The sequence below is a fragment of the Biomphalaria glabrata genome, chromosome 5 (genome assembly GCF_947242115.1).
Source record: "Biomphalaria glabrata chromosome 5, xgBioGlab47.1, whole genome shotgun sequence".
NCBI classification, from domain to species: domain Eukaryota; kingdom Metazoa; phylum Mollusca; class Gastropoda; family Planorbidae; genus Biomphalaria; species Biomphalaria glabrata.
Window position 1 is genome coordinate 3,952,841 of NC_074715.1, and position 111,203 is coordinate 4,064,043.

General features: G+C 35.0%; 2 protein-coding genes and 2 long non-coding RNA genes across 5 annotated transcripts; all 4 read right to left on the minus strand.

Moving 5' to 3' along the window:
- Positions 1-3,609: 3,609 nt before the first annotated feature.
- On the minus strand, positions 3,610-5,578 carry LOC129926258 (uncharacterized). The gene is made up of 2 exons (XR_008777893.1): positions 4,844-5,578; positions 3,610-4,416 (listed from the first exon to the last, which is right to left on the minus strand). It is a non-coding gene; the product is annotated as an uncharacterized LOC129926258 (long non-coding RNA).
- Positions 5,579-6,058: 480 nt separating this feature from the next.
- On the minus strand, positions 6,059-62,256 carry LOC106064849 (neurotrypsin-like). The gene is made up of 12 exons (XM_056028640.1): positions 62,120-62,256; positions 56,325-56,478; positions 48,740-48,915; positions 44,254-44,349; positions 42,481-42,634; positions 39,153-39,328; positions 22,043-22,177; positions 18,889-19,042; positions 14,382-14,557; positions 11,031-11,165; positions 10,544-10,678; positions 6,059-6,252 (listed from the first exon to the last, which is right to left on the minus strand). Exons 1-12 carry the CDS (start codon positions 62,223-62,225, stop codon positions 6,101-6,103), a joined length of 1,749 nt encoding a protein of 582 aa, XP_055884615.1. The 5' UTR covers positions 62,226-62,256; the 3' UTR covers positions 6,059-6,100.
- An 8,093-nt stretch (positions 62,257-70,349) lies between these two features.
- Positions 70,350-72,814, minus strand: LOC129926259 (uncharacterized). Its single transcript, XR_008777894.1, has 3 exons — positions 72,277-72,814; positions 71,567-71,941; positions 70,350-70,991 (listed from the first exon to the last, which is right to left on the minus strand). It is a non-coding gene; the product is annotated as an uncharacterized LOC129926259 (long non-coding RNA).
- A 3,471-nt stretch (positions 72,815-76,285) lies between these two features.
- Positions 76,286-108,965, minus strand: LOC106066879 (uncharacterized). 2 transcript variants are annotated; one of them, XM_056029054.1, is made up of 8 exons: positions 108,799-108,965; positions 95,733-95,864; positions 93,480-93,644; positions 90,661-90,834; positions 85,740-85,949; positions 82,108-82,329; positions 80,963-81,097; positions 76,286-77,986 (listed from the first exon to the last, which is right to left on the minus strand). In XM_056029054.1, exons 1-8 carry the CDS (start codon positions 108,887-108,889, stop codon positions 77,613-77,615), a joined length of 1,503 nt encoding a protein of 500 aa, XP_055885029.1. In that variant the 5' UTR covers positions 108,890-108,965; the 3' UTR covers positions 76,286-77,612. The 2 variants fall into 2 exon arrangements, with proteins under 2 accessions (XP_055885029.1, XP_055885030.1); XM_056029055.1 differs by lacking the exon at positions 85,740-85,949.
- Positions 108,966-111,203: the final 2,238 nt, after the last annotated feature.

The following is a 111,203-nucleotide window of genomic DNA, read 5'->3' on the forward strand; positions in this document are numbered from 1 at the left end:
AACATTTTTTTTGGTCACCGATTATAAAAATTATTACTGTATATGATTATCCTATGTCTGTGATCAATTTTTAAAGATACTATTTTTATTTATGTACTTACCAGGTTAATTAAACAATTGTGGTGAAAATGTGGTGATTAAAGCCGGCCCTCCTCCTTTCTCATTCTGGACTTGGGACCAGACCAATGGCGGAGTTACCGGCTTTTCCCCACGCAGCACAATTTATTAAAACGGTAGAGGAGACAGGAGCTAGTTAATATATCCAGAAGCGGCTTTCTAGGTGGCGAGAGGGGTATCAACCTTACTAGCGGAGACAGAACATAAAGAACAATACGGTACCTAATATAGTCAAACAGCCGATAGTACAATACAAACATACGGTTTTGTAACAATAATAAGGTGTATGGTATTAGCAGCAAACGAGCCCGTGCGTTTAATGTGATACGGTATAAATAGTCTACAATTATGCTCACGAACAAGTCTCTATTAAAAAAATCCTATGTCTCCTCCCCACGTTTATCTCTAGCCGAAGCCGGTAGAGGAAACAATATTTAATAAATAAAAAAAAAATATCTTCTGAATTAAATAATGTCTCCCCTTTTTTCTACAAACGTATAAACGAAACTGCCATAAATTTTTTTTCGGCTTTACGGGTAAATAATAGTGCCTAATAAAACTAAATGAGAAAAGGTAGCGGTTTGAAATGAATTTTTTACGATTAGATTTCAATTCAATTCTTAGTAAGTTCTTTAACGTCAAACATGATTTTCTTTTTAGAGTTCGTGACTAGATTAAGCGTCTAAATTACTTCGAAAAAAAAAATTAGTGCGTTTACTTCTGAATTTTTGGTATCGGTATCCAAATCGAAGCTACCTCCGGAAACAGACACAGGGAAAAAATAATTGACAGTGATCACTTGCAGACAATGTGTTACACTTGACTTCATGGGTGATTATCAGCAATCGTTACACGCAAACTTGAAAACATATCCTCATCGCGCATACTATTGCGATATTGAAACTCTTGCAAGTAACTTTGAAACAATGCACAACTTGTTCCAAATTGCCTTTTTAACTTGCGTTTCGCGCGCATCCACAAATTCTCGAGGTTTTGAGTGTGTACCTCAGGGTCCGAAGGGTCTACAAAATTGTGTTGGTGAACAAAAACTGAATGAGAATAAATCCCTTGGCCAATTTGTTGAATGTTTGCGTGCGCTGCCCAGCCATCTGATATTATATGGCTGCCAGGCAATATATGCTGCACGATTCATTGTTCCAAAGTGGCTGCACGGCGGTAAGGAACCTCAACAAAAAAACAGCGCCCACTTTCTCCTTCCACTCCGCCGAAAATCCAATGCCCCTCTCGCCATTAGCCACGGTAATATTTTCTATGAATATATTTGGATTTGTCGATCTCAACCACAATGGGTTCAAAATTCTCATCGACGCCACCGATTTGCAAGCCATGATTTTCATTCCATCGCTTACATTCCTTGCACAAGAAATTGCACCAGTTCATAACGATTGTTTTATTTACTTGACCGGCTTTTCGTGACATTTGATGTTGTGGCATGTCACAAGCCCAACAATAGGTCATGATAAATACTTGTTCAATGCTCAAATGGCTGCATGAAAAAGAGCCGTGTCGGACAGATTTACGCAAGCGACATTTATTACAAGACCATCGATGACCGTCCGTACTACTTCTCTCGCGTACCAAAGAGCAGGGGTCATTGCAATTCTCACAGCGTAGTTCGTTTTTTAGAAGTCGTCTTCTATCACACCACTCCAATACTACGTCAGCTTCTAGGTGAGGCAACAACAAAAGTGGGAGAGGGGGGGGGAAAGGGGGGGAGAATTTCAAATCTACCCGGCCCCGACTTGAGAGAGGACAAAATGAGTGTTTTTTTTTTACTTAAAAAAATAAATATCACGCAAAATGCAGGGCCCCCCAAACAAGTCAAGCCCCCCAGGCCCCAAACAATGCAAAATTCATAACTACGCCCCTGTTTTTTTCATTCTCTTCCATTTTTTTTATATTCTATATTTCTCATTTTCCTTTTTACTTTCTCTCTTTCTAGGTCTTTCTCTTCCTCTCATTAACTCTCTCGCTCTCTACGTATTCACAAGTTTTAATATTACAAACAATAATATATATGTATATATATATATATATATATATATATATATTTAAAAATAATTTAAGGTACCTTCCTGAGACAATCAATAGTAGCTAAAAACATGTAAATAAATCTTCGCATTACTTAGAACAAATCTATAAATGAACACAAATATCAAAATAAACAATTTTAAAAAATGAATAATCTTTTATAAAAGTAAACATTTACTTATATTATTAAGTTGAATAAACAAAACAAAAGCCCACCAATGAAGGGTTAGGGTCGTTGTGTGGGGAGGAGATGCCATCGCTTCTCCTTCCACGCAGAATCAGCCAACATATCGACGAGGTAGATCAACAAAATAGAAACAATATGTTAAAATATCACGAAGCAGCAGATATTTGACTAATTTTGTTGAGAAATGTGATTTCTACAAAAATAAAAATGATATAGCCCTCCACCCGAGAGTAGATTCTTTCTCTCCACTCCAAACACACTATCAAAGGGGGTTGGCGACATAATTTTAAAAAGTGTTTAAAATTTCAATAATTAGTACATATTCTTAAGATTTGTTTTACACAATTTGTCTTTTTATAGAAATGATGGGTCAGCCAAGTACGATCTCTTTCAGGAGATGACAATGGGGGGGGGGGGGGTTGAAGAAATTTTCCAATGAAAAAGAATCCGTTGTAATGGTAATATTCCTAATGTTCTCATTAATTTCTTATAAATTTAGACTTTTTAATATGTATCCATAAAATCAATTTTACCATTTGAGTACGCGTTAAAACGGTCGAATTTTTATATATCGTTTCATCATTGCTCTGCTAACGTTTTTTGACAAAAACAGGCCCACTACAACATTTAACAAAATCTAAAGATAAATGTATCAAATAAAAGTATACTTACTCTAAATGTGATTCGATTGCCACTTGCACATTGGTATTGGCCGAGCCATCCGTTTTACTTTATTTTACTTAAACTGCTTTTCTTATTAGGATGGATAACATCAGTAGAACAAAAAATAGTATTTACATAAAATATCCTTGATTAAACGTGTGTTTTCACGGTACTAAAGGCGGTAAAATGAAAATAAATATTTAAGAGCGATTTCTTGAAGTCAACTATTTTTGCTCAGCATTAAGATCGTCACATCTGCGTTGCTTTGCCTTGCATATCGACATTGTAAAAATAACTACGAACAATTTAATAACGAGACTAATCTTCGTCTCAAATTCAGTCTTCGATTGACGCCTTCCGATACCAAGATTTATTTGTTTTTCCCTCAGAGACCCACATTATCTTACAGCGGTTCTAAAATTATTTCCTTTGGTATACATATGTATAACATGCTCCTAATTCAATATCAATAATAATTTTTTAGGTCATGTGACCGTGACCTACTTTTTCGATTTGTTCCACAGGTGACCCACTGGGCTTTGTTGGTAATAATTAATATACTTTCATAAAAGTAAAAAAAAATATTTAAAAAATGTTAGAAAATAATATTTTTTTATTTTATTGATGTCGATATTTCCTCCACTTTTTTAAACACTATACTCATAGGTATCTGTGGCATTTTATGTCTCGAGAGACAATCTTTTCCCTTGGCAACTTCTTGTATGACTAAAGAGGCCAATAACTGATACGCTGCTGCTAGTGTCCATTTTGATGAGCTTTATGTTGTGTTTGCACACATCGGTATACTGCAAGAGTGGACGACCAGTGGCTCTCTTGCCTTCTGTTAGATCGCCATACAGAATGTCTTGTAGAAGTCAACCTACTGGCATTCTATGAACGTGGCCAAGCCTGCCAAGGCGTTAGCTCCTGATAACAAAGTAGATGTCCTGGCGCCCTGCTCTTCTTAGCACTCCCACATTGGTTATTGTAAAAATGTTTTAAAATGTTTTACATAATTCAGATGTTCCTTCAGAGTTGAAGATAGTTTACTTCCTAGTCCAAACCTCCCGCAGGACGACGGGGGATGGGAGCGGGCAGGGTTTGAACCCTCGACAGTCAATAAATCCGAACGACAGTCCAGCACGCAAACCGCAAGACCAGGCAGCCATCCTGCCATCTTATTTTAATTTTAAAGAGGCACTATAAGTAAATGGCAAGGGTTCTGTCTCTTCTAAATCAGAAGATGATTCGGAAGAATTGAGGTCTTGCGTTCTGTTTCCTTATCAGGTTCTTGCTCATAGTCCTCATCATCAGTTGAATCATTGTAGTCAATTAATTCTAAAATATCTAGCACTTCTTGAGCAGTGAATTTCTTAGGGAATGAAGCTGACATTATTCTGTTGAGAAAAAAAAAATGATCCAGATTAGATGTAGATCTAATAGTAATATCATAGTAAAAAAAAATATTATAGTTTATATATAGAATATAGACTGTCACTTACTTTATCATGAAATGTATTAATTTATAAAATAACTTCAGAGATCTTGTTAAAATAATTAATACTGTAAATTATAATACTAAAATAAAATATTGTATTAATTATTGACAATGATACTGCTGATCTACGTCTAGACTAGAGGACGTCTTAGTATTCATTAGGTCTAGATTTTTTTTCCCTCTAAGCCCCAGTGGGTCACCCATGACCCAATGAATTTAAAAGTGTAATCAATACTAAACTGGTTACTAATTCATATCAAATAATATATATAATCATTAAATACATTATCTAGATATATAATAATAACAACAAGATTGTGTCTTACCTTGTATAAAGCAGTAAAAAAATAATTTAATTCGGTCGTATACTGAGATTCCAACTTCGCATGGAGGTAGCCATATGCAAAAGGGGATATCATTCAGTAATAAGAAAACTGTAACATAATAATTGTTTCCCTTGTGTTCCATAGATGGGCCACTGGGTATTCATGGTAAAAATTACATAACAAATGAAGTAGACATTTACTTAAACGTATTTTTCGGTTATGGGTCACCCGTGACCCACTGGGTCTTCCAGGGTTATTGAGATTTACCCGCCCCCACCAAAAAAAAAGTAGAAAAATAGACAGGGAGAATAAAATAGATTTAAAGATTAGGGACTCTCTTATCTTCTTTCTTGCAACTTTCATTGTTTTTCTGTCACTACATGTCACTCATAGTTGTCACTCATAGTTGTCACTGTATGGCACTCTTTCTTTCTTTATATTTTTTTCCAGTGGCGTAGCTAGGGTGGGGGGGAGAAGGGGGGGGGGAGAATTTCAAATCTACCCGGCCCCCACTTGAGAGACGCCCAAAAGAAGTGTTTTTTTTTTTTACTTAAAAAAATAAATATCACGCAAAATGCAGGGGCCCCCAAACAAGTCAAGCCCCCCAGGCCCCGAAACAATGGAAACTTCCTAACTACGCCACTGTTTTTTTCATTCTCTTCCATTTTTTTCTTATTCTATATTTCTCATTTTCCTTTTTACTTTCTCTCTTTCTAGGTCTTTCTCTTCCTCTCATTAACTCTCTCGCTCTCTTCGTATTCACAAGTTTTAATATTACAAACAATAATATATATATATATATATATATATATATATATATATATATATATATATATATATATATATATATATATATATATATATATATATATATATATAATTTAAGGTACCCTCCTGAGACAATCAATAGTAGCTTAAAACATGAAAAACATGTAAATAAATCTTAGCATTACTTATAACAAATCTAGAAATGAACACAAATATCAAAATAAACAATTTAAAAAAATGAATAATCTTTTATAAAGTAAACATTTACTTATATTGTTAAGTTGAATAATAAAATCAATCAAATAAAAATTACTAGACTTTTTACATTCGTTTAAAATACTTTAAAACCTTTGTTTTTAGAAAAAAAAGTTTCTTTCAGCTATTAAAATTTCAAGTAAAATAGCATTTTAGTTTTTTCTTTTTATTTGTACAAATTTTGTTTAATAAACTTAAATGTTTTTATAATTTCATGAGTTTCGTTTACATAAATTACTTTCTGTACTTACAGATGTTACAAAAATCACCTTCAAAGTCTCGTATACATGTCATGCAACGTCCAGTTTTAGAGTCACAAACAGTTTGAGAACATTGGGAAGAACAATTTTCTTTACAATTTGGTCCAAAATGTGTTTCGTCACATGCTTTTACATAAAAAATAATTTAAATTAATAAATGAATACAAAAAAAATCACAAAACAAACATGTATTCAATTAGATAAAGCCTATAAAAAGGCTACATCAATGTTTTTATTTATATATATATTTCTATCTATATCTATGTCTATCTATCTATCTATATCTATATCTATATCTATATCTATATCTATATCTATCTATCTATATATATATATATATATATATATGTATATATATATATATATATATATATATATATTGTTATAAACTTGGTGGTGGCACAGATAGGGGTAGTGGTGTGAGTGTAGTCAGCCGACGCAAATCGCCCCAGGCCAGCACTAGACGAGCGGTCAACCGTGACGAGTTACGACGGTCAGCCGAGACGAGTGTCAACACGGCGATTCGGGAAGGATCGACGGCGGTCCGGGAAGGATCGACGTCGTGAACAGAACTCAGGAGTGTCACGAGAGTTGTAGTCATCTGACCACCTAGAAACGTCGAGCGGCGTTCTGTCCGGTTCGAGAAGGCCAGTAGGGACCCTATATAAGAGCAGAGGTGTCGCAGTCAAGACGGTTCACGGCAGGGGTTCAGAGCCCGGTTCACTACAGTCCGGTCGACTACAGTACAGTTCAGCAGGTGTGGTTCTGTACGGAGCATTACGACGGTTCAGTGCGGAGAACTGTCAAGTACAGTTGAGACGGCTGGCGTCTTGATCTTGGTCTGCGATCGAGTCCGACACAACGAGCCTAGTGTGTGAAGTCAGTCCTGAACTGTTGAACCCAGTGCAAGCCCGGAACGAGACGGAGAGGCCAGTGCAAGAGTTGATACTGCGGAACGGTGTTATCGGAGAGATATTTGTACAGTGTACGTGTTGCCAATTGTACAGTATTGGCTGTTATTTATTCAACTATTAAAGTGTTACGTTACTTTGGAGCCCTGAGTTGTCAAGTTCTTTAAGTTGGTGGTGTATGGTGCAGTTTGCAGAGAGCCTGGATAGTGAGATTCGTAACAACTGGTGTCAGAAGTGGGATCGGATCGGAATCGGATTGGATCGGATCTACTATGGCTTGTCTGAAACTGCTGTACGAACTTGAATTTAGAGAACTGAAGGAAGAACTCCGTGGACGACGGCTGAAGGCATATGGAAACAAGGAAACTTTACAAGCACGCCTCCGAGAAGACATGTTGGAAGAAAATGAAGATCCGGACACATATCTTTTTGAAGTCGAACCGGACTTGCTGGAACAGCTCACCAGTAGTATGCAGCAACAGATCACCAGTACCATGCAGGAACAGATGGCAGCTATGCAGGGACAGATGGCAGCTATGAACTCGGGGCTGTAAAACACCAATTCCAAGATAGATGCCATGAACACCAAGATAGCCGCCATGAACCAACGCATACCTGCTGTGGATGAGAGAATCAACAACTCAGACATTCGTTCAGATGCTAAAGCCAGAGAGAGGAGCCTTGGTGGTGATCATGATGACCCATTGAAACCTAACGAAGCCGTTGAGAGACATATGCAAGTTGAGAGATACCAGCTAGGTCCGAACCTAACAGACGTTGGTCCAGCTGCCAAGACTGGAGAGGAAAGTCCTGATGGTGGTAAAGAGAATTCAAGGCAGTCTGACGTTGACATTGATGGACATTTGAAAGACGAAAGTCATCGACAAGGTCTGAAACCAACAAGTGATTGGCCCGATACTGAGACGAAAGAGAGAGGTCCTGAAGGTGGTAAAGAAAGCCGAATGGAGCCTGAAGCCGAAGACGAGGGACCTTTGCACGAGGAGTGTTGCCAACCTGCCCCACGAGCATGCCCTCCAGACAAGGCTGAAGATGATGACCTGTCCCACAATTCCCTGTCCTTTGGTTTTGAAGTCCCAGTCCTTCTTCGCAAAGCCCTATGAAGCCACCTCTTTTGCCAACAATCTTGGTATCCCCAGCCCTTACATCCGATACCTTTCCATGTTCCAAACGGCTGCCTTCAATACCGAACGACAAGAGAGCGACGCGACCACGACATCACTGCAGTCACATGAAGACCAACTGGCGAAGAAGAAGAAGGCTACTTTTGTTGAATGCAAGATGGATGACGATGCAACCTCGATATCACTGCAGCCACATGAAGACCAACTGGCGGAGAAGAAGAAGAAGGCGACTTTTGCTGAGTGCAGTATGGATGACGATGCGATCACGACGTCGATACACCCAGATGAAGGCTAACTGGAGGAGAAGAAAACGTCTTCTGAATTCCACGTGGATGACAATGAAAGCACGACGGCGGGGCAACCAGGTCAAGGCAAACTGGAGGAGAAGAAGGAAGCTGACTGCAACATGGATGGCTCCATCAAGCTCAAGAGGCAAGCCAACTGCCACCGATCGACCCCCACCTACAGCGAAGAAACTTCACAGCCAATGCCATGATGTTGATTCTGTCCGGGACGGACAGATCTAAGGAGGGGGCAGTGTTATAAACTTGGTGGTGGCACAGATGGGGGTAGTGGTGTGAGTGTAGTCAGCCGACGCAAATCGCCCCAGGCCAGCGCTAGACGAGCGGTCAACCGTGACGAGTTACGACGGTCAGCCGAGACGAGTGTCAACACGGCGGTTCGGGAAGAATCGACGGCGGTCCGGGAAGGATCGACGTCATGAACAGAACTCAGGAGTGTCACGAGAGTTGTAGTCATCTGACCACCTAGAAACGTCGAGCGGCGTTCTGTCCGGTTCGAGAAGGCCAGTAGGGACCCTATATAAGAGCAGAGGTGTCGCAGTCAAGACGGTTCACGGCAGGGGTTCAGAGCCCGGTTCACTACAGTCCGCTCGACTACAGCACAGTTCAGCAGGTGTGGTTTTTTACGGAGCATTACGACGGTTCAGTGCGGAGTACTGTCAAGTACAGTTGAGACGGCTGGCGTCTTGATCTTGGTCTGCGATCGAGTCCGACACAACGAGCCTAGTGTGTGAAGTCAGTCCTGAACTGTTGAACCCAGTGCAAGCCCGGAACGAGACGGAGAGGCCAGTGCAAGAGTTGATACTGCGGAACGGTGTTATCGGAGAGATATTTGTACAGTGTACGTGTTGCCAATTGTACAGTATTGGCTGTTATTTATTCAACTATTAAAGTGTTACGTTACTTTGGAGCCCTGAGTTGTCAAGTTCTTTAAGTTGGTGGTGTATGGTGCAGTTTGCAGAGAGCCTGGATAGTGAGATTCGTAACAATATATATATATATATATATACCTTAGGATAGGTTAAGTCAGCCTTTTTAGAAAAGATTGAACATTATTTCAAGGCTTAAAATAACGCGCCAATTTTCAAGACAGAGCGCTTAAAAAATAAAATAAAGTGAAAGATGGCATGATCATAAGTATTCTAATTGTTCTTATCTTTCAAAAGATTTCCACTACTTCCGCCAAACCTTGGCCTTTGATCATTAGGTCATGCGCAGGGTAATATTATAAGATGAAACCGCCACATCCAATAGAAGCGTTATAGCTTTATATGGTGACAGGTCAATTCATCCCCAGTAATTGTAATTTCATTCACAGTAATGTTATCGTTTGTCACTTCATCCTCGCTTATTTCATCCCTGGTCACTTCATCCCTGCTCATTTCATCCTTGGTCACTTCATCCCTGCTCATTTCATCCTTGGTCACTTTATCCTCATTATTTTCTCCAATTATTTTTTTTTCTTATTTATTGTTTAAATATGCTGTTAAGGCTTTGACTATATATAAATATGATTATGTAGAATGCTTTTTGATATTTTTTGTTATTAATGCGTTTATAGTGTTTCCTCTTCCATTTACATTTGTTTTGAGAAATATTACAATATACTGTGAATCTTGATGTTTATTTTATGTACGGCCATTTTTTTTTGTATCATTATATATTGCATAATTCATATTATTACTCTGCAGCCGTTTGATTACTTTATGAGTTAGGTGTTTAATTTTAATAATTATTTATATAAACAATTTTTGCCTTTATTTCTTTTAAATTAAAAATTAATATGGGTTTTCCCTCTTTTGCAAAGTTTTTTTTTATTTATTATAAAACCATCATTTATTTGATGTCTCATTAATATACATTATATATGATTTTATAATGATTTTAATATACCTTTTATTGAAATTCCGGAGGTCATGCACTGGTTGGTTACATAAGATTAAAAAACATTTTAGTTTATGTTCTTTTTAATTGTATAAAAATCTTTAGTAAACACAACTTTTTTTGCTTAATTTTTTTTATTTCATGAATATATTAAAAAAAACTAATTTTCAGTACTTACAGATGTTGCAAAAGTCACCATCAAAGCCTGGTATACATGCCATGCAACTTCCAGTTTTAGAGTCACAAACAGTTTCAGAACATTGGGTAGAACATTTTTCTTTGCAATTTGGTCCAAAGTATGTTCCGTTACAGGCTTTTAAATTAAAAAATATATACATTGTATAAATGAATATTTAAAAAAAATTAAAACAAACATATATTTTATTAAATAATGCCTATAAAATAAGGTTTCATTAAGAAATTTAGATTTTTTTGTTTCTTTTTATGTACTTTCTCTGAAGCTGTCTGCTTACTATAAGTGTTTGATTTTTCATTTTAATAAACTTTTTTATAAAAAATTTCAACGTTAATTTCTTTAATTTTTATATACATAGGTTTTTCTTTTTTTTTTTTTCATAAATTTCTTTATATTTAACAATGTTTTTCTTTATCAATTACAATTTTTGTGTAACATTTCTTTTAAATGACTGTCTTTTTGTACTTACGTATGTCGCAAAAGTCACCTTCAAAGCCTGGTATACATTCAATGCAACGTCCAGTTTTAGAGTCACAAACAGTTTGAGAACATTGCGAAGAACAATTTTCTTTGCAATTTAGTTCAAAATGTGTTTCGTCACAATCTTTTACATTTATGAAAAAAATGAATATATAAAGAATGTGAAAATGAAACCTATAATCAAGAAGATAATGCCTATAAAGAAAGAATTTATTTCATCAACATATTGTTACAAATGACAGTGATAGGTAGAGGTCAACGTATGACCCCGGCGAGATAACACAGCAGCGGTTGTTCTCTGGAATGTACATGTATCAACAAAGACAGGATGTGACGTGTCCTTACGTGTTATTCCAGAAGGTACTAGCAATGTCCAGTGACAAATAGAGGTCACAACTTCTGACCCCGACAAGATGACAATGCAGCCGATGTTTTCTGGAATCTACATGTATAAACAAAGACAGGATGTGACGTTTCCTCACATGTTATTCCAGAGGATACTAGGAGTGTTTGTGCAACTTTGGAGAAGCGATTAGGGACTCTATATAAGCCAGAGAGTTAATGTGAAAGTCAGTCGTGAGTGAGTCGTCGGTACTGTTGTCTACTGTGCGAGACAGTAGAAGAGAGATGTGTACGACTCGATGCAAGTTAACTAGGGTAGAGTTAACTGGGGTGGACTACTGTCGTTAAAGTCTATACAGCGAACTACAGTGGACTTGAGCCGTCACAGTTGATACAGTCGATGTAAGACGTGTGTGGCTCTGATTCGGTAGACTTGAGTACGACTTGGTTCAGCTTTGGGAGACCTGGAGCGACACTGGGAAGTGTGTCGTTGGTCTGTTCTGTGGAATACGGCTCGATGCAAGTTGAGAAGAGATGAATAGCAACGAAGTAAAGAGATGAATTGCAACGAAGTATAGCTAACTGTAAACTGACAGATATTGTACAATCTTCTACGCTACATGTTACAGTAACAAATTGTTAGAGTTAATAGTCAAAAAAGTTATATGAAGCTGAAAGTTTAGTCGTCAAGTTCTTTACAGTGTTTTTTTTTATGTATGTGCCTACTAATACATTTAGCCAGAAGATTCAGAAATACGTAACAATATTTAAAGAATTTGTTTTCGTTTTAAAAGTACATGTAGCTAATACAATGCTACACAATTAAATTTGGTGTAATTGTGAGTGTTTGTGTGATAGAGAGAGAGAGAGAGATATGATACATGTTCGTACAATAAAAACCATAACGTTTTGCTTTTTTTAACGGCCCTAGAAAGCAAAAAGTTGATATTAGTTGTGTTTGGAATGTCTGTCTGTCCGTCCGTCCGTCCCGTTTGGATCTCGTAAACTAGAAAAGATAGTGGATATCCGACATCATAATATTTTAAATCATTCAAAGTTCTGATGCAACGATTGCTTTTTTCTTCTGAAAGCGAAAAATCTAATTGTTTTTTAAAATCAATTATGCAAACAGGTTTTTTTCATAAAAATAAGTCACTTGTACAACTATCACTATTAATTGTAACAAACACGTGAGGCTGTTTAGGAGGGGAGATGTCTATGTACAATAATTTAACACATTTATACAAATGTTTTTAGATTTTTTATAAAAAAAAAGTTTAATTTGTAAAGCTAAGTTAAGTAAGTTCTGTCATTCTAACTACTACATTTACACAAAAAAAATAACTTTTTTTTTAAACAGAAAAAATTATTTATTATGCATATAAGTTAGTTTAGTTTATTAATAAGTTAATTTTTTTATTATTATTGCGTGAGCTGCAGCGCTTTTTTTTTTATGGAAATGTTTTTTTCTTGGGGATTTGAATAAGAGATTGACCCTTTACAAAACAATTAGAACAATTAGATATTCATTATAAGACATCAGTTAGGTCAGGTTCACCCTTTACTTAACATTTACTTTCACCTATCTTTTGGTCTGGGTTACCACACAAGATCTGTCAATCTCTATTCCTCTTTGATATAATTTTATTCTGATTATTCTTTCTGAAAATAATGTAACCTGCCTTTTCACGGTCCTGGGTAGACAACATCGGGGGCCAATTTTGAGTTTGTGTTTCAATACAAACTATATAATGTAACCTATATTGTAACCTGTTTTTTTTTACACGTTATAAAAAAGAGCAAAAAAAAAAAAATTTCATTTTTAGAGCATCCAAAAATTAAAAATGCATCTATCAGTCGAAGCAGGACGTTTTGGCACCGCCGTTTTGGCGACGTTTATTCTATTATTTCTATTAAAAGAATTATTCATATCTATGTTTTGCATGAGTGTTTGTGTTAAGACATATTTTTCACGTACTAAATGTAAATGTGTGTTTGTTTTTCAGATCATTTTCTTTAATAAACATTTTGGCTTGTGTATGTGTGTTTATTAAGAGGCACACTTTTATTTTCAAAAAAGTTTTTTAAGATATAACTTTAAAATTAAAAACCAAAATCAAAAACACTGAACTAAACTTATCGAAAACCTAGAGATATTTTTCATACGAAATTTTGTTTTTTCCTCGATTCGACTGGACTTTTTCCATTTTTTATATAGACTGCCACCAGGTTTTCAGTTAGAAATATAATAGAATGAAATGGTAAAAGTTTTTCTAGTCTGTTATTGTGCTGGAAAAACGATTAGTGAATGGTCCAAACTACGCGAGCTTATAAAGACTTAGGGGCGAAGAGATTTAAAGTGAGGGGTAGACCTTAGGCCGCTCTCGGAATTAAAGATTAAGAGTTATAAATTCGCACCTAGGGATGTCAAGTGGAGTGCTAAAAACAGATTATCGTCTTACGCGTGAGAGAGGGGAGGGGTGGAGGAAAGAGTAATAGCGCTTAAGATGTTAACATGGTTTTTGTTATATTAAAGTGGGACACTTAGCTAGTTCGTATATTACACTAATGTCAAATTTAAAAAAATCTTTTGGAAAGAAATCCAAAAATGTCATCCAGTGCGATTAGCAGAACTCACATATAGCATGTCATTACCATTCAGGAATCTGACTTATTATAGGCCTATATTCATGAAATAAGCAAAACCTTTATAATTAAAAAAAAATTCGATGAACGGTGTTAGAATTCATACTATACATACAATATTATAGTAGAGTGAAATAAACATTGTTATAAAAGCTACGTGCTTATTAAATTATCGTCAAATGATATCTCGCGCCAAAACGTCCCGTCGCCAAAACGGTGGCGCCCAAAACGTCACGTACCGTCTATCAGTATACCCCATCTGTTATATATATATATATATATATATATATATAATCAACTGTAATAAATTACCAAATAGTAAAAGTGTAGTTCCTATTTAAAAAAAAATTACCGTTAGCACAAATGACTCCTGCCTTCTCCTTGGGCGAACAGTTATGTTGACCCCATTCTGAATGATAACAAGCGTTTAATGTCGACACATTTGCCTGACAGGAGACGTCGTCGAGTAAATAGTTGTAAGACTGGTTTGACTTAAATTCATTGTTACACACCGCTTCAGCGCCAGATCTATCAAAGTCAAAATTATATTGTAATTATTTCGTTAGTAGTTTACTTCTAGATCCAGGGCCTTCACCTGTTATATATCCGGCGATATCTAGAACAAAGTTTTAATGTAAGGAAGGCGTCATGTTTTCTTTTACGAAAGAAATATTTCTATGTTTCAAAGCATGGGCGTAACCATGATTTTTTTTTCGTGAACGGGTAGGGTTGGGTGGATTTCCCCCCTCTCCGCCAAATATATATATAAACTAAACTACAAAATATCTGCATTTTTTTTTTACAAATTCAAAACCCCTTTAGCTACGCTCATATAATTTCGTGTCTGTAGTATGCTTTAGAATAATTTTGAGAGAGATGTGTATTTAACCTCAAAACTTAAAAACATCTGGAGGGGGGTTAAAATTTTAAAAAGCCCTATGGAGGATGGGGAGGGTTAAAACTTCCCTTGGCTTGCCTAGGCTCATATAGTTTTGAGTGTGTAAATACGCATAATAAAGATATACTTACACCACTTGTACCTTGATTGTTACTCACACAACAGTATCTTCGTCCATTATCCCCACGTATTTATTTTACTAAATTTGACCTGTCTTTTTAGTTAGAATAAATAATGAGCTGTGGTCGTCAGGAGAATGCGTTTCTGGAAGAAAAAAAAGCAAGCAAACGCTTACAATGCTCCCCCAGGCCCCCTAGCTGACAGAATGGCCCCCATATGACTTTTTGTTTTTGCGGAAGTTTGAGAAACACTGCTATATTTGTAATATGACCTTTTTTTGTTGTTCACATTTATATATAGTACCATGTGACCAAGCTTTACTTGTTTGAATAATTTATTGAGAAAATATATTTAATTATTTTGCTATTGTGTTATTTTAGTTATAAACGTCAATGTACATGGCAATTAGAAAAGAAAGTTTCTTTAAGTCCTCATACAGAACACGTTGGTATAGAGTATAGACAATATAGAGGGACTTCATATGGTCCGACAGTTACGCTGGAGAAAGCACTATCACGTATTGGGGGACGAGTACAGACGTAGACCGTAAGAAAAGAATTTAAATCGACCCCCTGCCTATAATGTTTATGTTTGCGTTGGTTGTGGAAAACTATGTGGGTCGCAGCTGGTGCAGTGTAGCCACGTAAAATATTGCACTCCTTAATCATCAGACTCGAAGACAAGGCTTGTATAAAGGCATCAAAGAAACTTGCTTCCAGATAACCCTTCCTCCCACCAAAGAGTTGGACCGTAGCGCTCTGTTAATGCTATTGGCATAAAATCTGTATTATAATAAAGTTATTTAATTATTACAGTGCAATTCATAAATATTCAGAATTTTTTTTATTTTGTATTTTCAATAATGCACAAACTTTTACAAATACTTAGTAGATTACTTTTATTATGAAACTATGGATTTGCATATGTGTTTGGTTATTGAGTTTTAAGAGTTTCATTAATTAACTTTAATAGCGAAGAGCCATGTAGGTGATTTTTACTTAGTTGACTAAGCTAATAGAGCTTACATATAAAATGGTGCGCAAATGTTTAACTCTTTCTTTCTGTATTATTTCCACGTTCAGAGTGAATTATTTATTTTGCTAATTTGTATTTCACTACCCTCTTATCATTGAACTTTAATAGCTTTTTTTGCTTCTAATAAAAAAATCTGATATTTGGTATAGAATTAAAGGAAAATGCACGCCTTCTTTTTAGATAACACAAATGGATTAAAATCAACAATGGTATCGTCTATTAGGAGAAATTAGGTCTATTGGCTCATTTAATTTTAATTTTCTTTGTGTATTGCTGTAAGCCTAGACATTGTTAAGATTTTTACCTTTTTATCACATCAATGTAACGGAGGTGTGGGCACCATTTTTTTTTTAGCCAGACGCAAGTTGCCCATACAGAATGATTTTAGAGATGCGATTGTCCTCCATGCGGCGAACATGTCGAAGGCGGTGTTGCATAAGGACCGTAAAGATGATGGGAAGGCCGTTCTTGCAAGGATCTTAGTATTACACACTCTCTTATTCCATCTTATTTCTAAGACCCTTCGAAGGCAGCGCAAGTGAATGAGTATTCTTATATATATAACAACGCTAGCCACAAACTCGTCACTGGCTTGACTGAATGGTAGACGCAGCTTAGCTCTGCAACCATACGACGTTGGACTGCACCCGGAGCCTGGATCAACTACGCCAGACAGCATCAGTACCAGCCACACCCGTCTCATCAGTGAGGTAGCGGACCAAAAGCTAAACAACCAGCCTAATGACACTCAGACTAGTGTGGGTTCTCAAACTATAAAGTCCCCTAGACACCCAAAACGGCGAATATTTAATCCAACTTGTCACACACACTCAAAATTCTATGAGCGTAGCCAAAGGTTGTTTTTTTTTAGTTTAAACCCCCGCCAGCGACGTTTGAAGCTAAAAAATAAATCTTCAAAATTAAAATAACAGCAAATTTCGCAATCAAAATACTATGAGCGTAGTTAAGCCTATTGAGTGTTTTTGATTTTAAATTTCATTTCAGAGGAGTTTGATGCTAAAAAATACATTGTCAATATAAAAAAAGCAAACTACACAGTAAAATTCTTTGAGCGTATCCAAGCCAATGGGGGGGGGGGGGTTTGAGTTTCAACCCCTTTCCTCCAGATGGATTTTTTTAAATTTTAAAACCCCTCAAGATAGTTTTGAGTTTAAAATCCCTCTACATAGAGTTTTAAGGTTGAAAGCCTCTCTTCAATATTATTTCTAAAGCAAACTACTGTCACCAAATTCTATGACCGTAGCTAAATGTGGTTTTGAATTAAAAACAAAACAACTCCAGATATATTTTAGTTTAAAACAACACCAACAGATGATTTTGACGATAAAACTTCCCTTTTTGATATAGTATCTAAAGCAAAATAGTCAACTTATTCTAAGATCGTAGTCAAGAGAAGTTACACATGTCTACCAATGGCTGGGCACCTTTAATAAAGTGTAATCAAATTGAAAAGAACTAAACGTTGCTCTACAAATATGGCTATGACAGATTTTAGGAGTCAGTTATAGAGATCGGGTCTAAATCAAGGAAATTCTTTGCCGAAATGGGAGTCGACCGCTTAGTAAGGTTGTGACAGAGCGTCACATGAGGTTTGCGGGACATGTTTTGCGACAAAATGAATTACGCATAATAAGAGTTGCGATAACATCCTAGTACAGCTTGGCGCCACACTTTCATTGAGGTCCTCAGAGCAGATGAAAAGAGGCTTCAGACATTGCCAGTGATAGATTTTTGTGGAAACAGCTTGCAAGCAAATGCGCCGAACGGCGCAGAAAGGTCTAAGTCAGTAAGAATAGCACTTTAGTTTTTGAAATAAAACTTGTTAATAGCAAAATAATGAACTGTAGGTACCTCAAAATATGCATTTAGTTGGCTTTCAATACCTGAAATAAAGCTTGGCGGCGGGGCTTTGCCCCTCGCTGGGGGAGCGATAAGACAGCTGGGCGTTAGAATTATGGTTTTGAAAAAAATTGCTCTCCCCTCAAAAGTTCTGGATTCGTTAGTGTACTATATACATACATTAAATATAATGCTATAGTAAAATGCAAGCAGTTTGATTTTGTTCAAAAGTAGTTGTCCGTCAAAAGAACACGTCAAAGCATACTAGATGACATTTTCAATATTTGACTGGAAATCAGTAGGGAACCTTTTAACAATGATGTTAACTGTGTATAAATTGTGTTGAGGATCGTTTACAAACACTTGTTATAGCTCATTTAATTTTTAATAAACAAATATGTTAAAGCAACGGATGCTCTTGTTTGTACATTAGTTATACGTAAATATTGCTCAATGTATAAATCTACTAGTCTTTATAATATTCCATTGATAGGCCTTTAGATCTAGATTTGGAAAACGGTGCGCAAAATGTTCCTGACATTAAATGAATCGGGGCATAAATGTGGAAATACCTTAGAAAGTAAAATAAGCTCAAGATAATTATATTGTAGTCTTCTAGCCATATTCATGTTTTAAATTGAAAAATTAAATTGGTTAAACTACAGATTTTCCAATGGGGGGAACGAAATAGTAATTATTTTGCAAACGATATACATTAACTGTCATATTTCTCATGCCGATTTCAAAAACTGTACCCAGCCAGGTTTTTCACATACCAAAAGTCGACTTGAAATAAGAAATTAAAAAGTGTAATAAACATTTAATGTGTTACAGCATGTCGCGTCTTGTAATCAGGCCAATCAGGTGTTAGGACCCAAACGATTTGGTCTCTATAATCATTAGCCAGATTCGGCTATATTCATTGACATTAGAACAATTATATTACCTTTGATAACCCAACATGTGACAGACCACTTCGGCAGCACTCTGGGACCAATCATCATCGCAGACATATCCCCATGTGTTGTTATAAAACACTTCCACTGTTCCCTCGAATCTGTTTTGTCCATCTCTTAGTCGTATTGGTAGAGGATCAATCGCTGTGAATGTTTAATTTAAAATTCTAATATTGGAGATTATCATCTGTAAAAAGGTAACTACAATGTTACAGACCAAAAGCTTGCTGACAGTAACACTCAATTTTATCCAATCATTCATATTTAGTTATTTATTTCATTCCAATTATTTTCCCTTTCTATGCCTCATTTTACTTCCAAACCTCACCCTTTCTCGCCAGACTGAGTTTACCACATTGGCGACAATGATGCCAAAAATTTTCACTTATCTCGCCTTCACGCGGAAAAGATAAACAGTATTAGTCTGACGTTCATGGTCGATACCATCTGGGCAAGTACGGACAAACCTACCCAGCCCGCACTTCCGGATATGCTTAATTCTCTGGGGTACCCTTTTTCTCCACCCTAACACATCTCTCTTTGATCAAGGAGATAATCCTTGTGAACACGCCTCTTGACATTCCTAAGTACGACTCTACTTAATAATTTTTAGTCTTTTGCCCCTCCCCTTTTCCGTTCATATCTTGCGGACCACTATAATCTCGACTAATTCGGAAATTGACACACTTTATCATATTCTGCATTTCGCTGACTTGCTGGTACAGATAATATCATTCGACATTTCTATTTCTAGTTGATTACCTGGTGGTAAGTCAAACGTTATCATAGTTTTAACTTAAATAGTTTGTTTTGATTTTGAATTTATTTATTTGAATATAAATTATTTTATTGGTATTTGCGTTGTGATACCCCGTATACGTTTGTACATCTTATTTTATTTCTTCTATTTCATCTGATCACCATGATGATCTTTTTAATGCACTGACAGTTCGTTTAGAAAAAAGTTGTAAATTATCTCCCCTTATCCAGTTATTAGTATCTTCCTCTAGTGAAATTTACCTATAATCTCTTGCAAAGTCAAGAGTATTAAAGTATTTTGCACCTCTAAGTTTAGGTATAATGTTCTCTATGTTAGGCATTGGGTATGTATCTTTTACTAAGTTAAATAATGGTGTTTAGTTTCAGGTAGTCTACACATAAACGCATCTTTCCAGTTGGTTCCTTTTGTTTCACTAGGACTGCTGGAGCTGAGTATGGAGATGTAAATATTATTCCCATTTTTAAAAGCGTTTCAATTTCCTTTTTCAGTATATGTTCATGGTGTAAGGAAACTGGATATGGTTTGGCTATTGTGAGGTACGTATCAGTCAGTTGGATAGTGTGTTTTATGGCAATTGTTCTACCCGGTTGGTCTTCGAATATTGGCGCCCATTGGGATAGCAGTTTATTAATATCTTGCTTAACTGGCATTATGGCATTGATTTTTAATTTAAAAAAATATATAACAGGTTTCAAGCTTGTACTTCGACAACGTCTGTTCGATGTCCCAGTACAGTTACCAAAAGAATTATTTTCAGTTAAATGGAACTAGAATGAGGATGTTGATCTACTTAAACTAAACTTCGGATTTAGCACTCTTAAAACCTAGTAGATCTAGATCTGAAATCTAAATTCTAGAACAATTTAGATGTAATTTTGATAAGATTAACGTTAAAAAGACTAGATTGTCGTGACTAACAACATTCAATTTCAAAAATAATAAATTTTGTTTATTTTTTTATAACATTGCAATATAGATATACACTGTAGGCTTTTGGAAATCAAATATATCTCCTATTTCGTGATTTCTGGACACCGACTATTTTGGCATCTCAAAACGGACATATCAAAGCAATAAAATATCTAGTACAGTATGGAGGAAGTATAAACGTTACATAAACATTCTTTGTTTTACTTTTTGCGTTAGTAGAGTTTCCAGAAAAAAAATTCAAAACATTTTAGCCGACGAGTTGTAAGAAAATTAAAGTAATGCAGGTATAATTTTTTTTTCAAAATACAATTCGACACTTTCTTTAAAGATTAAAAGTCTTTTCATCAAGAAAATTAATTGTGATGTAAGTCTAAAAAGGCATTTTCAAAAACCGTTTGTAATACATTTTTTTCTTATTTTAAAATCCTGAACAACCAATAGTCGATATTTTTGAAAAAAAAAATTCGTTTGACATAAATTTGTTTATAAGTTAAAAAATACGAAGTTATTGATTGAGACATTAAATTTTTGGGAAGTAATAATCTTCTTTTTTGAAGTTACTTCTCTATGTATAAGATAAGATAAGGTCATATTTTTGTAAGGCACAAGGTTATTGAGGGTGTTATGGAACCAGTGCAACAACGAAATATCTTCTATTTTTTCCAAATGATGTCAGGTACACATTAGAGTTGCGTGGATTTCTTGGAATCTTAGAAATTCATTAAGCAATTACATTACTACATTTTTTTTTTAAATGAGCGAGTAAGCATATACCGTTTTTAGTTAATAATAGTTTTAAAATAAATAAAGAATGCTTTTTGGTGAAGAAATAAACGTCTGTATAATCAAAACAAGAATTATTGAGTATGTTTTTTTTTTTCAATTTTATATCTTCGAAGTCTAGCGCATTAAACCTTTTAATCACTCATAGATAGATTAATTAGATTAATAGGAAATCTATTTTTAGAGAAGGTTATTACTTAACTAAATTTATATAACAGTCATTAATTTTCTCATTACGTATATTAAGAGGTTAATAGTTTTAATGACAGCGTATAATAATAAAATAATAAAAAAAAAAACACCTCGGCAGCATTTTTAAACGTACTTAACTCTTTTGTATAAAGAAATTGATGATTGTGGTATTGAAAAATTTGTACTTCTAAAAATCTTATATTTATGCGAAAATTATTTTTACTTTAGATGACAGATTATTATTGTCCCTTTTTTATATTTTTCTTTTAAAACTAAATTTAATAGGCAGTGTTATGCGTATTAAAAGTTAATAATATTGACAAAGGCTTGTTTACTTTTAAATAACTAAACCTTTTACGATCGTACATAACACGCTTGTATCTGTATTTTTAAAAACAGTTTTTTGTTAAAGAATTACAACTTTTGAGTACATTAAAAAAATGACTTATGATACTTACGTATGTTGCAAAATCGACCTTTATAGCCTGGTATACATTCCTTGCAACGTCCAGTTTTAGAGTCACAAACACTTTTAGAACATTGAGATGAACAATTTTCTTTGCAATTTAGTCCAAAATGTGTTCCATCACAGGCTTTTACATTTATATACAAAAAAAAAAATATATATATATATATATATATATATATATATATATATATATATATATATATATATAAAATATAATCAAAAAGAAAGGTCTTTATCAAAATATTCACAATTATTTACGGCGCGAGACAGAGAGAGAGAGAGGGAGAGAGAGAGAGAAAGAATATATTAATGTAGATGTAATACTTTAACGAATGTACAAAATACGTAGACAATAATAAATTTAAAGTATTAAACTGAAAATATAAATAAGTTATTTATAAACGTGAAATAGATAATAATGTTAAATAATTATATTATAGAAAAGTTGTTTTTGTCTACAAATTTCAATTTCAATTCCAGATGAGATGTGTTGATTGGCTAATTGTGTCATCCACCTTATGTCAAGCTTTTCATAATAACCTTTTTTAATAACAAATAGCTAGATACCCTCTGCATTTAAGGAATTGTCTTTCTTTCAAAGAAACAAAAAAAAATTAAATAGGCCAACTATTTTTATTCTAGCATTTCAACTTGTTGAAATTTATAACCCACAGTCTTCCCACCTCCTTTTATAAATTCTTACTGTCTAGACTTCCATTATAAATTATTTAACATTCATACCACATTATCATGCATTCTTTAGCTTTATATCTGTATTAACTATCGGAATAGTCTCCTTGGTATTCATGCTTCCAGCCAAACATTTCCCACTGATGAAGTCACACGAAAAAATTTAACGGTTTCTAGTACACGTATTGGTACAAAAATACCACACAATGTTTTATACAAACTTTCAAAGACAAAAACAACTTTATTTCCTTTTTAGCGCCTTGAAAAAAGAAAAATACATCTATCAGTGTTCTGTGTAAACTTTATGCCAATTTCTACTTTTGTAAGTCTGACAAGTTTATATTCCAAATAACCCAAACGATATTGAAAATCCCATTTAATTTTACTTTGAAACTTGTTAAATTATAACTCACATCTAATAAATATGTTCTCAAGCTGAGGTCTTCAACAAGGGCGCTAGCGCCCTTTGGGGGCGAAAATTGGAAATTGGGGCTTTGAGATCCAAAAAAGCTGTAGGAGGCGCTGAACGTAATTGGGGCGTTAAGGAGATCTGGGTATCTAAAGAAGAACGTAATAATAAAAAAATCTAGGAACGCTCTAGAAAAAAACAAAAACAACATATTATAACAAGAGTTTGAGTTATCACACAAACTCATAGTTAACCCCCGTCGGATCCTATTGGATCAGCTTACTTACAAGGAATATTCAATATGTGATTTTATTTTCATTGTTAAAAGTAAAAGGTTTCAAAAACTCATTTTGCGTTGGAAAAAAATTTTTTTTCTGTGAAATCTTTACATGTTTTGCATGTTCATTCAAAGTTGAAGATAATTTTTTTCTAGTTCAAACCTACTGCTGGAAGACGGGGAATGGCAGCGAGCAGCTATGAACCCGGTACCGTCGAAATAATCAGTCAAGTCCGCCAACCGCATAACCAGTCTATAATTGATCAAGGAAAATATTATACATTTCGGCATGCGAAATACCAGATATGTCTGTGTGTATGTATACTTAATTAATATTTTTTTTTACTTTATGAGCATTTATTCTTTTGGAAGACGTTCAATGTACCCGAGGTTCTTTCTGGAGTTAGTGAAAATATAGTCTGGAGGTCTGGGGGAGCGCTGTGAGCCCCGCCACGCTACCAACCACTATAACCGTAATTTAAAACAACATCATCTTGCTATTTAAAAAGGTTTAGTTTAAAATCCAAATCTGCTTTTAAATGCACTTTTTTAATGGAGCCTAGCGACTGATAGAAATCTGTAACTACTTTTGGCTACGACCATGGAATTTGGTGACTGTAGTTTGCTTTAGATTTCTTTTTCGAAAAGGTACATTTTTTCGTCAAAACCATCTTTTTTTTTTTAAACAAACTCAATACCCCATTATCTAAGCTCATATAATTTGTTGACTAGTTTGCTTTAAAATATATTCAATTGGGGCTGTTTTACATAAAAGCTATCTGTAGGGGGTTTAAACTCCTAAATATCTAGAGGAGGTTTAAAGTAAAAGCCCTCTTGATTAAGGGGTTTAAACTCTTCGCTACGATCATAGATTTTGTGTGCGCAATTTGCTTCAATTTTTTTTAGCTTAAAATCCTCTGAAAGGGGGTTTTAAACACAAAACCCTCTGAATATGTTTTTACACTAAAGCTCCTGCTGGAGTTTTTAAATACAAAACCCCTCTTGATTACACCATTAGTATTTGTGACGTCCAAGTTAATATAACGTCAATAAAATTGGAAGGAGACGTCCAAGCAATATGTTAAATGTTTATTAACGGTGTTTACACTCAATGAAAAACAATCTGTTCTATAAATTTTAGAATACTAGCCTGACATTACCCGCGGCCTGCGGGTTCTAATTTTTGTTTACTAATCTAGTGGATTGGATTTAGATGTATGTTAAAGTTAGCTAATGATCCTTTCAAGTTTTTCTCTTTCGCTACGAAAATAAAATTAGTTTTGCAAAAATTGGATTACCCGTAGCCAAAAATATCATATGTATTAAAAACGAAAGAAGCGATAGATGATTAGGATATAAAGTACTATTGAAACGGGTTTACCCGATTTGTTAAACGAATGGTATTATAAGTAAGTCAGGACGTTCTGAATTCGCAGATATGTGGAACGAATTTATGTAAAAATTCTTTTGAAACACAAAATTGAAGGTTAATTTTATTACGTAATGAAATCGAAAGACAATCTTTTGTATTTTCAAGTGTCAAATTAAAAAAACTATCTGCTCAAAGTGTACTTCTTAAAAAATAGATTTAGATCTAAATCCTTTCGATCTTATGTCATGTTAACATTGTAAACAAAGCCTAGATCCATAAAATACTATAGCTTTAATAGAGTTAGTCAACTTTTTTTGAGGGTCTTAAGTCTTTTATATGGCTACAATACATACACTACGGTCCACGTTGGTACCCAAGGGACATTTCTACCAAGTTTGATAAAGATTGGTCAAGCAGTTTTGATTTTTATTCGTAACAAACATACATACATACGCCTCACATTTTACTTTATTATAGAATATTAAATGTACTGTAAGATAAAATTTTGTTTGAAAAAAAAGAGTTAAAATATTTTTCATAAAAATCCGGAACACTCGATCTATGTAAATTAATTTTTTCGACGTGTTACCAAGAAAATGTTTTGTTTAATAGAAATGGGATGTCAAACAGTTAATTTGGCGTTAGTAAAGTTGTCATCAAAAATAAGGAACAATATTCGCAACGAACTGTAAGAAAATTAAAGTAATATAGGTCGATTCCTTTTTTGAAAACAAAATCCGGAACAGTCTTTTCTGATATTTCAGCAAGAAAATTAATTGTAAAATAAATCTAAAAAATTATTTTCAATAATTATTTCTTGTTAATTACTTTTAATTCCTTAAAAAATATTGAACAACCTATTGTCGATATTTTTGAAAAAAAAAATGACAAATTTGTTTTAAGTTAAAAATACGAAACAATTAGATATCGATAATTAAACTATAGTTACGTATTGTCCCAAAATATAAGTCAATACTGCGAATTGAATCATTCATTTGACGTATTTTTTTTTGGTTATAAAACAATATCCGGAACAACTTTTTAGTTAATCAAACATAAGTCAGCATATTTGTTTTTTTTTTTATTTATATGCTTCGGAACAACATATTATTTTTCAAGAGTTTCTGCAATGTTAAAGCACGGAAATTTAATGTAATATACGTTAGAAGAAGAAAAAAACAATCGTTGGAATTTTTTTTTAAACATCCGGAACAATCTATTATATATACTTAAAATTTATCCGATGTTTTGGAAGGAACATTAAAGTTTAAATTATATTTAAATAACTTTAGTGGTTTTTTTCTATATCTGATGGACAGTCCGACAAACAGACAAACGCAAATAAACTAATAGGCTTTTATCCTGATGGATGCACTAAACACAAAATTAATAAAAAAAAAAGAATGAACCACAAGTAGAGAAGCAAAAAGATGAAGTAAGTAAAGAATCACATATAAAAACAGAAGAATTGAGTGAAATAGCAAAGTTATGACACAAATTTAAAAAAGGACATTGTCACAACTTTACTATTATAATTTTACTAATAACTCGATACAAACTACCATAGGTCTCGATACGTCTTAGTGTCCCTGGTTCAGCTGTATTTACAAATAAACATGTAACACTCAATCAGAAACGTTTAATAATCATTGTGACAGGTTTATGCGTGTGACTTGTGTTTGGCTTCTTTAATGTCTAGGAGATGATTATTTTTGAAGTTATCACACACTGACCCATCAGCATATAAATCGGAAGCAGGCACGCAACGAGACAAGCAATGAAAGAGAGATACAAAGTTTAAAACTGAAGAATATTTATTTACATAAATATTTACATATAAGAATAAAAATTGGGAGGGTTTACATCTATCTCTAATCAATACTATATTTAATCATCACTCTTGCACTTAATAAGAGAGTATGTCACTTTATCTTCTGAACTTAGCTGATTGTCCTGCTTGGGCCGCAGCTGGCTGTGTCCTAGCTTGAGGTTCTGCAGCTGGCGGTGGCGCTCTAGCGGGTAGAAAGACGCCGGTGATACGGTTCTTGTGGAGTCTCAATCCGAAGTTCTGATATCTGTAGTGGGCACAGTAGGGAGGGTGGCCGGCTACCGTGGGCACACGTGTACTGCGGGCAGAGCAGATCTGCCGTGGGCAGCGTAGTTAGCAGGATATATTCAGTGAGTTGCGGAAATCTGGTGGAGCTATGACGTCCCGCACAGACTCGTGGTCTATAGGGACGTCGTACCTAATATGTTGACAAGTGGGCTGTCGAATAGGCAAGCGAGTAGAGCCGATAGCGCCAAGTAGTAGATTGCAGTGCTGACTAGCACCGAATAAAGTAGTTGGTTGATGTTGTATAAGTAGGCAGAAGTGCGGTGCTGAATAGCACTAAGTACATAGGCGATTGAGAAGGTTGACGAGTGGCTGTCAGAAAATTCCGAATAAATAGGCAGACACCTGAGGGAGGCTGCGAATAAACAAAGACAAGTTAGGATATGTCTTCCATGCATTTTGACCGTGTGTCACTTTGACCACACAGCAACCGTGTCACAACGATAGCTTTGGTTGAAATCATAATTCTAGGACATACGTTTAAAGACATTACTATTTGTCCTATTGAAGAAAATGTCAGAATTATATTTGTCACACCATGATTTGATAAAATGTGACATTGGTTGGTTGAGAACCATGAGATATGTGAGTTAATGAAGAAGAAGTTATTTCATGAAAAATAGGGGATATTTTTGATCACATGATTAGGGTAGACCACATTTGCAAAGAGAGTCCACGCCACGATTAGTTAGAAGACAGAAGTGTATTGTATTTAAGATAAAAGTATTGAGAACTATGTATGTGATAATTTTCCAATGATTATATGTCTATTTCAGGTGAAATAATTTGTGCTATTTTGTGATGGCTGAAGTTTCCAATTATTGTGTATCTTATTTTAAAGAATAAATACTTCGTCTGCTGCTAGAGAGTTTGTTCTCTAAATATACATATTGTGGTGCTATCACTCAGTAACCATAGGAAAAAACTACGCAACAACAAAGTTGACGAGAATAAGGATATTTATTGATTGCACGAAGAACATTCTAGCAAGGCCAGAAGAGGCCCTTATACAACACATAAAACATTCGCGTTATCAGCACATAAAACATATTACAATATTGATAATAGCGGTACCTAAAACTCAGAAAAAAATTAAATCAATATTAGTAATGATAAATTGTTATAAAAATTATATGAAAAATTTTGCAGATATAATTGATCCATTGAAGAGTTATTAAAGAAAGGACAGCTCAGAAAAGTATTTAGAAGCTATTTTGCTACTGACTTGAAATATTATGTCACTTATGCTTTAGGTAGTTCTATAGGTGGTCGTTTAACAGCATGAGAAATTAAACCCTATTATTTATGTTAGCAGAACATTATATGACGACGACAAAAGATATAGTGTTATTGAAAGAGAAGCTTTATCGATTGTTAGGGTTTTCACTAAACTAGAAAGCTATATATTATAAAATAGGATCATGTAATTATGTGACCATAAACCATAGCAATTCATTCAAGAGAAAGGTCTGGCATGGAAATCTACACAGGTTATGCCTGATCTGACGATAATAAAAATGTTGTTTAAATAAAAGCAATTAATGGAGAAATTCATATTGTCGCTGATATGTTGTTAAAAGTTTTTGTGAGCTAAGCATATATATATGTCACCTGATGCATATACCTTGCCGTGGTGTGACAGCTTGAGTGCTTGAGTGCCTCAATGACCCTCAGAGCTATACCGGCGGGAGCTCATCACTCCTGGCAGGTACTACCAAGCCGGACAGGTCTGTTAGGAAAGAGGCCAGACAAAAAAGTTGCATCCCCCTCCCCGGGACGCAGGGGTTGTGCAATAGGCTAACAACCTGTCCATGGAAAAAAAATAGTGTTATAGAAACCAAAACAAAAGCACAAACACTAAACATTGTCAGAGGCGAAAGTAGAGCTCCACAAAGGAGACTTGAAGAAGCAGAGAAGACTGGGAAGAGCTGGCAAACCATCAAAATGCTAGCAAGAGACTGTGGAGAGTGACGTGTTTTGTCGAGGCACTATGTTCCATGAAGAACTTAAAGGAGTGATGATAATGATGTAGCATATATATATATATATATATATATATATATATATATATATATATATATATATATATATACGTGGCCGTTTGACAAACAACGAGATAGTGTTGTGCACAGTTTTCTTCAGCACAGCCGTTGATCGGACACGCTGTTTCAGCAGACCCTCTCGCCAGACGCCTCTCAAGGGAGAATCAGTTTACATGCAGCCACGTTGCAAACAAAGTCAAATGCGCACCAGTCACCCTCAGCTAACAGTCTCACGTCCAGGAGATAATAAGTCTTTTCGAGTTCAATTGAAAGATGTTTTCCTCTTGACAGCTCAGATTTAGAGTGGGTTAACTGACATTCGTCTATGCCAATTTCAATGATGATGGCAGAAGTACACATTATTTGTTTTTAGTTTTCTTAGCATCCAAAATCTTTGTGTGAAGTGCCACATGTACAGTTCATGCTTAACTTCTGGATGCAGTTGTCGAGTTTCGAATTTCTCTCGTGAACACCGGCAGATATACAGAGATCTTTAAGGTCTACAGCAACAAGCTTGGTCGCAGACCCATTGTAGTTGTGCTCATTGAGGTACTGGTAACAGGTACAAAAGGAATAAACGCTGCAGGCACATAACAGACTTCAGTTTCTTCATTTGTCTCTTTCATTTCGATTCGGTACATCCCGTTGAGAACTTCAGAGCAATCGTTAGGTTTCTCGTCTTGAAAGTCACAACCACAAGACTTATGTTATGAAAATTATATTCTGTATCGGTTTTCTTTCTTATGTTTTTACATGTGCTTGTAACTCGTCCGTGAGAATGTGTTTACGAAATGTGTGTTGTGTAGTCATTCAGCGTATTAAAGCCATACTATACAGACATGGTTTTAGACTCTCTCATCTTTATGTTCATAACAACTTATTCACAACACAGCCACAGCTCCAATCCCCAGCGTCTCCGTCACCACTGTTTGTGCAGCCACAGTCCTGACCATGCAACTTCTTCACCAACGAATCTACAGACAGATGCTCCTTTACCTTCGAGTCTATTCCTCCTTTCGCTTACAACAGCATTTCATCAAATTGATCTGTTTGTCCTTCCACTTGAAGTACACTTTCTACTACCTTGTTTCCCATCCTGTTCATTTGTTCACGCATTGCATCAATACCTTCCTGTATCTTGCCAATGAGTTCAAAAATCTCAGGCTCAAGTTAAAAAAAGTATGTCTCCGGTTCTTTTTCTTCATCGATCAGGGCTTGCAGGAGACTAGCTGTAAGCACCTCTTTGCTACCACCAAGCTTCAGGCGTCTGTAACGAAGTTCCTGCCGTAGCAGGGGTGTACCGGATAGTCGCTCAGGCTTTTGCCAAATATTCGGCACTTTTCACTATCCGGCAATATCCGGCTCCGATCGAATATCACTACCAGATAGTAAACCTCCATGCTAAGTCTTTTCCATATACGCCAAACGGAGGTTACACTTAAATATCGAAACAACACAGGCGAAAGACAGTATAAAGGTAATCGACGACGATAAAAGATGTCCAACAAGAAGTTTAAACTAAATCTCCACGTCAATAAAAATATACCAATATTCATTAAGTGGACATGATTCAATAATGTCAGTTCTGAATTACATTAACGTTTTTGTTTCAAATAAAAGAATTTGTTTTTAAATCTATGGCTATGCACCAAATATCTTTTTGTACAAAGACAAGGCGTGTTAATCTAAATAGAAATATAATTCACATTATAAATTCGCATTACATACGTAGCAGCAATGTCTGGCACATTTAAAAAGCTTGTCTTGACCTTTGAGTGGTCTAGTAAACATGTAATATTCCTTAACTACGTCACGTTGATAAACTGTCTAGATGTGCAGGTATATCTACAGAGGTAGAGATGAGCAACCCCCACCTCCATTTGTTTGTTTAGTCCATAACATTGAGTTCACAGATAGGCAGCTGACCACATTAAGCCAGATGTAAACGTGTTGACACTGTCTAGAGGTCACATCTTATGAGAGAACTGAGTTTGTTTACTTAAAGAAGATTTTTTTTAGGGGGCTGGACTACAAGCAATATCTCTATAAGGTTAATCTGGTATGAGTTCGTTTATTATGAGATAGGTTGTCAATTAAGGGTCTGGACCAAAAGCCACACCTTTTATACTATTTGCCTGGTAATAAGTTTGTTTACTTTGAGTTAAGTCTAAACCACAAGCAAAACAGACACTTACTAGGGGTATCTTTAAAGGCAGAGCTCAAGAGACTCAACACCCCAACTTTATATTTGTTTAATCCATGACAATGTATTTATATACATTGATCATACTTAAGCCAGAATGGATTAACGCAGATTGTTGAAAAATATTGACACTGTCTAAAAGTCACAAGGTGATGACACTAAGTTTGTTTATTTGAAGACACATGTCATTTAGGGCGCTGAATACACGTTCGTTGCACAATAAAATAAAACAAAGATGTATGTGTGCGTGTATTTATTTTTTCCCTTGTATTAAAAGCTTTAGAAAGAAAGCTAATTTCATTGTTTAATTCTATTGACTTAATATATAAAAGAAAAACCTTACAGTAAAATTTAACATCGCAGAAAATAAATTGATCTAAAGCACCACAATTAGATCTTTGAAAGAAATACAAAATATGATGGACCTCTGTAAATAGTGTACATATATAATTTATCTATATGCTTGACTGACAATGCCAATGTGTTATCATTTTTAGCCCGTACACTAAACACTATTGCGTATGCCTAAGGAAAAAAACACATGAATGTATACAGTAGTATACACAATCATCTATAAACACTACACTAGGACTACATAGACGACATCTATCTGACCAGTAGTAACAATCAGTCGAACACAAAGTCTATTTATTTCTTTTTTGGTAGGGAGGGTGAGGGTGAGTTTTTTTCTTTTATAGTTGGTTTTTCTAATCTACGCTTCGTAACATTTTAAGGCTCAGGCTATAAGTAGGTATAATAGATGTTCCTGCTGTTAATACAATATCGTTTGCAGCAAAATGGATTAATAAATATATGACCTACTACGCTTCATATTCCAGCTATTAACTAACAGCTATCAGTACTAAACCCTTGAAGCCAGAACCAGAAGCAGTCTTTGGACTTAAAATTATTGAACACATACATCCAACCACCATACAAGCCAGATTGCGCTTTACTTATGAGAGATTTACATTAGTAACTAGTTAAGTATAACCTAACATATTTTACATTGACCCGCCAACACAAAGCCTTTATGGTTGGTGGCTTCGTACATACACACAGACACGCTCATGTTAATCAGTAACAGAGTATAAAACTATAAGGTATATAAAATGAAAAAAATACCAACAAATATAGGTATTTTATTTAACAGTTTCGTTAAATGTTCAGCAATACAAGCTATTTACAAGACACTTAGGTATATATATATATATATATTGTCACGTACGCTTTGTCTATATTTAGCCCAAGTTTGTCGGCAGAATTTCAGCTAGATCGGGGATATCCAAGTAGACAGAAACCTTTTATAAGAATAATTGTAATTGGTCAGAAATGTTAACTATTGTATGTTAAGTTTTATTTTATTGGTTGGCCATGCGACGGAGAGATGTTGGTCACGTGGTAACGCTCTAGAGCCGGAAAAGATTCTAGATTGCCGGCAGTGTCGAGCGGAACGTGTTAGAGAGAAGATGTACTAAAGTCTCGTGTTGGAACTCAAAGGAAGATGACATGATCATATTATTGTGTAGATCATTTAAACTAGTAGAAATATATTTTGTGTTTTATTCTACCGCAGTATATCATTGTAATTATTTGAGAATAGTTTTTCCAAGTTCTGAATTAAAGTATTTGTATTTGACGAGAAGAAGTTTCTTCATTGAATTTAATAATAACATACTTAGATTGTCTTATCGAATAGCAACTTCTAGATGATCCTCTTATCAACTGGCAACTTCTAGATGATTATCTTATCGATATATATATGTGTGTGAGTGAAAGTTGCCATGGTTATATTAGTTCATGTAGACACAATTAGGATATTTAAATAAGAAAATTTAAAAAATCCAATTGACAATGTAAAAATTTAAAGGATTACTAAGATACTTATATGTGTATGAATTATTTTCATTGATGGGAAATTTTTAAGTCTCGACAGACTAATATGAGACCCACTATCGAAGACCCCTTTTTATATCTCATATACCCCAATTCATTTTTTTCACTTTCGTAGACCCCTTGGTATTTTCGTAGACCCCTGTTTGTCAATATTGTTTATTCTGGCTAAATGTACTAGTAGGCACACAAATAAAAAAAAACACTGTAAAGAACTTGACGACTAAACTCTCAGCTTCATATAACTTTATTGACTATTAACTCTAACAATTTCTTACTTTAACATGTAGAGTAGAAGATTGTACAATATCTGTCAGTTTACAGTTAGCTATACTTCGTTGCAATTCATCTCTTCACTTCGTTGCAATTCATCTCTTCTCAACTTGCATCGAGTCGTATTCCACAGAACAGACCAACGACACACTTGCCAGTGTCGCTCCAGGTCTCACAAAGCTGAACCAAGTTGTACTCAAAGTCTACCAAATCAGAGCCGCACACGTCTTACATCGACTGTATCGACTGTAACGGCTCAAGTCCACTGTAGTTCGCTGTATAGACTTTAACGACAGTAGTCCACTCCAGTTAACTCTACCCTAGTTAACTTGCATCGAGTCGTACACATCTCTCTTCTACTGTCTCGCACAGTAGTCAACAGTACCGACGACTCACTAACAACTGACTTTCACATTAACTCTCTGGCTTATATAGAGTTTAAAGTTGCACAAACACGGCTAGTATCCTCTGGAATAACACGTGAGGAAACGTCACATCCTGTCTTTGTTTATACATGTAGATTCCAGAAAACATCGGCTGCAGTGTCAACTTGCCGGGGTCACAAGTTGTGACTCTATCTGTCACTGGACATTGCTAGTACCTTCTGGAATAACACGTAAGGACACGTCACATCCTGTCTTTGTTGATACATTTACATTCCAGAGAACACCCGCTGCTGTGTTATCTCGCCGGGGTCATACGTTGACCTCTACCTATCACTGTCATTTGTAACAATATAGACCACTTTGGAAATCACTAAGTTAGATAGATAATGCTGTGATTAAAGATTTAATTTAAAATATTTATACGATTTCTTTTTTTCAAGTATATGTTGCATTGCAAATAACAAAGCTACACACTCAGATATATATATAATATATATATATATAATTTTTACTATCCATTAAGAAATGTGTTTTACAATTTGAGCATTACACCGAAAAAACATTATAAGTATACATTAAAATACATATATCTTAGCCATATATTACTCTCGCCCTCGAAAATATATTTGCATATCACTGTCGATATATTCACTGAGTTTGTTTTGGAAACAATTAAACGAAATAATAATGCTTTAAGAAAGCGAATGCGTGAATATAAAAATAGTATGAATGGAGTAATCAAAATAGCTAATCGACTTAAATCCATTAAAAAACATTTGCTTATAGGCCTACATATATTTAGATCTAGAGTCTAGAAACTATTTAATAGACGTATACCTGCTATTATATTAGTAATTTATTAATTCATTATTATTGATATCTTGGGTGTAGCCATGCTTTTTTTTCCGCAAAACAAATTCATATGTATGTCTGCGTGTGTGTGTGTACATAATTAACCCCTTCATTCTTACGGAACACGTTTATTGTACACTAGAAAAGGTTCGTCCTAGTGGGAAAATTGTAGACTTCCCGCTATTGCCAGCAAGGAGCTCCCCCAGCGCTTGGTGAAGCCCTGTCGCTAGCACTTGGTGAAGCCCTGTCGCCAGCACTATTTTTAGAATTCAAAGCCAACAAAATTCACATTCTGCGGTATCTACAGTGCATTATCCTGCTATTAAAAAGTTTTATTTCAAAAACCTTATGAGCTATTCTTACTGATTTAGATCCTCCCACGTCGTTCTGCGCATTGGGCGGCAAGCTGCTTCCACAAAATACAGTCACTGGCAATGTCTAAAGCCTCTTCACATCTGCTCTGAAGGACTCCATGAATGTGTAGCGCCAATTTGTACTAGGATGTTCCTGTTTGCGCTATCCTCTTAATAGCCTTCATGTCATCGCAACTCGTATGCGTAATTAATTTTGTTGGAAAACATGTCCCGCAAACCTTATGCGACGCTCTGTCATAACCTTACTAAGGCAATTCGGCATAGGATTTCCTTGAATAAAACCCAATTTATATAATTGACTCCTAATATCCGTCTTTGCCATCTTTGTTGAGCCATATTTAGACTTTTTAATTTTTTTTCAGATGGCTTTTAACTGCACTATATTAATGGAGTCCAGCTAATGGTAGAAATGTGTAACCTCTCTTGGCTACATGCATATATTAAACATAAATTAACATTAGCACCATTTATGTGTAATATATGTAAGTATCACATTTGTTACAGCACCTAGCTTCAACTCTATATTTACGTTCAAAACTTAATTGCTCACACCGACTGAAGCTTCTATACGTAATACATTTATGTTGTCCACTTGTCAATATGAGGTCATTATGAGAGTTACACAATTAGATAGAGCCATTTTTTGTCTAATACATGCCTAACGTCTGTCTGTGTCGGCTCTATTGAAGTTGTTGGTAAACGGATGTGGCGAGGTGGGGGAGGGGTGGTAATTTGCATACGGGCAAATCGACTCTGGACAAGAAGAATGCTTTTTGGACATTCCGATGGTCTATAGGTTAAGTTCGCTTAGTGCGTAATCGCTAGGCGTTGTTGTCGTTTCCAGGGTCACTGGTTCTAGGCTTAGTCGGCGCAGTCCCTTACTTTCGTCGCATTTAATTCACTAATTTCTCTCATTTGGTCACAAGTGCTGCTGTTTATTTTGGTTTAATATATGTATGTATCACATTTGCTTCAGCACTTAGCTTCAACTCTATATTTACTCTATTGGCTACGCTCTTGGAAATAGATGACTGTAGTTTGCTTTAGATTTATATAAAAAATGGGAAATTTAATCATCGAAATCTTTGGGTGGGGGTTAAACAAAAAAATCTGTAAGTTTTTTTTATTAATTCAAAAACCCATTAGCTACGGTCATAGAATTAGGTGACTGTAGTTTGCTTTAAAATTGGAGAGAAAGGTTTTTTAACCTCAAAACTCTCTGTATGGGGGTATTTAAAATCAAAACTTTCAGGAGGGGTTTTAAACTTTAAAAAGCTCTCTGGAGAAGAAGGTTTAAACTCAAAACCCCTTTTGACATGGCGACACTCATAGCATTTTGAGTGTGTAATTTGTTTTTATTTTTATATAGAAGAGATATTTTAGCTTCAAATTCCGCTGACAATGGGTTTAAACTCAAGACCCCTGTGATAATAGCTTCAAAAGGAAGGATGTGCTAATATTAGAAGATATTACGTCATTGTTTGTTGTTTATGTTTTATGCGAAAGCAAAGAATCGGACGAAAATAAAAAGTTAGTTATATATGTCTACCTTGATAAAGACAATCTCGTTATTATCATTATTAATTAGTAACGTCTACAGTAATTTATTATTAATCTGTGACAACAGAACAACCCCTTTGGCTACGCTCATAATTTTTTTAGTGTGCAATTCGCTTTTTTTATATTAGAGGGTATATTTTAGCTTAAAACTCCGCTGAACGCAGGTTTTAAGTAAAAAAAAACTTTGGCTACGGTCATAGAATTTTTAGTATGTAATTTGCCTTTTTTTATATTGAAGAGGTGGTTTAAAGCTATAAACCCCGCTGGAGGGGGGTGTGACAGGTGGGGAAATGTGATGCGTGTTTGGCGCGTTTTGTGTCTAGGGGATGATTATTTTTAAAGCTATCACACACCAACCTATCAGCATATGAATCGGGAGCAGACACGCAACGAGACAAAGCAATGAAAGATAGATACAAAAGTTAAAATAAAGAATATTTATTTACATAAGTATACATATAAGGATAAAAAGGGGAAGGGTTTGCATCTATCTCTAGTATATTCTATGTTTAATCATCACTCTTGCACCTAATAAGAGAGTATGTCACTTTGTCCTCTGACTTAGCTGGTATTCCTGTTGACGTCGCAGCTGGCTGTGTCCTGGCTAGAGGTTCTGCAGCTGGAGGAGGCGCTCTAGCGGATAGAGGGAAGCCGGTGATATAGTTCTTGTGGAGTCTCAATCCCCAAAATCTAATATCTGTAGTGGGCACAGTAGGGCGGGTGGCCGGCTACCGTGGGCACAAGGTTACTGCGGGCAGAGCGAATCTGCCGTGGGCAGCGTAGTTGACAGGTTATGTCCAGTGAGTTGCAGAGAGTTGGCGTAGCTATGACGTCTCACACAGATCTGAATCTATAGGGACGTCGCACCTAATAGCTTGACAGGTGGGCTGTCGAATAGGCGGGCAATGCCGATAGCGCCAAGTGGTAGAGTTGAGTAGATCTCAGTAGGCAAGTGCAGTGTTGAATAGCACTGAGCACATACATAGGCAGGTAAATAGATCGTTGATCCAATAAATAAATAGGCAATTAATCCAATAGATAAATAGGCAGACACCTGAGGGAGGCACCAGGTTTTCCTCTAGGAGAAAGAAGGTATGAAGTAGTTCCAGACTCAATAGCTCAGCTCGAATGAGAATGAAAGAGAGTCTGATTTGAGTTGGTTTACTTTATATAAGCCTGGAAAGTGCGGGCGGACACAGGAAATGCCCTAGGCTAAGATTTATCTTACACGTTGGTGGATTTGACTCGAGGTGGGAGCCGCACCTTGGAATATCACGCGGTGTGTTGACCTTTGTGGTCTCCTAGATCAAAGAGAGAAGTGGGAAAGGGGGGGGGGCGACTTGCATCCCACACAAGGTGGTGTCCACTGCGACCGTCCTTCAGACATCCGGCGGGAAGACAAAAGAGATTGTGTGTCTACCTTTCCCCGATCAAGGGCAGATAAATGAAAGGACGCGCCTTAGCTATCTCCATGGTGGTCAACTAAGTCTAGCCTGGAGCGGAAAAGGTGTGGCGGGTGAATGATTTAGGGGTAGGATGGACAAATAATCAAAATAAAATAAATAAATAATGAAAAATAATAATTAATGCTGTGATAAATTTGAGTGACTCTGACAGCGAGTTTTTGACTTGTCACAGGGGGTTTCAAACACACACTTCTTTTGGCTACGCTCATAGAATCTGGTGACTGATGTCCGGAGGATATTCCAGCTACCCGTCGCCTCAGCGTGGCTCTCCAGTGGAAACATCCAGAGGTAGATCTGGACAGGCTAAGAACGAGTAGCGAACTAGGCCTTCTAGCAGGTCTCCCTGGGTGAGCTTTTGTTTTTTTTTATCTCACTCGGGGTGGGGATGGAACAAGTAACCTGCAACTCAGTCCAAAAAGTCCGCTACGCCGTTCCACAAAGGGGGTCGTCATCAGTTCCGGATTACTGGATTGGCGGCCCTTGCACGGAACAGTGGCGGTTACATTATAGGAATATGAGACAAGCTCCCCGCTGTTAGCGCTGTCCCTGACACTTATAGCGGGTGACTTAAGATTCGGGGACGGTGCGCTGTGTACACCCGGTCTGGCCCAGTCAATCGATATGGCCACCTACCGTTGGGTGCCCTCAGACAGGACAGGGGTGAAGAGCCCCATGTTCAGGCCTGGTGGTTGGATAAAAGCCTTTCTAACCATCAACGGGATAATGGCGCCTCCGGCGCCGATTCCCTATTGGACTTCATCGAAGGTGACTGATGTATCTGGTGTCTGCTCTATGGATAGTCTTTTATTGAAGAGGGGCAAAATTGGGAATACTCCTTCGCATTTTGTTTTATAGAAGAGGGGGAATTAACTGCAAAACCCCATGTTAGGGGGTTTTAAACTCAAAACCCCCTTGGCTGCGCTGGGGCAAGTGATGGTTCAGTATTAAAATCTCACCTAAAATTAAAAGTAGCAAAGCAAAAAATCAGTCACTAAATTGCGATTACGTTTCGGATTTCATTTCGGGTGGGGGTGGGGGGTTGAACTCCAAGACCCCAACTTTGCTACGCCCATGATTACTATATAAATTAATTTATTATTATATTTATTTATTTATATTTATTAACATATACATATAATGAACCGTAGTACATTAAAAAATTGCAAGTGAGTAAAAAAATAAAAATTACCGTTAGCACAAATGACACCCGCTTTCTCAGAGGGTTTACAGTCATGTTTACCCCATGCAGAATGAGAACAGCTGTCTAAGGTCGACTCATTAGCTTGACAGGAGACTTCGTCGAGTAGAAAGTCGTATAAGTGGTTAGAATTAAATCTATTCGTTCCCACATCTTTGGCGCCAGATCTATAAAAGTTAAATTTATATTCTAATTATTTCGTTGGTAGTGTATTTCTAGATCCAGGCAATGGCGTAGCATTTATGGCGCGAAGGGTTTTAATGAACCCGGACAAACGACCATTAGGGGCCTACATAAATGCTACGCCACTGCGTGGATCTAGAACTACACTACCAACGAAATAATTACGCCAATGTATTTAGAATTTCCACTTTTTTCTATCCGGCGCTATGAAGAAACAAACCTATAATGTGTTATAGTTCTTTTACGAAATAAATACATATATATTTAAATGTCCCCCCATCGAGGTTTTGCACAGCGTTATTCTTCGTTATAAGTTTTAAAAACTCATTTTGTGATGGGCAAAAGTTAACAAAGAAGTTAAAACATTTAATTTATAGAAAAAAAAATAGTTAAGGCCAAAGCTTAATTAGAAAAAATATTTTTTTTAAGTTATAAATTTTAACACTTGGCTGCGATTGAAAGGCACATCTCTCTTGTCTGGTCCTGCGATATCAGCAGCTTTGTTTATAAAAAAATGTAATTAACATTTATTTTGTCAGTCTGCAAATGAAGAGAGACTGGTAGATGTTATGTATATTGCAAGCACGCCTGTAATGGGGTTGATCGTCTTAAGTAACACATCTTGTCAAATAAAGTTTAGTAAAGACTACATAGAAAATGTCAAAGAGTATAAGTAGTGGAAAGTAGATACGTAGATTTTAAACAATTTATTTATTTTTGTGTGAATTTGCTTGGTTAAAATTATTATATTAAAATTACATTTGTAAGAAAAAAAACGAAATGGAATGAGGGTGTTTTGTACAACCATGAAATTATAAGTGGGGAGTTGTATTAATGAAATGTGATACATATTTATTTAGCAAATCATTGATAGATATATGTTAACAGAAGTAAGGTTAATTGCTCATAATAACAGTTATTAATGTGATGAATATAATTGTTATTTCCATATAGAAGTGTATTGATATTAACAAGACATTGTGTATGATTTTGTTTGGTTATTACATTATGGTTATGTATGTTACAGAGAATTTAGAACATTTTTAACATGGGTCTGATAATATATTCCATGATTTATATTTTGGACGTTCGATGTACATCGAACTTGTTGAACTAGGGGGTGTTACTTGCGCATGTTACTGTAAATGTGAAATGGTGCGGATGCGTGTTGAAGGGAGAGGAGAACCAAAATGGAGAAATAGAAACGAGATAGTGTTTTAGTGTTCATGTTCTAAACGAGGACGTTTTTGTTTAAGTGTTAATGTACTTTTTAAAGAGTCTCATCTTAGAAATGAACGTAACAGTAGCAATGTTCTTTAAAGCTTTGAAGAATATTCTTTGTCCTTTTCTGATGCAAATAATGGGTCGGTGAGTAGACTCAAATAATATAAAATTTGTCTTGCGGGGATGCAGTTTTCAAGTTTGCTACTCTTTCAACGCCTATAGGGAACATCGCAATGCAGCGGAAGAGACTGTTTCTGATTGTAAAGAGTACACAATGTATTCTGGGGTTTTGTTCTGGTTATAATTTTATGCCACGGGATACACATTTGAGACCAAAAGAAATTACGCTGTCGAGGATTGCTTTAAAAAACCTAAATCGACCACCTGCGGACAATGGTTATGCTGGCTCTGATTGTGGCAAAGTATGTAGGTCACAGCTGGGACTGCGATGCCACGGGAAATACTGCATTTCTCACTAATCTTCGGATCGACGACAAGCATTATTATTATTATTATTTGTATTAAAATGTACAATTGCTTTCTGTAAGAAATCCACTGTCTGCCAGTCTGGTTTCTTGTAAAAATGCTAAATCATCTACTCTGCTGAGTTCTTAGTCGATGATAGCAGTCTAACGCTTGACGCATGCCATTGATGAGTTAAGGAAAAGTATTAAGGTCGTATGCTCCAGCCTGCAATGTTGAGAGTTTTCTTTTGATTGTATGGGCATGCAGGCTGAAAAGCCTCTCCTACCTTTGAGAAAGGTCTCTGTCATTCCAGTTTACTCCAATCAGCTAGGAATTAATCACTGGTAACTACCACTCAGAGGTGCAATTACCTATTTTATGCCAGAGGAATGTCTTGGTGGTAAATTTGCAAGTGCTGGGCTGCCCACACGTTATACGTTATTTTCCATACTGACCGAGTCCAAAGAGACTGAAAGTCATTTCAATTTAAAATTAGGTGGCAAGATGAGTTTGCCAGAGAGCAGTAGTTTTACCACTGCCTCCCGCTCACGAGGCTCCAAAACCGGATTATCAGTGAGCCTTCGCCTTAGACCTTACCTGGTACACACAAAGCAGTGCAACTATTAACTTATATATATGGGTTTGGATTTGGACAGCAGGTCTTTTCCGATCGCCGACGGGCCATGCCTGTTTCATATATTGGGGCCAAACCTCCTCCAAGACCTATACAGATTGGCATGATGCTTTAAAACCTAAGTTTCCAACTTCATTTAATTTGGTCGTTTGTGAAATGTTTGACATTAGTTTGATGTTCTTTAATAGTTAAAGGTAATATATATATCCTAATCTGAACCTCACACAGGATGACGGAGGATGACAATTTGCAGGGTTATGAACCTGGGGTCATTGAGGTGACCGAACGACAGTCCAGCGCGCATTTATCACGACCAAGACGGCAATTTTAAAGTTGTCAAAGACATTTTGGAAATTAATTGTTTTAATTGTTATGCAATTTCAAACTCTTTACCACGCACAATAAATGAAATATAATTTATACTTAAAGTATTAAAACGCTAACAGTAATAAAAAGAACAAGTAATAATAATTTAAAAAAATACACGATTAATAGCATGCTCTATATGCATTGTGTTGCAAATTTTTTCCAAACACTTGTTAGGTAATTACATTTTTAATGATTAAAACTGTTAAAGATACCAAAGTTCTTGTTTGTACATTTGCTATAAGCGAATATCGTTCAATGTATGAATCTACTAGCCTTTATAATATTCCAATGATAGGCCTTTAGATCTAGACTTGAAAGACGGTGCGCATGATGGTGTTGACATTAATAAATATGTACCTTTTTCGGAATTACCCGAAGACTCATAGTCTAAGAAAAGTATTTTGTAGTTGACTATATTTTGTGACATTAGAACAATTATATTACCTTTGATAACCCAACATGTGACAGACCACTTCGGCATCAAGTTGGGACCATTTATCATCACAGACATATCCCCATGTGTTGTTATAAAACACTTCCACTGTTCCCTCGAATCTGTTTTGTCCATCTCTTAGTCGAATTTGTAGGTCATTAATGGCTGTGAATGTACAATTTTAAATTCTAATATTGAAGACTTTTATCTATAACAGGTAACTATAAATAAATAATTTTTGTGTGTATCCCGTGTTATATCATACCATATAATGTATACCACTTTCGGCGTTAACAACTTTGCGGAACCAGGGTTGTTAACACCGGAAGTGGTATACATTATATGGTATAATATAACACTAGAACCAGATTTAAAAAAAAAAAACATCATTACCTATAAAATGCTTCAAATGGCCTCTGACAACCAGTCCATTGCGATTAAAATAAAAGTATCTTAGGTACCCCTACAGTGTAGAAAAACCCAAAGAAACTTAAAAACATTCAGTTATTGTTTTTAAGAAGCGTTTCGGTAGGGCATCTCTATTATGCCGACCACATTTCGGCTCACAAAAAAAAAAAAAGATTGCCTATGGCAAATGTTCGTATTCCATTCGGTATACATCCCCTTAACATCGTGACTGTAGTACTATAGAAGCTTAAACCGTAATTAACAAGATTATCTTTTTTGTAGTGCACTCTTGCCACCGTATGTCCATGATGGTGCACAAACATATTAAATAAAGGGTTTAAAGAAGAATTAGTTGCTTTATGTAGAGTACCCATGTCTAATATTCACATTAGGGGTTGAAGGAACAACTGTTTGGTAGACACTGATTTTTGTAGGCAGGTGGAGTGATTTATTTTGCCATACTCTCGCTTGCAGGCGTAAAAAAATTTACCACTTGCCATGATCAGTGCTAACTAAAAGCAAAGCGTCATTTGATATTATGCTACCCAGAATTGTAAAGGTGTCTAAAATGTTAAGGAGGTGTCTTTTTACGGTGATCTTTGAGGATCAGTAGACTTTTTTGGTCGACTTATGGAACACGACTTTCCTTTTTGCGAGGCTAATACTTAAACTAAAAGAGGCGGGAGCGTACGCAAATCCGTTGCCTGCGAGCTAATGATCTTTTTAAAAAAAAACTCAGGTGCAGAGAAGCTGTGTTATGACTATTTCCTTTGGCATGGGACATTAGCTTATGAAGATTGAACACATTGTAATAATTCACCAGCAAAATAAATTATTACCCTGCATAGTAGGACTATGCTACTAATTCTAAGCTATCTAAACTGGGTACAGTTAATTTGCTTTAAAAAGAAAAACTAAACTATCAGATTTATATATGAAATCTATTAGTTTTACCAAGTAACAAAAATTTTAGCATCTTTTGGAATGAAAAAAAAAAAGTCGATGTATGATTTAGAGTATAGATACGATAAATTATTTTTATTGTACCTTAGCCTCGAAATTCTGAATGTATTTTTTCTCTTACTCAACTACTGATCACGAGGAGAGACCAAAAGATAAGACCTATAGACAGGTTTAAAGTTTGAACCAATTGAATGACAGCTATTCCCTTGTCAAAACATTCTATGAGGTTGTTTTTTTAATAAAAGATCTATTTGTTTCTTATCATTGGAAAAGTCTGTAAAGGAGACTCGAAATGCATACAGAGTTTAAAAAGGTTTACAACAAAAAATTGTATTTTACAAGGTACAAGGTTGGCTGTGAATGTAAACTAGAGTCTGGTCAATAAACTTTAAAAAATGACTTTTTGTACTTACTTATGTTGCAAAAGTCACCTTCGTAGCCTGGTATACATGACACGCAAAGTCCAGTTTTAGAGTCACAACCAGTTTCAGAACATGGCCAGGAACATGCTTTTACATTTTTTAAAATGTAAATTTATAAATGAATATATACAAATTTAAAAAAAAAAAAAATATATTAAAAATATTATGTCTATAAAATTAGGGTTTCATCAGATCATTTATATAGTTTCTTCTTTTTTGAAATTGTATGTAGAGATAAAAAACACAATTATATATATGCCTAATTATAAATAGAGTGATAAAAAGAGATAAATATAGGTGTAAGGTTAGGTGAGGTAAAAAGGCCTTTCTAAGTCTTTATGAACTATTAAATAAAAGATTATTTATATATTTTAGCTAAAATTTATCTTTTGAAGTAGTGTAATATATCTACTTTAATAGTTTAAAAAAATGATTTTCTGTTAATTAAGGCATTTAAAAATTATTGCTTAAAATTAATACAAAGTTAAAAATAGGGTAATTTTACCCCACAACTGGGTCAAACAGCCCCTCTTTTATGAAGCTTCTTACCCCAAAATGCAAAATTATGGAAAATAAGGTTACCTCATTCATGTTTATTTTACACTGTATACATTTATACATGTAAATTTCTTTTAAAATAGCTCAAATCCAAAAATGTTAGCTTACATATTTATTCACCTTATAGATGCTTATGTTTTTGTGTACAAATTTATAGATGCAATTTTGTTTTAAATAATTTTAGTTTGTAAACAAGATTATTAAAGATAATTAATTTAAATGGCGTGCCAAAGCAAAATTAATGAAAATTAAGAACCTTCAAGATTATTTAAAGCGTTTTTCACCTGAATGCATTAATGTATTTGCGTATGTAATTATATACTAATTATAACTAATTATAATAATATAATATAATGATTATATATATATATATATATATATATATATATATATATATATATATATATATATATATATATATATATATACATACATGGGGTGCACCGATTAGTTGTTCCGGCTCCTGTCGAATATTCGGCTTTTTTCACAATTCGACTCCGGCCAAGTATCACAGCAGGATAGATGGCTGAATAGTAAAAAAAATAAATCTAGTACCATTTAATATTCATTATGTAAACCTCGTGCCATTTAGTGTCTGTTATAGAATGTATTAACATTTTATTGAAACATAATTATGTGCTTAAAAATATACCCTATATGAATATGTAACAAACATATTTTATTATGAAAACAAGGCGAGTCACGATGACCAGACGTCTGTCAGGCTATGAGAGTATATCTCCAGAGGTAGAGATGAACAGCTACCAACCCCTTTTTATTTGTTTAGCCCATTTTATTGAGTTAATTGATAGACAGGTGACCACAAGTAAGATACGATAGACGTAGGCACAATCTAGAGGTCACACGAGAAAACTGAGTTTGGTTACTTAGTAGTCAATCTTATTTAGGGGCTGGACATAAAGCCACACCTCTACACTGGTAACCGGACAATAAGTTTGCTTATTGAGATAAAAACTCAATTACGTGGCTGGACTACAGAGTTATGTATATTAGCGTAAAAGACAAGGAGAAGATAAACACCCTTCTACTTATTTTATTTATTTAGTACTTGACATTCAGATTGACCCTGTTTACACACCTGGCACTAATAAATTTAATACCGTGCCTTTTATTACAGTTTCAGAAACCACGACAAACCAGTAGGCCTAATAATTAAGGAAGATGTTTCTTACATACTTTGCACAATAAAATATAACAAAGATGTGCATGAGTGTGTGTGTGTGTATTTTGTCTTGTATTAAAACCATCTGAGGTTCAAGCTATAAATAAGTATTATTGATGATACAGCTGTTAATAAAATCATAAAATATCGTTTGCCGAAAATGAATTCATCATAAACAGTAATTATTGACCCGGCAACGCTATAGTTTCCAACTATTAACTAAATACTCTTATCAGTGTTAACCAGTTGAAGCCAGAACCAGAAGCGGTCCAATGGAATTTACATTACAAGCCTGATGACCAGTTGTTTGTGTGAGATTCATGAACACAAACATCCACCCCTGTACATGCCAGATTGCACTTTTTTTTCCAGAGATTTTCATAAGTAAGTAGTTAAATATAAATTTACATATTTTACAATGACAATTCCGCACACACCCTTTAGAGCCTTGTACATACACACACACATGTTTTACATATTAGTTTTACAGGGCCGGTCCTAGCTATTGCGGGGCCCTATGCGAAACGGATTGCGCGGGGACTATTCTGGGTAGGAATAAGGATAATAAGTGAAAATTAAGATTTTGTATTAAAAAATAAATTCGTCTTTGCATTTTATACATTCTTCACTAAGTACAACATCACGATCAAATTAACCTTAAGAGCCTTGTGTGTAGCGAAGTCATACAGTAGATCATCAAATTTCTGTTTCCTACTGTCACGAGTCGAGTCTGTGACCTATTTCGACCAGTTTCAAGAAGCAAGTTCAAACCAGTGCAAGTGTCCAGCATAAACAAGTTAATTTTAGATATCTAATCAAAGAAAGAGGTTAAGGGAAAAAATAGCACACGTCAGCTTCTAGAAGGTCAAAGTTACTAAAATAATTATCTGAGAAGGTTCCATGATTCTGGAACGTACGATCAAAGAAAGTATAAATCTCTTCTACAAGGAGTAAATTGCAGTGTTTACAATCTGTTGAAGCATTTTATCCTGTAGCCATCTTCAGCTTTTCGATGTGTGAAGTTTTCCATAAATTTACCATACTGCCTTTTCTTTTGACTTTTGGCTGGAAAGATTGCAACAACATCCATGTTTCCAGTTAACTTCTTTTTGCTGTCACCTAAAGAAACAACAGGAAGAAACTTAAAACGTTTATACACAAACCACAAGTTTCAAATTAACCCTTATCTGAGAGATACCGATAACATCTGCTCGTTATGATATATGTCTGGAGCACAATTCAATATCACTGCATTCTTGATGTCTCGAAGGATAGAATTCACCACAGCATCAGCTACTACAGTAATAAGTTCGTTTTGAATCTTCTTTCCCAGGTAACGATCATGAAGTTGTTCCTCCATTACTGGATCAAACTTTGCAAGTAATTATACTTGACCAGGAAATTCCCATTACTTGGCTCTTTAAGTCTTTCAATGGTCCCTCTGAAAGCTAAATTGCGCTTCGCTAGAAATCGTACAATTGCAACTAGTCCAACGTTTAGTCTCAGAATAAAGCATCTCCTGGTGAACTTTGTCAAAGCCTGTTGTTTTTTTTAACTTAGTCTTGCTCCAGCTTCACAGCAACTGGTCATGTCGTCTTTTTTCATGCTACAGCTTTGCCACTGGTCAAATCCTTCAGTTAAAAAGGAACGTTTTTGTTTTTTTCCAGTAGACGACAGTAGAAACAATAGATCTTGTCTGCTGACACAGAATAGATCAGCCAAGGACGCAAAACACTTTCACCATTACTCATGTTTGGTTTGCAATGCACTTAAGAGAAATGTCTACCATCCTTATTTTTTGGAAAACTCTCCAAAGTAATCTCAGGTGGACCTTTTGTAATAAATAGTCAATACAAGATCTTTCCATTTTTTCTAGAAACATGGCAGGATAATCCAGATTTCTCAAGGAATTAACCACATTTAGTTCATTATCTATAACTACATGTTGATCAGTTGTGACATTATAGCCTTCATTTCTTATGACATGTTGATCAGTTGTAAGTGTTACATCATTTTCTTCTTCTCTTACGACATTCACCACTGCAGTTTTTGCATTCTTCATAGAATCTGTATCAGCTGTCTCACTAGAAGTGATTAAGTTCTCATTTTCGGGTTTTGATCGTTTTAAAAACGTATTCTAGTTCTAGTCGAACTTTCGTTTCGGTTAAAATTCGCACTTTTATTATATTTGTATTTAAATATGAAAGCTGACATTGCTTTTTTTTATTCGCGTAAGATTTGTGTTTTCCATATAACAATTTTGTGTAATCTTCAGGAGATTTTAAAAATAGTTTCCACGACTTTTCCTTTTTTTTACTTTAACATGCAATTACAGATATACTTAGCGCGGGGCCTATGAAAGCGTGAGGCCCACTGCGGCCGCATAGGTTGCAGTGGCTTAAGACCAGCCCTGATCGTATCTGTTTATACATACTGCAAAACGTTAACTCATTAACCAGTAACATAGTTTAAAACAAAAAGGTTAATAAAAAGGAATAAAAATACAAATTAGGATATGTCATTTAACAGTCTTACAAAATGTACAGCAACACAAGCTATTTACAAGACATGTATGCATCCGGCTCCGGCGAATATCATATTTTACTATCGGGTCATATCCGATTCAGGCCGAATATAAAAAAAAGTACTATCCGGTGCACCCCTAATATAAATATAAATAATCAACTGTAGTAAATTATCGAATTGTAAACTGTTTTTATGATTTTAAAAAATTACCGCTAGCACAAATGACACCCGCCTTCTCCGTGGGGTTACAGTCATGTTTACCCCAGGCAGAATGAGAACAATCATCTAAGGTCGACTTATTTGCTTGACAGGAGACTTGGTCAAGGAGATAGCCGTAAATGTGGTTCGAGTGAAATTCATTGTCTCTCAACGCTTTGGCGCCAGATCTAGCAAAGTATAAATAATATTAGAATTATTTCGTTGGTAGTAATAATAATAATAATAATCTTTATTGTCCGTATGGAAATTTGTCTTACAATTTGTGCATTACACCAAACAAAAAACATTATAACTATAAGAAACCAAAGTGTAAATTTACACCAGACTCACTCATAATTTACATGTGATAAAGTTTATATCAGATTGTTCTTATTTAATGATTTGATTGCTAGGGGAAAAAAAGAGTGTTTGTATCTGTTTGTCTTTGCTATCGGTGTCTTGTATCTCTTTTGTGATGGTAAAATCACAAAATCCTGACACAAATGGTGATTCTTTATTTCGAGGATCTTGTTAGTTTTTTTTATTCATGCTTGTCTCAAACAAGTGCCCTAAAGGGGTTTGTTTTTTGCCAATGATCTTACCAGCAGCATGTAGGATTCTATAAAGTTTATTTTTATTTTTAATGCTCAGATTGCCATACCAGGCAGTGATATTGAAACTTAAAATATTGCAGATGTGAGCGTGATTAAACATAGCCAAGGCCTTTTCGCTAACATTAATCGAGGACAGTTTTCTTAGAAATCGTAATTTTTGCTCCCTTTTTTTTTGCTGATATAATCAGTATTTGCATTAAAATTTAGTTTATTGTCTAGGATAGTACCTAGGTATTTAAAGGTTTGCACTATTTCAATAGTCTCTCCAGCTACAAAAACAATATCATTTTCCTTCCAAAAATCGATTATCATTTCAGTGTTGTTTTTTTTTACATTTAATAATACAAAATTATCTTTACAGAATTTTTCAAGAAGAGTCGCATCATCAGCGAATTTTGTGAAGGAGCAAAAAGGACTATCGGATTGAAAATCATTGGTGTACAAAATGAACCATAAAGGCTATGTCACAGCCGCCTGGGGCGATCATGTGTTAACTATGCGTGCATTTGATGTAACATTGTTTACCCTAACCCTCTGAGATCTCTGTGTCAAAAATTCATTAGCCCATAGTATTATGTATGGACTAACGCTTTCATCTTTTCAATGAGTAAATGAATTTGTATAGTGTTAAAAGCTGATGAGAAATCAATAAAGAACAATCTTACATAAGTGTTCGGTAAGTCCAGATGTTTGTAGACACAATTTAAAATATTTAGGATGGCATGTGTACACCTTTACCCTTTTGGTAAGCAAATGTACATCCAGGTTCTCCACTTATTTATACCAGGCCCAATAAAGAAACAAACGTATAATGTAAGCGACGCATTATGCTTTTTTTTAACCAAAGAAACAATCTATATTTGAAAGTTTCCCCATTAAGAATTGCAAAGCGTCATTATTTGTTAAAAGTTTTAAAATTCATTTTCCTGGCCTGTACAACTTGTGATGGGCAAAAGTTAACCAAGAAGTTAAAACAAAATTAGTCTACAGAGGTCAAATTTTAACTGCAAAAAAAAGTTTAATTAAAATCGTTGTTCATATTTTTTTTTTATTTCAAAATTCAATCATTTTTTTTATGTCAACACTTGGCAGCGATTGAAACGCACGTCCATGTTTTTTGGTTTTTAAAATAAGTTATCAATTAACATTTTTTTTGTTAATCTGCAATTGGAGAGGGACTGGTAGAAGTTATGGAGTCAAACTTTGCACTACATAGATCGTAGCAGCATTAAAAAAGGTTATTAAACATTTTAAAGTTTTTATGCACAATTATGAATGGGATTCACGTCTTTAAATTTCCGTTATTTTATAGTGGTAATCTGATAATTTCGTGAAGTCAATATATGTGAATGTATTCAATTAACGTGTGGCAAACGATAATTTAATAACTGCAGGAAAATTAAATACACTTTTTTTTTCATAAATGTCGATATTTTAAAAAAAAAAGTCAGTTAACATAATACTTTAAAAGTAGAAAATAGGTGAAAATGTGATATTTGTAACTTAACTATAGTGACATATTGTCCAAGAATATAAGTATAAGTCAATTATGCGATTACGTTTTTTTTTATATAAAACTATATCCGGAATAACGTTATAGTAATGAAATATAAGTCATTATATAGATTTTAATTTAGAATGTATATGCTATTTAAAAAAGAAAAAAAACAAACAACAAATGATAGATCATGTATTTTTGCAACGTTTAAGAACCAAAATTAAATGTAAGATAACATAGAAGAAACATCTATAATACTTAATGATATTGCGATTTTTCAATAAGGATCATTAAAGGTTAAATCTGATTTTCAATAGCTTATAGTATTTTTTTATATAAAATTGACGGACCAACAGACAAAACGCACCAAAAAGGTGGTTTTATACTGATTGGGGCACTAAACAAAAAATAAATAAAATCTGATTATTTAAAAAAATTTAGGGAATTAGTTTAGTATCGTGTCTAGCTGTGGCTGTCACACTACTGCACGAAGGTAGCTGCATAAAAATGTGTGTGATATTTACATACAAAAAGTATTCTTAGCCTTTATAAACCAAAATAAAAGTTTTCTCTTAATTTAGCAGCTTATTAATTATAAAAAAATACCTTTAACTAATATTTATATTTGAACAATCCTTGTACATTTTATAAATATATTTCACTTAGTAATACTGAAAATACACAAAAGATAACTTTCTTTGTTAATATATTGTAACATAATTTTTCCTTAAATTAATGTATTTTTTAAGAATTGGTGTATTTTATGAAATATTAATTGCATAATTTATTTTATAAACTAAACGGTTTGCTTTTAGAAACTAAACAGTAGACGTTGCACCTAAACTTTGCAAGTCACATGACATGGTTAAATAATATTTTTCATTTTTCTTCTAGTTCTTTGGGTTATTATTGTGACAGACGGACATACGAACAAATTGCACAAACCTAATGGCGACATTTCCTATACGGGGGTGACAGTGACATTCGAGCTACAAATATTGCACGTACGACTGATATTCTTAAGTAAAACATTTTGTCAGACATAGCTTTGTATGATAGACTTGAGAGAATACATCTATTCTGGCATAAGTAAGTCTAAAAGAAACGCGTTAACTAAGTCGTTGTAGCATAAGCTTCTTACAAAAATAGAAACATTCTAAAATATTGATGTAACTTTGTTCCCGCTCTGATATATATTTGTGCAAAAGCACACTGTTCCACACTAGAGATGGAAAAACAGAATAGGATACCGCCATATTTGAAGTGGAACCGGATTTGGAAGAGCATTTGAAATCTATGCAAGACTCGATACAAACACAAAGCGAATAAATAAGTACGATGTAGGATTTTATGAAGGTAAATATGTACACGCTAGATCTGGGCATGAAAACAGCCATAGAAACAATGAACCAGAAAATAAACACTTAAATGAGAAAACGAATTAGAGGGCTGACGCTGTGGGAAAAGAAATAGAATAAATAAAAGCTCAAGTGAAAGAAGGAATGAGTAAGATGCAGACGACAAAGTCAGTGTTTTCCGATTTATGAGAAGATTAAGCCTCCTGTTTTTTATGGGTCCTTTTCTTGGTCTGTCTACAATTTGATGCAGCCGCCATGGTCAATAAGTGGAGCAGTGAGGATGAGAAAGTGACTACTTTAATGTTAGCTTTGGGAGGAAAGGCTTCCAAACTGCTTTAGGCAATTCCAGACTAGCAAGACTACAAACTACAGAGCTTAGTTACGGAAATGAGCATTTACAAGAAATGTATCGAGTCCAGCTGAAAATCTGACAACAACGCGCCGGTGAAACTTAAAAGCGACTAAAAACAGACGTTGAACGTCTTGCTCATCTGGCGTACCCGACAGCAGCATTGGAGTTTCTAGACGTAGTCGCCACTGATATTTTTATCAATGCCACTCGAGACCCGGAGTTAAAGAAAGCTGTCAGAATCAGTAGCAAACGCAAACCAGCGAAGCCCTAGTATACGCACATTCTTATGAAGCCGCCAAGGATACATTGAACAACATTTATTATGGTCGAAGACTAGATGTTAAGGGTGAATATATTATGCAAAGTTATAGTGTATCAGAGGCACTGGAAGAGCGTAGAACAAGTGTCTGATGATGGAACTGTGGTGAACATTAACATCTACAAAGAAACTGTAGCAGAAGACCAGAAACAATTGCCCGACAAGATCCACATTACTACTTGGGAAACTAGTGTTCGCTGGTTTCAAGGGGCGGAAACTGGCGACCCACAAAGTGGGAGCCTCTATTAACATTTGTTGGGGCAGAGCACACGTCTGAAGGTAGACGTTAAAATCGGTGCTGAAAACAAACTATCGCTTTCTTCTTGACACTGGTGCCTCTTGATCAGTCATTCGGCAAGATCCTGTACAAGGATTGACGATCGTTAAATTTGAGCTCGAGAATCAGTTATTCATTCATGAGTTCCTGATCGCCAATATAACCGATGACTGCATTATAGGACTCGACTTTATGCAAACATTGGGTTTCTTATTAACATTGGCGGAGGAGCTTTGATATGTGGGACGTAGAGATTCCTTTGCTAAATGACAAGAATGAGGAAGAGAATGGTCGATTCAGAAGAATCATATTGACGGAGATTACGAGCTTGCCTGCACAATCTGAATAGATTATTTGGGGAAAATTAGAGCCTGGTCATACAAAGACGAGAACGACACTAGTAGAGGTCAAAGAAGATAACTACAGTGAATTTGCCGTAGGTAAGACGTTGGTGATGATCGATAGAGATTATGAGGTACCTGTTACCTTAGATTTGGTGAAAAAACCAAAGAAACACAGCATCATTGCTGTTTGCCATACGGTTGGACTGATTCAAAATTGCAGCGATGATAAAATCACCAGTGACAGCTCTGAATCAGCCCACCCGCATATTACAAAGCTCCTGGGGTAGATTACGACGAATTTATCAGATGAACAATATGCCAAAGCCGATTTGTGAGTTTGGTGATATCTTGGCGATATCTTGCCGACTGATGAGTATGAGTACGACTGAATATTGTTCAACATCCTATCGACACAGGAAATACCAGACCTATTCGACATCCACCACGTCGTCTTCCACTGGCAAAACGACAAGAAGCTAGGGAGTCATTCAGTCTTTAAATAGTCCTTGGTGTTCACCAGTAGTCTTAGTGAAGAAAAAATGCGATTTTGTTTAGACTATAGTTCGTTGAACGAGGTCACCCATAATGACATGTACCTTTTACCTAGAAATGACGACAATTTGGATACGCTTACTGGATCACATATATTTACTACTATTGATCTAAAAAGCGGTTATTGGCAAATTGGAATGCATCTCGAAAATAGAGAGAAAAAGGCGTTCTCTGGAGGCAACTCTCTCTAGCCATTTATTTAATGTTTTTTGACTCTGCAATGCTCCGACCAACTTTGAGCGATTGATGGAGCGAGCCTTATATGAACTTTATTTGAACATCTGCCTTGTTTATATGAATGACATTATCGCCTTAGGTAAGACGTTTGAAGAAAATCTTGTAAATCTGAAGGATTTTTTTTTAAAGGATAAGAGGCGCTGGGATGAAACTCAACAGAAAGAAGTGCTCTTTGTTGAAGGAGTGTAAAATATCTTGGGCACATCGTGTCAAATGAGGGAGTTAGCACTGATCCCGATAAAGTAAGACCATGGCCTACCCAAACGAGTATTCATGAATTGAGAAGTTTTCTGGGGTTTTGTGCCTATTACAGACGTTTTGTGCCTAATTTCTCCAACGTTTGTAGGGTTCTTCATCAATTCACAGAGCAAAAGAGGCAATTACTTTGGACGGCGAAATGTCAAGTGGAGTTTGAAAGTCTGAAAAACACATTTGCCTCATCCTTGATATTGGCCTACCCGATACCAGGCATGACATTCCTACTGGACACAGATGCAAGTAGTGCATGAATAGGCGCTGTCTTGTCCCAAAAGTGAATGAAACTGAACGAGTCATTGCCTATTTCAGTTGTAGCTTGTCAAAGCCTAAAAGAAACTACTGTGTCACAAGACGTAAACTCCTGACTTTTGTTGATGCAGTAAAACATTTTCACAAATATTTCTTTTAATAACAGATCACGCAGCCCTCCAACGGTTGCTTTAATATAATAGTCCTGAAGGTCATTTAGCCAGATGGATTCAACGTCTACAAACTTTTATGAATTTGACATTACACATCATAAATGACAGATCCATCAAAATGATGATGCACTGTCTCCTCAACCCTATTAAATGGAATGCAAACACTGCAGGAAAGCTAAAGAAAAAGAGGCGATCATTGATAGTCACGTTTGGAGGTGAATGTTTCCGGACCATCCTGGTCAAATGAAAAAATACGGAAATGCAACTAAAAGATGAAGATCTAGCTTCTATTTTCTTATAGAAGGAAGACCAGAATGGCAACATATCTCAGAGAAAAAGGGGCTGCCATCAAAGCATACTGGTCTCAGTGGGACTCGCTTACCATCGCTCATGGTGTCACTAAGAGGGTTTGGGAATCCACAGACGGCACAACTAATTGTCTTCAGCTGATGTTGTCTACAGTGAGAGTGGGTGATGTACTTCAATAGATGCATAATGGCATTAGTGGATCTCATTTCGGTGTAAATAAAGCTTTGGAAAAGGTTCGTCAGCATTTCTACTGGTTTAGATACCACATATATTCCTATTCGTTGTTTACAAACATTTATTAAATAATTTAATGTTTAAAAAACAAATATGTTAAAGCATTTAATGTTGTTGTTTATACATTTGCTATACGCAAATATCACTCATTGTATAAATGCATCAGACTTTATCTTATCTAATATGATACAGACGTTACTTTAAAAAAGAAGATGATTACGTCCTATGCATATTAACCAATGACTTAAACTCTGCCAAGTCACTGGTTTTCCTGGCTAGCTCAGGCAACCCATTCCATGCTCTAATAGCACTAGGGAAGAAGGAGTATTTGTAAAAATGTGTCTTTATCTTTGTGTCGTTCTGAGTATTTTAATAAATTTTGTTTTTCTATTTAAAGATTATGGTTCAGTGTTTAATGTATAATTGCTACTTTACTTTTGAGTCTTTTGTCCTGAAGGCCTTTAGATCTAGACTTGAAAGACGGTGAGCCAAATGTTCCTGGCATTAAAGAATACGTGCCTACATGCGGAAATACCCTAAGAAGTAAGGTCTGTTCAATAAAATTATTTTTTGTTTTTATACATTAACTGTTATATTTTTAAAGCCCTTTTTTGAGAAACGTGCCCACATTGTTTTTGTACATTCTATATGTACGACTTAAAATAAGAAATTAAATTGTTAATTTCTAATAATAATTTTAAGTGTTACAGTACGTCACGTCTTGCAAATCAGGTCAGCCAATTTTTAGGTCTAAAACGATTGTGTCTCTGTGTTCATCTGCCAGAGTCGACTGTATTCAGTTACAATAGAACAATTATATTACCTTTGATAACTCAACATGTGACAGACCACTTCGGCTTCAAGTTGGGTCCAATCATCATCGCAGACATATCCCCATGTGTTGTTATAAAACACTTCCACTGTTCCCTCGAATCTGTTTTCTCCATGTCTTAGTCGAATTTGTAGGTCAGTAATGGCTGTGAATGTACAATTTTAAATTCAAATTTGGAGACTTTTATCTATAACAGGTAACTTTCAATAAATAACTTTTTGTGTCTATCCAGTGTACAGACTACAGGAAGTGAGGAAGTTCTATGTATTTGAAAGATTAATGATAGTTCTCTATGTGCTCTTCTTAGCATTGTGATATTTGAATATGGCGCCTTTGACATTGTTTATTTATAAAAAATGGTTTCAGATCTCTGTTTATTGTATTACGTTTTTTTTTCCAGAAAGTTACCTTATATCACATCCCTCTGCGTTCTGCATTCCATATTCTCTTCTTTTACTATTTTACTGTATATTATGACTTACGTAATGCAAACAGGATCCTACACATTAGAAAACATTTTATTTTAAAAAGGAGATTACAGTGTTTAAAACTTCTAATTAAAATGCAGATTAGATTATAGTACCTGGTGACCTTGCCTGGCTCGGTTAAATTATTTTTTCTAGAGCTACTATCATTTGTGTCTATTTATATGAAAGAAAGTGGAATGTCTCATTTTTAATAATTTAAAACCAAAATAAATTTTATTTTACGACAATGAAACATGTTTAAGCTAATAAAACGTTCGACCTTAAGTTTTCGCATTTTGGCTAACGAGTTTACAATGTTTTTTCTTTTATATACATATATCTTAAAATTGTAAAGAAAATTGTTTGAGTATATATATATATATATATATATATATATATATATATATATATATATATATATATATATATATATATATATCTGGTAGAGAAGCCAGGGTGACATCGTCTACTGTATTCTGTGTGGCATAGACTTCCAGGTAGTGTTCTGTCCATCGTTTTAGCTGCTTGGTTTGATCTGTAATTTTTTCTCCTGATTTGGATAGAAGGGGGCAGGCTTAGACACTGTTGGGCCCAGGGCCGCTTTAATATCATCAAATAGAGCTTTACTATTTCCTGAGTGGAGACTGTCTTGGATTCTGTTGCAGGTATCCCTCCAAAAGTTGTTAGCACATTTTCTGGCCATTTGTTTCGCCTCTTTATTAGCACTTTTGAAGGCCTCCAAAGATTTTGGGCTAGGCTTTGTCTTGTTAGCGAGGTGTGCAGATCCCTTTTTCTCGATGCAAGGTTCCATATGTGCTTCAGATCCATCCTTCGGGTGATGCAGAGGTTAAGCTGGTGCCACCTTTTTGAGCGTGGGTGCTGCCAAGAGACTTTATGGCGTTCCTTGCCAGAGAAGAATGTATTTGTTACACACAGTTCATGAGAGCTACAGAACTCGAGTAGCCTTTGGCCATTGTCATTGATTTAGCCAACACCTTTAGGTCCCAAGCATTTTGGCCATGCATCATTTCCATCACCAATACGGGCATTAAAGTTTCCATTTATATAGAGGTGCTCGAACTTTGCAATACTTTTAATTACGACCTCTAGAGCTTGAAAGAATCTGTCTTTGTCCTCTTCCGGTGCAGCAAGGGTTGGTAAGTAAGCACATATTATTTTAACTTTGCCTTGCGGTGATACAAATTTCATGTGTGCTACTCTTTCATTGCTAATGGGAAACATCGCAATGCAGGGGACGAGACTGTTTCTTATTGCGAAGACGACGCCATGTATTCTAGGGCTTTGTTCTGGTTTTCCTTGCCAGTAGAATGTATAGTTGCTTTCTGTAAGAGATCCACTGTCTGCCAGTCTGGTTTCTTGCAGGCAGGCCACATTAATGTTTAGTCTGCTGAGTTCTCTGTTGATAATAGCTGTTTGAAGCATTTCGGTGACGAGTTCAGGGTCAATATTGAAGCCAGGACACATTGTCCGTATGTTCCAGCTTGCTAAACGCATTAATGTTGAGGGTTTTCTTTGATTGTATTTGCAGGTGCGGGTGAGCAGCTTGCTTTTTGATTTTGTCTTAGCACCAAGCACCCAGTGGTGCGGCAAGCTTTGGCGGGATAGCACTTTATTGTCCGAGGGCTGCTCGGCTTAAGGCAGGCAATAGCTATCCAGTGAGGCTAAAAAGCACCTCCTACAGTCAAGATTGGTCCCTGGTCCAGCTTACGCCAATCAGCTAGGAACTTATCACCGGTAACTATCACTCTCCGTGTTTTTTCAAAGACATTATTGTCAGAGATGGAGTGACCTCTCAATTGCTGAAGGAAAGCCTGGGCGTTAAATTTGCGAGTGCTGGGCTGCCCACACGTCACCACACGCTTCTCTTCCATGCTGACTGGGTCCAAAGGGATGGCAAGCCATCACAATTTGGGGGCAGGTGGCTGCAGGAGTTTACCAGAGAGCAGTAGTCTTACTACTGTACCGCCGCCTACGGGGCTCCAGGAACGGATTTTCTGTTACGGTTTACTTCCTTAGCCTTAGAACCTACAGGAACACACACAAGGCATTGCAACTATTGATCTATAGCTAGGGGTTTGGTTTGTGGGCAACAGGGCGTGTCCGCACGCCGACGGGCCATGCCTGCCTTACATTTTGGGGGCAAACCTCCTCCAAGACCCTTGCAGTTTAGCCTGAGGCTTCGCAGCCTCAGTTTCCATCTGCCACCACGAGGAGGTACTGCATATGACTTGCTGTGGAGAGTCTATGTACTGGCAAGAGAGACTTACAAAATTGCTCCCCTTCTCTACCAGATCTTCCAGTACTGGAATGCCTAGATGAGCTTCAGAGCCTTAGTGACCTCAAAAAAGCAACTTCATAAAAAATAGAAAATCTCCTGGGAGTGATGGTATCCCAGTGGAAATAGTGAAAGTCAACAAATAACTCCTGCTCCCTAAACTCTATATTCTCCTCTGTTGGGAAACAGGTCATGTTCCACAGGACATGCGTGACGCAACTATAGTCACAATATACAAGAAAAAAAGGGGATCGGAGTGACTGCTACAATTATAGGGGTATCTCTCTCCTCAGTATAGTGGGCAAAATCTTTGCTAGAGTGGCACTATCCAGGCTGCAATTGATAGCTTCTAGAGTCTACCCAGAATCTCAGTGTGGATTCAGGAGTGGTAGATACACTATAGAATTGATTTCTTCTCTATGACTACTGCAGGAGAAATTCCGAGAAAGAGACAGACCCCATATACATCGTTTTTTGTTGATCTGACTAAAGCTTTTGACATGGTCAGCAGAAGTGGCCTTTTCAAACTCCTGAGGAAAATAGGTTGCCCTCCCAAACTACTGAAGTTCATTGAGTGTTTTCACGAGGAAACTAAATGTACTGTCAAATTTAATGGAGCCCAATCAGCACCTTTTGAGGTTTGCAGTGGTTTCAAGCAGAGATGTGTGTTCACACCTACTCTGTTAGGCATATTCTTCTCCTGTCTACTACATTATGCGTACAACGACTTAAACGAAGGTGTGTTTCTCCATACAAGATCCTCTGGAAAACTATTTAATGTATCAAGGCTGCGGGTAAAAACCAAGGTTAGGAAGCTGATAATGCAGCTATTGTGGCTGATTCTGATATTCAGCTACAGTCCCTGGTTGACAAACTATCTGCTGCTTGCCAGAAGTTCGGCTTAAACATCAGTCATAGCAAGACTAAGGTACTTGTCCAAACACAAACACTGCACCTCAAGTAAGCATTAATGACCAACCACTAGAAATTGTTGATCACTTTTGTTACCTTGGCTCCATCATATCCAACAACACTCTACTGGATAAAGACATAAACAACAGGATAGCCAAGGCAATTGCCACCATGTCACGGCTGCAGAATAGAGTCTGGGACAACATATTGCTGACTAGCAGTACTAAAGCCCTAGTCTACCGGACCTGTGTGTTGAGCACCTTGATGTACGGAAGTGAAACATGGTCAACCTACTTATGGCAGGAAAAAAAGCTGAATGTCTTCCACTTCCGATGTCTAAGGCGGATCTTTAAAATAAGGTGGCAAGATAAGATAACCAATGAGGAAGTGCTACATAGAGCAGGGTGTCATGACATCCGCTCTGTTATCAGCAGCACACGCCTTGGCTGCCTTGGCCACGTTCGTAGAATGCCAGTAGGTCGACTTCCACAGGACATCCTGTATGGAGATCTAATAGAAGGAAGGAAAGCCGCTGGTCGCCCACTTCTACGTTATACGGATGTATGCAAACGCGACATGAAGCTCTTCAAAATCGACACTGGCAACTGGGAAGAGGTGGCACTGGACAGATCAACATGGAGAGAGAGCATAAAGGAAGGGTCACAGATTGCACATGTCAAACACAACAGAAGCAGAAAGAAGGGTGAAAATGCAACGGCGCCTGGTGATTATATATGCCCAACCTGCGATCGCAGCTGTGTATCAAGGATTGGCCTCTTTAGTCACACAAGAAGTTGCAAAGGGAAATGATCGTCTTTGGAGACGTAAAATGCCACAGATATATATATATATATATATATATATATATATATATATATATATATATATATATATATATATATATACGACTCATATATATGCATACAGAAGATAATCGTTTAATAGTATAATAGTATTAAAAGGATTAATTATTTATATAATAACCTATACACTTTAAGTGTATTTTTTCTTACTTAATTATTGATTACGAGGAGAGACTGAAGAGGAAAGGCTTATGTACAGATAAATTAACTCAATAAATGACTTTTTATACTTGGTTTTGCAAAAGTCACACTTAAAGCCTCGTTTTACATTCAAAGCAACTTCGAGTTTAAGAGTAACCACCAGTTTCAGAACATTGCAAAAAAAAACACGCTTTTATATTTATTTTAATATAAATTTATAAATGAATATATAAACAATATAAATTTAAAAAAATATATATTAAAAAACATGCACAAAAAATTGGGGGTTATCAACTCGATTTCTATCATTTCTTTTTCTTTCCGAATTAATATGTAGCGATAAAAAAATCAAACAATTTTATATAATTAAATTTAGAAATATAAAGAAAGTTGAATATAGATGTAATAATTAACCAACTAGTATACAAAATAGGTAAGCGATAATAAATTACGCTTATAGGAATCTAACTTAAATAATTAAGCTTTTTTATAAAAAGCATTTAGTAAAAAATTTTGAGTACATAGAGAATAGAAAATTTATTTTCTCTAGAAATTAAATGTTTAATTCCAATATGCACTGCTACATTAATTGTTTAGCTAATTGTGTGCCTACACTCAACCTTCGCAAATTAAATGTTTTCGAAATGTATTAGCTGTATACGGTCTGTTTGTTGTTTTCTTTTTGGTTGTTTTTCTTGTAAGTCTGTAAAGTTTTCATCTCAAATACTCTGAACGATATTGAAAATTCTAATTAAAGGTATTTCAAAAGTTGCTAAGCTCTAATGCAGAACTACTTTTTATGTTGTAAAAGAAAACTTATTTTGCTTTTAATATTCAAAATGTACACTAAGGTTTTTATTATGCAATTACACCTTTTTATAACTTTTTACAAGTTATAGTAAGAAAGAAATATATATATATAAGGAAAATAATATTTTGTATGCTCTGCTAAAATGTTAGTGTAATTTGTTTTTATTTGTGTAAAACGTTCTAACACATGTCATACTTTTTAAACAAAGACATATACATTATCATAATATACATATACATTTTATATATAACTCAAATAAAAAATATCTTCAAAAGCTTAAAATGTATATTTTTTACCTTGACATTGCATTAAATTGAAAGTCCCTAAAAGTAACCACAATATCATTTTTACTAGGTTGAGATCAAACCAAATAATGCTAAATTCTAACATCATTTTTTTCATTTAGCTTACTGACGTGTATATCTGACAAGACACATACGTATCAAAGTACTTGAGATAACATCTACAGTTGTTTTTTTTCGGCTTTTGAGCATCCTTGAAAAAAAAAAAGAAGTAATTTACATCCATGTGTGATTTAGAATATATTTCTGCATCTCCTAAACATTTATCCATATTTTTATTAACTCAATTACAAAAAAAAACACACCCTGTATTAAACGTAATTGCATCACTTAGTTTGAATTAGTCATGTCATTAAATTTCTAATAGATCTATACTAACAAATATAAATCTGTGCCATTACAAATATTTTAACAATTGTTTAAGTGTACCCCAATTTCTTGTTTTTTATCTTTCTAAAACGCTATTAATGTATCAGAAGTCTGGGCAAGTTGGAAATGTGTGAGTGGTAGAAAGAAGGGGTATTTGGGAGATTGCTTTGTAAATGTATTTATTTAAAAAAAAAAAGGTGAATGATCTGATTTCGAAATCTAGGCTAAAAACATCCTTAGCTTCCTCAAGTACATACACTAACGACTATGTCAGGGAAGCGCTTACAAAAATACAAAGTATAAACAGGACTCATTTGACTTATGCTCTCCTAATCAGTCAAGTTTAATTTATTTCTTTTATTAGAAATATCAAACAAAATAAATAATAAACAATAGTAAATTAACTAATTGTTGTTGTTTTTTATTCTTGTTTTGCCAGGTAAAAGAAATTGCGAATTTGTGCAATTTTATCTTGATCCTAAATTATGTGTGGTAGAAATAACAGACAGAGTAAGTTGATTAAGCATTGTAAAAAGAATCGATAGATTTTTAGAGCTTTGACACATATGACACCAGATTTATGTCTTAAAAAAATAAGTCATATCTATCTGATACAGATAAAATCAGTGTCACTGAGTGACAAAGTTAAATCTTGGAATTGAGTGCCGATATGGCGTTTGGCGAAACAAGGCATTTTAAGAACCTTTCTATTAATATAAGAATAAGCCTTTTCTTTGAGTCCGAAGATTAATAAGCAATGCAGTATTCCCCGTGGCTTTGCAGCCCCATGTTTGACCTACATGTTTTGTCACATCCAGGGGAAGGATAACTAACATTGTCCAGTGGTGGTCGATTCATTAAGTTTTTCTTTTCTCTTCAACGCTTGGCCTCGGTAGTGGATTCTCATTTGGTCTCAAATGTGTATCCAGAGTTGGTTATCCTAATGCTTTTAGATCTATATAGGCCTAGCTGTCGACTTAAACTTAGATCTCAATAATAAATCTTAAGACTATAAAAATAGAGTACTTGATGTTCCTGCAGTTAAAAATTTATTGTTAGCCACAAATGAAAATTGATTAAAACCACTAAATATTGACCTAACTCACTAATCAGATTCCCACTAGAAACAGAAATTAAACACCTCCACGTGGCTCACAAAAAAATTCGGAACAACCTCATTCATAATATTGCATAGAAGCTTTTGACAAAAAAAGTTTAAGATTGTATAATACTAATACTTTCAAGTGCAAATATTTACTCTTACAACTTCTACCAGCATCTTATTTTACCCTCTTCAAATGCAGACTGACTAAAAAGATATATAGATAGATAGATAGATAGATAGATAGATAGATAGATAGATAGATAGAGATAGATAGATAGATAGATAGATAGATAGATAGATAGATAGATAGATAGATAGATAGATAGATAGATAGATAGATAGATAGATAGACAGAGACTGAAAAATACATTTTATAGCCTAATTGTCACAAAAACTCATCATCGAAAATTAATTCTTGATTTTTATAAAACTATTTTATTTCTATGTAATTGTTTAAAATCGCACTTCTAGCTTATACAACATTAAATGTATTTGTTATAATGTTACAAAAGAAAATATTGTTAATATGTTGGTCCGGATTTTTAAGGAAAACCACTTCCCAACACCACATATTTTCTATTTTATTGGCGTAAAGGCTAAAAGTAATCGTGTAGTAATTTTCTGTTAAATCTCGTTGACTCTTTTGTGTTAAAGAAATGTGTAAGTGAAGTAATGGATTTTTTTTTTATTTTAACGTCACATGGAATGAATTCTTTATGTAAAATGCTACAAGAACTCGGTGCATCAATGTCTATAAAATATCATGCTACTAAAGACTTTTGTTAGTCTAACCAATCGGTGTGACGCAGTGTTTTTTTTTTCTTTTGACGATAAATGGAATGACTTGTTGAAATAAAGCGCAATAAAAACTCGGTACACCAATGTTTATTAAACCTAGTTAACTTTCTCGTTTAAAAAATATATGTTTAGCACCCTCCCCTATAAATGAAAAAAGCAGCTATTTGTTTCGCGTAGTCTGTGTGTGTGTGTCAGTCTCTCCATTTTATTTTCAAATACATCCAAAATAATAGATTATTCCTGATTTTGTTTTGTAATATTCAGAAGCCAAAATGTAATAAAGAATCTAAGTATCAATAATAAGTAATGTTTCATTTTATTTTAAATTAAAAAATTATTGATGACATTGATTGTTGAAAATCGTTTATTTGACATATTTTAAATTTAATTTTTATGTCAAGACATCTAAAAATCTCATTATCAATAATAGGTTTTTTCATTTTTTTAAATTAGAAAATATGAAAGCGTTAATTGACTTTTTGAAATCGATTATTTGACAAATTAACATTTGATTTTTGTCCAAAACTTCTAATTTTTAAAAATTGATAATAGTGTTACGAATCTCACTATCCAGGCCCTCTGCAAACTGCACCATACACCACCAACTTAAAGAACTTGACAAGTCAGGGCTCCAAAATAACGTAAAGGTTTAATGCCCATAAATAACAGCCAATACTGTACAATTGGCAGCACGTAGAACAGTACAAATAGCCCTGCGATAACAAATATCTCTCCGATAACACCGTTCCGCCGTATCAAGTCTTGCACTGGCCTCTCCGTCTCGTTCCGGGCTTGCACTGGGTTCAACAGTTCGGGACTGACTTCACACACTTGGGCTCGTTGTGTCGGACCCGATCACAGACCAAGATCAAGACGCCTTTCGTCTCAACTGTACTTGACAGTACTCCGCACTGAACCGTCGTAATGCTCCGTACAGAACCACACCGTTGAACTGTGCTGTAGTCGACCGTGTTCTGAACTCCTGTCGTGAACCCGCTTTCTGAACCGTCTTGACTGAGTCACCTCCGCTCTTATATAGGGTCCCTACGGGCCTTCTCGAACCGGACAGAACACCGCTCGACGTTTCTAGGTGGTCAGATGACTACAACTCTCGTGACGCCCCTGAGCTCTGCTCACGTCGACGATCCTTCCCGAACTCTCTTGTTGACACTCGTCTCGGCCGATCGTCGTAACTCGTCATGGTTGACCGCTTGTCTAGCGCTGGCCTGGGGTGATTTGCGTCGGCTGACTACACACACACCACTACCCCCATCTGTGTCACCACCAGGTTTATAACAATAGTTTTTTTTTATTAAATTAAATACATAAGTGTCAAATGACTGCTTGAAATACTTTATTTGACATATTTACATTTGATATTTTTTTCCAATACGTCGAAAATTGTATTTTCGATATTTTTTTAAAAAGAAAAATATTGATGCTAGAATAGTGTTGTAATTCGCTAATTTGACATATTCGCATTTAATTTTCTTGACAAGACTGCTAAAAATCACATTATCAAAAATATGTTATTATATTTGTTTATTAAAAATCATAGAAACTTTCAATGATTGTTTGAAATTCTTATTTAGACAATTTACTTTTTTTAACCAAAACATTAAAAAAACTATCTAAATGTTGTTGTTTTTTATTGTTTACATTAAAAAAAATAGGGATGCCAAATGACTTGTACAACGCGCATTTGTAGTTCTAACTATAAGACAAGTATGAGACACTACAGTGACGCTATGGAATTATTCTGTTATCTGAATTCAACTTCTGTAATCATCAGTGTTTTTTTTTTTCATGTTTTGGAAAATCCTTCAGAATTGAAAATAATTTACTTCCTAGTCCTATCCTTCAGCAGGACGAAAGGACATCGCATCCTGCAAGGTATGAACCAAATTATATCGAGAATAGCAAAATTCAGTTCAGCTTACATAGTCCTCTACATATTGTATATCGTACTCTAAGTCTTGTATTGTAATTAAACTCTTTTGAGTTTTTTAAAAAATTATTATTATATGTAATCAAGCATTTCTTATTTTATCGTATTTGTTATTGTTGAAGGCATGCAGACTCGCCATGCAACAAGGATGTAGATATTTTAATTAAACACTCGACAAAAAACTTAAGAAATGTTGTGCTATTTAGAGCATGCCTGAGTATTCAAGCAAGTCCAGGATTAGAAAAAAATATTTGAAGTGGTAATGTATTATTTTGAATTTTATTTATCAACTTTGTTTCAATTCGACTCACGAATGACAGAAAGCGTGTAAAAGAGAGATAAGAGAGAGAGATAGAGAGAGAGAGAAAATGAAATAAAATAAAAGAATGAGAATGGAAACGCAGATAACACTTAACCCAAAATTATGCATAGGTTTTTGTTGTTATCTTTAGATATTACATTGTTTATGTATTCACTCTGCAGCTGTCTGCTTACTTTTTGGGTTAGGTGTTTAATTTTTTTTATACTTTTTGTAAACTCTTTCTGCCTTAGTTTCTTTAAATTTTCTATACGGGCTGCATCAGCGGATTAAAGATTTTCTGATAAGGAAAAAACAAACTATTATAATAAATGGCTCTAAATCAACAACAAAAAAAGTAAACTCCGGTGTATCTCAAGGAACAGTCTTAAATCCACTACTATTTTTAATTTACATAAATGATTTATCGAACTGCATTAGGTCAGGAACAAAAGTCAGATTATTCGCAGACAATTGCATAAAATATAGAACAATAAAAACAACACAAGACACATACAATTTACAAAGAGATTTAGATGAATTCCAGAAATGGGAATCAAATTGGAGCATGTCTTTCCACCCAAAAAAATTACAGTTATTAAGAGAAACAAAAAACTAAAAAAGATTATTTCCACTTATCTTTTTCATGGTATCTTATCTTATCTTATATAATACAGACGTTACTTCAAAAAAAGAAGATGATTACGTCCTACGCGTCATGCATTTAGTCATACATTATAACCAATGACTTAAATTCTGCCAAGACACTGGTTTTCCTGGCTAGCTCAGGCAACCCATTCCATGCTCTAATAGCACTAGGAAAGAAGGAGTATTTGTACAAATTTGTCCTAGCATATGGGACAAGGAATGTGCCTTTATCTTTCTGTCTTTCAGAGTATTTTATTAAACTTTGTTTTTGTATTTGAAGATTATGGTTCAGTGTTTTATGTATGATTGCTACTTTACTTTTGAACCTTCTGTCCTGGAGGCTTTCTAAATTTAGTGATTTTACTAAAGGTGTTACTCTAGTCAAATATGAATATTCGTTTGTTATGAATCTCACTGCCTATTTTGTGTCTGTTCCAGTTTCTTAATGTTTTCTTGAGTTGAGGGGTCCCAAACGGAGGATGCTTATTCTATTATTGGCCTAACCAAGGTTAAATAACATTTTAGTTTTATGTTTTTTTTCTTTCTCGTGACCGATGCAGCTTCATTTCTTTTGCATTCAGCAAAGTTCGTACCTGCACGTACACTCTGTCTCCATGCTGTCCGGTCTTGGGCTATCTCCTCCCACATACTTTTTTCGATGCCCATGGCTCTCATGTCACACTTGCAGACATCTCTGTGAGTTAGTCTCGGGCGGCCCTTTGGTCTGGCTCCCTCTGCCAGCTCAGCGTACAGGATGTCTTTAGGGATTCTTCCATCTGGCATGCGAGCGACATGACCGAGCCAGCGTAATCTTCTCTGTTGAAGGAGAGCGTAGATGCTGTGTATGTTAGCCCGTGTCAAAACTTCCTGGTTGGTGACACGTTCCCTTCAGGAAATGCACAGTATGCGTCGCAGGCAGCGTAGATGAAAGTTATTTAATCTGTGCTCTTGACGCATGTAAGTTGCCCAGCTCTCACTGCCATAGAGAAGTGTGCTCAGAATGCTGGCATTGTAGACAAGGATTTTTGTTGTTGTGGTCAATTTGGTATTTAATACTGACTTGGCACTAATACTGACTATTGTTAGAAACAGTTCTTTGGATGCCGCATTGAGTACGTAAAGAATTCACCATAGTAAAATGAAACAGCAAGGTCAATATACCGAAATCTCCAATTTGACAATTAATGTTTGAAAAAAAAAAATTATTGACATGACCGCTAATCAATTAGTAAGTAAGCTTTAACATCATGTTCGCCCATTAATCAATAAGTGACGTTTGATTCATAAAACAACAAATACAGTCAGGTCAATATAATTAATTGATGTAATACATACATTTGCCTAACATTTTCAACAGTTTAAATTTAAGAGTTTAAAGGCAGACAGTTTAACTGATTAGCTCCTGAAGACGCTTTAAAGACATGCTCAAATATCGATTTTCGTCACAGGTGAAGCGTTGAATATGTTAGAGTACTGTCGAACGAGAAAGCCTGATTTTTTTTTACCATTTTAGATCATAGTATAGCTACAACCGAAGCCAGGCTATATGGCTAAAGGAGCTTATATCCCATTACAGACATTTTTTTAAATCTGCGTGGTGCGTAGCACAAACTGTACGTCACGTCCAAAGCTACGCAGTTACTATTACGCGCTTCCGCCTAAAAAACTTCCTTTATTATCGAAACAGTGAATTAATTGCTTATCGTGCCCTAACACTACGTAAGATACTGAGCTTTTTGGACGAAAAGACAATCATTTTTTGGGAAAGTAAAAGCACGCGTTTTCTTTATTCAAATTGCATGCTTAATAAAAGTAATTAAAAATTATGTGTGCCTTAATAACTAACAAATATTTTCTTCTTAAACAAAAGTCACAACGGCCTATTTTTGTCTCTCCCTCCCAAAAAAAAAATTGCTAAGGGCCCTAGGGTGGATTAGGAAGGGGCATTCATCAAAGAGGATATGGTTTACTGTTTTATAAGGTTGGGCACAGTGTCTACAAAGAGAGAGTAGTGTGGGATGTATTTTGTTAAGATGGTAATTTAACAGAGGTGTGTGTCATGTTTTTAGTTGGAAGATTGTAGATTGTTTTTTGCAAGGAAGGAAGTTAATGCTGCCTAGTTTTTTTGACATGGTCATTTCTTTGTGCATGGCTCTGCCTGTGTTTCCTGATGCCTATTGGTTGAGCCACCTCTCTTTGTGACTCTTAACTAACCATGACCTTAGGGTGAAGTAGTTAACAGGTCTAACAGGGATAATTCCATATAAAAAAAGCATAACGGTGGAACCCTTATTCCATTTGTAGCCAATTAGCTTGTAAATTATTTCTCGGTAAAACATTTAGGAGAATTCGAATTTTTTTTTTGAGAACAATGTCCAGGTTCCTTTTGTTTTTGCCTACGGATGTTCAACCTGATTACAGTAGATATAATAAGAGAGAGTTCCTACTCTTATATTCTCCTTCTCTTTGTGTTTTTATTGTCAATTAAAATAAGCAAAACAGGTATGTTATAGTTCAGCACCTTTCTTGATATTTCCTGATTATTCCACTCAAAATATCGGGATTGTAGAACATTTTGTTATCATGAATAATATGCTTTTAGGTGGTGTAACAGAGCTCATGTGTTACATTCAGCTATTCCTTAAAGTCAGTGTGTCGCTGGCTGGTGTAAAACATTTTTGTTATTAAAGATGGAACTGTTTAGATCGCACACTCAAGTTTCGTAAATAGACATAGAGATAAAATACAAACAAATAATTTTAATAAAAGGATCTAATGAATGAAAATGTAGAAAGGGAGAATTAACAATCGTAGGGGAATGATAAAGAACTAAAGTGGTTTATGTTAAGTGTGTGTGACAGGTTGGGGAAAGTGATGTGTGTTTTGCGCGTTTAATGTGTAGGGGATGATTATTTTTGAAAGCTATCACACACCAACCCGTCAGCATATAAATCGGGAGCAGACACGCAACGAGACAAGCAATTAAAGATAGATACAGAGTTAAAAATGAAGAGTATTTATTTACATAAATATTTACATATGAGAATAAAAAGGGGGAGGGTTTGCATCTATCTCTAGTGAATACTATGTTTAATCATCACTCTTGCACTTAATAAGAGAGTATGTCACTTTTTCTTCTGACTTAGCTGGTTGTCCTGTTGATGTCGCAGCTGGCTGTGTCCTGGCTTGAGGTTCTCCAGCTGGAGGTGGCGCTCTAACGGATAGAGGGACGCCGGTGATTCAGTTCTTGTGGAGTCTCAATCCAAAGTTCTGATATCTGTAGTGGGCACAGTAGGGCGGGTGGCCGGCTACCGTGGGCACAAGGTTACTGCGGGCAGAGCTGATCTGCCGTGGGCAGCGTAGTTGACAGGATACGTCCAGTGAGTTGCAGAGGGTTAGGCGTAGCTATGACGTCTCACACAAATCTGAGTCTATAGGGACGTCGCACCTAATAGGTTGACAGGTGGACTGTCGAATAGGCGGGCAAGGCCGATAGCGCCAAGTAGTAGAGTTGAGTAGATCCACGTAGACAGTAGATGATACTCAATAGCAAGTAGACAAGTGATCCTATAAATAGGCAAGTGCAGTGCTGAATAGCACTAAGCACATAGGCAATAGGTGATTCTCGATAGCAAATAGTTGAGTAGTGTCGAGTAGACACTAAACAGCAAATAGCAAATAGGCAGACACCTGAGGGAGGCTGTGGATAAATAAAGACAAGTTAGGACATGTCTCTCATGCATCTTATCGATGCCCTCGACTGAGGTGCATTCGTCAGATTGGTAAAATAGCTTTAAAGCACAATGGGGAGATGATGACAAATGGGACTTGGAACATAGACTGCTGATGGTAGCAATATAGAAATGTACATAAAAGGGGAAATAATAATATAAAATGTACATATAAGGGGAAATAATAATCTCAAATAAACAACACAAGTTGGAAGAGAGAAAAAAAAAAGGGGGGGGGAATGGGCGATGGTCAGCGACCATGACGGTTTGTTTACACACGACCGTCGGCCGAGAACAATGGAGCGCGCTTGAATGGAGAGGGTGTCCATTCAAGGGGCCCAGTTCTCGTTAGAGTAAAATGACTACAGTGGGAGATAATTCATATCTCTTCTCTAAGCGCAGTATTAGTGCGATAGTAAAATTATCAAGGCGGCCAACCGAGATAAAGGAAATAAAGTAAGATGTACAAATATATACATGGTTACATCAACGATCAATTGAGCAACGTAGCATTAATAGATTAATTCAATACTAAAATACATACATTAGACTTAGGTTCTCCCGCACCGTTCGGCGCATTGGGCGGCAAGCTGTCTCCATAATGATCTGTCACTGGCAATGTCTGAAGCCTCCTCCCACCTGGTGTCCACTGTTCTGAGGTCCTCCATGAAGGTAATACGGGGACGTCCCTGTTTGCGCTTTCCTCGTTTTGGCTTCCATGTTATCGCAACTCTTGGTGTGCATAATTCATTTTGACGTAGAACATGTCCCTTTTGACTTGTGACGTTTTAAATACCATCATTAGATTTTTGATTGGTCTCTTGTAAACAACTATCCAAATATAGAGCACCAGAGCAACAGCGGCATCCACTCCAATTCCAACGCCAACAGCTAATACACAAGTGCAGTGTACTTGGATCTACAAAATGAATGAAATTGCTTTTTTTTTTCATTTTGTAAACAAGCAAAATAAAAAAAAAAAAATAAAAAATACCTAAGAGGAAGAACTCTTCTCTTACAACTATATCTATCAATAATGTAGAATTTATTTCCCTTACTTGATATATGTTTTAAATAATTATTTAATTATTTACCAATAACTAATTGAATAATAATAATAATGCTCATAGGATGTTCAGCCCTATCAGAATCTGTCTACCTGGGTAGCCATAACCAAGTTGCAAAGCTAATACACCAGCACTTTGACACACAATTAGATCGGTAAGGATTATGATACTTTATACAAATACTCACCACATGACGTGCTAGAGTCTTCTGATCATCTACTGTACTGGAATAGGCCTATTTTGACCGACAAAAGGGTAGATTGTAATTGCCCTGACCTGCTGCTCATCGATAAAAAAGAAAAAACCTCTACCATTATTGACGTCGCCGTACCACTGTCTCATAATTAAAAAAAAAACTGAGCAAGAAAAACAACGAAAATATGGGAACCTAGGCTTGGAGATTAAGCGATTATAGAAATTATCTATAACAACAATATACCCAATTGTTATCTTAACAGAGGGGATAATAACAACTGTTCTCATAGTCCTCAGTGGAAAATGATAAAGGGACTACGATGAAATTTTTTCCCTTTAACGAAACTCGACCTTTGCTGCGTCAGAGAATGAATACTCGTTCTTTTCTAATATATTAATAATAATAACGTAGTATTTCGGCCATACATCTTGTCAGGGGCAGGTATGGCGAGAGTGATTGTGTTATTTCTTTGTACTATTTAAGTATGAAAGAGTTATATCCCTTTGTTTATTTCTCCTCTTCTCTCCCCTCCCCCCCCCCCCAAGCATGAATGTGAACAGTAGACACGTGATGTCTTTGAGTGGGAGTTTTCCCTTGGTTTGCTAGAGTGACTTGGTAATCCGTTAGTTGTATTATGTTCCTGGACTGGTGTTGTATGTATAAATTATACATTGAAGTTTGATATCATTATTTGTGCTCTTTTGATTTTCTTAGCAGTAAATAGGGTGCCCAATAGCCCTCTAGAACCGGATCAAACACCTCTTAAACCTCCTGGGTGGTCACCCGACTATATTTGACGTGATTGACCTGAGTACTATTCACGACGCCAATCCTTCCCGTCTCGGATGACGTCGTAACTCGTCACGGTTGACCGTTCGTCTAGCGCTGGTCTAAACGATTTGCATCGACTGACTACACACACACCACTACCCCCATCTGTGTCACCACCATGTTTATTACAATACTAATTTAAAGTAATTAATTGACTAATGGGTTAATATTTTGTATTAATTCATGTCTTGACTATGCCAATGAATAAATCTACAAAGTTTTAATAGGCTGTGGAGCAAATAACGTGTACATACATTTTACCAGACAGACAGAGTGACTTTATATAAGCCTTGTAAAGAGATATAAACTAATTACCAATGCACAAGTCACAAAAAGAAATCTTTATTGGAGAATTTCAAAAATGGTAAAAAAACTATAAATAGTAAGCATTGTAGTGTAAACTTATCATATCTTATCGATTACAGAACTTGTACAAAAGATAGGATAATTATGTTATACTAAATTCATGTGTCCATCTATTCATGCATATCAATCACTGACTAAAATCTCGCTTAGTCGTTGGTTTTTCCTGGCTGATTCATGCCACCCATTTCCTTTTTGGTCACTAGAGATTAAAGACGCATTAAACGAATTGGTCCTAGCATATGGTAAAGAAATGTGCGTTTTGTTCTAGTTTCCATATGTTTACTTGAAATAAGGGGTTCCATATAGAGGAGGCATAGTCTAATATCGGTCTAACTAAGGCATATTAGTTCCTGTTTGATTGGTTAAAATTTAATTTTAATAAATTCTAATGCTTTGTTTTATGTTTGATATTTTATTCGTTTAATTAATTTGAGGATTCAATGATAACTTTTAATTTATTACTATACTATATGTTTAGTTTTTAGTCTGTGTAACTGGTTTATTATTTATAGATAAATGATACTTAGTTTTATGTGTTGTTGTTGTTTTTTTGTTGTTTGTTTTTACTTTTAATAATTGACATTTTTTGGGATGTAAAGACATGATCCAATTTGAATCCCATTTCTGAAAGTTATCTTAGTCTATTTGTAAAATTTCTCTTTCTTGTGTTGCTTTTATTGTTTTATGTATCACAAAATCGTCTATGAATAATCTGAATATTGTTCCTTAACAAATGCGATTTGTTAAATCATTTATGTAAAATAGAAACTGTGTTAATATGTTAATACTCTATTCTAGTATACTTTTTTGCATTTTTTTGGAAATATCTGATTGAATTACTTCATATTGATATTTTATACAGTAAATTTAAATTTCTTATATTTGTATTTCATGTTAATTATGTTACGTTCAAAGAAACACCCCTTGAGCGTAGGTTTTCACTACAGTGATTATTTTGTATGTATGTCCTGCCAAACAGTAGTGCATCTAAGACTTTTCCTTGAGTTAACTATTATTGGATTTGATTTAGTGCCGTATATTGTTACAGTTTATTGTTACAGTTAGTTCTAACCCTATCAGAACATACTGAAAACATCAATGTAATGAACCAATAATGCCAAAAATTTTATTTTTTTTAAAGTAAGCTATAGTGGTACACTCCTACAAGTGTCCCTGTATCAACCTAGTCAAGCAAGTTAGTCTGTGACTTTAACTGTCTACTCATTATTTTCATGACTGATTTAGGCACTTCATTCCATTCTCTATTAGCACTAGAGAAGTGAGAGGGATAAGGGAGGATATGTACAAATTAGTCCTAACCTATGGAACAAGAAATATGCCAATATCTTTGTGTCTTTCTGAGTATTTTATTAGCGGCCCTCGAAAGGGGAAAAGACGCTAATAGTTTTGTGTGAAAGGTCTAACCGTCTGTCCGTCTGTCCGTCCGTCCCGTTTAGATGTCGTAAACTAAAAAAGATAGTGACAATTCGACATCACAATATTTTCATACAATCAAAGTTCTGATGCAAAGACAACTTTTTTCTTTTCTGAAAGCGAAAAATCTAATTTTTTCATTCACTTATGCAAGCATTTTTTTCATAAAAAATACACCGCTTTTACAACTATTGTCTATTAAACACTCAAACACTTGAGGCTCTTTATTAAGGGAGACGACGGTTTTCCATATTTTTAACACATTTATGCAAACAGTTGTAGATTTTTTGTCAACAATTTTTGTTTTTATATTTGCATTGTTAGGTTTTGTAAGTTCTGTTATACTAAATACTATATTTACACACAAACAAATGTTTACTATTTTTTCAAGAGAAAAAATCAATTTAGTATGCATTATAAGTTAGACATAATTTAAAACGAATAGTAATTTTGTAAACGGCATTTTCTTGTCTTTAATCTCACCCGTCCACTCCGTTAAAAGAAAAAAAAAATAATTAAGGATTCGAATAAGAGATTGAGCCTTTTCAAAACAATTAGATCAATTATAAGACATCAGTTTGGCCAGGGGGCCCCGGGTCCGAATCCTGGTGAAGACTGGGATTTTCAACTTTGGAATCCTTGGACGCCTCTGAGTCCACCCAGCTCTAATGGGTACCTGACATTAGTTAGGGAAAAGTAAAGGTGGTTGGTAATTGTGCTGGCAACATGACACACTCGTTAACCGTAGGCCACAAAAACAGATGAACTTTACATCATCTGCCCTATAGACCACAAGGTCTAAAAGGGGAACTAGTTAGGCACGACTCACATCTAGCTATACATTCACTTTCACCTATCCTTTGATCTGCTGGATCGTTGGGGCACTACACAAGATCTGTCAACCTACTTTCTCCATTCTTATCTCACATTTGTCTTGGATATAATTTCATTTGGATGTTCTTTCTGAAAATATTGAAGCCTGCCTGGGTGGACCACGTCGGGGGCCGATTTTGAGTTTGTGTTTCCACACAAACTTCCTTTGTAACCTTGTTAGTTTTGTGTTTGTATTTGAAGATTATAATTCAGTGATTTATGTATTATAGGTACTTTGCTTCTTATTCTTCTATCCTGGAGTGTCTCTAAGGTTAGGGATTTAACTAAACGTATTAATCTAATCAAATTGGAATAATAGTTTGTAATAAATCTCACTGATCTTTTTTATTTTAATCTAGTTTCTTTTTGTTTTCATTGTCACAAACCGCCTATATATATATATATATATATATATATATATATATATATATATATATATATATATATATATATATATATATATATATATATATATATATATATATATGCTGTGCAGTCATTTAAGATGCCTTCCTTCCTTTAACTGATATAGAACTTAATGTCGCGTATGTCTACTCTAATATATATATATATATAGAAGGAAGGCATCTTAAATGACTGCACAGCATACACCTTAACATGCATTATAAAATGTCACATAATAAGCAATGATAGACCACAGTATACAGAAAATTATTGCATGTCACGTTATTCAAAATTAAGTTTAAAAAAGAAAAACAATTTAAAAATACAATTTAAAAAAATCAATCCAAGAAAATATGATTGGTATATATTGGGATTCAAACCCGTCATTTTGACACATAAACGTGCGTCTCTACGAATTCGGTCAGAGGGCGTGGAATATTTTTGCTATATTTTATTGATATCATTACATGGAAATCAAGATCTAACACTAGATTTAGTCCTCTTCTGATTTAGAACTATTAAGATATTTAAGATCTTTATATCTAGAATCTATATGTACTCTTCATTGTGGAAGCGTGGCCGAGCGACTAAGTGCGCTTGAATTTGGCTTGTCTTGGCTACCTAGAAAGGGGCTCGAGGTTCGACACCTAAAGGCAGCACGGAAAACCAACTCCTAGATACCCCCTACCCCCCCCCCCACTGGTCCACAAATGAGATTGAGCATGCTATAAGCATGAAAGTAGCGCTATATAAAAGATATAATAATAATAATAATTATTATTATTATTATTATTATTATTATATTTACTTGAAAAATAAAGTAAAGCTTTGATATACTTTAACTTTTAATTTACTCAGATATTGCAAAATAAATTAAATTATTATTATTGAATAATTCCTGTGGCTTTTAAATCTAGACCTAGAAAAAGATTCCTAAAATTTTCCGGAACATTAATTATTATACTCTTGAATCAATTATACAATGCACTCCCCAACACGAGAGTCCTTTCAAGAACGCAAATAGGCCTTTTAAAACCAATGCTTTTTTGTCTTGACTTAAAATCCTAGATACAGATCTTTATCCAAATTTAAAGATATTTAATTTTCTACTTAAAAATATTAACGATCAAACTAGAGTTTTTTTCCCGTGTAGCTAACGAGCTAGTAATTATTTTCTCAGAGATATACATCAACTGTTAAATGTCTAGAAAAATGTTTAGAAGCGTTTTAAAAAGGTTCAAGGTTCCAAGAAGTTCTGAATTGAATAGAGGCATTATAAAAAGAAAAATAACAACTTTACAAGTACGTTATCTAAATCTTATTTAAAAAAATCAAACAAAAAAAATAGATTTTACTTTTTTATCTATTTTTTTTTCATTAATAAAACATTGTACCTTTGGTTTTTGTCTGGGTATATTTTACATTAATTCTTGATTGAGGCTTGCAAAATTTTGATAATGTACACCGTTCGAATCTTCATACTCTAATGCTAACTTGTCATATTGGTTTTCACCTGACAACATTTCATAATGCCTCTCGTTCTCTCTCTGTCTTTCCTCGTCTTCAATGGATCCACAGAAGTTATTATCCCGTAGAAACTCAGTGTCGTAAAAGTCTTTGTTTTTAACATTTTCGTAATGATGTTCTTCCTGTAACTTTGCGACAATGTCAATATTAGTCTCTTGTTTTCGCTCCACTCGTCTCTTAACAACGCAACCAACAACTACTAACACAACTAAACCGACACCAACTCCTATACCACTAACAACATATGTGTTTAGAGTATTTGGACCTGTAAAAATAATAAAAGACATAATTACTACATATTTACTTGGGGATTGAAAACAAATGTTGATATATAATTTATAAATTTAGCCACATTGCCAGAAGATAAAAGGAAATTAAGTTAAACTATATAATAAAGATGAGAAGACAAGGTTAAAGAACTGAATTGCCTGTCTTTAAAAGAGAATCTAGTCAAGGCCCAAAAAGAGATAAATTGAGACGTTCGTCGTAGGTTCTAAGTGACAAGTGAAGCTGACATTTAATTGTAATTAAATACAATTATGATACAAAACTATAGCAAACAATAATATTTGTATAGCAGTAATACAGAAGGCTTTATTGTCCCAGAAATATAAATTAAAATTAAAATAGAAACTACTTAAGCGTTGGGGGGGGGGGCGGTGGCTAAGTGGTTAAGCGCTTGGCTTCCGAAACTGGAGTCTTGGGCTCGAAACGGAGTGAAGACTGGGATTTTAAATTTCAGAATTTTTAGAGCGCCCCAGAGTCCTCCCAATTCTAATGTGTACCTAACTGCGGATGGCAGTTGTGCTAGCCAAGTGACACCATGCTCCGTATCCTTTGACCTAAAAAAGGATGAACTTTATATTATTACATTCTGTTTTACTTTATTAAACTTTAATAATGCTATAAGAAAGCGAATGCGTGAATTTATAAAAAAAATAGCATGAATGAAGCTATCAAAATAGCCAATCGAGATATGGAGTCTATATATTATTATAATTGATGTAATTGATGTAGACCTACTATTATAAGAGAGAATTCAATGACTCAAGAAGCTTACTAATTATTTTAGCCTATGTCGGTACATTTAATATCTCCCATAAAGAGCCTCAAGTAGCCTGTCCAATCATAGTGTGTTTACATATATGCGCTTGTGTGTTTGAGATTGCGTTTTTAAAAGTAATTCATTGTATTAATCAGAAAACGACATGAAAATCATATCTTTACCGTATATTTAAAGAACCAGAATCCAAGTAATTCAACTAAATGAAATGCTTATTTTCCTGAACTTTGAATCGCAAACACATTAAACAAACTTGTCAAATACACAATACAATTTTGATTTTACTTGTAAATTAACAGAAGTAGACTCCCTAAAAAATCTGTTTTTAGCAGCCTTAGTAAGGGAAAAACCCTGTGTTAGGTTTGTGCAAAATGTTCGTCTGTCACACTCAGATCTAAAAAAACTACAAAGTTTATGTGCAACAACTACTTTTTTGTTTTCTAAAAGCAAACCGTTTAGTTTATAAAATTAATTATGCAAGCGATTTTTAATAAAAATACACCAATTCTAAAACAATACATAAATGTGAGGGATATAATGTTACAATATGCTAACAAAAAAAGATACTCTTGTGTGTATCACTAAGTAAAATATATTTATAAAAATGTAAAAGAATAGTTCACAATAAATATAAATATTATTTAACTGTTTTTTTATCAAGTAGTAAAATTAAAAGAAAATATGAATGTGTGTTTATAAATGCTAAGAATGTATGTAAATATCACGCACATTTTTTTTTAAATGGACATTTTATGCAGAAAATTTCATGGTAGGGGGTTTCAAACTTAAACCCCCCTGGTAGGGGTTTTAAACTCAAAACCCCTTTAGCTGCGCTGGGGCAACTGATGGCTTAGTATTAAAATCAGAAATAAAATAGACAAAATCAAAGCGAAAAATCAGTAACTAAATTCCGCTTCCCCCCCCCCGCTGGGGGGAATTTCATTTCGGGGGGGGGGTGTTGAACCCCAAAACCCCCCACCCCTAGCTACGCCTAGCTATATTTTAAAATCGAGATCTACATGTTTATTATAAATAAAATCATAGTAGATTAAGAATTTTTAGGTCTAGTTTTGAATGGTGTAGACTAGATCAAGATCTAGACTTTTAATTTCTAAACTTTAAGTCTAGATCAATATTATGTTATAAAATACTAAAACTAACTATTTTTAAATTTCATGTTGCATTCAGTCTATTGATAGAGTGTCTATGCTTTTTAACATAAATTTTATCTAAATCACATATACATTTTTTCAAATTTATATTTTAGTTCCAGATCCAATAGATATACATCTTAAAAGTGCTAAATCAGAACTAAAGTTATGGTAAATCTACATCCTCATTCTAGTTGCATTTAAATGAAAATGCCAATACCTCTGTTGGTAACTGTGCTGGGACATAGAGCAGACGTTGCCGATGTAGGCCTACAAGCTTGATACCTGTTCTGTTCTTTTTTTTTTATTTTTTATAACAAATCAATGTCAAAACATTAACTAAAATCGCTCATCTGATACATTGTACATATCCGATAGTTGCTGTTACATATCTCTTTATCAATAATATGCTATTACTTTGTTATTAAGTTTACAGTAATGCTTGGTCGTGCGTGAGCGCGCTGGACTGATTATCTTGACGGTTCCGGTTTGAAACTCTGCTCGCCGCCATTCTCCGTTGTCAAGCGGAAGGTTTTGACTAGAAAGTTATTTATCTTTGTTTACATGGAAGGAACATCCGAAACATGTAAAAAAATTTACATAAAAAAAACATTTTTTTTACATCGCCAAATGAATCATTAAAACATTATTACTTCTGACAATCAAAACAAAATCAAGTCTTGAATATTTTTTGAGAATAGGCGTATCCGAAAGGGATTCAGCGGGGGCCGCCTCTGAGTTTGTGTGATAATACAAACTCTTTTTGTAATCTTGTTTTCTAATATAAACTTTTTGCAAGTGACCTATTTAAAACAAATAATACTTTTGTAAGTTTCAAGTAGTGTTTAGATGGGAAAACATCACAGTCAGTGACATCAGAAAAGACTAGTTTATCTTTCTTTTTAAAATCTAACCCATTATTAAAATTAATTTGATTAAAATACATTACGTTTTAACTCATTTTAATATTTTGCTTAAATCTATATAGAATATGTCTCTACGTATACATAGAGAGAGAGAATGTTACCAATAGAAGACTGTGGTAGATCTGTGTAACTAATATATATTGTGTTACATTTTCCATGTTCTGCATGACAGGACGTATTACAAAATGGTGGGCATTTTTCTTTGCAATTCAAGCCCCAAAATCCGGGAAGACATTCTAGAAAAAAAAATACATTACAGTTACCATTTTTAACTTTTTAAATAATCTGGCCTCTAAGATACGAATCTATAATACAAACGTTAAGTCAGTCTCTCTATTCCGTTCAGAAACATGGAGAGTCACTAAAACAAATATGGAAAAGTCCCAGACTTTGTTAACAGATGCCTACGCCAGATATTATGAATTAGGTGGCCAGAAAAGATAACTACTATCGATTTGTGGGCGAGAACTATACAAAACCCATAGCCCAAGACATCACTAATCGAAAGTGGACCTGGATAGGGCGCACGCTTCAAAATCCAGCTACCAATGTTGCAAGGCAGACACTTGATTGGAATCCGCAAGGAAAGTGGAAGTGGGCAGACCCAAGCAAACCTGAATGGAATGGGAGCAGATGATGAGTTGTGGTTGCGGCCCTATTCTTCCCTGGGAGTGCACATGATTAAGTCAAGTAAGCCATACATTAAAAGATAATGTGTAATATGATTGCCATTCATAGATGTGTGCTTAGTATAATTAACAATGACTTAATATTCAAGCATTTACTTTTGATTTAACTTGTGACATTTTTTCCATGTCTTTGGAGAAGGCTGACCCTATTATTTAAAGCCTGAACAATATACAGGTCACAATACACCCATAACTAATTATTTAAAAAAAACGCAATCTAAAACTCTATGGTTATATTACAAGGGTTTTCGGGGCTCACAAATATTTCTTCGGGGAACAATACCAGGAAAAAAAAAGATGACACAGATAGTGAAAGCGAGGGGATTATTAAAATAAAAGAATGGACGGCCACGTCACTGAAAGAAGATCCATTCAAGGCAACAGATTGAGAGGAATGGAGAAAGACGTTTGACAAATCTTGTTTTTGTGCCCCAACAGACTAAGTAATAGGTTAAGGCGGTGGCGATACCCTTGAGAAGACCAACTATATAAAGAGATGTCTTATTTTGAAAGCCTTAACTATTCTAATGGGAGCAAGATAGCAAAATATAAATTACCCCCATACGCTTCAAATTCATTGAGAGATACATAGGTCACAAGCTGTGGGTTGGTTGTACTTTTCTGACGGACTCTTGCAGCGATATAGCTGCCAGTCCTGATTAGCACAGAGTATACAAGTTTCGGTGAACTTGAGTCATCTTGGAATTGATCAAGTGTTGCATTGTGGCTGTCCAGCATTTCTAGTAAGAAGCCATTCAATCGGTGTCTTTCACTATCGACTATAAAAGTAGTTTAAATAAATATATAATAATTTGTTTTGTATGTAAATGCATTATTTGAATTACATATATATATATATATATATATATATATATATATATATATATGTATAGGTATAAAATATTGTTATAAACCTGGTGGTGGCACAAATTAGGGTAGTGGTGTGTGTGTGTGTAGTCATCCAACGCAAATCGATCCAGGCCAGCGCTAGACGAGCGGTCAACCGTGACGAGTTACGACGATCGGCCGAGACGAGTATCAACATGATGGTTCGGGAAGGATCGACATCGTGAACAGAGCTCAAGAGTGTCACGAGTGATGTAGTCATATGACCACCCAGAATGGTCGAGCGACGTTCTGTCCGGTTCTAGAAGGCCAGCAGGGACCCTATATAAAGAGCGAAGGTATCAGAGACCAGGCAGTCACAACTTCCCGATCTACAGTTCGTTACAACGGCTCAGTACAAGTCCGAGACGAGACAGAGAGACCAGTGCAAGAGTTGATACGGCGGAGAGATATTTTTACAAGTCTTGTGTTACATGCTGCCAATTGTACAGTATTGGCTGTTATTTATTGACATTAAACTATATGTTATTTTCAAGCCCAGAGTTGTCAAGTTCTTTAAGTTGGTGGTGTCGTTTGGTGCAGTTTGCAGTGAGCCTGGATAGGGAGATTCGTAACAATATATTAAGAGTTAATAATCTATGAAGCAACTAAAAAGCTAGATAAAGCCAGTTTGCGTGGAAACAGAAACTTAAAACTCGACCCCCGAAGTGGTCCACCCAGATAGGTTAAAAGTCGGCCCCCGAAGTGGTTCACCCAGGTAGGTAAAAAGTAAGCCCCCGAATTGGTCCACCCAGGTAGGTAAAAAGTCGGCCCCCGAAGTGGTCCACCCAGTAGGTAAAAAGGCATTTATATATTTACAGAAAGACTATCATATTAAAATTATATCAAAGACCAATGACAGAGAAGAATGGAGAATGAATGTTGACGATCTTGTTTGGTTCTCGAACGATCCAGTAGACCAAGGGTCAGCCTCAAGGAAAAAAACATTCCTTAACAAAATTCTTTATTTAAGTGTTCTATGGCTATGGAACCGCGCTTCAGTTCAAGTGATAATATGAAAAACTGCTTATTAATTGTTGTTTTAAACTATGTTCCACTTGTATGCATACTAAATAAAATTTTTCGATGTGAACTAGGTCTATTTCATGTCATAAAAATTATCTAGATTATCAAATTGTTCTGTATAGGATCAGGAAAAAAACGTTTTCTTAAAAAAAATATCTTCCTTTAGTTTTTTCTTCCATGGACTTTGTATCACTCTGCGGTTCACTCGATAATATGAAACATTCCTTATTAATTCTTATTTTTTTAAATTATATTCCACTTATATGTATACAAAATTTTCTTTTCTCTTTAAAAAAAATAAATAGTTTTCTTTTTCGCAATTGTAGAAAATAGTTTGACAGAACTTGACAAAAAGCTTAGCAATACAATTGTAAAAAAATAAATAATCTAAAACCGTTAGCATAAATGTGTTGAGAATACTGTAAATAGTCACCACCATTACTAAATAGCCTCCCGTCAATGTTACTATTTAATTGTGAATAATTTTCAAATGGTTTATTTTTATGAAAAAAAAAAACTGCTAGCATAGTAGATTTTGAAATTTAAATTTTTTGTTCTCAGAAAAGAAAAAAAGTAGCAGTTGCATCAGAACTATCTATGGCCTCCTTCAGTCGCGAAGCGACTATGGATCATCTCATGGAAATGAGATGAATGCCTGGGCATTAGCTGTAGTCGGAACGATGTCGCCCACACATCAGTTCCCCCCATTCCACGCAGCTGATGTATCCAAAGGAACGGAAGTGCCGATACAGTTTGAGGTCAGCGGCGTCGCGGCTTCTGCCAGCACTGGGTGCTGCAAACTGCCTTAGGGTGTGGCTCAGATATTGCGTGCGGCGGAACTGTTCTCACTAACAGGAGAAGGGATAAAGGAGAGTAACTGGCGCCTTAACCAGTAAGCTTCGGGTAGGTGGAGCTCATTAGCCATGGCTGGCTACCCACCTAGGAGAAGAAAAACTCTGAATTCAAACCTCTGTTGCCTTGCAGATATACCCAATCATGGGAAAGGCTTCGGGAATCAACCCCTGAAAAAATCAGAACTATAAATTGTTAATAATACCATGATGTCGGATTTTCAATCTCTTTTCAGTTTACGAGATTTAAACGCGAAGTAGGACAGATGGACGGACGGACGGGCGTACACACAGACCAAACTAATAGCTTACTAATAGTGTCTAATAATTGGATAAATTAAAAAAATTAACACAATGAAAAGAAGAATTAAATCAAAATAAATAAATTAACACAGAACAAGAAAAATATTCAATAATATTTTTTAAAGGCAATATCTTCTTAATACAACTTATAGAGCGATTTCTTTTCACTTCATAACTAATGAATGTTAGATTTAAAAAAATAAATAAAAAAAATATCGAACATTTTTTACCCTTCACCAATGCAATGAAAGAAAAAGAATTAAAAAAAAAGAGAATGAAAAAAAAAGAGAAATAAATAGAACGAATAAAACAAGATTATCACACAAACTCAGAGGCGCCCCCATCGTATATCCATTGGATACGCCTATTTTCAGGGACTATTTAAGACATGATTTTGTTTTGATAGTCCAATGTGATAATGTTTTTAAAAACTCACTTTTTGTTTTGGATGTTTCTTTAAAAATGAAAGAAAAAAATGAAAGAAAGAGATTATAATAAGCGTGGTCAAGAGACTTAGTACGCTTGAACTTGGCTTGGCTACCTATGAAGGATGCTCGAGGCTCGACTCTGGCAGAGTTGTGATTACTTAGCGCCTAAAGGCAGTACACAAAACCTTCTCCCAGAAAAAAGAAAATGAAAGACAGAAATAAAAAAAGAACGTAACGTATTGAAAAATACTTTTAAAAAAATTTAAGAGATCAAAACAAGAGAGGAAAATATACATATGTATGTCTATATTGTTGTAACCCTGCCTTGCACCAGTGCTTGAGGTGCGCACGAGCGCACTAGTAAACGAAAACAGGAAGACACCAGGATAGAGAAAATAACAGTGCATCAGGGATTGTGAAGAGTCTGAATGTTCGGAAACTAAGAAGCCAGCTTTTGTTGCTGCCTAAAGGTTGTAGAAAGGACCTTGAGTGAAGCGGGTAAGGCTGTCGTTGGTCCACATTCAGATTGCTGTCTAAAGGACTGGTAAATTAGTAGCAAGACTCTGAGGAAGCTGAAGGATGTTATGTGTTTGTCCTAGTATTTATTTCCTGTTAAACTGAGTTGAGTTGTCTGCCTTACGTTGAGTGCTTACCCTTGAGTTGCAACAATATGTATATCTACTTCTAAAAACGTACTTCTATTATATAAAACACATTTATTAATGTTGTACTCTTGGTCAAAATACACTGTCCACCAGGGACTTCTATCATCTGTGCTTGTATGAGAACAACCATAAGTATTGCAAGTCAGTTTAACTTGTCCGTCAACAGCAAACCATGGACCATACAAAGGCGAAAGGTGAGTTGAAGATTCATATGTTGTTTGAAATAGCGCAAAATTACGACCTAGAAAGATATTAAGAAAAAATTTTAAAAAATTAAAACAATGTTTAGGCAATAACTATGTTTTTTTTTGTAAATACTGTTATAAACCTGGTGGTGGCACAGATGGGGGTAGTGGTGTGTGTGTGTGTAGTCAGCAGACGCAAATCGCCCCAGGCCAGCGCTAGACGAGCGGTCAACTGTGACGAGTTACGACGGTCAGCCGAGAAGAGAAGAGTGTCAACATGAAAGTTAGAGTAGGATCGGCGTCGTGAACAGAGCTAAGGAGCGTCACGAGGGATGTAGTCATATGAGCACCCAGAATGGTCGAGCGACGTTCTGCCCGGTTCTAGAAGGCCATTAGGGACCCTATATAAGAGCGGAGGTGTCGCAATCAAGACGGTTCACGACAGATGGTCCACTACAGTCTGGTTCAATATAGTCCGGTCGACTACAGTTCAACGGTCTGGTTCTGTACGGAGCATTACGACGGTTCAGTGCGGAGTACTGTCAAATACAGTTGAGACGAACGGCGTATTAATCTTGGTCTGCGATCGAGTCCGACACAAAGAGCCTAGTGTGTGAAGTCAGTCCTGAACTGTTGAATCCATTGCAAGCCCGGAACGAGACGTAGAGGCCAGTGCAAGAGTTGATACGGCGGTACGGTGTTATCGGAGAGATATTTGTACAGTGTATGTTTAGTCTTTGTTTTTATTAACATTTAATCATTAAAGAAGGGCAAGACGAGACGTATCATCAGCGAATTTTGTGAGGGAGTAAAAAGGACTATTAGATTGAAAATTATCGGTGTACAAAATGAACCACAATGGCGATGTCACAGCCTCTAAGGAGCCCCTGTGTTAAATATGCGTGCACTTGATATTACATTGTTAACCCTAACACTAATCTAAAATAAGTATTTGGTAAATCCAGATATTTTTCTACAACTTTACTCTAATGGTAAGAAAATGTTAGAGAGTCCAATTTACTAAAAATATAATTCAGAAGAAACATTTTAACAAATGTTTCAAAAAAAATAGTTTCAGGTCTTTTCTTTTTATAGCCTCTACCGTACTTTTGTGCAGAATTTTTTTCAGACACACTTAAAAATTTAGCATAATAATTTTATTTTAAATTTAAAAAGAGAACTGAAAAAAGCAAAGATATATAAGAAAAAAAAAGGCACTTCTGGACCAATTTGTGATTCTACTTTTTAATCACAGAAACGAAACGCATGAGTCCAACATTGCCCATTCCGAAGCAGGACGTTTTGGCGCCGCAGTTTTGGCGACGCCGTTTTGGCCCCGCCGTTTTGGCGCGAGCCGTTTTGGCGACGGGACGTTTTGGCGCGAAATACATTATGTACATTTATTGTATTATTTCTTTTAAAAGAATTATTCATATCTATGTTTTGCATGAGTGTTTGTGTTAAGACATATTTTTCACGTACTAAATGTAAATGTGTGTTTGTTTTTCACATCATTTTCTTTAATAAACATTTTGGCTTGTGTATGTGTGTTTATTAAGAGGCACACTTTTATTTTCAAAAAAGTTTTTAAAGATATTACTTTAAAATTAAAAACAAAAATCGCGTGAGAGAGGGGAGGGGTGGAGGAAAGAGTATATACAAGGAGTGAAATGTGAGCAGAAGATGGGGGGCGGGATAGGTGTCACATGTAATGACCATTCCCAAGGAGGTGATCGCCAGACTCATGACGCCAACGACCAGTGCTCGGTGCTGGTCTTGTCTTCATTTGCTTAACTCTACCTGCGTCAATGCGAGATGTGTCACCCAAATCACCCCTACCCAATTTCTCAAAATATATCTATTCACGTTAGAGTTTGTACTGACCACATTCCGTGTCTTGATCTTTACTATGTGTGGAGTTATTGTCGTCATTCAGCGTTAAAGAGCTTTAGATGTTAACATGGTTTTTGTTATATTAAAGTGTGACACTTAGCTAGTTCGTATATTACACTAATGTCAAATAAAAAAAATCTTTTGGAAAGAAATCCAAAAATGTCATCCAGTGCGATTAGCAGAACTCACATATAGCATGTCATTACCATTCAGGAATCTGACTTATTATAGGCCTATATTCATGAAATAGGCAAAACCTTTATAATTAAAAAAAACTAACAATTCGCTGAACGATGTTAGAATTCATACTATACATACAATATTATGGTAGAGTGAAATAAACATTGTTATAAAAGCTACGTGATTATTAAATTATCTCGCGACAAAACGTCCCGTCGCCAAAACGGCTCGCGCCAAAACGTCCCGTCACCAAAACGGCGGGGCCAAAACGGCGTCGCCAAAACAGCGGCGCCAAAACGTCATGTACCGGCCCATTCCTAATAATCTCACTTTTTAAAAAATTGTCAATGTAAATGTCTAAAATTTAAAAAATAAATTAAAATATCATTTACTTTTGCATTTTGTCAAGTTGAAATTTCACATAAAATTTAGCGTGGGTAGACAACACACTTTTAATAACAAAGCTTTTATCAGCTCTGTCTGTCTTTCGAAAATCGTGTGCACGTGATTTCTTCCACACAGATTCTCGGATCAAACTAAAAATTCGCACAATTATTCATTAACGTAGACAAGCCATGACCCTATTAAACCAGCAACTAATTAGTTAATTTATTACTGGTAATTCACTATATTGTTTAATAGCAAAGTTAAACTAATAATTCAGTATTCATAGATATGGCTACATTTGTCTTGTTTAGTCCCATTAAATAATTGTAACGCTATTTCTCCCTCATGGATTTTTCGATAAAGTTGTTACTTTAAAAAATTATGTATTTTTACCTAACAAATTATAAATAAAAAAAACAACACTCAATTAGTCAATTCATTATTGGTAATTAATTTTGTTTAATATCGAATAAGGGAAATAACTTGTACATCATTGGTCAATATAGTTTTAAGGATGAAGTTTTTCCCCTTTCATATTTTTTTTTTTTTTATTTTAGAACAGGATTTTTTTTCTATTTTGCTTTTTTCAAGTTTCAGAGTGAACATTATATAATTTAAGTGACTCTAAATCATTGTTTACGTCAGTTATGTCAAACTCAATAAGGTGTATGGGCCGCATGAAAACATACTATGACCTGATGGGCCGCAACCAAAAATGAGTTGGAAAACATGGCCTACTAGTTTTATGTAAATTACAAACAATACAATTCAAATCTTGCAGGAGACCTGTGAGATTAACTGCTAATGCCAAATCCTGAACCCATTCGTCAGTTTGGAAATGTTCAACAGGTTCACCTTTCATGTTCAGAAACAATACAATTTCCTCACGCTTTGAAAAAAAATCTCTTCAATACTTCATGACAGGGAGAAGCTAGCGGACTGTGTAGTAGGGAACAAATTCGTGTCCAACGTCGTCCAGAAACATTGATAATTGACGACGATTGAAGCCACGGTCACGAATAAAATTGATAGCGACTGAAACTGGTCTTAACACATGTTGGAACTTTCATTGCTTTGCACATAATGCTTCATGGCCAATGCTGCAATGAAAATGGGCAAATAAGAAATTGCCATCAGTCTCTCTTATTTTTGCAAGCAGCTTTGCACCAACACATTTTCTAACCCCAATCATGGTTGGTGTGCTAAACTAGCTAGCTTTACCAAAGGTAAGTTGTACTGTATTATTACCTCCTGTAATTTCTCAAAAAACATCTTCGCTTGTTGTGTTGTTATGCATAGAAAAGGGCTCAACTAGTTCCTCATGTAGCTCCAAAATTCCTGTCACAGGTCCTTATGAATATCACCAACTGTGCTACACCCGTTACATCAGATGACTCATAGAGAGCCAATGAAAAGAATTAAAAATCAGCTATTTTGTTCTTTAATTGTATACGTAAGCTGACTGACATGCCATTTATTTCATCTGCGAGTATGTTCCTAGTAAATGTTATTTCTTTGAATGCTTTCACTTTTTCTAGACAAATTACTTCAGGAGCTTTAACGACACACTCCGTAATAAAAATCACCTTCACTAAATGATTTGTGACAAATGAAAGTCTAACTCTAACATATTGGCTTATTTTTAATGTGATTATTAACAATTAATAACAATTACAAATTTAAAAAATCAACACTAATTTTAAAAGAGAACTTGAAAGATAATTCGAAGTTAATAAATGAAAGAAAATTTTCGAGGACTTATTTGCTTTAATTAAAAAATCTGATCATTTAAGAATAGTTCCTAAGTTCAACGAAGTTGATTATTACTTTTTCAGTAAACATTTTACCTGAAAAGTAGTGGTGAATTTATACGCTTGATAATTTTAACATTACTTTGATAATTCTTGAGGTGACTAAACGGACCGCAAGCAAAGTGGTCGCGGGTCGCATACGGCCCTCGAACGCAATGTTTGACAGGCCTGGTGTACGTCATGTGGAAAGGAGATCGATTGTGGTTAGTAGGTCATTTTATCCTTTGTGATGTTGGTTTTAGATCCATATATACATACACGTTTTTATAATTAGCTCTTTTGTGGTATGACAGGTTAGATAGTTTATTAAGATCTTATTAATTTTGATCCCAATATATTTTTTTTTCATTGGCTCAGCTAAAATACAACAAAAAAAAACATACCCCAAAAAACAAATATAATTATTATTATATATATCTGTTTTATTCTACAAACTCATATTAGAAAATATTATCTTGTATATGGAAACAACGTTTTAAAATTGACTTTAGTTTACCTCCACTGACAAACAGGGTGCAAATATTTCCTACATCCTCTCCTTCAAGCTTTAAGGTTGTCATGGAAACGTTGGTATTACAAGCAATGTCCATCGTTGTATCATCCACAGAAAAGATGTTTGTCTTTGCACATGATGCATTGTTTATACTAATACTCATGTTTGTAAGAGAAGCTATGGAGATGGAAAAAAATGAAAGATTAAAAAAATAAACAGTTATGATTTTGATATTTTCATGAACATAAAATATTTATTTATTATCAATTATTTAAATATGGCATGAAAGAAACATGACAACAGATGGAAGAAATCTAACCACAACATCATTTAGGTACAATTTCTCTCCCCTTTTCTAATCCAATCAAAATAATAAATTAGCAATATTTAATAGGGTTTGTTGGACTAGTCCGTTTCGTTTCTTTGATTAAAAAGTATTGGGCCGGAAGTAGCTTTTTTCCCTATATATCTTTGTATTTTTCAGTTCTCTTTTTAAATTAAACTGACATTATTATGCTATAATTTTAAGTGTACCTGATAGAGAAAAAAATTCTGCACAAAAATACGGGTAGTTGGGATATAACACGATAGAGGCTATAAAAAGAAAAGACCTGAAACTAGCGCGTGAAACTACACATTTACAGTACTTTATTTGATGAGTATTTTACCCAAGATCTGTGTTGTTTTTTTAGGACTAGCTTATTTCATGTACCCGGCATTTTCCGATACACAATTTCATACTTCATACACAAAATAATTGTTGAAAACAATTGTAGTTCATTTTAAACTTTAAATGATTACTTTAAAAGGTGTTACTCTAATCAATGTTGAATATTATTTTGTTATGAATGTCACGGTTTATTTTGTGTCTGTTCTAGTTTCTTAAATTTTTATTGAGTAAAGGGGTCGTTTTTCTCCTAATGGGTATACCTGATTTCTCCAAGCAGCATTTGTAAAATATTGGTCCTAAATAATGCTATGTTTATAAACGAAAAATCGCATGGCTGCATTATGATGAATGTACGTGTTTGTTCAATATATTTTATATTACTAGGTAACTATAAATAACCGTAAATAGACGTAAGTTTATTTTTTTTTCTGTTAGATAAAGTAATATGGCAAATTTTTGTTTATATCCTAATTCTAAAAAGGAATAATAATAGAATTATACAGTAAAAATAATCACTAACTTTTTCTTTTAATAGTTTTGAAAGTCTGAGTTTGTGTTTTTGCTGATGTACACAAGCTACACTATGAGTCAGTCCATCTCTTCTAATTGTTTAGAAATGAGTGTAAAAATGTAGGCTTCGATATTTTAGCCTGAATTTAAGAAGTTACAAACTTCAAACAACTAATATATTGCCTCTTCCATAAAACTTTGTACTTAAAAAATTAATTTATCCAACGCTCGAAATCCTGCTTGCATACTTAGGCCCTATTTAAATCGATCCGGAATCAATGTATTAAGTAGCAATAACCCCGCAAAAAAATTAATGAAAGAAGATTGAGATATACATACATTTTTGTGACGGTACGCACCGGTACGGGGTACCGGTACCTTTTTTCAATGTCGGGAAAAATGATTACTTTTTTTGTACAATACCGTTACGGGTTACCGGCACCTTTTTTCAATGTCGGGAAAAATGATTACTTTTCTTGTACAATTTTAATTGTTAATTTATTATTAGTTGAAAGTTAGGCAATCTATCACTGAGTACCGGCACCTATTTTTTATTTTTACAAAAAAAAAAAAAAGCACTTTATATACTTTCAGCCGACATGCCGTATTATTAAAAACACCTCTATGTGAACTTCTCAATCATCTAGAGTCTTAGACAGTCATTATTTTAGACTAGATTTAAGTAGAGTCTAGATCTAGATTTAGTAGGACTATTATTATAAAAAAAAAATAATAATAATCAGTCATTATAGACATCATTCGCAATTTTATTATTAGGTCTAGGCATTAAAAAGTAAATCTATTAATAAACTATAATAGATCTAAGTCTAAGTACTAACTTATTAAATAAGTCATTATAAGTAGAAGTATTATAATGAATATTGTATAGATCTAGATTGACTAGATTATAGATAGATCTATAGATAGATCTCTAGTTTAGTAGATTAAGTATAGAGTATAGTAAACGTATTACAGTATTATTAGATCTATGTCTTATGTCTATATATAATAATCTAATAATTAAAAAACTTTAGTCTTTATTAATATCTAGACTTTTTTCTAATAAAAACTGACTATAGGCATAGCATAGGCTAGACTCGGCAATGTAGTTTCAAGATAGAATCTATACTATTACTAGATCTATTCGATTTTTATTTATAGATCTAGACTAGAATTAGATTATAGATCTAAATATACTAATGGAGAGATGATATGAGGTGTTAGCTAATAGTGTTACACAAGAAACAAACCTGGGTTTTTCTAAACTCTAATACTTGGTATGTAATAGTAAAACAGCACCTACCTAAATGAATCGTAACTAGCAATCAAAAACCTATATTTATTGTAGTATATATAGGTCTGTGGTTGTATTTTATATAGCTTTCGTAACTTCTTCTATAGAGAAATGACTTTTGTAATTTCTTTTACTGAAAATTGGGCTATTCGCGTCTGACACATATATAATTTTTATGTTCAGCAACAAAGCCTATTAACAAGTTGATTAGTTTTAAATTAATTTGTGTTTTGTCAGGCAAAAGAAATAATTGTGCAAAATTGCAGCTTGATCTGAGTATAATGTGGGAGAAATAAAATGTACCAGACAGACAGAGTGAGTTAATTTAAGCTTTGTAAAAAGACTTGCTTTGATTTAGTATAATGATCCTCAACCATGTAAACGGTTGTTCTTCAATCCAAGTCAATAAGACATAATGAGGACCGAAACGCTGTCCACAGTCATGTCCTGATGAGTTAGATCGTAAACTTTCTGCTCTTTTTGGATGTATGGTTGCAGTCATAACAACATCACCTCAATGTAGGGAATAAATAAGAAAATAGAAAATATTTGAGAAATCTTTAAATTAGGTAATCTTTTTTTTTACATTATCTAGACTTAGCTGTCACTAAAGATTTTTATCGAAATTTTTTTTGGGGGGGCAAATTAACAGCCATGATACCCGCACTGATACCGCAGTGTTGTCATTGCCGGAATTGGTTATGGATGTAAGCACTCCTCTACTTAAAAAGGCTTCCTAAAGGCATGCGTCTTAAATAGCTTATGACCACCAGTCTAACTCCTGGCCTTTACGTGTGGCTCAGATATTAAGTCCGATGGAATCGTTTCAACTCACAGGGCGAAGATGACTAACTGGATTCTAGACCAGTAAGCGTCTGGCAGGAGGGGCTCGTTAGCCATGCCTGGCTACCCACCAAGAAAAACTGAATTTAAACCTCTTCTGCCTTGCAGCTAAACCCAAAACATGGAAAACGCTTCGCGAGTCAAACGTTAATTTAAAAAATGATGAAAAAAAAAATGAAAATGAAGATGATGCCTCAGCGCCAAAGTGCTCTAAAATAAACACTACAAATATTTACATTCTTTAATTAAGCGCTGTTGTAATCACTTTTTTTTAAAATTTGCATGGCTAAAAATAACGAAATCTGCTTTCTTACCGGCATTGCTTACCAACAGGACCGGCCTTTAGAAGTGCGAGGCCTGTTTGCAAAATGGATTGCGCGGGCCCCAGTCTGGGTAGGGATAGTGTTAATAAGTGAAAATTAGGATTACGTATTTGAAAATAAATTCTTCTTTATATTTCATTCATTCTTTACTAGGTAAAAAAATCATGATCCAATTTAACGAGCCTTGCGTGTAGCGAACACATACAGTTTATCATCAAAGTTCTGTTTCCTACATAGATCACGCTAAATAGCAAGAATTAACTAATTGTTAAATCTTTCGTCGTTAATTATTGACCTCAAGTAATTCTTTATTAGCTTTTGGATCGAGAAGGTTCTTTCATCAGATGCCACACTTACGGGTATTCCTGAAAATACTATGATACAAAGTAGTTTGGGCCATCAGTGCATCTTTAATTAGTAGACATATAAGCTTAAATTTCTACAGAGGTTTTGGAGGTATTTGTTAGAATATGCCTTAAAGATAACAATTTCGTTTATTTTTCTGGAAAATCATTGAGCTCCTGGAAAATCAGGCGGCCGCGTGAACCCATTTATGTTATAAAGGTTAAATGTATTAATTTACACTAAGAATTGGCGCTTGCACTATGACAGTGAGGGGCCCACTGTGGCCACATAGGTTGTAGTGGCCTAAGGCGGCCCTGCTTACTAAGTAGAAGATCAACACTTTCACCGAGTATAATAAAACAAGCTACCTTTGTTTTCTTCTTATTTTATTTTAATGTTCTAAAATAAAGGGCAAATCCAATGTTTTGTTACGAATCTCACTATCCAGGCTCTCTGCAAACTGCACCACACACCACCAACTTAAAGAACTTGAAAACTTCGGGCTCCAAAGTAACGTAACTTTTTAATAGTTGAATAAATCACAGCCAATACTGTACAATTGGCAAAACGTACACTGTACAAATATCTCTCCGATAACACCGTACCACCGTATCAACTCTTGCACTGCCCTCTACATCTCGTTCCGGGCTTGCACTAAGTTCAACAGTTCAGGATTGACTTCACACCTGGCTCGTTGTGTCGGACTCGATCACAGACCAAGATCAAGACGCCAGCTATGCTTTAGCCGACCGGACTGTAGTGAACCGTATTCTTGTGGACCTTTTCTGAACCGTCTTGACTGTGATACATACGCTCTTTATAATGGGTCTCCGCTGGCCTTCTCGAACCGGACGGACGTCGCTCGACCATTCTGTGTGGTCAGATGACTACATCCCTCGTGACGCTCCTGAGCTCTAATCACAACGCCGATCCATCGCGAACCGTCATGTTGACACTCGTCTCCGGAAGCCGTCGTAACTCCTCGTCTAGCGCTGGCCTGAGGCGATTTGCGTCGGCTGACTACACACATACTACTACCCCCATCTGTGCCACCAACAGCTTTATTACAGTTTAAACACAGAAGTCTTACTGTATTGACAGGCTGAACCAAACCATCCTTCGCTGCAGGACGATCCTATACAGTTGCCATCAGAGTCACAAGGTCCTTTACAACGACACGCGTACTTACATGAGGAATTATAGGTATTGACATGACAAAAATCTAGAATATAACAAACAACATTTAAATAATTATATAACAAGTAATAGAAAATAATTTAAAAAAAAAGCTTATCTAAGGAAACGAACAGCTAAGTACTGCCATTCATCTGTGGATTATTTTTTTTATCTCTTTTTCTGCTATATAAAACAAAATTATTCAATTAGTACTAAATGATTAGGTAATTGGTTAACTTTTAAAATAATAGTCGTATGTTTCTTGACTATAAATAATTCTGCACAATTTTAACTTGATCCGAGAAAACGTGTCTAAAATAATATGAGAGCTAAATCTATCTATCTATCTCTCTATCTATCTATCTATCTATCTATCTCTCTATCTATCTATCTATCTATCTATCTATCTATCTATCTATCTATTTATCTATCTATCTATCTATCTATCATCTCTCTCTCTCTCTCTCTCTCTCTCTCTCTCTCTATATATATATATATATATATATATATATATATATATATATATATATATATATATATATATATATATATATATATATATATATATATATATATATATATATATATATATATATATATATATATATCTATATTATAAAGTAGAATGTGAGGGGTATGTATGTATGTATGTATGTATGTTACTTATAGACATCAAAACCGCTTGACCAATCTTGATAAAACTAGGCAGGAATGTTCCTTGGGTACCAACTTAGACCTTAGTGAATGTATTGTAGCCCTAAAACAAATGTAAGACCCTCAAAAAAAATAAAGTTGTCCGACTCTATTACAGCTATAGTATTTTATGGATCTAGGCCATGTCTACAATGTTGACATGAGAAAAGATAGAAAGGATTTAGACCTAGATATAATTTTAAGAAATACACTTTGCGCAGATAGTTTTTTACTTTGACACATGAAAAGACAAACGAAGATCCATTGCTTTCATTATATAATTAAATTAACCTTCAATTTTGTGTTTCAAAAGCATTTTTTACATAAATTAGTTCCTGATATCTGTGACAACAGATTTCCTGACGAACATTCTTTCATTAGACAATACCGTAATGAATCGCGTACTAAAAATTAATTCGTTTAATTGTTTACTTAATAATCCCATCCCTATATCTAAAACTCTAATTCAACTCTAAGATGATAAAACTTCTCTTCGCACAGATAGTTTTATACTTTAACACATAAACATATTAATTAAAGTCCATTCATTTCATATTTTGATCAAATAAACATTCAAATTTGGTTTTCTAAAGCTACATTCATCTACGAAAGCTGCGAAGCTGAGTTGAGATGGGCCTAGATCTATATTCATTCATGAATCGCGTAGTAAATATAATTTCGTTAAATTATTCACTTTATAATCCCATTCATTTAACAAAGCTATCGCTCTTTTCGTTTTTAATAGATAAGAATGTATCGACTTCGGGTAAACCCATTTTCGCAAACCTAATTTTATTTTCGTAGCGAAAGAGAAATAACGTGAAAGGATCATTAGCTAAGTTTAACATACATATAAATCCAATCCACTAGATTATTCAAAAGCATTTTTTACATAAATTAGTTCCTGATATCTACAGATTTCCTGGCGAACATTCTTTCATTAGACATTACCAAATGGTTACACATTAACACATCTCTCTTCTGAGGTCTGAGTCTATTCCTAGGCCTAGGTCTAAAACTCTTACTGAACTCTAAGATGATAAAACTTCTTTTCGCAAAGATAGTTTTATGCTTTAACACATAAACATACTAATTATTGTCCATTCATTTGATATTTTAATCAAATTAACATTCAAATTTGTTTTTCTAAAGCATTTTTAATACATTCGTTCGCTGTTCGCTAAAGCTGCGTAGCCGTGTTGAGATAGGCCTATATTCATTCATGAAAAAAAGTTCACGCATGCGCAGCACAGAACTCTAGATTAGTGTAGATTTAGATCTACGTCTACCTCAAGATCTACTTTATACTTTATACACATGAACATACAAAATTTAGTCTATTCATCTCAAATTTTAATCAAATATATGTAGGCCTTCAAGCAAATGTTTTAATTTGAAAAAAAAAATGGATTTAATTAAGCCTATTAGCTATTTTGATTTGATAGCTTCATTCACACTATTTTTACATTGACACATTCGCTTTACTTATTACATTATTATTATTTCGTTTAATTGTTTACAAAACACTCTCAGTGACTATATCGACAGTAATGCGCAAATAAAGACCCGCGGGTAGCGGGTAACATATGTCTAGTATATTATAAAGTAGAATGTGTGGTGTATGTATGTATGTATGTTACTTATAGACATCAAAACCGCTTGACCAATCTTGATAAAACTAGGCGGGAATGTTCCTTGGGTACCAACTTAGACCGTAGTGCATGTATTGTAGTCCTAAAACAAACTTAAGACCCTCAAAAAAAATATAGTTGTCCGACTCTATTACAGCTATAGTATTTTATGGATCTAGGCCATGTCTACAATGTTGACATGAGAAAAGATAGAAAGGATTTAGACCTAGATCTAATTTTAAGAAATACACTTTGCGCATATAAATTTTTACTTTGACACATGAAAAGACAAAAGAAGATCCATTGATTTCATTATATAATAAAATTAACCTTCAATTTTGTGTTTCAAAAGCATTTTTTACATTAATTAGTTCCTTATATCTGTGATTACAGATTTCCTGACGAACATTCTTTCATTAGACAATTCCGTAATGAATCGCGTACTAAATATTAATTCGTTTAATTGTTTACTTTATAATCCCATCCCTAGATCTAAAACTCTAATTCAACTCTAAGATGATAAAACTTCTCTTCGCACAGATAGTTTTATACTTTAACACATAAATATATTAATTAAAGTCCATTCATTTCATATTTTGATCAAATAAACATTCAAATTTGGTTTTCTAAAGCTACATTCGCCTACGAAAGCTGCGAAGCCGAGTTGAGATAGGCCTAGATCTATATTCATTCATGAATCGCGTACTAAATATAATTTCGTTAAATTGTTCACTTTATAATCCCATTCATTTAACAAAGCTATCGCTCTTTTCGTTTTTAATAGATAAGAATGTATCGACTTCGGGTAAACCCATTTTCGCAAACCTAATTTTATTTTCGTAGCGAAAGAGAAATAACGTGAAAGGATCATTAGCTAAGTTTAACATACATCTAAATCCAATCCACTAGATTATTCAAAAGCATTTTTTACATAAATTAGTTCCTGATATCTGTGACTACAGATTTCCTGGCGAACATTCTTTCATTAGACATTACCAAGGCAAATGGTTACACATTAACACATCTCTCTACTGAGTCTATTCCTAGGCCTAGGTCTAAAACTCTTTTTGAACTCTAAGATGATAAAACTTCTTTTCGCAAAGATAGTTTTATGCTTTAACACATAAACATACTAATTATTGTCCATTCATTTCATATTTTAATCAAATTAACATTCAAATTTGTTTTTCTAAAGCATTTTTACTACATTCGTTCGCTGTTCGCTAAAGCTGCGTAGCCGTGTTGAGATATTCATTCATGAAAAAAAGGTCACGCATGCGCAACACAGAATGAACTCTATTAAAGCCATTTTTTAACTCTAGATTTCTAGATTAGTGTAGATTTAGATCTATGTCTACCTAAAGATCTACTTTATACTGTAACATATGAACATACAAAATGAAGTCTATTCATCTCAAATTTTAATCAAATATATGTAGGCCTAAAAGCAAATGTTTTAATTTGAAAAAATGGATTTAAGCCTATTAGCTATTTTGATTTCATAGCTTTATTCACAATATTTTTACATTGACACATTCGCTTTACTTAGTACATTATTATTTCGTTTAATTGTTTACAAAACACTCTCAGTGACTATATCAACAGTAATGCGCAAATAAAGACCCGCGGGTCGCGGGTAACATATGTCTAGTATATTAAAAAGTAGAATGTGAGGTCTATGTATGTATGTATGTTACTTATAGACATCAAAACCGCTAGACCAATCTTGATAAAACTTAGCAGGAATGTTTCTTAGGTACCAACTTAGACCTTAGTGTATGGATTGTAGCCCTAAAACAAACTTAAGACCCTAAAAAAAAATAAAGTTGTCTGACTCTATTACAGCTATAGTATTTTATGGATCTAGGCCATGTCTACAATGTTGACATAGAAAAGATCGAAAGGATTTAGACCTAGATCTAATTTTAGAAATACACTTTGCGCAGAGTTTTTTACTTTGACACATGAAAATACAAAAGAAGATCCATTGATTTTATTATATAATAAAATTAACTTTCAATTTTGTATTTCAAAAGCATTTTTTTAATAAATTAGTTCGTTATATCTGTGACTGCAGATTTCCTGACAAACATTCTTTCATTAGACAATACCGTAATGAATCGCTTACTAAAAATTAATTCGTGTATTTGTTTACTTTATAATCCCATCCCTAGATCTAAAACTATAATTCAACTCTAAGTTGATAAAACTTCTCTTAGCACAGATAGCTTTATACTATACTACTAATTATAGTCCATTCATTTCCTATTTTGATCAAATAAACATTCAAATTTGGTTTTCTAAAGCATTTTTAATAGACTGCATTCGTTTACGAAAGCTGCAAATCCGGGTTGAGATAGGCCTAGATCTATATTCATTCATGAATCGCGTACTAAAAATTATTTCGTTTTATTGTTCATTATATAATCCTATTCATTTAACAAAGCCAGTGGCGTAACTAAGGGGGGGGGGGTGGGGGGGGAGAAATTTAAAATCCCCCCGGGCCCCCACCTATGGGGGGCCCCCAAATGGGTGTCCGAAATTTATTTGTAAATACATAAATTAATATATTTGATTGACAAATAGTGTCAACGGGTGTCTTTTTTTTCAACATTTATGGATTAAAAATTTATCACAAAGACTAAACCTAGATCTAGGTCTATCAGTACGTTGACTTTGTTGACATTTAAAAAATATTTTTTCCCACAGAGATTAAAGTTTTTTTTAAAGTTAGTTTTACATTTTAAACTTTGTTGCCACGAATAAAACTGCATGATATACAGCGAATTCCAGGTATCTTGTTACCTTTACTAATAATAGATCTAAATGGCGAGTATTTTATGGCTACACTAATTAACCTTGAAGCAAAATTTACAGAATCGAGTATAACAGATCCAAAAGTTATTCTTAATAATGCAAGAATAGTCCATTATTCGGGTTTGGCGTCTATAATTTCAGAATTAAACTTCACACTCGAGTTATTACCCCTCTATTCATCTTTCAAATCCAATGGAAACTCTATTTTTATTTCCATCTAATCCTTTTGCTTTTGCACAAAACATAAACAACAAACAATAACATAATATCATATAATATTAGCACATCCTTCCTTTTGAAGTTATTATCACACCCTTCCTTTTCAAGTTCTTAAGAGTGATATCTACCATTTGGGGGCCCTATGCAAAACTGATTGCGCGGGGCCTAGTCTCGGTAGGGATAAGCATAATGTCAAAAGTTTTTTTTTTAATTAGAAAATAGGCCTACTTTCGTCTTTGCAATACATTTTTATCAAATGAAAGCTCGAAATGCCACTTTTTATTTATTGGCACCCCAAAATGTCAATTTCGTTTATTCTTAAGGAGATTTGAATAAATTAAAAAAAAGTTCAGGACTTTATCGTATATTTTGCCTTTTCGTGAGATTTCCTGGAGGCCCTGGAAAATCAGGAGGTCACGAAAACCCTGTTATTTTATATACGTTATAATGGTTTAATTTAATAATGTACACTTAGAATTAGCGCGTGTCCTATGAAAGCGCGGGGTCCACTGCGACCGCATAGGCTGCAGAGGCCTAAGGCCGGCCCTGTCTAGTAGGAACTTTAACAATTCGTCCACTTCTGGTTGTCTTGACTGGCACAACAAGTTCTCTAGACGTTGGTCTATAACTGTCTGTTTCGTTTGTTCCAACAGTTTGCAGTTCATTGTCTCCATCGGTATCATAGTAGGCCTACCCAGAGATGTCTTCATCGAAACTCTTATTCAAAAAGCGTTGATTTCTTCTGTATGTTTTTCCGTTTGTCTTTATGATGTAAGATCTGGGTGCTGAATGTTTTTTATGACAACTGCTTTCTGCCATGTTTGACCTAGACGAACTCTCCGACAGAATAATCTTTAGGTAGTCTTGCTTTTGCATTGTATTTCACTTTGCTTTTCATCTGTCGTTCGTTGAGTAATGTCTCTGCATTTTCAGCTACCGATGGTTTCAATAGTTTGGGATCAGTTCGAATGATTCCCTGAGTCTTCTACTCGTCAGAAGTTGTGATTGTGAATACGGCAGTTCACTTATCGGACAATTTCTATACTCGAGCATAACGAGATATGGATCTTTCCCACTTTTGTATGCTCTGAATCCTTTTGCTTGCGCACAAAACATAAACAACCAACAATGACGTAGTACCATATAATATTAGGACAGAATCTTCTTCATGCAGTGGAAAATTAATAATTGTTTGCCTATCTTGAATTCTGGTCAAAGCTCTTGCTCCCAATTTATATAGTTCGGAAGAAACTACAAAAGTCTGGACTGCATATATGGAAAGCTGCTAAAGAAATTAGTACCCTTTCATGCTTTCTGCAAAATGATGAGAAACTGACAAAAACCCAATCCATCAAAAAAGCAAAAGAAGGTAGTGAATACTATGGATTCCCTGTAATCCCTGTGGGAAGCGTGGTCGAGAGGCTAAGTGCGCTTGAACTTGGCTTGTCTTGGCTACCTAGAAGGGGACTCGAGGTTCGACACCCGACTCGGGCAGAGTTGCGTTTACTGAGCGCCTAAAGGCAGAACGGAAAACCAACTCCTAGATTGGACCAAAGCGCTCTGAGCATGCTATAAGCATGAAAGTAACGCTATATAAAAGCTATAGAAGAAAGAAAAGACTTGATGGGAAGTTGAGTTCTAATGTAGGACTGTCAATAGAACTCCAATTCAAACGTGATGCGACAGAAGTGCTAGACAGATTTCATATGGAGATGAAAGGCAGACTCCAAAGGCTGGAAAGAAAATGGATACCTTTGGGTTTCTTCTTGAACCAAGACACCTGTTAGATGAAGACCCGCTTATGACAAACTGTGCTACTTTTCCTGTTTGTATGATGTCATTGATGCACGAGCACTTTTCATCAACAAACCAGTAATACAATCACCAATAGACATATTGAGGAAACAGGCTTCATATGGTAATTACGTGTGCTCAAACTTTGCAACCTCCTCCGAATACCGCTAACTCAGGCCACTTCCATTACGTCATGTGAGAGATCATTCTCAAAGCTCAAGTTCATCAAAAGCTATCTCAGGAGCACAATGACACAAGAAAGGCTTATCATGGCTTTAATGTCAGTGAAGTCACAAATACTAGAAAGTATCGATGTAGTTGATGTTATAGATGTCTTTGCTGCACAGAATGCACGACGTGAAGCGATATCAATTGAGATTTGTCACTTGTGCATTATTTAACTAATAAACAAAGCTTTTATTCATTAAAATAGTCTTGATTACTTTTTGTTAAGTTTACTGATATACTGAACCAATTTGATTTGGGGCTTATATATTTTTGCGTACATTATTCCATGTCATATGTCGAATGTCAAAATGCAAGGGGCCCCGAAAGAGGTCAATCCCCCCGGGCCCCCAAATCCCTAGTTACGCCCCTGAACAAAGCTATCGCTCTTTTCGTTTTCAATAGATATGAATGTATCGGCTTTGGGTAAACCCATTTTCGCAAAACTAATTTTATTTTCGTAGAGAAAGAGAAATAACGTGAAAGGATCATTAGCTAAGTTTAACATACATCTAAATCCAATCCACTAGATTAGTAAACACAAACTTAGACCCGCAGGTCGCGGGTAATTTCAGGCTAGTATATATATATATATATATAACTTCTGTATTATATAAGATAAGAAGATAAGATTTCATGACTTATTGATATAAATAAATTAAAAAATGAAAGATTGTATGATTGATTGATACACGTTAATGAGAATAGAGATGATTTGAATACTGATTTCTAAAATCAATGAAAAAAAAGAATTTGATGATTTATTGATATTTGACAAAGGCAAAAGGGATGATTTGATGACTGATTGCAACAGGTTAATGAGAAAAGAAACTGTTGAAGCTTTTGTTTATCATTCACAAAGTAATGTTTGTTACAATGATATAATTTTATTTCTATCATTTGCCTGTGTGCTCTACATTTTTCAAGTGCTACTTCAGAAGAAAATATTTTAAAATCCTAGCTTGCACCGTTCCAAGAGATGGTAGCAGGCTGGGCTCAAACCTAGAACTATCAAGCAGACAGTTCATAGCACATACCGCCCTACCACTACATGGCTAATATGAAAAACAGACAAATGAGATGATTAAATCCTTTTCTGTGTTTCATTTGAAATCTCAAGAAAAATCATTTTCCCTTTCATCTTCTTGAGTGACGAAAATATTAAACATATCTAGAGAAACAGGCTAGGCATTAGTGGACAATCTTGCCAGTTTTAGCCTTCGTATTTTTACAACGTGAGTCACCTAAGACCATTCTTTTATGCATGCTGTCCATTTTGGATATTTCCTGTGCCGCTTTGTCCAAACTGGTCTAGTTCTGAAGATATTTATTTCGCGATTTCATAAATTATTATAGAAAGAAATTGACGATTTTTTGGCGTTCAAACTGTCAATTAAATAACTGCAAATGTATGGTTTAGGAGTCAACCATGAGGCATTCTGTAAACATGTTCAAGCCAGCCAAGAAATCAACTGCAGATAAAAATGCGGATGTCTTGACAAGTGCTCTTCACACGATTTTCTTTTGCAAATTAACTACATTCTGTGTTTTTGTAAGCTTTAAGATGGTCATTTAGTCATTAGTCAAGAGCTGAAAGATCCATGTTTTAGGGCCGGTGTCCCGAGGTCAAGTGGACAGAATAGAATCCACTTTGTGAATAACAAACAACTTAAGTTACATATTTTGATATATATATATATATATATATATATATATATATATATATATATATATATATATATATATATATATATATATATATATATATATATATATATATATATATATATATATTATAAGTTCCCACGGGAAATACTGCATTCCTCACAAATCTTCGAAGTCGAAGACAAACCTTATCATTATAAGTTCACATTTTAAGAACAGGTACTATTTGTATCTGGATGGGTGTCTGGTCGTCTGGTATAATGTTGTTATAACCCTGATGATAGTTCGGATAGGGGTAGTAATGTGTGTGTAGTCAGCCGACTCAATTCGCCCAAGGCCAGCGCTAGACGAGAGGTCAACTATGCAGTGGTTAGCCGAAACAAGTGACAACTCGAAGGTTCGCGAAATACCTGTGTTGTGAAAAGTACTCAGACTAGTCACGTTAAATTTAGTCATTTAATCAATTAGAATAGTTGAGTGCCTTTCCGTCGGACTCAAGAAAGCCAATGGAGACTTTAGATAATAGCGACTGTGTTACAGTCACAACGGTTCTCTACAGTCTGATGCACTACAGACGACTTGGTTCAGTACGGTTCAGCGGTTTATTACGATGGTTAGGTGCGGAGTACTGTTTAGTACAATCAAGGGCCCTAGCGATTATGAGACGATGTCTTGATCTTGATCTGCGATCGAGTCCGACACAACGAGACCAGTATATGAAGTCAGTCCTGAAATGTTATACCCAGTGTAAGTCAAGGCAACGCAAAGTGGCTAGTGTAAGAGTTGATACGGTGGTACGGTTGTTAATGGAGAAATATTTAGTAAATGTTACATGTTGCCAATTGTATAGTATTGGCTGGGATTTATTAATCATTTTACTGGTATATTAAAATAAGGTGGCATGGTAGGATAACCAATGAGGAAGTGCTACAAAGAGCAGGGTGCCAGGACATCCGCTCTGTTATCAGCAGCAGACGCCTTGGCTGGCTTGGCCACGTTTCGTAGAATGCCAGTAGGTCGACTTCCACAGGACATCCCGTATGGCGATCTAATGGAAGGCAGGAGAGCCGCAGGTCACCCACTTTTACGTTATACTTTTTACCTTGTGGGAAGCGTGGTCAAGTGCGCTTGAACTTGACTTGTCTTGGCTACCTAGAAGGGGGCTCGAGGTTCGAGTTGTGTTTACTGAGCGCCTATAGGCCGCACGGAAAACCAACTCCTAGATACACCCTCCCCCCCCCCAGTGGTCCACAAATGAGATTGGACCAAAGCGCTCTGAGCATGCTATAAGCATGAAAGTAGCGCTATATAAAAGCTATAATAATAATTATAGAGATGTATGCAAACATGACATGATGCTCTTCAAAACCGACAGTAGCAGCTGGGAACCAGCGGCACAATAGTTGCTGTACCAGCGTTATACACAGCGGCTTAATAACTATTTAAAGTTTCGCCCCCCCCCTCACCCGTAAAATACATGCCGCCTTAGGAATAATATTACTCGGGCTGGACAAATACATATTCGTTTAAGTCCCTACCCACACGGTAGGCAACGAATATAGACCATAAATCTGACCTGACGCCTGACACCTCCGGTATATGGTCATATGTGAGAAAATCAACTAGCTTTCTTCCCCACCCGGTCAACAAAAAGTCCCATCTATACGTAAAGAGAGACCTAGGCATTCTAAGATAGGCCCGCTAGAATTCAGACAGTCTCCTCTGTTAGGGAGTTTACTTTGTGAGGTTTCCTTATGGACAAACGGGTGAATATAAATATGCTTATTTTATGTTATAGGAATGTGTGAGTACGCAACCACGTTCCCAGTCATTGCATTATGACTTTATTATATATGTACATTGCATTATTTTAAAATGATGCTACATTGTCATGTAGTATCATTAATACTACTACATCTGACTGTATTTGTAACCGCAGTTATCTGCCCCTTAGTGTATTTGATTTATTACATTTTGCCCATATCGGAATCTTAATAATTATTGTGAGCATTAAGGTTTCATGAATATAAGTGCTGCCTAAGAACTTACATCACCTGCTCTAAACCTACAGAGCGCAAGCGCAGTTGATTTTTTCACATTACTATCATACACTCAGAAATATTATTATGCATTACACCCTTGTGAATAAATCCTTGAATAAATATGATTTTGATTAATTATATCAACCTTTATCATTATAGCTTGACTCGACATACTCATTCCCCGTTTTACTATAACTCATTAATTATCGACGTAATCACATTCAATGGATGAATCTTGACTAGTATCATCCTACATTGTATGATAACACAATTATTGTGGTTTACTCCCTTATATTTTGGTTATCATCACGTTATGTATACTTTAAGATTTCATGCTAATTGTTTTAAATGCCTTATTGGGATTGATACCAATACCTACATCTGATAGATTGCAAGACGTATGGGAATCCCTCTTCAACGCCTTTAGGAGGTTCCTAATTGTCTTTCATATCCCAGCATGGTTGCTGTATATGTAACTGCTTGCCGTAACGGCCAGATCTTCACACAAAGCTGTGACCGTAGCCGACCACACCAGATACCCCCCAATTACATACCTGTCAGGAAGATGGCATCACCTACTGTCCTAGGCCATAGAATATTGCCCAGTGTCTACAGTGTCTTCTGCCCAGTATCATCTGCCCAGTATACGGCCCAAAATTTCCACTGACCAATAGCTACTGCGCAATGCCGACTGCTTAAACTGCAGAAGATAAACTGGTGTGAGTTAGCACAGCCATAAACGGTCTAACCCTAGCACAGAGGACATCCCCAGACGACGTCCTAAGACAGAGCCGAATGATTCATCCTTCTGAGTGCCAGTCCGACGACCGCCAGAAGACGACCCAAGGGTTAGCAGCTAAGAAAATAAGTAGCCAGACATAGGAACACTCTTCCAATCACTCACCAATCAGAAATTCATGATGAGCAATTATTTTAGATATTAATATACCATTTTCAATTCTCGATTATATTTTTTATATCAAATTATCTTGTGTAAACTCTTAGTCATTAAATCATTTTAAATTATACATTAAATATACTTTTCTGTTCTTACTGTTAGTTGCGGTGCGCCTGTACAAAATCTTGTATATGTGAGCGGGATAAATTAATAAAATTTCTCCTAGACTGTAATAAACGAGCCGAAAAATATTTATTTGAATATTTCGTCCCACGGGATTAGTTTTTATCCTTCTGTCCTGTAGCGTCTCTAAATTTAATAATGTCATTAATGTTGTTGCTCTAATTAAATGAGAATATTTATTCTATTATAAATCTCACGTTTTATTTAGCGTCTTTTAAAGTTTCTTTATGGTTCTTGAGATGAGGTATCCCGAAAGAGGATGCATATTCTAATAAGATTAAATAGTATTTTAATGCTCATGTCCTTTAAACCAACCTTTATTTTTCGTTTATTTTTTTTATATAATTTCATCAATATAGGGGGTTCAATGATAATTTTAATTTCATTATTACAACTATATATATATATATATATATGCATCTGGCATGGTTACGAAAAGTTTTCGAGAGATCTAAATGGAAGGATGTGCTAAATGCAGAACATAGCCCTCCATGTGTTATAGCGCCACTGCGATTGATAAATGTCTATGGCAACCATTGAAAAATATTATTTCTGTATTTTTTTTTTTTCTAATTTTATACCAGTAATATTGGAAGGAAAAAAAATCCTTTTTTTTTTTTTAAATAAAACAAATGTATAATGCAGAAAACATAAATGTTGATGTCATATTAGTACTATATTATCCTATTTCTAGAGAAAGGTTATATAAAGCTGGTCACAGTACAGGCAAGTTTAAATGTTTCTAAAACATTAGACATTTTTTTTTAATTTACAAATCAAATTTTATATACAATAGCTTATTACTGTATTTACCTTGGCATTGCACTACAGTGACTATCAGTAAAAGTAGCCACACAATCATTTGATGAGTTAATCTCAAATCAGAACTGTAGAGTGTAAACATGTAGCTTCCTTTAAGATTTTAATTTTCTAAGCAAACAAAACATTATACCGGTACATAAGAAACATCTTGACCTTTGACAAGTGTTTTCGTCTTTTGTATTTCTTCAGTTTAACCCAGAAGTAAAATGTTACTTTTGAGATTTTTTCCACTTCATTACTAATTAACGAGATACCAAATGTGTGGAAGTCGTCCATAATTGTACCTGTGCCAAAGGTTTCCATACCAAAGGAAATAAATGACTTTAGACATGTTTAACATTGTGTCTAAATGTTTAGAAAAACTGGTTAAAATGTTTCTTTTGAATGATCTTTATAGTAAATTGGACCCTTTACAATTTGCTTACCAAAAGGGTAAAAGTGTACGATGCCATTCTAAATATTTTAAATTGTTCTTTATTGATTTCTCATCAGCTTTTAATACCATACATTCACTCATTAACGCTTTTCTTCTGCCAGCGCTGTTCTCTTGTCTTCTGCTACTTGTGCGCCAGTTTTCACAGCACGAACCCATGATGCTCTGTCATGTACTTCCGTGTCCCAGATGGCTGGAACAATAGTGAAGGCTTTTAGAGAAGCTTTGCAGTTGCCCCTGAATCGTTTTCTGTGTCCACCTTGTGAGAACTTCCTTTTTCTTTAAGTAACCTTACAGGATTTGTTTAGTGTTACTTGAGTCCTCCATTCTGCAGACGTGACCTGCCCATAGCAGTAACAAGTTGTGGATTCTTTTCAGGCCCACTTTTTATGGTAAATGCTATGATAATATACAAAACATTAGGTCCAATTACTTAAAAAGAAGATCCTACTTTTTAATATTACAACCAAAAAAACTTAAAAAATGAAGAATATATAATTTTATATTTTAAAAACTCTTCTATATTTAATTTAAAATTCATTACACATAAAGTAGCCATCTGTTGAGATTGAACAGAAATGAATTAACAAACTCTTCGGTGCCTGAGAGGTAAAGCGCTTGGCTCCCAAATCGTTTTTCTTGGATTGAATCGTGGTGAAGACATTTTATGGAAATAGAGGAGTTTTAACGTCAAAACCATCTAGAGGGAGTTTAAAACTTCCAACCTCTCTAGAGGGGAGATAAACTCTAACATCTCCATGGTTACGTTCATAGAGTTTGATGACTATAGTAGCTTTAGTTTTATATTGAAGTGAGGGTGTTTTTAACATTGAAACCCGCTGGCATGGGGTTTTAAACTCAAAATCTCTCTTGGCCACGGTCATAGAGTTATGCTTTATTGTATTGAAGAGGCAGATATTATCCTTAAAACAACGTGGGGGCATGTGAAACTCAGAACCCCCCCCCCTTTGTTGGGCTGGAGAAAGTAATTAATGTACATTAAAATCTCACCTACAATGAAGAAAATTAAAGGAAATAGTAAGGTAAAAAGAAAGCAAAAAAAAAAGCAGTCACAAAATTCTCCCCCCCCCCCTTTGGGGGGAATTTCATTTAGGGAGGGGGGTTTGAAACCCGAAAACCCTCCCTGTCTACGCCCATTTTTAGTACAATTATACTATGATGTCCAATACTCTAGCATTTACTAGTGCCGCCTACGTAATTATATACATATTTCACCAACTCTTGTTGACACTTGTTTCATTTCTTTTTCACGTTTGCTAAACTTTCGCTTGTTAATGATTCCATGTAAGTGACTCTCTTCATCAGGAAATGAGAAGTGTCTAATTGTTTAAAATTATAGCAGCTATTTTGATACACCGCTTGGTAAAAGTATCTTGTATGAATCATTCTTTACCAGTCCAACTTCCTTCTTTTTTATAATGATCTAACTTTCTATTTAACAACAAGTTGTCGTAATAGAAAAGCTAGTATTACTACGAAATGTGTGTTGGCCTAGTTAAGACCAGACAAAGACGTAATGTGATTTTTTTTAAAAAACAGTATCAAAATTGAAGAAATTCATTCCCTTTGAGATGTTTTTTTTTATCTTTTTAAACTAGGGCTGATCAGAATTAAAAATACATTTAGTTTACACATTCAGTTGGACCACGATAGCAGGGCCGTCATAAGACGATAAAAGGCCCTAGGCTTGGTGAATTTGGTAGTCCCCAAATAAAATAGAGAAATACAAAAATTACCAGTGAAAAAAATAAAATTTCGCAATTTATTTAAAACCAAGAGTACTCCAACACTAACCCTTTGTACAAGTTTCGTTATTTCTTTTCTATATATATATATATAAACAACATAGTTTACACATCTTTGAGGTTTAAACCTAACTTTCAATTATTAGCTTTGGGTATTTTTTTTAACTATCTGTTAGTCAAATTTATCCATACTTGCT

Excerpts from the sequence above, each read along its gene's own strand:
- LOC106066879 (XM_056029054.1), bottom strand. The coding sequence starts at position 108,889 with ATGTTTACACTCTACAGTTCTGATTTGAGATTAACTCATCAAATGATT. Across the intron at positions 85,950-90,660 it reads CACCCTGTTTGTCAGTGGAG|GTCGTAATTTTGCGCTATTT; the intron begins GTAAACTAAAGT and ends ATATCTTTCTAG. Across the intron at positions 77,987-80,962 it reads TCTACCACAGTCTTCTATTG|GTCCAAATACTCTAAACACA; the intron begins GTAACATTCTCT and ends TTATTTTTACAG.
- LOC106064849 (XM_056028640.1), bottom strand. The coding sequence starts at position 62,225 with ATGAAAAAAATGATGTTAGAATTTAGCATTATTTGGTTTGATCTCAAC. Across the intron at positions 48,916-56,324 it reads CACATGTTGAGTTATCAAAG|ATCTGGCGCCAAAGCGTTGA; the intron begins GTAATATAATTG and ends ATACTTTGCTAG. Across the intron at positions 14,558-18,888 it reads CACATGTTGGGTTATCAAAG|ATCTGGCGCTGAAGCGGTGT; the intron begins GTAATATAATTG and ends TGACTTTGATAG.